Raw genomic sequence first — 144179 nt, 5'->3', positions numbered from 1 at the left:
TTTCATGCTGTCGTGCCTGTTGAGGGACCCTCGTATAAAAAGGCTGAAGGAGAACGACCTGTACTGGGTGGCCACGCTACTAGACCCCCGGTATAAGCAGAAAGTGCCTGAAATGTTACCGAATTACCGCAAGTCGGAAAGGATGCAGCAGATCCAAAATAAATTTAAAAGTATGCTTTACACAGCGTATAAGGGTGATGTCACAGCACAACGGGAATCTAACAGGGGAAGAAGTAAAAGTAATCCTCCTCCTCCCACGACCACGCCGGCGAGGACAGGACGCTTTACAGAAGTGTTGTTGATGGAGGACATGCGGACCTTTTTAAGTCCTACGCATTGCCACAGCCCTTCGGGGTCGACCCTCAGAGAACGACTCGACCGACAGGTAGCAGACTACCTCGCCTTAACTGCAGATATCGACACTCTGAGGAGCGATGAACCCCTTGACTACTGGGTGTGCAGGCTTGACCTGTGGCCTGAGCTATCCCAATTTGCGATAGAACTTCTTGCCTGCCCCGCTTTAAGTGTCCTGTCAGAAAGGACCTTCAGTGCAGCAGGAGGTATTGTCACTGAGAAGAGAAGTCGCCTAGGTCAAAAAAGTCTAGATTACCTCACCTTTATTAAAATGAATGAGGCATGGATCCCGAAGGGACTGACAGTGGGCGATACATTCGACTAAAAAAGGCCTGATGAGATGAGCTGCCTTGGGCTAAAAATGGTCCACACGCTGCTGTCGGATGCCGGATGACTTGCGTGACTTATCCGCCACCAACTAGGGTTCAAGCCGTAATGTTTTAGGGCACTTTCTGCCTGGGAAACATCAATTTTTCTGCAACTGCAACAATACCTGATTTTTCAGGCATGTGTACATGCCTAATTTTTCTGGCCTCTGGTGCTGCACTGTGGCTGCAAAAACAAAAAAAAAGGCACATACATGTGTCAATTCCCCTTCGTGATCGTTACCTTGTTGTGGTGAAGGGGCTTGCGTATCACAATGACGCGAGTGTGTTGGCAATGGCAATGTTGGCACACCCCAGATGATAAGGTCGTTGCTTTATTGTGAACAGACCAAAAGCGATCGGCTGGATAATTTTGCATAGAAAAAACATAAATTTTCTTTGTGATCATCTAAGGTGATCATTAAAGCCTACTAGGTCAACAATGGGCCTACACTGCAGAATCATTGTTTTCTGAGTCACTTAACTGTCACTGAACTACCTCAGCACGACCATAGGCTTTGAAAAACCCCCATCGCCTGCAATCTCCCAAACGTGCGCACGAGCACAGTCATCACTACACCAAGATTGACGCATAGAGGAATAAAATTTATGTCATGAGTGTGTCAACTATTGACAACTCTTTGCGGTTGTCTAAAATCTATTCCATACACGTCACGTCCCCTGATAGGGGACGTAACAGGGATTAAACTGATAGGAATAGTACTACTTAACACACCACTCTTATCTGGTGGCACAGTAGATTGCACGCGCAGTGCCCCAAATTGGAAGTAGGAGGAACGACCAAGCATCTTTTTCCATCTCCTGGTTCCTAAAATCTATTCCATATACACGTTCCCTGATAGGAATAGTACTACTTAACACACCACTCCTATCTGGTGACACAGTAAATTGCACGCGCAGTGACCCAAATTGGAAGTAGGAGGACCGACCAAGCATCTTTTTCCATCTCCCGGTTCCTAAAATCTATTCCATATATATCCACTGATAGGAATAGTACTACTTAACACACCTTATAATAACGCAGAGAGGCAACGCAGAGAGAGGAGTCTGAAGAAGAGGAGTCAGAGGAGGAAGGTGGCTTTGAGGAGGTGGAAGACCAAACACAGCAGGCGTCCCAGGGGGCTTGTTGTCACCTTTCGGGGACCCTTGGTGTTGTACGTGGCTGGGTGGAGGAAGAGACCTTCAATGACATCAGTGAGGACAAGGAACGGGACATGGCTAGCTTGGTATCCAACTTTGTGCAAATGTGGAGTTTGCGGTTGTGCAAATGGACTGTTTGCGGTGCGTTAAACGGGGAGTTTGATCTGTCATAGTTTGGTCTGTCACTGTGAAGCAGGCGTAATCCTTACACTACCTGATCGATACAACATCATACCTGATGTTTTAAAGCACGTTATTCCAAACGATTTAGGAATGTTAGGTGATTTATGCCCTTTATGGATTAAAACCCGACTCTGCGTCAACTACGTAATTTTCCATTGGAGTTTTGCCATGGATCCCCCTCCGGCATGCCACAGTCCAGGTGTCAGTCCCCTTGAAACAACTTTTCCATCACTATTGTGGCCAGAAAGAGACCCTGTGGGTTTTAAAATTCGCCTGCCTATTGAAGTCTATGGCGGTTCGCCCGTTCGCGAACATTTGCGAAAATTCACGTTCTCCGTTCGCGAAGGGAAAATTTCATGTTCGCGACATCTTTACTTGACAGGATCAAAATGGGCGGTGATCTCACATTTGGGGCAATACAGTCCATGACATAGTCTTGAGACAAAGTCCATCCCTGGTTCGGGGTATAAATAATTTGTAAGCCATAGGACTTGTTAAAGTGCAAAGTTTTTATTTTAAGCTGCTATGCATTGCATAGGATAAGGCACAGAAAAAATGTCCTTCTGGGTACAAGTCTTAAACATTGCATAAACCTTTTAGTTTTAAAGTCCCAGGTAACCTGAGAAGGGGGTAAAAAGGGAATAAAAGGGCACAAAAATAAAGTGCAACTTGGGTATTGCCTGAATTGTGGAGTCCATAATAGAGTCTTTAGAAGGGCAAAGAGCTCAACAGTGGCTTGGAGAAACTGCCACCACAACTGCAAACATTAGAGTCCCTTTGACAACAATGTCTCTTGCTCCATTTTAGTAATGGCCAACCGGCCAACTTACAGTTTTTAGAGTTCAGTTTCGATAAGGCTTCCTTCTCCTGATGGTCCAGAATGCTGTTCGCTCCCATAAGTGAATCTGGGCTTGCCCTGCACCAGACCTTTGCAAAGGTGGGTTCAGATTCATTGGATCCCCTCCAGATGGCTCTACTGGGTTAGGCACCACTTGGTCTTCTGCGCCATGATTCAGGTTTGCGAGAATCTCCTATGGAATTGGGTGTGAAGTACGGGGGCAATAAGAGTAATAGCACGCTGTGTATTCTTTGTAAGCCTCCCAAATGAGCCTGTTATCCTTCTCGTCCCTCTGTGACACCAGGGCTAAACTTTCCGGTCGTACCTGGGCACTGCGGACTGGGCCCTCTTGCTCACTCTGGTGCATTGCAGGCTCTTCAGTCAGGGCTTCAGAGTTTGGGGCCCTCAACTGAGTCAATCGGGTCTTTGAACCCCACAGGACAAGCTGCATGGTTGCGCTGATCCATATAGGTCGCACTTCTCTTATCAGACGCTGGCGTATTGTCGGCCGCGGATCCACCGGGTTGAAGACGATCCTGTTCCCTCTCCTGGCCGACGAGGTAGAAGTTCCAGCCGCTTCTGCTGCACTAGCCAGTGCAGGGTTTACTGATAATTCTCCCTCTGGGGCTGACAGTGATTCCGGCATCCCAATCCTCCATCGAGGCCTCTGAAGATGCGCCATGGTGTTGTTGCTTTCGCGGGCCAAAGCAGGAGACGAAGGAGGAGCTCTAGGGGTGGAACTTTCGCTTCCCTGCTCCATAATACAAAGTGGTTCCCTGTGGGCAGGTGTCACGGATGATGTTGCAGATAGCTGGAACTTATGAATAAACGTCCGACTGGCTTGATCCCAAACTAAGGAGCAGATAGGTGAGCCCTATAAAACCCTAAGAGCTCTCCCTGACTGCTATGCCCATGCAAGGGTCTCAATGTTAGACGATTGCATGCCCACGTACCTAAGACTGTGTGACACCTGAAAACCCTATAATAGTGATGGGACAAGACCACCGGCTCCCTGCACTTAATACGGACGGAGTCAGGGTCACCTAGAATCAAGCCAGCAAGGAAACACAATACATGAAAAGACTTATCTGAGCAAACAGCAGCAGCAGCCTCCAGCAGTGAACACTTCATCCAGGAAGTAGTATAAACCGCAAAGTGAGGCAGTATAGGAGGGAATATAAAGGGAGACGATTAGTCTAAATAGGTGACACCTGGGAGAAGGAAAGGAGATGACAAAGTGAAACCAAAACAAAGAACGTCATGCAAGAGGTAGAGAAAGACGTCTGCCAGACCTTCTCACAGAACTGGCGGTGACAGTACTCCTCCCACTACGGGTGGACTCCGGACACTGAGAGCCCACCTTCTCAGGATGAGACCTATGGAAAGCCCTGATGAGACGAGTGGCCTTAATGTCCGCCACTGGGACCCACATCCTCTCCTTAGGACCATAACCCTCCCAATGAATGAGGTACTGGAGAGAACTGCGGATAATGCGAGAATCCACAATCCTAGAGACCTGAAATTCAAGATTACCATCAACAACAATCGGAGGAGGAGGCAAAGAGGAGGGTACAGTGGGTTGGACATAAGGTTTTAATAGGGACCTGTGAAAAACATTATGGATCTTTCAAGTCTGAGGAAGATCAAGACGGAAGGCAACAGGATTGATGATGGACAAGATCTTGTAAGGCCCAATAAACTTAGGACCCAACTTCCAGGAGGGAACCTTCAGTTTGATATTCTTTGTAGACAACCACACCAGATCACCCACATTCAGGTCCAGACCTGGCACACGTCTCTTATCTGCCACACGCTTATATCTCTCACTCATCCTCTTCCGATTACCCTGAATCTTTTGCCAAATAAATGACAAAGACGAGGAAAATCTCTCCTCATCAGGTAAACCAGAAGACCCCTCTCCAGAGAATGTCCCAAACTGCGGATAAAACCCATATGCACCAAAAAATTGTGACTTATCAGAGGACTCCTGGCGACGGTTATTTAAAGCAAACTCAGCAAGGGACAAAAAAGAATACCAATCCTCCTGATTCTCCGCCACAAAACAGCGCATATATGTCTCCAGATTCTGATTGACGCGTTCGGTCTGGTCATTTGACTGCGGGTGAAAAGCAGAAGAGAACGACAACCGAATCCCCAAGCGAAAACAGAAGGCCTTCCAGAATCTGGAAACAAACGGTCCACTACCACCAGAATCACAGTCTTCCCCGAGGAACGAGGCAGGTCCGTAATGAAGTCCATGGACAGATGCGTCCAAGGACGGGAAGGAATGGGTAACGGGAGGAGAGAACCTGATGGCCGTGAATGAGGGACCTTGGCACGAGCGCAGGTCTCGCAGGCTGCTACAAAACCCTTAACCGTCTTACGAAGAGCCGGCTACCAGAATCTCCAAGCAATGAGATCCACTGTGGCTCTACTCCCCAGGTGCCCAGCAAGGACAGTATCGTGGTGCTCCTTAAAAACCTTGTGTCGTAAAGCGAGAGGCACAAACAACCTCCCAGGAGGACAAAGATCAGGAGCCTCTGCCTGGGCTGCCTGAACCTCTGTCTCCAAATCAGGATAAAGAGCAGAGACGACCACCCCTTCAGCCAAAATGGGACCCGGGTCTTCAAAGTTCCCCCCTCCCGGAAAACAACGTGACAGGGCATCTGCCTTCACATTTTTAACCCCAGGGCGGAACGTGACAACAAAATCTAGAAAAGAACAAAGACCATCTGGCCTGTCTCGGGTTCAGACTCTTGGCCGATTCCAAGTAGGCCAGATTCTTATGGTCGGCAAACACAGTAATAGGGTGTCTGGCTCCCTCTAACCAATGGCGCCATTCCTCAAAAGCTAATTTGATGGCCAACAACTCCCTATCTCCCACATCGTAATTTCTCTCTACAGAGGAGAGTTTCCTTGAGAAAATGCACACGGTCGCCATTTGGCAGGAGAGGGACCCTGAGATAAGACCCCACCCACACCCACCTCAGAAGCGTCCACCTCAACAATAAAAGGTAGAGAGACATCAGGTTGTACCAAAATGGGAGCGGAAGCAAAACTCTCTTTGATACTAGAAAAGGCTTTAAGCGCATCTACCGACCACGAGGAAAAATCTACCCCCTTTTTAGTCATATCAGTGAGTGGCTTAACAGAGCAATAATTCAAAATTAACTTTCTGTAATAATTGGCAAAACCCAAAAGCCGCATCAGCGCCTTCTGATCCTCAGGAAGCTCCCAATCAAGCACAGCGCGGACCTTCTCAGGGTCCATGTGAAAACCAGAAGCGGAGAGAAGAAAACCAAGAAATTTAATCTCCGGAACCACAAACACACATTTTTCCAGTTTAGCGTACAATTTATTCTCCCGCAGAATCAGCAAGACCTGACGTGGGTGGTTCCGATGAGTCTTGAAATCAGGAGAAAAAATCAAAATGTCATCTAGATACACCAGAACAAATTTCCCCATTAAATGATAAAAAATGCTGTTCACAAAAGGTTGAAAGACGGCCGGAGCATTCATCAAACCAAAGGGCATAACCAAATTCTCGAAATGACCCTCAGGGGTATTGAAGGCCGTCTTCCATTCGTCCCTTCCCTGACCCTGACTAGGTTGTATGCCCCTCTTAAATCCAACTTAGAAAAAACTTTAGCCCCAACAATCTGGTTAAACAGGTCCGGGATCAGAGGAAGCGGATATGGGTCACGAATTGTGATACGGTTCAGCTCCCTGAAATCCAGACAAGGTCTTAAAGAACCATCTTTTTTCTTAACAAAAAAAAAAGAGCGGCAACAGGTGACTTCGAGGGTCGGATGTGTCCCTTTCTCAGGCTCTCACAGATATAAGTACACATAGAAATTGTATAAACGTGATTTTGGCAGCTTGGCGCCTGGGATGAGATTAATAGGGCAGTCGTACTCCCGGTGAGGTGGCAACTCCTGGACACCACTCTTGGAAAACACATCTGAAAATTCAGAGAGAAAAGATGGTACAGTCTTGGTAGAAACCTCTGAAAGAGACGCCGTGAGGCAATTCTCTCTGCAAAACTCACTCCAACCATTTATTTGCCTTGCTTTCCAATCAATGGTGGGGTTATGTTTAGTGAGCCAGGGTAGCCCCAACACTAGAGGAGTAGGTAATCCGCTTAGGATGAAACATGACATAACCTCAACATGAGCGTCACCCACAGTCAAACGGATAAGTCAAACGGATATTGTGAACTATGCACTTTAACGATCTTTGAGAAAGTGGAGCGGAATCGATAGCAAAAACAGGTATATCCTTTTCCAAAGTGCATACCTGGAAACCTGCTCCACTATCTACAAAAATCTCACAAACAATGTTCTTGCTGTCTAGCGCCACCCTGGCAGGTAGGAGAAAACGGGAACTACAAGCAAACGGCAAACCTTCAATTTCCGTATCAACCTTGCCAATAGTAGCAAATGGAAAGATTTTAGAGGGTTTCTTTTCTCTTTCTTTTTTTTTTTTATTACCCTCAGAAAACTCCATGAATCTCCTAGAGGGGCAAACATTAGCCAAATGATTTATACCCCCACAACAGAAACAAACCCTCCTCTGAATCCTCTACTATCAGAGGCAAGCAAACCCAGCTGCATGCCTCCTCCTCAGAGGGGATTGAGACAGACTGAGACCCCTGCGCACTAAATGAGACAGCCCCACTGTCCTTGGGCTGAATATGACAGGAAGGAGTAGTCTCCTCACTCTCTCTAAGACGCCTGTCAATACGAACAGCTAGAGACATGGTAAATTCTAACGAGGCTGGTCTCTCATGAAAAGCAAATGCATCTTTCAATCTTTCCGGAAGAGCATGGCAAAATTTACTTCGGAGTGCAGCATCATTCCAACCAGTATCAGCTGCCCATCTCCGAAATTCAGAACAATATATCTCTGCGGACTGTTTACCCTGGTATAAAAGACACAGTTTAGATTCAGCCAGAGCAATACGATCCGGGTCATCATATATCTGCCCCAGGGCTGCAAAAAATTAATCCACCGATCGAAGGGGCCGTGCCCCCACCGGCAGTGAAAACGCCCAAGACTGAGCGTTATCCCTTAGCAGCAAGATGATGATCCCCACCCTCTGCTCCTCATCACCAGAGGAATGGGGAAGTAGGCGAAAATGGACTATGCAAGCCTCTCTTAAGCGAACAGAATTCTCACTACCCCCGGAGAACGTATCCGGAACGAGATCTTAGACTCGGAACAAACTCCATGAATGCCAGCAGAACCGGTCACCTGAAACTGAAACACAGTTTTACGGAGATCTGCTACCTCCAGCGAAAGACCTTGCATGCGGTCAATCAAGGCTGAAACCGGATCCATGCTTAAGACGGTTATGGCGGTTTATAATGTCACGGAAGATGTTGCAGATAGCTGGAACTTATAAATAAATGACCGACTGGCTTGATCCCAAACTAAGGAGCTTATAGGTGAGCCCTATAAAACCCTAAGAGCTCTCCCTGACTGCTATGCACATGCAAGGGTCGCGATGGTAGACGATTGCATGCCCACGTACCTAAGCCTGTGTGACACCTGAAAACCCTATAATAGTGAGGGGACACGACCACCGGTTCCCTGCACTTAATACGGACAGAGTCAGGGTCACCTAGAATCAAGCCAGCAAGGAAACACAATAAAGTAAAGGACTTATCTGAGCAAACAGCAGTAGCAGCCTCCAGCAGTGAACACTTCATCCAGGAAGTAGTATAAACCGCAAAGTGAGGCAGTATGGGAGGGAATATAAAGGAAAGGAGATGAGAAAGTGAAACCAAAACAAAGAACATCATACAAGAGGTAGAGAAGAACGTCTGCCAGACCTTCTCACAGAACTGGCGGTGACAGGTAAGGAATGTATATGCCTTAAACAATATGTCAACTGCCGCACAAGAAATGTTGTTTATGTAATTATTTGCCCATGCAAGAAATTGTATGTGGGACAGACCTCACAGGAATTGCGGAAACGGATTCAACAGCATATGTCGAACATTGCTTTGGCTGCTCGGGACAGGGCGGAAAAGGAGAAACCACTCACTTCTGTGGCTACACACTTCCAGGACCACCATGGAGGCAAGTATAATGGCCTCCAGGTGGTGGGTTTAGAAAAGGTTCACTATAACATTAGGGGGACACATATGACACAATGTTTGCTTAAAGCTGAATCCCGATGGATTTACAATTTGGAATGTTTGTCTCCACAGGGTCTTAATGAGTAACTTTTGTTCACTGGTTTTTATACTAGGTAATTTATTGTATGTTTTACTTACAGTTCCGCCCGCCACTTGTCTCGGCGCGCATCTGTTAAAGCCACACTTAAATTAGGGCATTTAAGATACACTCTGGTGTTCCGAATCAATGTACCCTCAGGGGGTTAATATCCACGCGTGGTTAAGAGACTGAACACTGACACAGAAGTTGGTCAAAGCAATCTCACTAACTTTATTACATGAGGTAAGCATATATATATCTTCAGAAGAGGGCAGTCCTCACTGAGACATAACCATTGTTTCATTGGTCAAAGAGAAAGAGATAACACTCTTAACATCTGCGCAGTGGGTACCACTTTTGAATGTTAGCTAAGGGTCGCCATTTTGTAATGGTGGACAGTCTAACAATACTACTGCATACATCATATGTGACACTTCAAAGAGGTGCTTCTCTATAGGCAGTGAACAACATATATCATCAAGTCATATGATTGGTTTACACATTCCACCACACTCCATGGGACACCTGCAGAAAGGTGAGAAATCAGACACTGCCCACAGCACAGCCCTTTGCCCCCCTTCCTCTCTTCTCCGGCTTGAGACAAAGAGAGGGGTGGGAGGGAGGCACTTGGAAGAGAAAAAGTTTAACTCATTACAGTCCTAGATATACAAAAAATATTGAATAAAATTCACACATCTTTAACACATCTCTGCCTCTGCGCCGAGCCCACACTGACGACCAGCACCTCCCCCTACTGGGGGGGTCCCTCCAATAGCCCACATGTACGCCCACACCACAGGTGATTATTATTATTTCATTATTATGTATATACACTCACCTAAACAATTATTAGGAACACCTGTTCTATTTCTCATTAATGCAATTATCTAGTCAACCAATCACATGGCAGTTGCTTCAATGCATTTAGGGGGGTGGTCCTGGTCAAGACAATCTCCTGAACTCCAAACTGAATGTCAGAATGGGAAAGAAAGGTGATTTAAGCAATTTTGAGCGTGGCATGGTTGTTGGTGCCAGACGGGCCGGTCTGAGTATTTCACAATCTGCTCAGTTACTGGGATTTTCACGCACAACCATTTCTAGGGTTTACAAAGAATGGTGTGAAAAGGGAAAAACATCCAATATGCGGCAGTCCTGTGGGCAAAAATGCCTTGTGGATGCTAGAGGTCAGAGGAGAATGGGCCGACTGATTCAAGCTGATAGAAGAGCAACGTTGACTGAAATAACCACTCGTTACAACCGAGGTATGCAGCAAAGCATTTGTGAAGCCACAACACGCACAACCTTGAGGCGGATGGGCTACAACAGTAGAAGACCCCACCGGGTACCACTCATCTCTACTACAAATAGGAAAAAGAGGCTACAATTTGCACGAGCTCACCAAAATTGGACTGTTGAAGACTGTTGCCTGGTCTGATGAGTCTCGATTTCTGTTGAGACATTCAAATGGTAGAGTCCGAATTTGGCGTAAACAGAATGAGAACATGTATCCATCCTCTGATGGCTACTTCCAGCAGGATAATGCACCATGTCACAAAGCTCGAATCATTTCAAATTGGTTTCTTGAACATGACAATGAGTTCACTGTACTAAAATGGCCCCCACAGTCACCAGATCTCAACCCAATAGAGCATCTTTGGGATGTGGTGGAACGGGAGCTTCGTGCCCTGGATGTGCATCCCTCAAATCTCCATCAACTGCAAGATGCTATCCTATCAATATGGGCCAACATTTCTAAAGAATGCTATCAGCACCTTGTTGAATCAATGCCACGTAGAATTAAGGCAGTTCTGAAGGCAAAAGGGCGTCCAACACCGTATTAGTATGGTGTTCCTAATAATTCTTTAGGTGAGTGTATACATGAGCTCATATGTGAGACAAAAACAGGCACCCCTGAGGAAGCCAGCAGAGCCTGGCGATACGCGTTGGGATTTTTCTCCCTGTCCAGCACGCATACTCCCACCATGTTACTTTCATGATAAGTATTTTACTTATATCATTCATGTTGATGGATTTCATGCAGTCAGGGTGGCGTGTGGTACTTATCTGGTCCACACAGCCATGATTTATTGTATACAATGATTTTAATTTGTCTCTGTTGTGTCTGTTGTCTTGAATAAATTTGATACTTTTTAGATGTGTGGCTCTTATCTCTGTATTCTTTCTCTCCTTTGGCTCATATTGAATGTTTTATACCGTGTGCCGACACTCTTATTCTAATTTTGATGTGCCCCCGCCTTCCAGATTTCTTCACTTTTTTTAAGTACTCACCGATACCAATTACAGACATAAATTATAACAGCGGCGCAGTTGCTGATAGCAATGAAAAAATTTAAGCTGGAATTTGGTTGCTATGGACAACTGCTTTACTTTTCCTTTGCACAAGGGTTAATAAGTTAATAAATGGGCATATATTACAGTGTTTCCCAACCAATGTGCCGACAGCTGTTGCAAAACTACAACTCCCAGCATGCCCGGACAGCCTTTGGCTGTCCGGGCATGTTGGGAGATGTAGTTTTGCAACAGCTGGAGGCACACTGGTTGGGAATCACTATTGTATGCCCATCCCCCACCTTATTTTATATTCACTGTTTGAACATAAAATGGAGAGAAATTAACTGAATTTCTCCTCCATTTCATGCACCATACCCACCTGGCTGCTGTGTACCTTAAAGTATCCCCCACTGTGTTGCTAATCATGATTTTCTTTCCTCATTCTGTCTCATATTTGTTAAAATCTCAGTTTTAATGTCGGTTGGCGCCTTCTCAAGGGGGCAGCGGCCTCCTTGCTTCAAGGCACGATAAGCCCGCCGCTTACCCCTCCTCTCTACATTGTGATGGACATCTTGCCATGATGCCGGGACCGCGCTCTTCTCGCGCATGCGCCGTGCGCTGCCTGTTACAGCGCGATCCCAGCTCCCTTACTCAATGCCTTTATTTTGCAGACTGTGCATGCACCGTTCAGTTCCATCGCGCTCGCGCCCGGCCGTCGCTTCTCGTCTTTAGCTTGAGCATGATCACTGACTTGCATTCTCCAGTGCCTGAAGCCAGTGATCACGCTCACACTAAAGACGAGAAGCAACGGCCGAGCGTGATGGAACTGAACGGCGCATGCGCAGTCTGCAAAATGAAGGAGCCGGTATCACGGCAAGATGTTATCTGGGAAGATCATCTGGGACACGGGACACGCCGCTGCACGGCCATCAGGTATCGACAGTGGTATCGGAGACATTTGCACGAGTACAAGTACTCATGCAAATGTCCGGTATCGGTCCCGATACCGATACTTGCATCGGAATCGGGACATCCCTAACAAGGACCCATGAGCCTTTAGCTACGCCCCTGCATGCAAAGAAACCTTGATTTGCTTAAAAGATTTTTAATTTTGCAAAAGTATTAAAACACAAGAAAACAATATAAGGCCTCATGCACACGACCGTTGTTCTGGTCCGCAACTGAGCCGCATTTTTTGCAGCTCGGGTGCGGACCCATTCACTTCAATGGGGCCGCAAAAGATGCGGACAGCAGTCCGCGTGCTGTCCGCATCTGTTTCTCCATTCCGTGGCCCCGCAAAAAAAATATAACATGTCCTATTCTTGTCCGTTTTGCGGACAAGAATAGGCATTTCTACAATGGACCACCTGTCCCGTTCCGCAAATTGTGGAAGGCACATAGGCGGCTTCTGTGTTTTGCGGACCGCAAAAAACAGAACGGTCATGTGCATGAGGCCTAATTGTACTGACCTGCAGAATAAAGACATTAGGGGAAGTCAGTTTTGTCTGAGTCTGTGTTGGACTACTTTATGCCACATTCATCACATGTTGCATGTTGTTTGATAAATCTGATAAAACCTTACAGAATAACTAAACTTTTTGTAAAACTTTATTTTGAAATGTTCTAAATAGCCCAAAAATTTTTTGGGGAATATATTTTATCAATTAAAGGGGTTCTGCAGTTTGTTTAAACTGATGATCTATCCTCTGGATAGATCATCAGCATCTGATCGGCGCGGCCTTCTCACTGTTTACCGCAGGCCCAGTGACATCACGACTAGTATCAACTGGCCTGGGCTAAGCTCTGTTCACTTGAATGGAGCTTAGCCGTGCCCAGGCCAGTTGATACTAGTCGTGACGTCACTGGGCCTGCGGTAAACAGTGAGAAGGCCGCGGCGCTCCTGGATCGCCGCTGCCTTCTCAAACAGCTGATCAGCGGTGTCGGACCACCGCCGATCAGATGCTGATGATCTATTCAGAGGATAGACCATCAGTTTAAACAAACTGCAGAACCCCTTTAATTATGTGGCTTTCTTGCTTAAATAGGCACCCAAATTCTTAAAATCATTATGCATAGACTGACTACGGCACTGTCTATGATAAATCAGGCCACAGTTTTGGCTTCCATGCAGAGGCCTGGCAGTGTGGCTGTACCCTAATACATCTGTCCAAAAAAGCTACTCCAGTTTTCTTACTCCAACCTCCTTAACTCTGGAGTGAAACTCACTAACATAGCTAACCACCCCACTTTCCCACCCATATTTCAAAAAGTCCCAAAATGTTTGTGCATATGACTTCAAAAAGTCGCAAAAGCTATATTTCATGACTTTCTGAAGCCAGAATTCTGCAGCGAAGGCATGATACAGTAATTCAGGGCCAATGTGCCATTTTTACCTAACAGCGAATGCCATAAAAATGAAGACCATGTAACAAAGGTTGCAAATTCTACCTATTAACTTTTTCCAGCTTCTCAAACCAACGTGTGGAATAGTAAATGCTATTGGAAATGCCATCAAAACTTGATTCTGCAAAAAACAAGATCTCATATGGCTACGTCAATGGGAAAAAAAAAGAAGGCTTTTGGAAGACAGAAGAAACAATGAAAAGGAAAACTTGAAAACGGTTTATGATTGGAAGGGGTTGAATGCATCATGCGGTCGGCTAGGATTGGCACCTTCTGAACACTGCATTTTATAGTTGATGTTTTACTAAAGGTTTATCACACCACTCACCGACCTGTACTTGTACCAGATTTTAAGACTATATATGTACCATCTGCCAAGGTCAAAATGTACAGCGCAAGCAACAAAATATACTGTATTTCTGTGTGGTGCCATTTAAAGAATATAACGAATGTGCCACAAATTAAATGCAAACCCTGTCAAAGAAAAAAAAAAGTGCATGTGGCAATGGCGGAGACTGGCACAAGGCAGTCAGGGCACCAGTGTTAATAAAACTTCCAACTAAAACCTGACTCACTTTTGCGTGGAACAAAAATTTCAGTACAATTTGTAATAATTGCTATTGCTCAGTTCACAGCAATTGTTTGGTGACATGTACTGTACGGCGTCATAATCCATTCATTTCAATTATATCCCAATAGTCAAAACACTTGGTGCTTGTTCGGGAAAACATCTATGCAAGCTCGCCATCTAGTGGGCCTATCGAGCATACCGTTCTATTCCCAAAGTAATCTTCTCAGGCACTGTATGCTACTTAGTTCATCAATTTTTTTTACAAGAGGCAAGTGATGTTGGGTCAGATATTTAGAAAACCTCAGGGATTGGCAGCACTACTCATCCCACATACTTGGGTACGGACCAGTTAACAAGCCGGATGGTGCACGCAGATAGGGATCCTGGCTGGGGGTCCCGACTCTTCCAGAAACTTCAATAATCCGCAGCACTCGCCAGTAGTTGGTGAAAAATGGTGATTTATTCACTCAGACAGCTAGATTACAGCGACGTTTCGACCTTGGTTGGTCTTTATTAAGCAATCATTGCTTGATAAAGACCAACCAAGGTCGAAACATCGCTGTAATCTAGCTGTCTGAGTGAATAAATCACCATTTTTCACCAACTACTGGCGAGTGCTGCAAATTATTGACGTTTCCGGGTCAGATATATAGGCAGGTGTGCTCTGATGGTTACTGGACATGTAGGAGAAAATTAGGCTACATTTGAAAAAGGGTGGGTACACGGATCTCATATGGCCCCATAGCAAAACCTCAGTCCACCAGTGAGATTTGACAAAATTTACAATTTCACCCAACTTCTATGTCAGAAATAGTAGTAAAGGTGCTCCATAAATATGGTGTTAATTCTGAACACCAAAGTTCTCAATGGATTTACACCAGACAACTAGCATAAATACATTGATCCTCTGCATATAGTACATAATGAAAAAGGAATGCATTAAGTTACAATTGAAATCAATGGAATTTGTAAAAATTTCTTTGCACTGAGGTCCCCCTAGTGGAGGCTGGCAGGAATCATTGTGGATTTATGACGGGATTAGAGTTCAGCGAACACCTGGATGTTCGGGTTCGAGAAGTTCGGCCGAACTTCCCGGAAATGTTCGTCCCGAACCCGAACCCCATTGAAGTCAATGGGGACCCGAACTTTTCGGCACTAAAAAGGCTGTAAAACAGCCCAGAAAAGGGCTAGAGGGCTGCAAAAGGCAGCAAAATGTAGTTAAATCCCCTGCAAACAAATGTGGATAGGGAAATGAATAAAAATATTAATTGGAGAGAGGTCCCATAGCAGAGAATCAGGCTTCATGTCAGCAGAGAATCAGTCTTCATGTCATAGCAGAGAATCAGGTTTCACGTCACCCACCACTGGAACAGTCCATTGTCAGATATTTAGGCCCCGGCACCCAGGCAGAGGAGAGAGGTCCCATAACATAGAATCTGGCTTCATGTCAGCAGAGAATCAGTCTTCATGTCATAGCAGAGAATCATGCTTCACGTCACCCACCACTGGAACAGGCCACTGTCAGATATTTTTAGGCCCCGGCACCCAGGCAGAGGAGAGAGGTCCCATAGCAGAGAATCAGGCTTCATGTCAGCAGAGAATCAGTCTTCATGTCATAGCAGAGAATCAGGCTTCACGTCACCCAACATTGGAACAGTCCATTGTCATATAATTTAGGCCCCGGCACCCAGACAGAGGAGAGAGGTCCCATAACAGAGATTCAGGCTTCATGTCAGCGACTCAGCAGAGAATCAGGCTTCATGTCATAGCAGAGAATCAGGCTTCATGTCACCCACCACTGGAACAGGCCACTGTCAGATATTTTTAGGCCCCGGCACCCAGGCAGAGGAGAGGTTCATTCAACTTTGGGTTGCCCCGCAATATAATGGTAAAATGAAAATAAAAATAGGATTGAATGAGAAAGTGCCCTGGAGTAGAATAATATATTGTTAATGGGAGGTAGTTAATGTCTAATCTGCACAAGGGATGGACAGGTCCTGTGGGATCCATGCCTGGTTCATTTTTATGAACGTCAGCTTGTCCACATTGGCTGTAGACAGGCGGCTGCGTTTGTCTGTAATGACGCCCCCTGCCGTGCTGAATACACGTTCAGACAAAACGCTGGCCGCCGGGCAGGCCAGCACCTCCAAGGCATAAAAGGCTAGCTCTGGCCACATGGACAATTTGGAGACCCAGAAGTTGAATGGGGCCGAACCATCAGTCAGTACGTGGAGGGGTGTGCACACGTACTGTTCCACCATGTTAGTGAAATGTTGCCTCCTGCTAACACGTTCCGTATCAGGTGGTGGTGCAGTTAGCTGTGGCGTGGTGACAAAACTTTTCCACATCTCTGCCATGCTAACCCTGCCCTCAGAGGAGCTGGCCGTGACACAGCTGCGTTGGCGACCTCTTGCTCCTCCTCTGCCTTCGCCTTGGGCTTCCACTTGTTCCCCTGTGACATTTGGGAATGCTCTCAGTAGCGCGTCTACCAACGTGCGCTTGTACTCGCGCATCTTCCTATCACGCTCCAGTGCAGGAAGTAAGGTGGGCACATTGTCTTTGTACCGGGGATCCAGCAGGCTGGCAACCCAGTAGTGCGCACACGTTAAAATGTGGGCAACTCTGCTATCGTTGCGCAGGCACTGCAGCATGTAGTCGCTCATGTGTGCCAGACTGCCCAGAGGTAAGGACAAGCTGTCCTCTGTGGGAGGCGTATCGTCATCGTCCTGCGTTTCCCCCCAGCCACGCACTAGTGATGGGCCCGAGCTGCGTTGGGTGCCACCCTGCTGTGAACATGCTTCATCCTCATCCTCCTCCACCTCCTCCTCGTCCTCCAGTAGTAATCCCTGTCTGGCCACATTTGTACCTGGCCTCTGCTGTTGCAAAAAACCTCCCTCTGAGTCACTTCGAAGAGACTGGCCTGAAAGTGCTAAAAATGACCCCTCTTCCTCCTCCTCCTGGGCCACCTCCTCTTCCATCATCGCCCTAAGTGTTTTCTCAAGGAGACATAGAAGTGGTATTGTAACGCTGATAACGGCGTCATCGCCACTGGCCATGTTGGTGGAGTACTCGAAACAGCGCAACAGGGCACACAGGTCTCGCATGGAGGCCCAGTCATTGGTGGTGAAGTGGTGCTGTTCCGCAGTGCGACTGACCCGTGCGTGCTGCAGCTGAAACTCCACTATGGCCTGCTGCTGCTCGCACAGTCTGTCCAGCATGTGCAAGGTGGAGTTCCACCTGGTGGGCACGTCGCATATGAGGCGGTGAGCGGGAAGGCCGAAGTTACGCTGTAGCGCAGACAGGCGAGCAGCGGCAGGATGTGAACGCCGGAAGCGCGAACAGACGGCCCGCACTTTATGCAGCAGCTCTGACATGTCGGGGTAGTTGCGAATGAACTTCTGCACCACCAAATTCAGCGCATGCTTCAGGCAAGGGATGTGCGTCAAACCGGCTAGTCCCAGAGCTGCAACGAGATTTCGCCCATTATCGCACACCACCAGGCCGGGCTTGAGGCTCACCGGCAGCAACCACTCGTCGGTCTGTTGTTCTATACCCCGCCACAAATCCTGTGCGGTGTGGGGCCTGTCCCCCAAACATATGAGTTTCAGAATGGCCTGCTGACGTTTACCCCGGGCTGTGCTGAAGTTGGTGGTGAAGGTGTGTGGCTGACTGGATGAGCAGGTAGAAGAAGAGGAGGAGGAAGCTGAGTAGGAGGAGGAGGCAAAGAATGTTGCCCTGCGATCCTCGGCGGCGGAAGGACGTGCGCCAAACAGCTCTCCGCCTGGGGCCCAGCCGCCACTACATTTACCCAGTGTGCAGTTAGGGAGATATAGCGTCCCTGGCCGTGCTTACTGGTCCACGTATCTGTGGTTAGGTGGACCTTGCCACAGATGGCGTTGCGCAGTGCACACTTGATTTTATCGGATACTTGGTTGTGCAGGGAAGGCACGGCTCTCTTGGAGAAGTAGTGCCGGCTGGGAACAACATACTGTGGGACAGCAAGCGACATGAGCTGTTTGAAGCTGTCTGTGTCCACCAGCCTGAATGACAGCATTTCATAGGCCAGTAGTTTAGAAATGCTGGCATTCAGGGCCAGGGATCGAGGGTGGCTAGGTGGGAATTTACGCTTTCTCTCAAATGTTTGTGAGATGGAGAGCTGAACGCTGCCGTGTGACATGGTTGGGATGCTTGGTGACGCAGGTGGTGGTGTTGGTGGTACATCCCATGTTTGCTGGGCGGCAGGTTCCAACGTTCCTCCAGAGGCGGAGGAAGAGGCCGAGGCGGCAGCAGCAGAAGAGGCCGAGGCGGCAGCAGCAGAAGAGGTAGCAGGGGGAGCCTGAGTGACTTCCTTGTTTTTAAGGTGTTTACTCCACTGCAGTTCATGCTTTGCATGCAGGTGCCTGGTCATGCAGGTTGTGCTAAGGTTCAGAACGTTAATGCCTCGCTTCAGGCTCTGATGGCACAGCGTGCAAACCACTCGGGTCTTGTCGTCAGCACATTGTTTGAAGAAGTGCCATGCCAGGGAACTCCTTGAAGCTGCCTTTGGGGTGCTCGGTCCCAGATGGCGGCGGTCAGTAGCAGGCGGAGTCTCTTGGCGGCGGGTGTTCTGCTTTTGCCCACTGCTCCCTCTTTGTCTTTTGCTACGCTGTTGGCTCGGTCTCACCACTGCCTCTTCCTCCGAACTGTGAAAGACAGTGGCACGACCTTCATTCCATGTGGGGTCTAGGACCTCATCGTCCCCTGCATCGTCTTCATCCCTGACCTCCTGTTCAGTCTGCACACTGCAGAAAGACGCAGCAGTTGGAACCTGTGTTTCGTCATCATCAGAGACGTGCTGAGGTGGTATTCCCATGTCCTCATCATCAGGAAACATAAATGGTTGTGCGTTAGTGCATTCTATGTCTTCCACCGCTGGGGAAGGGCTAGGTGGATGCCCTTGGGAAACCCTGCCAGCAGAGTCTTCAAACAGCATAAGAGACTGCTGCATAACTTGAGGCTCAGACAGTTTCCCTGATATGCATGGGGGTGATGTGACAGACTGATGGGCTTGGTTTTCATGCGCCATCTGTGCGCTTTCTGCAGAAGACTGGGTGGGAGATAATGTGAACGTGCTGGATGCACTGTCGGCCACCCAATTGACTAATGCCTGTACCTGCTCAGGCCTTACCATCCTTAGAACGGCATTGGGCCCCACCAAATATGGCTGTAAATTCTGGCGGCTACTGGGACCTGAGGTAGTTGGTACACTAGGACGTGTGGCTGTGGCAGAACGGCCACGTCCTCTCCCAGCACCAGAGGGTCCACTAACACCACCACGACCATGTCCGCGTCCGCGTCACTTACTAGATGTTTTCCTCATTGTTACCGTTCACCACAATAAGAAAAATATTATTCGAGCCAATGTATTGAATTCAAATTCAGGCCTTTTTTTTACAGACACCTAACACTATCTGGCTATCTATTTAGGTACCGTAATACAGGCACAGCAGTAATGACAGATTTAGCTGAATATAAATTTGAGGCCTATTATTTAGGCGCTGGGTGACAGGTATACGTTTACGGACAGAATTAGACTTGGATATGCACAGCAGCGTGTGTGTGAAATTATTGAGAATGACCCTATCAGCACCTTGAATCTAATATACCCTTTTAGGGATAGATTTAAAGTAGGCCTGATACAGCAGAAACCACTAATTTAGAAAATTGCTAGGTTGGGAATTGTATTTCAACCCAGAACAAAAACTGTGCTTTGACGGACACAAAAATAACTTGAGCAGCTACAGCAATAGCCACAGATTTAGCTGAATATAAATTTGAGGCCTATTATTTAGGCGCTGGGTGACAGGTATACGTTTTCGGACAGAATTAGACTTGGATATGCACAGTAGCATGTGTGTGAAGTTATTGAGAATGACCCTATCAGCACCTTGAATCTAATATACCCTTTTAGGGATAGATTTAAATAACCACACTATTGATGGTTAAATGGACTTGGTGGCAGCTTGCCCCTGATGTAGGATATAGCCAAAAAATAACCACACTATTGATGGTTAAATGGACTTGGTGACAGCTTGCCCCTGAATTAGGATATAGCAAAAAATAACCACACTATTGATGGTTAAATGGACTTGGTGGCAGCTTGTGCTGGCGCACCACAAGCCACTAAATGGCCGCCGATCACCCCAGAAAAAAGTGACTGAAAAAAGCTCTGGGCAGCCTAAAAACAGTGAGAAATTGAATAGCAGCAGTTCAATGATCAGTTCAATGATCCACAGCTGTAGATCGATCACTGTCTTAAGTGTTTTGGAGGAGTTAATCACTGCCTAATCTCGCCCTAACGTCGCAGCTGCAACCTCTCCCTACACTTGTATCAGCAGAGTGACGTGCAGCGCTACGTGACCCAAGCTTATATAGAGGCTGGGTCACATGCTGCACTGGCCAATCACAGCCATGCCAATAGTAGGCATGGCTGTGATGGCCTCTTGGGGCAAGTAGTATGACGCTTGTTGATTGGCTGCTTTGCAGCCTTTCAAAAAGCGCCAAGAAAGCGCCGAACACCGAACCCGGACTTTTACGAAAATGTTCGGGTTCGCTCATCCCTAGACGGGATTAGAAAAAGGAGTTCAGGAAATTCTGAAATCAGAGGTTGTACACAGGTTCATGGGCCTAAATTCACATACAAACTTTCATACAATTCTATTTTTAATGGCTCAAAGTGAATATATAAAAGTAATCATACCTTCACGGATTACCCACTGGTCTCTGCTTCCCGATCCCTCCTGACACACAGGAAATGAGTTCTGAGCCAATCACTGGCCACAGAAGTCACCTGCCTCTACCAGTGATTGGCTGAGCAATCACTTCCTGTTTGTCAAGAGAACCAGGGACATTGGAATGAAAGCGGTGAGGGATGAATAAAAGGGAAGCATGACTTATTTATTTTTTTATAATGCCACTCCGAGACCATCAAGGGGTTGTCCAGTTTTCTGATATTGAAGACCTATTCTCAGTGAAAAATGGATGATTTCTCGTGCAAGTTAATTCAGTTTAGTCTTTTCCATTTGTTTGTCATCCATTCTCACGCACATAAAAAAAAAAGAATAACGCCAGCATCTTGTACCAACCATCAGTGAAAAACAGGCTGCGCACAGATGCCATCCATGTGTCAGTAATACTTTACTGACCCATTGACTTGAATAGACCAGGATTGAAGACCGAACACGCTGTGATTTTTCCTGTGATGTTCATGTGCATATAGCCATTGAGACGAATGGGGCAGTGAACATGCTGTCCATTGTCAAAATGGACCACATCCAGACAGGAACATTGTCTGTGTGACGTTAGCCTTAGGGCTCATTCACACGAACATGTGCTGCCCGTTGCCGTATTGCGGATTCGCAATACACTGGCACCGTTCCGTGTGCATTCTGCATCATGGATGCGGACCCATTCACTTCAATGGGTCTGCAAATCCGGAGGCATGGAACGGAGCACTTACGGAGTGCTTCCTGGGGTTCCGTTCCTCCGCACCGTAAAAAGATAGAACATGCTCCGCGATCCCCATGCAGCTGGACCATGGTTGGTTCCAGTGCATTGCGGACTGCAGGGGCTTCACACGGCCATGTGAACAAGCTCTTAGGGTATTTTCACAAGATAGATTTTGAAAATCGACCTACAAAATTCAGTGAGGAATCAAATTTATTTTTTTGTGCTATTCGTGCAGTTTTTGACACTTTTTTTATTATATTTTATTTTTTTTAACACTTTTTTAACCAATGGCTGTTTACTTCAATACAAAACTGCATTTTAGCTTGTGGTTTTTGACGCGGAAAATGCACAAAAAAACACGTACGGATCTGTTTTTTATGCTTCCCATTCATTTCAATTTCAGTGAGTGAAAACCAGTTCATATGAATGGGGCTGTTATGGCTTCAAGCACTTTCAACAGGTTTAAAAATCCTTGTTTGCCGGCGGCAGATTGTGGTGTCTAATCGCACACTGCTGCCGGCAAACAGTGTTCAGTATGGGGACAAGCGATGGCATAAGCAATCACTCCTCCTTAGGGCTTGTTCACGCAACCGTATGGCTTTTTTGGTGTTTTGCAGGCCGTTTTTTGTTCCAGTAGTGTTTCCGGTTGCATTCAGTTTTTCCGTATGGCATACACGGTATACAGTAATTACATAGAAAAAAAATTGGGCTGGGCATAAAATTTTCAATAGATGTCTTCCGTACCCGTTCCGTTTTTGCGGAACCATACAGAGTACATTCCGTATGTGTGCCGTTTTTTTTTTTGCGGACCCATTGACTTGAATAGAGCCACGGAACGTGATTTGTGGGCAATAATAGGACATTTCTATCTATGAACGGAAACAGAATGCATACGGAGTACATTCCGTTTTTTTGGGGGGGGGAACCATTGAAACAATTGGTTCCGTATACGGAACTCAAAAAACGGCCTGTATATGGAACGCAAAAAACGTTTGTGTAAACGAGCCCTTAGACTGTGGATGAGACCGCTGCATGTAACAGCCGAGGTCTCCTCCGCTAATGACCAGGCGATTTCTGGGAAGGAACACTTCCATCCCGACAAACGCCTGCCAATCTGCAGGTCTAATACAGCCTTACCGCTTCTACTTAGGCAGACGCTATCCAAGTTTAGAATGGACAGAACCTAGACTGAACACTGACCTATTCAAGTGAATGGATACACTTCTCTGGGAGATATTCCGCATGGATCATTGGTTCATTTAGAGAAACTCATAGCATGTTCTATCTTGGTCCAAATTTCCCGCAACACTCACTGCTACAAGTGAATGGGTCTGAAAGAAAACCAGACTGCACACAGACTCCATCTAAGAGCAGACCATTTAAAAACTTGTCTGTTTCTGGCTAGAATATGGACGATCTTATCTTAAAGGGGTTGTCTCATGTTCTGATCTGTTCTCACCACGTCAGAATTACTCCCCTTGAAGATTTAAAGGGGTCGTCTCACTTCAGTAAGTGGCATTTATCATGTAGAGAAAGTTAATACAAGCCACTTACTAATATACTGTTATTATCCATATTGCTTAATTTGCTGGCTGGATTTATTTTTCTATCACATTATACACTACTCGTTTCCATGGTTACAGACCACCCTGCAATCCATCAGTGGTGGTCGTGCTTGCACAATATGGCAAAAAGCACCAGACTATGTGCGCTCCCATGATCCCGGCCCCCAGAGAGGCTGACGCTTTTGCCTATAGTATGCAAGCACGACCACCACTGATGGATTGCAGGGTGGTCTGTAACCATGGAAACGAGCAGTGTATAATGTGACGGAAAAATTAATCCAGCCGGCAAAAGAAGCAATATGGACAATCACAGTACATTAGTAAGTGGCTTGTATTACCTTTCTCTACATGATAAATGCCACTTACTGAAGCTAGACAACCCTTTTAAATCTGCAAGGGGCCTAATTCCGACGTGGTGAGAACAGAGCATGGCACAGCTAATGAAGATGTATGGCAGCAGGCTTATTCTCAGTGAGCATTATGAAAAAACACAATTTTTGTGTATTATATGAATGGCATTTACCAATGAATTCCCACAATATTCTTTCACGTGTGAAAGAAACAGGCCCGCACGTGACTTGTACACCATGTTGGATAGTTTTATTTGAAAACAGTGTCTGGACTGCGGACATTGTATTTTTTCCACATGAATATGCTAATATAAAATAACACACGTTCACATTTATTCTGTTAACGACAGGCTCAGCCGTCATTAACCGAGGAGAAAATAAAACACGGCGGACATAACGTTGCATTGCTTCGAACCGATGGATGTGACTGTCTATTACCTCCCTCTGGGAAGACCAAGACCTGCTCAAAATAAATTTAAAATAAAATTGTGGCTTTTCACTGTCATTTACACGGGCGCTCTCACCCACGTGGCGAACACATTTCCAAATAAGCGGTTTATTGCAAAGTGTAGCTTTTTTTTTTCCTTTTTGTAAATAAAACTCTTCTTTCATTAGGTAGGAAAATTAGGCGCAATTTTTTTTTTTTCAAGATGTACAGGAACATACTTATATATAAAAAAATTCAATGTAGGAAAGGTTGCAATAATTTAATAGCTCATTGGGGTTTTGTAGGTTTCTGGGAATGGGATCGATTTGTGCCCTGATCCTGTGACCAGCGGTAGGATGCCAGCATTCGGGACCACGTTCCAAGAAAGGGTGAGCGTGATATTCCTGTTACCCCTGGAAATGGAAAATACAACATAGTTAGCCCAAAAGAAAACAACATTTAGATATTGCTGCAGAGTATGATCTGTTATTACGTGAAAATTGCTAAACTAAACTGCATTCTTTGTATGACCGACTGTGCGTTTGAAAAGCTGACATTCAGCATTAGTCCAAACAACAGAGGAGATATCACTGTTAGAAATCAAGTCGGGAATAGTTGAGTGTAAAACTTTCAGCTTCATTCAGTGCATCCCGATTTCTAGCAGTGATATCTTCCCCTGTACTGTACATATTGCTGTCATTCTGGTATTGTCTGAAAGCTTGGAATGACAGCTTTCAAACAATACAAAGTTTATAGATATGAAGAGCTAAAGCTCCTGGCCTTCATTAGTTGATTGTAACCTTTGAAGAATGTATTTAAATATACAATAAAAAAAACCTTGAAGAGATACGCTGCTGGGAATTTCTGCCATACTTCCCCCTTCCCCTTCAATCTGGAGGAGAATGAGGGAGCAGGCTGCAGGAGGAGAAAAAAAACCTGTAAAAATATATAGAAATGTGGCATTATTATCGTAGTGACCCAGATAATAAAATTGAATTATTTTTACCACAGTGAAAAAAATCCACCAATTAATGTAAAAAAATATATATATATATATATATATATATATATATATATATATATATATATATATATATATATATATATATATATATATATACACACACACCAAATGGATCCCAAAAACCTACAAATAATCCTGCAAATTAAAAAAAAAATTTGAAGAACAAAATGAAAACGTTAAGGGGGAAAATATTATTGGTCCTAAGTAGTGTTGAGCGAACTTCTGTTTTAAGTTCGGCGTCTAAAGTTCGGCTTCCGGTTAGCGGAGAATCCCGATATGGATTCCGAATTCCGTTGTGGTCCGTGGTAGCGGAATCAATAATGGCCGATTATTGATTCCGCTACCACGGACCACAACAGAATTCGGAATCCATATCGGGATTCTCCGCTAACCGGAAGCCGAACTTTAGATGCCGAACTTAAAACAGAAGTTCGCTCAACACTACTCCTAAGGCTAAATTAATTATGTCCCTAAAGGGTTAAAACGCAATTGTGTCCCCCGAGTTGTGTGTCAACAAGATTTACAGACACAAATATCTACAATAAAAAAGTGAAATTTTTGGAAGGGTTTTTCCCAATCTTAACGTGACTGTAAGGGCTCTTTCACACTTGCGTTCTTTTCTTCCGGCATAGAGTTCCGTCGTCGGGGCTCTATACCGGAAGAATCCTGATCAGGATTATCCTAATGCATTCTAAATGGAGAGAAATCTGTTCAGGATGTCTTCAGTTCCGGAACGGAACGTTTTTTGGCCGGAGAAAATACCGCAGCATGCTGCGCTTTTTGCTCCGGCCAAAAATCCGGAACACTTGCCGCAAGGCCGGATCCGGAATTAATGCCCATTGAAAGGCATTGATCCGGATCCGGCCTTAAGCTAAACGTCGTTTCGGCGCATTGCCGGATCCGACGTTTAGCTTTTTCTGAATGGTTACTATGGTTGCCGGGACGCTAAAGTCCTGGCAGCCATGGTAAAGTGTAGCGGGGAGCGGGGGAGCAGTATACTTACCGTCCGTGCGGCTCCCGGGGCGCTCCAGAGTGACGTCAGGGCGCCCCCAGGCGCATGGATGACGTGATCACATGGATCACGTCATCCATGCGCATGGGGCGCTCTGACGTCATTCTGGAGCGCCCCGGGAGCCGCACGGACTGTAAGTTTACCGCTCCCCCGCTCCCCACTACTACTATGGCAACCAGGACTTTAATAGCGTCCTGGCTGCCATAGTAACACTGAACGCATTTTGAAGACGGATGCGTCTTTAAATGCTTTCAGTTCACTTGCGTTTTTCCGGATCCGACGTGTAATTCCGGCAAGTGGAGTGCACGCCGGATCCGGACAACGCAAGTGTGAAAGAGGCCTTAAGAGGTTAAAAAGGCTATCAGATCAGAAATCCCCATTTCTATATGACCCATATGGCATTATAGACTGGGGCCTTCTGCTCTGATCCCAATCTTTATTAGGGTCCATTCACACATCCGTAAGTGTTTTGCAGATCTAGCTCATACACATATGAGCTAGAGTGTGTTCCTCATGTGCGTCTATACCTTTGGGGAAGATAGAATAGGTTTTTATTTAAAAAATTTGCACCATTTAGCTTCTGCATCTTCTAGACTTCACACTACACAGCAGCTGCAGAATGCCATTCTGTGATAAATCTGTTAGACGGCTCATTGTTGTCAAATCAGCTGAGCAGATTGAGGTCAGAGAGGAACCAAGGCATCAGACAGTCAGTCTTATGGATTTACCACAGCTGCAGAAGCTAAATGGTAGAACATTTTTCATAAAAAGCCATTATGAAAATTGGGGCTATTTTAGCCCAAAATACATCTAAATCAATAAAAGAAAGATCTGACTTCAACGCTGTCCATGTCCTTTAATATAATGAATCCTCCATGACTGAAAACAATAAGGGGATCTAATTCTGCTATTAGGGAGCAATCTTAAGGTGATTGTAATACTTTAACGTCTAGATTCCAACAAGAAATAAGACAGAACTTGTGATTTCAGTAAACTGCGCTACAAGACGATGATAATTAAAGAGCTCCGCTTTGAAGTACTTCTGACATCTTGATCCTCCACAGAACCCACCCTTCTGTCACCACAAATCAATCACTAACCATTCTGGCGCCAAAGAGTAAACAGACATCAGCTTTCTCTGTCAGGCTTCACCTTATAAATTTTATCTCTTGCACTCGCTTCTCAAACAGAGCACTTTTTAATAAAAATAATATATTTTTTCCAGATGCTTACTTCAGGCCGTTTCCATCGTCAAAGAAGAAATACTTTGATTTCATCTCCTTTAAAGACAACTTTGGGTTGTCTCCCCGGAGGATGATCTTGTCCCATAGCACAACCTGGTTCAAAGCCTAGAGTAAAATCATAAAGGTAATATTTGATAGATTTCACCACATACCAAACAATCTACATTTACACAGGGAAGGAAATACATGATTATGCAGCCATATATGGCCGTATAGGCGGTGAGGGAAACTTCATACAAGTGCGGTCCATATCTGCAGATTTGTGCCTTTGTTAGGCTGACGTGTTAGGCTACCTTCACAAATGCGCTCTCCCTTTCAGCTATTGAGATCCGTCATATGATCTCAATAGTAAGGGGGGGGGGGGGGGGGGAAACGCTTCTGTTTTGCCCCCATTAATTGTCAATGGGGACAAAACAGAGTGCACCAGGATGCATTCCATTCTGTATGGTTGCGTCCACATCGCGGACAGAATAACGCTGCAAGACAATGTAAGTCAATGGGGACGGATCAGTTTTCTCTAACACAACAGAAAACGGATCCGTCCCCCATTGACTTTCATGCTATTTCACCGTCATGGCTATTTTAGAGATAATACAGCCGGATCCATTCATAACGGATGCAGACAGTTGTATTATGGTGACGGAAGCGTTTTTGCTAATCCAGCAAAAACGCTGATGTGAAAGTAGCCTTACATGTGCACTTGGCAGCTGAAGGCATTTGAGTTGGTTCCATGTTCATATGTGTCCGCATTGCTGAAAAAAGTGATGTTTTAATACTTGCAAATGAGCCTCTAGGAGCAACGGTGGTGTTACCGTTGCACCTAGAGGCTCAGCTCTCTGACGCAACTTCTGCACTTTGACAGGGCCAGGCATGATGAGGTTTACACTGCCTGGTCCTGTCAAAGTGGAGAGGGCATGGCAGTTTGAGAGAGCTGAGCCTCTAGGTGTAATGGTAACGCCCCCGTTGCTCCTAGAGGCTCATTTGCATACATTAAAACATCATTTTTCTCAGTAATGCGGACACATATGATCATGGGACCAACACAGATGTCTTCAGCTGCCAAGTGCACATGTAACAGGTCAGCCAGTTTCATAGGTACAAATCTGCTGACAGACGCCCTCGCCTTCACCCCACAGTATCTCAGCAGTCAGAGCATTATGTTTACAGTGACTTACAGCCGTATAAGGCCTTGTTTTAAAAGGAAGCGTTGTAAAAGTTTGGGCTCCATTTTGGGGAACATTAGATTATTTAGATCAATCTAAATTATGGGCAAAATGAATTTAAAAAAAAGTCTCATTCACCATAATTAAGTTGTCACTTTTTGCACAATCGGTTATGGAAATATTGCTATTTGTGATCACGTGATTTAATTTATATAGGTTTCATTTCTTTTCCAGGACGTTCCTCCATGACAGCACCACACACACCAATGTTTTTCCTGTTCCAATAATGGACGGGGCAGAGATGAGGTCTCCTCCTCTTGACGCCCGGCTAAAACCTCCTAAACTGGGGGTCCCTTAGCTTCCCCAGCCCTTCCGGTATCTGACGGCCAAAAGTGGCTGGTTTTCAAGGTCAGAATATACGGAGGCCGCGGGCTGGGGAATCGGTAGCCACAACCCCGGTGGGGCTCTCGGCTCCAGGCTTGCTCCTCTTCATCGCGCCACAATCGCTAGGGCTGCACGAGTCAAGTAAAGGCAGCCGGAAGTAAAATGGAGCAATCCCCAGAGACTCCTGTCCAGGGTCATGCGAGTAGAAAACCAGACTTGGTTTAAAAATAAAAAAAATAAAAAATTATAGTAATAATATTTCAAAAAAAAAATGCTTGTCATGTTTCCTAGGTGGACAAAGAGACTACTCATAAGGTGGAACCTAAAACGAAGCCTAAAATATGTGTTACCTGCAACAAAAGGCTTCAAGATACATATGCAAAAAAATTATGCGCGAATTGTATCAATAAAATAATGAAAGAACAGCCTTCTCTCTTAACGGACCTTAGAGCAATTATAAGGGAAGTAGTAAAAGCATCTGTGACATCCCTTGTACTCCCTCCAATTATCGGTCATACCCCAAGAAACCTAGAGAGAGGTCTTAGATTCCGGACATGGACAATATACTCAGTTGGACAAAGGAGATGAAGAAGAAATAGATTCTTTACCCTCCACACCCTATGATGAGCAGTGGAAATACTGCTTCTCATCAGATGATATGGACTCTCTTCTCACTGCCATTCAGGAAACTACGGACATAGAAGACGAACAACAAAAAAGATCAGTTCAGGACGAAATGTTTGCAGGCTTAAAGAGGACCTTTCACTAGAATAAAATAATCTAAACTAACTATACAGACATGTAGAGCGGCGCCCAGGGATCCCCCTGCACTTACTGTTATACCAGGGCGCCGCTCCGTTCGCCCGGTATAGCTTCCGGTATCTTCATAGTTAGGCTCCACCCAGTTGAGCCTGCCGGCGTCTCTTTCTCCCATGCTGTAGCGCTGGCCAATCGCAGCGCTCAGCTCATAGCCCGAGAGGCTTTTTTTTCTCTATGAGCTGAGCGCTGCGATTGGCCAGCGCTACAGCCTGGGAGAAGGAGACGCCGGCAGGCTCAACTGGGTGGAGCCTAACTATGAAGATACCGGAGCCTATACCGGGAGAACGGAGCGGCGCCCAGGTATAACAGTAAGTGCAGGGGGATCCCTGGGCGCCGCTCTACATGTCTGCATAGTTAGTTTAGATTTTTTATTCTAGTGAAAGGTCCTCTTTTATAGCAAAAAAATATAAAAATTTTCCCTATAAATTCTAGTCTAAAACAAATGATTTTAGAAGAATGGGAAGATGGGGAAAAAAAGACTTTATTCCCAGGGAATTTAAGAATCGTCTAGCCTTTGATAAACAGGAGACAAAATTGTGGGAAGAAATCCCGAAAATAGATATTCCTGTGGCTAGAAAAACGGCTATTCCTTTTGAAGATTCATCCCAGCTAAAAGAACCAATGGATTGAAAGGTGGACGGTCTCTTAAGAAAAACGTGGGAGACATCGGCAGCCTTAGGCCTCCTTTTTTTTTCCGGTTTACGGGCCATTTTTTTTGCGTTCCGTATACAGAACCATTTATTTCAATGGCTCCGCAAAAAAAACGGAATGTACTCCATATGCATTTCGTTTCCGTATTTCCATTCCGTTGAAAGATAGAACATGTCCTATTATTGCCCGCAAATCACATTCTGTGGCTCCATTCAAGTCAATGGGTCCGCAAAAAAAAACAGAACACATAAGGAATGTACTCCGTATGTCTTCCGTATCCGTTCGGTTTTTGCGGAACCATCTATTGAAAATGTTATGCCCAGCCCAATTTCTTCTATGTAATTAATGTATACTGTATATGCCATACGGAAAAACGGAACAGAAAAACGGAACGGAAAACAGAACTGATCTGTAAAAAACGGACTGCAAAACACTAAAAAAGCCATACGGTCAAGTGCAGGAGGCCTTAGTCTCTACCAACATTGCCGCTACCTCGGTGGCAAGGTCCATGCTTTTGTGGTTGACCCAGTTAAAAACCATTTAAAAATTGGGACTCCCAGGGAGGATATACTGGAATCTATTTCTCTCCTGATAATGGCGACTGCATTCGTAGCGGATTCATCGGCAGAGTCAGTCAGGTTTGCGGCAAAAAATAGAGCCCTTCTAAATACGGCAAGAAGAGCCTTATGGCTAAAAAAATTGGTCAGACGACCTGGCGTCTAAAAATAAATAATGTGCGATTCCCTTCTCGGGGGCTTATGTTTTCGGCCTGGTATTAGACAATATCCTTGAAAATGCCTCAGACAAAAAGAAAGGCTTTCGGGAAGAAAAGCACCAAAAAAAACTAACAAAAAAAAAAACGTTTTTTCGTAGGAAGTTCCAACAAAAAAAATCTAACATATAAAGACAAGGGAAAATCAGGAAGATTATCATCTTATGCGAAAGGAGAAAAAGGGAGGGATTTTTTACCAAAACAAAAAATGACGACATGCCGGTGGGAGGAAGACTAAAATTATTTCTCCCAGCATGGCGCCAGATAACTCAAAACCCATGGGCGCTTCAAATCATACAGGGAGGCTACAAAATCGAATTTTTGTAAATTCCTCATCAAAAATATTTGCTGAATTGGTATGGAGAAAATACAATTTAAAGAAATCTGATTGAAGACGTCACAAAATTAAAAAAAATCTAGGTGCGGTGATTCAAGTCCCAAAACATCAGGAAGGCAAAGGGTATTACTCAAGACTGTTTCTTGTAAGGAAACCGGATGGTTCGTTCAGGACCATAATAAATATGAAACTTCTTAACAATTCAATAAAATATTGACGCTTCAAGATGGAGTCTATCAGATCTACTATTCCTCCAGGAGCGGTAAAGTGCACCCTAGATCTGTAGGATGCATATTACCATGTGCCAATTCACCCAGATTACCAGAAATACTTAAGATTTGCTGTAAAGGTAAAAGGCGGGGGTTAAAAGGAATAAAAATTGTACCATATCTGGACGACTTTCTTCTAATTGCAGACTCCGTGCACATGTTAGTCGATCATACTCAGACCGTGATTTCTCTCTTACAAGACCTAGGCGGATACTAAATTGGGGAAAATCACCCGATACCAGAAACATTTCCTAGGGAACTGTACAAGATTCTACAGTGCAAAAATCCTTCCTTTCAGAGAAAAGACAGGCAAATCTGATAGCAAAAATAGGAATTTTTCTAAAGAAATCAGTTTGTACAATCAGAGGCAACGAGCGTCCTAGGCCTGATGACAGTTTGTATCATGACAGTGCCATGGAGCCAGTATCACACAAGATCGCTTCAGAAGATGATCCTCTCTGTTGGGAACCATTGGGATGGGAACCAGCAATCCTTAAATCAAAAATTTTTCATAAAAGACGACGCTCGGGTGGATAGAATGGAAAACCTGTCAAAAGGATTTGCCTAGAACCCAAGCCTCTATATCGTTGTAACAACAGATGCCAGTCAGCAGGGATGGGGGGCAATGATTGGAAATCATTGCTACCAAGGAAGTTGGGATCAAGAGATAAAGGGGAAATCCACAAATTAACGAGAGCTCCGAGCAATTTGGCAGACTCTGCAACAGGGTCAGGATCGTCTGCTGGGTCAGCACATAAGAATTTTTTCGGACAACATGACGACGGTCGTGTTTCTCAAACACCAAGGGGGGACAAGATACCCTCTACTTCAGAGTCTCCCTAACAGGATTTTTTCTTGGGTAGAGGAGAAAATCCTATCAATTTCAGCAGATTTTCTCAGCGGGCATTACCTAGACCCAAGCGAGTGGTCCCTAAACAAACAGGTTTTCCTGGATTTAACAATGAAGCGGGGATATCCCGAAATAGACCTTTTTGCCACACGGAAAAAATACTCAAACAAATAACTTCTTCTCCCGGGACCCAGCAGACCACCCGACTGCGATAGACACCTTGTCCCAGAGATGGGATATGAAGCTGGCCTATACTTTTTCCCCGTTCCCTCTAATTCCAGCTATTCTGTGAAAAATCAGGATGGGGTCATCAAAAGTGATTTTAATAGCCCCGTTGTGGCCAAAAAAAGCGCGGTTTCTTGTCCTAACCTCGTTGGCCTTGGAAGATTTGATAGCGCTTCCCCCGAGACCAGATCTGCTGTCTAAGGGTCCAATTTGGAACCCGGAAATAGGCAGGCTAAAGTTAACAGCGTGGCTTCTGAAAAGGACTTATTAAAATTACAAGGGTTTTCGGACAATGTAATATCAACCCTTCAAAAAGCCCATAAACAAGTAACCGCTGCCATCTATAATAAAATTTGGAAAGAAATTCTGCTCATGGATAGCATTGAGAAACGGAAATCTGCTGCTTCCGAGTTTGGTGGAAATCCTGAACTTTCTACAAGATAGCTTTGATAGGGGTCTTAGACCAAGCACCCTAACAGTCCAGATAGCAGCCTTGAGCTGGTTTCTAAACTGTTCTCTGGCAGAAAATAGATGGATACGCAGGTTTATAAAAGCGACCATAAGGATCAGGCCAACTCTGAAATCCTCAGTCCCTCCCTGGGACCAAACAATAGTTCTCAATGGTTTAAATAAAGGAACCCTTTGAACCTATGCAAGATAGCGGTTTGAGACATCTATCCCAAAAAACAGTCTGTCTTTCTAGTGGTGATAACATTGGCCCGTAGGTTAGGTGAAATTCAAGCCTAACCACCCGAGAACCTTACCTAATTCCCCTTTAAGGTTATTATTTCACTATTATTTTGTTTGAAAGGGGTTTCAGTAGATATCGATTATTGGGTGATAATTTAAAAAACACTAGTGTGTGTGGGGTTGGACTTTTAACCTTTATCTGTTCTCTGTCCCAATAGTGGGCGGGAAGACATCCTCCATGTGGTGCTGTCATGTCGGACTCCTGGAAATACAATTACCGTTAAGACTAATTCTTACTTTTTTTCTATTGGTATTACATTGTTCTAATGTCAATTGCCTTTTCATTTTTTTTTTTTTTTTTTTTTAACTATAATCAATGGTACATATCTTTGAGATAGTACAGGGAGCTGTTAGGGTCTGTTCTATTAAAAGGGTTCTCTGGGGCTTTGCCAACATTTTATTTTTCTGCTAACCTGTGGAAGGAAGAGCGTTTAAGCAGTACTCCTGACTGTCTCTTAAGCTGAGGTCTCAACTGGATGTGCTCCTGTTTATCTGCGTGCTAATAGGCGGACACAGGATCATTTCCATTCAGGACCTGGTCGAAAGAGCCTGAAGCCAGTCGGGAGGTCATGCGATCACAATCAGGATAACAGAGTCAGCGGTGCAATTGAAGGGTGGGTACTGCTCAAACTATATTCCTTCCACAAGTTAGATGAAACAGAATTCAGGTAAAGCCCAGGAGAACTCTTACGTCCTTATTTGCTTTTAAAGGACCAAGGCTGACTGTTTATTAGGGTTCTTTAGGTCCCCCGGCCATCTGATATTGATTACCTATCCAAAGACTAGGTCATTAACATCTGTAGCCCACAGAACATTTTTCCCCTTTAGTGGGACTGCAGCAAATTAAAACAATTACAGTCAGGCTTCCTTGTGGATTACAGTGGATCCATTTGTGATCAGTTTAGTGTAAGGGGACACTTCCAAAAAGTGGGGATTGGCCAAAGTGGATATCCCTTTTAAATTTCAGATCCATTTAACATTATAAAACATATTTCTATATGCAAATTATTTTTCTAACACGGAATAAAGAAACATAGCTGTATTTTACCCAACAGGATCCCGATGTGGCCATCTTTTGATAGGCTACAAGTCTAGTCAATTAGAAATGGTTACTTTCAAAAAGAGAGGTCATCGTGCCATTGTGTGCTGGAACAAATGGTTTATCTATGGTCTATGTGGTCACCCATTTGGTGGGAACACAATACTTACATTACTCTTAGTTGCGTACTCTGCCGAGAGATATATGAACAACTGCTTGACGTTCCAGTCAAATATCGGTTGCAAATGTAGGTTTATTAAGAAAAACTGTATTATTTCATGACAATGCATTTATAAATGACAGAAGGCCCGTCTAGATGAGCAACATCAACGGATCAATGTATTATAAACCCCAAAATAATAATTGGGAAATTAATACACACTTTATAACTAATGGAGATTTTTATCTACCGATCGGCCCTTCAAAAAGGTGACAATTGCTGAAACCAGGAGCTTTCAATCGGGAGTATCCTTTATACAGGGGGAGTCAAAAGTCTCAGGACACCCTTTTATTTCTAAAACAAAAGGAAAATTAAGTATCTGAATACACCAGCCAGTAATGGGTGGGGTCTTAAACATGGCTGCCATCTTGAAAGCCACCATATTGGATCAAGGGCAAATTTTTCCAATAGGAAGGGGGCCATGTAGCATATCAAAGAAGACCGGAATTTTCTCAGAAATACATTGCCTCAATCAGATTTGCAATATGTCTTGTGGTTCAAAAGTTATCAACACAGGAAGTTCAAAAGTTTAAAGTTCTGTGTTCACCAGGGAATGTTCCCAGTTGTTTCAACTTTCTGTGTTGATAACATTTCAACCACATGAGATATTTCAAATCTGATTGCAGCAACTGATTTCTGAGAAAATTTTAAGTCTTCTCTGATAGGCTACATGACCCCCTTCCCATTGGAAAAATGTGCCCCTCATCCAATATGGCAGCTTTCAAGATGGTGGCTATTTTCCAGACATAGCCTAAAAGATAGGCCTCCGCACCCATTACTTGCTGGGGTATTGAGATATTTAATTTTCCCTTTTGTTTCTGAAATAAAAGGGTGTCTTGTAACCTTTGACTCTGTAAAATCCTCATCAATGCCATAATTGTTAGGCTACTTCCACACTCGCGTTTGGTGCGGATCCGTCATGGATCTGCAAACGCATCCGTTCAGATAATACAACCGTCTGCATCTGTTCAGAACGGATCCGTTTGTATTATCTGTAACATAGCCAAAACGGATCCTTCTTGAACACCATTGAAAGTCAAAAGAGCACGGATCCGTTTTCTATTGTGCCAGAGAAAACTGATCCGTCCCCATTGAAATACATTGTGTGTCAGGACGGATCCGTTTGGCTCAGTTTCGTCAGACAGACGCAAGCGGCGTTTCGGTGACCGCCTCCAAAGCGGAACGGAGCCAAACTGATGCATTCTGAGTGGATTCTTTTCCATTCAGAATGCATTAGAGCAAAACTGATCCGTTTTGGACAGCTTGTGAGAGCCCATGGCGGATCTCACAAACGGAAAGCCAAAACGCCAGTGTGAAAGTAGCCTTAGTTTTACGAAGCTGATCTGTACGTATGACATAGACAGATCTCTACGATCCTGTTAAAGAGGTTTTCCGGGGTCAGAGATGAATCTGGACATATCCCCTATTCCACACAGTTAGCCCCTCTGAGATGAGCATTTACTCCCTTGCCCTGCGCTGTATCGGAGACCCGGTACGTTACTGGATGAAAAAGCCCTTGCCCTGCACGGTTCAGCGCAGGGAAAGGGGGTGTATCAGAGTATGAAATACTCCGATGCTCATCTCAAGGGGGCTGCCTGGGTGAAGAAGAGGTTATGTCCGGGTTCAGCTCTGAACCTGAACAACCCCTTTAAGATCCAGTAGGCCTCGCTAAGGGAAGAACTGGTATTTAAGTACATCTATGGCATATCTACTGGATCATATCTTTCTCACCAGTTTAGGAGCCAATAACCGTAAATCAGCATTCCGTGCATGGACCTCATCTAAAGAAGCAGAGCTGCAATTTAAAGCATGGGGAATGGCAGAGCAGCAGCCTCTGATAGGGCAAGTAGGCATTTGTCAGACTACCTCAGACTCCCATTAGACAATGCAGCTAAGCTGTAGTCACTGACATAGCTGTGCCCCAATGGAACATAGCTAAAACTGACAAGCAGGTAAGTAGTAGTACCATACCTAGAGACTACAACTTCATGTCACTTCAAACTAAAATCCATTTTCCAGGAACAGACTGGCTGCAGGGCTAATTCTGGCAGCCATAGCGAGAGCAAATAGAACCTTGTGCCTGCAGAATGTGTTATCAGGTTTCTCAATATTCAGGAAAAGCATAAAAAAAGAGAAGCTTAAAAAAAAAAAAACATAAAATCACTCAGCTCTGTAAAAAAGAAAGGATATCTGCATTTATATCAAATATGAGGAATCCCAGGTCACTCTTCTCTCTGGGGCCAGTGAAATCTTCCACATTCTCTCTGCAAGACAAGGAAAGGAAACATTACAGATGGTGATGTCAGGCGCCTTTCACCCGATGCTGTGGACGGATCTACCCACAAGGGGATCTATTGGTATTCCACGGCAGCAGGTTTAACCCTCTGCATTGTGAAGGGTGATACATTAACATCTGCTGGACTGAAACATGGGAAGAACGTGTGTAGCATCTCTACAGACCCTGGTTTTACCCCTAGCCTATACCGATAACATCCGGGATAATGCCCCTTCCCTGTATCCGGCGACATGGGATAATGCCCCTTCCCTGTATCCGGCGACATGGGATAATGCCCCTTCCCTGTATCCGGCGACATGGGATAATGCCCCTTCCCTGTATCCGGCGACATGGGATAATGCCCCTTCCCTGTATCCGGCGACATGGGATAATGCCCCTTCCCTGTATCCGGCGATATGGGATAATGCCCCTTCCCTGTATCCGACGATATGGGATAATGCCCCTTCCCTGTATCCGACGATATGGGATAATGCCCCTTCCCTGTATCCGACGATATGGGATAATGCCCCCGCACATCTGGAGGCAGGTTTCTGGGTAAGTGTAAAACAGTACTGGCCACCAATGCTTTTAATACTGGGGAGGGAGTGGGGGGCGCACTGGCCAGCAATGCTTTTAATACTGGGGAGGGAGGGGGGGGGCGCACTGGCCAGCAATGCTTTTAATACTGGGGAGGGAGGGTGGTTAATTGTGCGGATCACAGCCCCCTGTAAGAGATCGGGTGCTGCCAGGCAGCAGGGGGCAGTCATGTACACAGTTCTTAGTATATTCTAACTTGAAGCGACCCCATCACTGTGTTAGAATATACTGTCAGATCTGAGTTTTCACGATCTAACTCAAATCCGATGGTATATTCTAACAGAGGCGTTCCCATGGTGATGGGGAAGCTTCAAGTTAAAATATACTATCGGATTGGAGAAAACTCCGATCCGATGGTATATTAATAGGGACTCCTGACTTTACATTGAAAGTCAATGGGGGACAGATCCGTTTATATTAGCACCATATTGTGTCAACGTCAAAAGGATCCGTCCCCATTGACTTGCATTGTAAGTAAGGACGGATCCGTTTGGCTCCGCACGGCCAGGTGGACACCAAAACGCTGCAAGCAGCGTTTTGGTGTCCGCCTGCTGAGCGGAATGGAGGCGGAACGGAGCCAAACTGATGCATTCTGAGCGGATCCTTATTCATTCAGAATGCATTGGGGATGAAAGGATCCGTTCGGGGCGCTTGTGAGAGCCTTCAAACAAGCGGAACCCCAAACGCAAGTGTGAAAGTAGCCTTAAACATAAAAGTAATTTATAGTTAGAAACATAAATTTGTCATTTCTTGTCAAGTTGTTACAATACATTATTGGTAGAATGATTGGTTGCATTTGTATTTTCGTTTAAGTTGTTACAGATAATTAACAAAATAATAAAGAAATAATAGACAAACATTAATCTATTACTATGAAATAAGGTAGTATTCTATATTGAGCCATAGGTTGCTATTTATTAACGTCATGGTCTTGTAAAGGAATGAGATGATGGGATCACTTGACATGACACTGTTTGGGAGGCGCGGTGTTCTGGCGCCGTTCTTACGTTTTTACAGTGTTCACCTGATGGGTAGATCATGTGACATTTTTATAGAGCCGATCTTTAGGACCATTTTTTGCTGCTATTTTTATATATTCATAAATGGCTTGATGATTTTCACTTGAAACTCTTATTTTTATAAAACACTTTTTTTTCATTGTTTACTTTCCAACAAATACTGTATTGTACTGCAGCGAAACGGTCGGTTTCACACTTACAGTTGCCTATGAGACCCCGTCTGGGGCATAGGCCTCATAGGCTCCGTACACGGCAGGTCCAAAGGCTTCTGGGTGCCATGGCAACCATCTGCACCCTCCAATCGCATTAGCGGTAGCCGATGGAGTTAGAGAGGGAGCTCCCTCAGAGCATGGTCACCAGGAGCAGGTCCTCTGCAGATTTGTCGCAGTCTATCAGGTCAAAATCCACAGCAGCAAGAGACATCTTGTGGATTTTGCTGTAGATTTCCGCTCTTTCCATTGCATCGGCAAAGTCGAGACACAGAAGAAAAAAATCCACCATGGATTTCAATGCAAATCCACAGCAAAAACAATGAAGGGTGGAAAGCAAGGAGAAGACCTGGGGCATTTCTGTAGCATGATGGGCCTGCTGGGGACTTCAAAGTCCACAGTATTTGTGCCATGTGGTCAGAAGGACTTCTAAAAGAATACTCATCCTCATACAATTTCTGTATTTATCTGCCCCTTCCCTGTATCCGGTGACATGGGATAATGCACCCGCACATCTGGAGGCAGGTTTTCTGGGTAAGTGTCAAACAGTGAAGAAAACTAAACCTTTTTTAAGAAAATTCCTAAATGTTTTTACCAAGGCAACAATTACTCCCATTACTGGCACTAGAGACGATCAGATGCTGCAACAAGAGCTATCTCCATCACTGGGACACTGGTCAGGGTCTACGAGCCCTGGTGCCCATAGTATCACTCCCATTACTGGCACCAGTGACGGTCAGATGCTACAACAAGAGACACTGGTCGGGGTCTATGAGCCCTGGTGCCAATAGTATCGCTCTCTTTAGTGGCACCAGTGACGGCCAGATGCTACATGCTCATGGTGGGTGTCTATGAGCCCCGGTGCCCATAGTATCGCTCTCCTTAGTGGCACCAGAGACGATCGGATGCTAAAGCTGGAGCTATCTCCATCACTGGGATACTGGTCGGGGTCTATGAGCCCCGGTGCCCATAGTATTGATCTAATTACTGGCACCAGAGACGATCAGATGCTACAACAAGAGCTATCTCCATCACAGAGACACTGGTCGGGGTCTACGAGCCCAGGTGCCCATAGTATCACTTCTATTACTGGCACCGGTGACGGCCAGATGCTACATTCTCATAGTCGGGGTCTAGAGCCCCGGTGCCCATAGTATCGCTCTCCTTAGTGGCACCAGTGACTGCCAGATGCTACAGCTGGAGCAGTCTCCATCACTGGGACACTGGTCGGTGTCTATGAGCCCCGGTGCCCATAGCACCATCCTCCAGTAACTGGCACCAGTGACGGCCAGATGCTACATTCTCATAGTCGGTGTCTAGAGCCCCGGTGCCCATAGTATCGCTCCCATTACTGGCAGCAGTGACGGCCAGATGCTACATTCTCATAGTCGGTGTCTAGAGCCCCGGTGCCCATAGTATCGCTCCCATTACTGGCACCAGTGACGGCCAGATGCTACATTCTCATAGTCGGGGTCTAGAGCCCCGGTGCCCATAGTATCGCTCTCCTTAGTGGCACCAGTGACGGCCAGATGCTACAGCTGGAGCAGTCTCCATCACAGAGACACTGGTCGGGGTCTACGAGCCCTGGTGCCCATAGTATCACCCTCCAGTAGCTGGCACCAAGTTAAAGTAGCAGTGGGCACCATGTCAGCACAGCAGGGACAACAGCATGCACCAGAACAATGCATTCTGGGAAGTGGACTTTCAGCTCGAGGACCTCACACCAGGACACTCAAGTGGAGTCCCCCTTTAAGAGCATATGACAGGACGGGCAGCCTGCACGCCGGAGCCGCACGGCCAGTACTCACAGCGTCACCCGGGAGACGTGGATGTTCACAGGCACCACTCGGTCTTTGAAAGCGGTGGTGATGAAACAGCCGAAAGTGAGAGCGGCCATAACACTCAGAGAGAAGGCGAAGAGAGAGTTAGCCCTGGACAGCACTGTGTTCATTGTGGCGGAGAGGACGGGCGGCTGTCACTGATGAATTAGCAGGCAGGAAGCCGGGCTAATGCTGAGCTGTCTGTATGAGCCGAGCGACTCGTCGTACACGGTCACTTCCGGGTTAGAGGCCACCACACAGGAAGAGAGGACTCAGGGCGGACACGTAAGAGTCACGTGATTAAGCCCGAGCGGCCATTTTTGTGACTGGCTGCCTCCCGTGGTCACCTGGTTACTGTGATATGGAGCTTTCTGGCTTCAAGTCACTGTTGTGTTCTCTACCAGAAGTCTGACGGGCCAGCCTGCCTCTAGCAATTAGGGGAATTAACCCCTTCCTCGCCATCATTTTTCACCTTCCTGACCATACTTATTTTTTATCACTTTATGTGGTAATAACTTTGGAACGCTTTTACTTCTCCAACCGATTCTGAGATTTTTATTTTTTTCTCGTGACACATCGCACTTCATGTTAGTGGTAAATTTGAGTTGACAGAAAACTGTAATACCTCATAAAATAATTTATAATTGTAGGGTGCCCGTCCGTCCTCCTTTTCCTGGACGTGTCCTCTTTTTGGGACATAAAAAAAACTGTCCGGGTAGGATTTTCTATTTTATTCCAATGTCCAGGATTCGGGAGTTGGGAGGAGCTGCTAGGAGCAGGGCCAGCTCCAAGTTCACGTGGGCCCTTGGCCGATAAAGCCTCAGTGGGCCCCCTTGTGGCATTTTACACTACAGACACGGCAATGAAGCTGCATGTGTTATAGATGTTGCCAAATACAATAGACAGAACACGCCGTCGCTACAGAGCGGATATGTGAATCCATCCTTATACCCCTAAGGGTTTAACTGTCGCTGATCGCAGCTCCCTGTCAGAGGTCGGGTGGCAGCTATGTGATTCTGCCGCCGGCACCCGCCTCCTGTATCTGTATTAAAGGTTAATTGTCATTGGTGGCACAGTGGCCACATCCCCTCCCCTCCTCCGCCCACTCTCCCTTCCCTGGCCGGCGGCGGCACAGGGGGAGGGAGGGACTGCTTCCTTTTCCCCTGTGCTGCTGAGAGAACATGGAGCGCGCTGAGAGCAGCACGCTCCGTGTTCATCGATACTAGGCAGGGACAGGGTGATATTTAAAAGGACCGCGACTGCCGGAGTGGGCCCCCTAAGGAACAGAGGGCGTCGGCACTTGCCCGGGTATGCCGGGTGCTGACGCCAGCCCTGGCTAAGAGGTTACTATTACTAATGAGCGCTTCCATTGTGAAAGTGCTCAGTAATACACAGGAGTCGCTGGGAGCGGTGAGTGTATTGCTGGTATCATTCACCACTCCCTGGTCTTCTTCCAGCAGCTGTCCTGTGTCCTGACTTAGTACAGAGTGCCCTGTGACCTGACACGCAATTTGCCTACTCTGCCAAGGGTTTTTTTTTTTTGAGGGATTAGGTGACATTGTCATTGGTCAGGAGCGGACTGGGAACTTAAAGTGGCCCTGGAAAAAAAAACTAAAAGTGGCCCCATGTTGTAGGCGGGCCCAAATTGACAGAGGGTGGGTCAAGCAATACCACAGTGCAGAACAAAATACTATCTCAGCAGAACCAGATAGGCTGAGAGCATCAGTATCTGGGCATCGGCTCACCGGGAAATTTCCATGTATGGTCTATGCCCAGTCCGCCCATGTCATTGGTATAATTTTGAAGTACATACAGTGTTTTGATCACTTGATATTATGATTTTTGGAAGGCTGTTCTAGCATTTTTTTTATTTTTTTTATACCATTTGCCTGATTGTGAGACGAGATGACAAAAAAATGGCTGTTCTGGCATAGTTTTTATTTATTTATTATTTTTATTCTTTTACGGCGTTCACCTGACAGGGTAGATCATGTGATATTTTTATAGCACTGGTCATTCCGAACGTGGCGATACTTAATATGTCTATTATCTTTTTTCAGTTTTACACAATAAAAGCATTTTTGGAATAAAAAAAAAAATATTTTTCTGTCGCCAATCTGAGAGCCATATTTATTTTATTTTTCGGGTCATGGTCTTGTAAAGGAATGAGATGATGGGATCACTTGACATGACACTGTTTGGGAGGCGCGGTGTTCTGGCGCCGTTCTTACATTTTTACAGTGTTCACCTGATGGGTAGATCATGTGACATTTTTATAGAGCCGATCTTTAGGACTATTTTTTGCTGCTATTTTTTTATATTTATAAATGGCTTGATGATTTTCACTTGAAACTCTTATTTTTATAAAACACATTTTTTTCATTGTTTACTTTCCAACAAATACTGTATTGTACTGCAGCGAAACGGTCGGTTTCACACTTACAGTTGCCTATGAGACCCCGTCTGGGGCATAGGCCTCATAGGCTCCGTACACGGCAGGTCCAAAGGCTTCTGGGTGCCATGGCAACCATCTGCACCCTCCAATCGCATTAGCGGTAGCCGATGGAGTTAGAGAGGGAGCTCCCTACCTCTTTATACCCCTTTAGATGCCCTGATCAGCACTGACTACATTATCTAAGGGGTTAATCCGCCAGCATGAGATTTTTCAGCAGTGTCGGTGGACAGAGCGGGGGTCTGGCTGTCAGTAACAGCCAGGCCCCTGTCCTGATTGAGCGAGCACAGCTCCTGTGCCCACCCGATCAGCTCGCCATACATGGATGACGGATTGCGGGATGTCACTTCCTGACGAAGGGTTTAGAGCAGCCATTTGTTTTTTTTTGCCTTTTTCCCATTTATTCATATATGATAGGACTCCAACCTACAGTATATGAGTCACAAATAGTACTTTCTACCGCCTTGGGCACACCCCAAAATGATTACATTCTGCACACTAGACCCAGGGCTATCAATTCTCCTAATGGGTAAAGGAGTATGGGGTGCTGCAATCTACCCAAAACAATTGAAGAAGGTTCCCCATGCATATCAGCTGATTGGGGGGGGGGGGTGCCTGGTGTCGGACCCCCACACAATATCACACATGCTTTTCTGGTCTCCCATACTTCTTGTCTATGGCAACACTTCTCCCGACCTCTTTTTAAAGACATTGTGGGACAGACCAAATGTAAATCCACAACCAGGGCGTCTCTTTTAACCTCCAGGAGCTACAGCAGCTTGAATCATACAATTGTGTCACAATCAGCTTCAATCAGCCTCCTAGTGGGATCACGGTGATAGCTCTCGGCTACTGACTTGGGTGAAGAGCTGCCATCTTAGTGCACATCATCATTACATTGCAGATAATTAAATGGATAATAACTAAATATATAGAATGAAGTTATCCCTTCCCATCCCAGAAAGTCCATCCTAAAAGGGAAGGAAACACACATCAAATGTATAATAATCTTTAAAGGGAATCTCGCATAGCGAGATTACGGCGCTCTGGCTTTCTGAGGATGAGATTCTGACTTCTGAGGATGCCGTCGGTGCTGGCCTCCTTCACGCTGGCCTCCTTCACGCTGGCCTCATCTCACGTACAGGACACATCTCAGGGTAATTTGCATATGGATCAAATCGTTTTTTTACATAAAAAGCACACAGCGCTATGGGGACTGGGTATTGCGGATGTGCTAGCGGTTATCTAGCAACCCATGTCCTCAGCTCTATACATCAAATCCCAGGGACAGGTTCCCTTTAACACAGGGAACTAAATGCCCGTGGCCACATTATTTTGTAGGGCAGGTGCTCCCAACCCCTTAAAAGCTGCTGTAGTGGGAAGTAGTTGTCAATGAAAGCCAGGCTGCCCACAGCGAAGGCAGAGACAATTTATATCTCTGTCTCCTCATCTGCCCAAACCCCTCACTCAGGCTCTCCAGCCTTCATCTCAGCGCAGTCTCTACCTTCGCGTTCTCTCTCTACAGCCACATAGATCTGGCCTGGACTAGTCTTTCTGTAGCTGTATTCTCCATGCAGCGCAATGCTAAAGTATCCACCCGTTTCAAATAAGGACATCTGATCCGTCCAACCACCATTACATGGTATGCAATGGCAAGGTGAACAGTACTCACCCTGTGCGGCACCAGTTCTCTGCCGGAACAGCCTGCCAGAGTTCTCCGAATCCGGCACTGCCTGATGCAACCAGAATGCCCACCAGCCCCCTTAACTATTAATGGGGTCCTGGGGAGAAATGCAGAGAATTGGCCAGACAGAAACTGCTGCATGCTGTGGTTTGTGTCCGACCGATTCCCAGCATTCCCTGCCGGAAGATGAGAGGAGTGTGAATATAGGCCAGTCATCACACCATTCATAGCCGCTCTGTGTACCTGATCTACGCCAGTCAGTCCCAACCTCTTTACCACAGAAGAACTGCTCAAAAATGTTTCCACTCCTAATGCCAATTCTGCCCCAAAATGCTTTGTGCAGGGCTGGGTAAAGCATTCTGTAGGAAACCCCGATCTAGGCTCAATGAGATACATGTGCAGTCCGCATCTACGGGGCCATGCCACAAATGATAAAGCATGTTGTAGTCTTGTCTGTTTTGTGGATAGGAATAGGCCTTTCCACAATGGGGTCAGCGAAAAATGCGGGATGCATGTGAACTGCATCCGTATTTTGCGGATCCAAAACAGATACATGGGGAGGCCTAAGACAGTAATACTCATTTATTCTTATACAATATAAAGGAATTTATGATAGTAAATAATATTATATGGGATAGTGAGCACGGTTTTAAGAACAGCTGAAGTTGTCAGACTTATCTGATTTGTTTTTATGAAGAGGTGAGTAGACGACTAGACATACGGTATATACGGTTTTCCAACCTTGCAATGGCATTAATACTGTCCCTCATAGACACATAAAGGGCTTGTTCCACGTAATACACTATGGCCCCCACTGATCACGAGAAGGGTGGTCCTGCTCCTCCATATGAATGGAGCGGTAGGTGGTATCGTCAGAGATAGCCGAGTACAGCCCTTGGCCATCTCCTGAAGACCCACAGAGTTGGATGGAGCGGCAGCACACATTCGGCTCTATTCCGATGGGGGAACACAGGGCCCTCGCCCAGCAGACGCTTACCCGTATTCTTTGGGTAGGAGATAAGTGTGTTTTGTGGGACAACCCCTTTAATGAGTAGGTCTATAGGCTTAGAAAGTATAGTTTATAATCGGATTGAATACTGGCTGAAGGACCGTGTCCAGAACGTTGTTGTCAATGATTGCTACTGAGAATGGCCCTGGTTATAAGTGGTGGACCTTAGGGTTCAGTGGTATGAAACCCCATGAAAACTATTTAGGTCACCAGAGATGAACTTGCACATTTTCGCAGCACGCGTCTGTCAGTGCGATGATGAAAGTCACACATTCTGTCCTCTGCAGATAGCGAATGACGCCAAGCAAGGAACATCATCACTTCCCTTCACACAATATTTTCCTTTCTAGCGCGCTACTATGTGAACTGTGTGAGCTTAGTTCTCACTCCCTTCTCACCATTTCTTTGTAGAAAAGTGACAAAATGTTCTTGGCAATTTAGCAGATGAGAATACAGTACATCTTGGAACAAAGGAGGCACATACTTGGCTTCTGCCGCTTTCCCCTTCTCCTGTTATGGGCATTGAGAACATTATCGGGTGAAGTACGGCTATCATAGCTTCAGTACATGTTCACTCATTTTCAGGGTTTTACATGCACTGCTGTCTCCTGCTGCACTTTGTGATACATATTTTTGGAACTAGCACAATGAAATGGAAATGTATTTTACACCCATCATTTCAGATAAGCCTCTTGGTTTTATAGGGATGTGGAAATGCTGTCCAGAGCTATTTATACTAGCTATACATGTCAGAAGACAAAGCCATTATAAATCACGTTGCATCCAAGTTTCAGGACTGACTGACAGTTGGCAGAGGTGCAGCCATCATTGATTCTAGATAAAGATGAGTGCTGTGGAGATCTGTGCTAGCCATTATTAATTATCATAGAAATGCTGACGCCTGAGAGCCAAGACCAAAACCAGAATAGCATCAAATTCTCATACCTTTTTTTTCATACATTCAGTTTAATGCCCATTGTGGGATCTCTGTGTACTTAAAGTACATATCAAGGTCCAGATCATGAACTATGTCATCTTGTCTGAGCTGGATAAGATCCAGTTAAAATATAAAAATAACAAAAATCCCCCTGGCTTTCCAAACTACACAGGATAGTTTTTAAGGTTATGGTGTGCTAGGATAAAAGAACCAAAAAGCCTGAGCCTTAAATGCTTATTTCCAAAGGGTGTTATTCCAGGAAAAGGTCAGGTTCTTCCAGGTGAAACTGTTGGTTCTTCGAAGCAGAACACCCAGGAAAGCTGGAGCAAGGGAGCAGAGAGCGCTCCAACATAAAGCAAAATGTACAAGAAAGAAACCAGAGTAATAATGTCTCTGTACCCACTGACATCCCCCTGTCTGGGGTGGGCACAGGCACCGCGTCACTAGCCTAGCTTTTGCCCATGGCCATCCACCAGACTCCTGTGTCCCATGCTGCAGACTGCATCCTGGATGCTAGGTCTCTTTCTGTGAGGGTATTAGTGTCTATTTATTGAACCTCTCCCTGCAGCAGTGCAATGGTTAATTGCCCTTTTTCTCAGTGTTCAGCTGCTTGACTAATGAGCTCATCAGCCCTCCTATATAGGCTGGGCTGATTCTTCAACCCCTTGCTTAAAGAGGACCTTTCACAGATTATTACACTATGAACTAACTATACAGACATGTAGAGCGGCGCCCGGGGATCTCACTGCACTTACTATTATCCCCGGGCGCCACTCCTTTCTCCCGCTATGCCCTCCGGTATCTCCGCTCACTAAGTTATAGTAGGCGGAGATTCCAGTCACTAAGTTATGGTAGGCGGAGTCTGCCCTTGTTCTGCTCTAGCGCTGGCCAATCGCAGCGCAGAGATCACAGCCTGGGAGGTTATTTTCTCCCAGGCTGTGAGCTCTGCAATGCGATTGGCCAGCGCTAGAGCAGAACAAGGGCAGACTCCGCCTACCATAACTTAGTGAACGGAGATACCGGAGGACATAGCGGCAGAACGGAGCGGCGCCCGGGGATAATAGTAAGTGCAGTGAGATCCCCGGGCGCCGCTCTACATATCTGTATAGTTAGTTCATAGGGTAAGAATCGGTGAAAGGTCCTCTTTAAGCAATCCTTTAGATTCTTTATAGTGTCACTTTGTTGCTAGGCCGAAACGGGGTATAATCTGTTTGCCTATGTGTGTACTGACTGCTACCTGTTTCCTGACTCTCTACCACCTGACTTGACCTGTACCTGTTCACAGTACTGACCCTAAGCCGTCTGCCCTGACCTCTGGACTGTTTCTCCTATTCACACATACTCTGCCCGCCCTGAACTCTGCCTGTTTCCTTACCACGTGTATTGCTTTATCTCCCAGTGCTTCATACCGAGGGGGCTCTGACCCCAGCTAACCACACCAGGACTATTTCAGGAGGTAGTGGCCTGGTGGCTCCCCTGTAGCAAAGGCCAGATCCCTGTATAGGGGTTAAAGGGTGAAAACCAGGGGACCTCCAGGATAATGCCCTCAGGAATAGCCCAAAGCCAAACTAGTTAGTTGGCACAGTGGGTCCTCACTCACAGTGCTTCTTAGCTTTAGCAAACAGCTGAAGAGAACCGTCTGAAGGGTGTGGTTTTGACAACCACTGCTGAACCTTCAGAATTGTACAGTAGCACTTGTTTCACCCTTAGTACCGCACAAGTGTTTAAAGTGGTTGCCAACAAGATGGTTCTCATAGGGGAAGCTGCGGACCACCACACATTTAGCTCCTGCTGTAGATGCATGAATGGGAGACCAGGTAATACATGGCATTACCAAGTTCACAGTTGCAGAAGCTGCTCTTAATGGATCTGTGTTCTAGCTAATAGAGGAAGTTTGGGGCAGGGGACCCATTCTATGATATTCATATGCCCCAATAATCCAACCACAGAAACCCCCCACTATTTCCAACAATGTGCCAATTTAAAGGGGTATTCCAGGCCAATATTTATGACCTGTCCTCAGGATAGGTCATTAATATCTAATCAGTGGGGTCTTTCCGCTTCTTCACCAAGTCAGACTACCACCAATCAGATATTGATTAGTCTCCAAAACCTCCTTTAAGTCCTGTTCACCAAGGAAAGCAGGTCACACATACAACACATACAAGATGTCTCCCTATTGAAATGAATTGGGGTACGTGAGATAATGTTGGACAAAATCCACGGGTTCTCAGGATCAAAAGTGGTTTTAACTCGAAAAAAAGAGACCTATGTGAACCCAGGCTTACGTTTTAATGGGAACTAAATGTAATTTTCAGGGGACAAGGATTGTGATGAGACAGGCCTCTGATACATTTGGTTAGATGGACACTATCAGGACAGGTTTTCAGCCTCTGGAGGAAAATATGAATGTTTCCATTTACTAGCTGCAAGCAGAAATCTTAAGGGGCGAGGAAATGCACCACAGGGTATATTGCAGTGATTAAAATCTGTTATAAATAATGTTTCTGGAAATTGTGGAGATGCTTGGCAAGACACTTTAAGTGACTGCAGATTGTAACTGTTCTCCTGATTCAGCGACACCAGGAACGTGTTTGTTGTTAGAAGTCACTGAGGAAATAAAGGCAGATTTGTAATGCTTTTAGCAAAGGTGGATGAGATCATACGGACTGGTGTCGGATTTTTGTGATTCATGGGAACAAGCAGAGAGGCATGTGTAAAATGATGTGTGCTATGTATCAATGCTGATCACAAGAGAACTAAACACATGTGAAACAATAATAGATTTACTGCCTCTGATCCTCTAATCTGCGGTTTACAGTCCTCGAATTTACTAGTACGAGGGGGGGCAGTGTGCTACATAAGGGAATGCCAGAATGCATTTCAAGTTATCCTCCATCCACAGAATAAGGGATAACTGATCGGTGAGGATCCCCCACTAATCCCAAGAATGGGGATCCTGTTCCCCAAAACTGTTGTAGTGGTGGGTCGGCATGTGCCCTGCTGCTCCATTCATTCTCTATGGGACTGCCGGAGTACAGGACTCGGCTACTTCCAGCAGTCCCATAGAGAATGAATGGAGCAGGAGGTCACTTGGTGGACCAGATCGGGGGAACAAACCCCTGTTTTTGGGATCGGTGGAGATCCCAGCAGTTAGACCATCACCAATCAGTTATCCCCTATAGCAGGGATGCTCAACCTGCGGCCCTCCAGCTGTTGTAGAACTACAACCCCCACCATGCCCTTCTGTAGGCTGATAGCTGTAGACTGTCCAGGAATGCTGGGAGTTGTAGTTTTCTAACAGCTGGAGGGCCGCAGGTTGAGCATGCCTGCCCTATAGTGTGGATAAGGGATAACTTCAATAATTGGCACAACCCATTTTAGGGATTCACAGCCATTAGGTACTTATTAATTTCTATGTTGTACTGGTGTCAGCATTATTTTTGGTTATTTCTTATCTGCATGCTATCGATGTGTAGTCATGCTGGTGAACTGGACCTCCCCTATAGCAGCCGACTTTCCAAAGTACTAACAGTGTCTCTTGGTGGTCAGATAGCCTCAGGAGTACAGTAGGGCAGGACTGCAGAACAACTAGAAGTTCACAAGAGAAATATATGAAGCATGATCAACACTGGTAGGCAAGAAATAGCCAGAAATAACTCACCGATAGATGGCGGGAAGTGAATGATGGTGGCGATGGGTGAAGGAGATGGAGCATATAGGAGATGGTAATGGGATTCAGGGAGCAGAAATACGTGCAGAAAATGTCCGCACTGTCTAGAAGAGATTCCTCATCTACTCTGCTACTGTATTACTTTGTGGATTTGTCACACAAAAATATGCATTGAAAATCCACATGTAATACGCCAGAGCCAGAGTGACTACAGCCCTGTGCATCCCCTATAGCTAAGCCTCTGCCAAACACTGCCATATTGAGAAGAAGCTCAGTACACAGTATCCTGCTGTTTTCTTCAATATTACAGGCAAACTGCAACGTTGATAGCCCAGATCTGTAGCTCGGCGTCTTCTGATTTGCTGCTGTGTGCAAACACAAGCCCTGCACAAGCTCATAAGGAAGTCAGTGCATGGAGAGCTGATTCCTGTAACCGCTGAAGCAGAAGGATTATAAAGAGCAGACTACTAAACCACCAGTAACTGCTGCTCATGTATACTGAAGGAAATGAGCCTAAGGCTACATGCCCACGAACGTATTTTGTTTCCGTGTCCATTCCGTTTTTTGTGTGGATTGGATGAGGACTCCTTGATTTCAATGGGTCTGCAAAAAATGCGGACAACACACTGTGTTCCGTAGCCCCGCAAACAATATAGAGCATGTCCTATTCCCGTCCGTTTTGTGGACAAGGATAGGCATTGTTGCAATTGATCAGCAAAAAAACGGATACAATACGGATGCCAAAAGGAAAGTCATCCGTATGTTTTGCGGATCCGCAAAACACATACGGTCTGTAAATGTAGCCTAAGGGGGGACCTGGAGTGTTCATTTAATTTCTGTAGTATAGGAAGGTGAGAACAGACAGATGTTAGACCTGTGAGTGCTTTATAACAGAACCTTATGCAGCTGTTTTAGGGGCAGTACAGTGTCTCCACGGTTAGCACTGGGGTCCTAGGTTCAAATCCAACCAAGGACAACATCTGCTTGAAGTTTGTATGCTCTCCCCATGTTTTCTCCAGGTACTCTGGTTTCCTCCCACGCTGATAGGGAACATAGATCCATCGCGGACAGCAAGTGATGATGACGTCTGTAAAGCGCTGCGGAATATGTCAGCGCTATATAAGTGAGTAAAATAAAAAAGTATTCAATACAATTATTTATCAGCTATGAGAACTCTTATCTTGGTCTAAGACAGGCATGCTCAACCTGCGGCCCTCCAGCTGTTGTAGAACTACAACTCCCACAATGCCCTGCTGTAGGCTGATAGCTGTAGGCTGTTCGGGCATGCTGGAGGGCCGCAGGTTGAGCATGCCTGGTCTAAGAGATGCATGATGGACTCCTTTATTACAGTATCCTTTCCACAGGGTCCAGCTACACAACAACATTTTATGTAATGTTTCTCAATGATGTCGCAATGTGACACTCAACGTGCTGTGACTGTGACGCAACAGTCCCAAAAACCGAACCCTAAATGACATATAAATCTGCGCTGTGGCAGTTAGGAAGCTCTGAAAACTATAATCCAGAACCAGTGCCCCTACAAGATAAATCCAAAAGAAAAGTATTATATATTGCTTAAAAATAATATTTGCAATTTCTGTACCAACATTTAGCAATGTGGCATCAGTGGTTGCAATCTGTGTGGTCTATTGAAAGACCCCTTTGATGAACTTTACCCCCTATTTGCCAAATCTCCTAGATTGTTTGGGCATCTCCTATAAAAAGACAGGATTCCAAGTGAAAACAACGACGATTCTGGCAGGAGCCACCAGTCACTTACTGGTGAAGAGAAGGCTGGCACTGGTCATGGGAGCTCTCCTGAGTGGCACTAGTAATGGGGACTTTATGACTGTAGTTAATGGAGTTTAGTTGTTTTCGCACCTAAAGAATTTTAGTATCTGCATGATTTGCAGCATCCTAAAGAATTCCTTCTGGATAGTGAGTGACTTCTCCCTCCATAATATTTATGGGACGGTATAACCCTATAATACACAGGCCGCACGCACTTTAGTGTTTAGATCTGCACATAACTATTATTAGCACTAACATGAGACAGCACTTTTAAATTGTTTGACGTCAGTAATTGGCGATGACTGTAGACTGGACCTGGAAGTGGTCTTAGAAGTTGTGCCCAGCATAAATAAGCCCATATTTTCAGCAGCAGGCATCATGAGCAGCTGGTATCCGGTTTCCCTAGTACCAGCTGTTGTGAGCAGCTTCTGGCTGTGGCCATGTGATCCTGTCAATAGTTCAGACCCTCTCCTAAACAGGGACAAAGGCTCTGGGACAGCTATGACGGTGCTGGAGGAAAAACCTTTTGCTCAGCAACTCTCCAATGTCTACTTCACTATCGCGGCACTTTTCTGCTTCAAATTGTTTGTAAAAATCAGCCTTGCCATCCTCAGCCATTTCTATATAGTCAAGGGAAACCGTAAAGAAGCTGCACGAATAAAAGCAGAATTCTACACCGTGACCCAAGGACAAGGTACTGTGCTCATTATAGTCCTTCTAGTGCTCTGTTAGATCTACAAATACAATAAGACTTTATGGCTTTCTTAGAATGCAACACAAAGGATCTACTAATATGAAACACAGTGGCACTAATGTATCAGTCTTAAAAGTCAACGTAAAAAATATGTATTGAGCATGTCTCTTGTATGAACGTGTTGTGAAAGTGCCCTCACCCCATTAAGGGCAGCAGCTTTCAATTTCCAATAGAAGGGGGCGTGATGAAGCAGTCGTAAAACTGCAATAAATGTATCACATTTGATGGATCAACTTGCAGGATATCAGGCCGAACTAGATGGACAGATGTCTTTTTTCAGCCTTACAAACTACCTTACTATGTTACATTATGTATCAAGCTGTGACCAAATTATGAGCACAATAGTTACATGACCCCAGTGCTTCACCCTCCTGACTGTACAGTTTCAATGTGGTCCGGAACAAGTCAAGTAAGAATGGTGGACCACCATATGTATTTCATGTTCCTACCCTATAAATACAGTACTTTTAATTGAAAATGTCCCCCGTTACTACAGTTATTAATTACTTATTTAGCGCAGAGGAAGGTCACAATCTAATTTCTCGATCTATATGTCTTTGGCGTCTGGGAGGAAACCAAAGTGCCTGGAGAAAATCCACGCAAACACAGGGAGAACATACAAACACCATGCAGATGTTGTCCATGGTCGGATTCGAACCTAAGGCTCAAGCGCAGGACGGCACCAGTACTAACCACTGAGACACCATTTAGATTTATATTTTGGTTGGATTTTACAGCATTTATAAATTATCATTTTATCTGTTAAACCAGCTTATCAAAAAATAACACAAATACATTTTTCAGTACATACATGGTAAATTACTGTAGATTGGGTGGTCACACTTATTTTTGCATTATGTTAGGTTCGTGGCTTCCTCCAGAGACTTTATAATTACTAGGCAAGGCTGATTATTTTGTTGCCTTTGGATACAGCTCAGCTATGCTCACACAGATCTACTGGGTAACTTTGTATTTTATCTAAAGCACGGTTGTGAAGAAAACACTGCTCATGCTCCCTACTATGTTGAAAATTGAAACCAAACAATGGAAAAACTGTCTAAATGTGGATGAGACCTCCTTTTGGTTATCCTACCATAGGATATCAGTCATCTTTAGTTGATTCTTCGGGGTTTGTCATCTTCCTTCTGTGCACTAACACATGTGAATTGCTCATGGTTTTATATAAACTGGTTATCATACTGTACGTAATTAAAGAGGTTCTCTAGAATTTTACTATTAATGGCTTATCCTCAGGATAGGCAACTGACAGAGGTGTGTAGTTCCAGTGCTGACTTCCAGCGTCGGACTGACCCACCAGAGTACCATGGAAGGTCCATGAGCAAAAAATAAAATTTGGAGCTTCCTTTGGAGCCAATCACTTGCCTCTAGGTTCAATTTTTGGAATCAAACCTTATAAGGCCTCTTTCACATGAGTAGTACTGATTGTGTATTGAGGATCTGTTCAGGGAAACACTGATGGTTTTGCACACAAGTTCAATCCGTTTTTTCTGTGATTGCGTTCAGTGTGTGCATTTTTTCCATCAAGATTGTTTCCAGATTGTGTTTTTCATGCGTGTAAATGAAGAATAGCAATCTACATCTCCTAATGAATTGACCATCAGTGAAACATGTATTGCACCCTTTTTCCCGTACTTACAAGCGAAAAGTTATATCACTAAAGTCATTTCCGCCATGGCGGACTCCGAATGGAGCCCATATTTTAGACGATGGTTCTCGAACCTCAATAAGGGGAAGAAACAGATTTCATCAAACTACCAGTTCCTCCATGTACCAATTGACTACTCCGCATCTACAGCCCCCATGACTAGATGGCAAGCGGTAGGTGCCACAAGCTACCCCATCAACGATACTCCGGGCATTGGAGTTCTCATACAAACATTTACCCGTAGCAAGATACACAGAAATGATCCTACAAATCTGCCACAGGTCCTATCTGACTCCGAGACCGGGGTTTAGAATGGGCATATACGATTCCAACAATTGTTTTAAATGTGGGGCTTCGGATGCAGGACTTTACCACTGTCTATGGGACTGCCCAATGATACAACAGTTCTGGGACAAAGTCATCACCTTCACTAACACACACTTAACCACTTTTACCCCGCGCGACCCACTTTGGGCGCTGTTCGGTTATTTAGATAAGGATAAATATAACTGTACCCCAGGGTGTAGGAAGTTGCTACATTTTGTGGCAGTAGCAGGAACTAAGGCGATCCTACAAGTCTGGCTACAACCCACAATTCCCCCCTTCAGATTGTTCTTGGAGAAACTCTCCTATATCATGCGTATGGACTAGGTGGAGGCCTCGCATCAAAAAGACAAAAAAGTGGAACACTTCTTTCAGTTGTGGGAAAGTTTTATTAATATTCTGCCGGATGTAGCCACATCCGTAAGGCCATACACAAATGCTTTTCAGGGACTACTTGGTTCCTGCAACAGACGGTACTGGGCGAACTACCGGTTCTACTGTCATGAGCTGGGGGAGGGGGGCCCACAGCGTCCAGATACTCCCGAGCATCTAAGTTCTTGTTTTGGTTTCTTTTTTTTTTTGTCCCTTATCTGTTTGTGTTGTTCTATACATTACTTTCACGAGGTATCACTGCCCATTAGGTCAGAGAAGATTTCACTGCTTTGACCCCGGGAACCCACTAGGGACTGTATTTGGTTAGTATGTTCTGGTTTTCTCTGGGATATCTGCCGTAATATTTTACGGAGATGATTGTCTGATACTGTTAGTTTCGTTGGACTTCTGTTACGTATGCTCATGGAAAAGGCATTTGACAAATAATTTTGCACTTGTACAAACGGATATTATTGATGGCGGTGAGACATCGCTCTTGTTTGTATGTTTATTCTTCAAAAAATTTTAAAAATTTATAAAAAACAGTTTACACGAAAAATGTATTGCAACTGGATGCCTTCTGTTTTTCATGCAAGCCCCATTCATTTCTATGGAGCCAGGATTGCGTGAAAAGCGCATAATATAGAACATGCTGCAATTTTTCCTGAACACAAGGAGGATGCATAAAAATTGATGCTCATGTACACAGACCTGTTGTAATAAATGGGTCAGGATTCAGTCCGGATGGTATACGTTCACAACACGCATCGCATCCAGACGGAAAACTCACTTGTGTGAAAGAGCCCTAAGACTTTATTGATGATATTGGGGTTGGGCCCTGAGAATGATTTGCTCTGTTGGGCCCAAGGGACCCTAGTCCGGCACTGATGACTTCTGAAGCTACCCCTGAAACAGTGGCAGGAATGTGGGGTGAAGGACCCCTGCCAATCAGATGAGGTTAGGTCATCAATAGTGAAATCCTGGATAACCCCTTTGAGGAGTATTCTAAACACAGACGTTGATAGCATATTCACAGAATGTGCCATGAAATCTAATAGAGGCAGGTCCTACCTCATTGACTTATAATGGGGTTCATTGGATTTGGTTATCTTTTAACCAGAAACCTGATTTACCAGAATTCTACCTTTATCTATTTGACATTACTAGGATCTAGGATCATGGACAGTCCATTTCAATCAAATGTGCAACGTTTCACAAAAGAGAGGACTGCTTTATGGTTTATCTCCTCTACCGGGTTGATGGACAAGCCAATATCAATAGAACGCACGGGAATAATTATCCGCAGTCGCTCACAAATAGGAGTCTGCGTCCAGTCTGACAGGGCCCTGTTACCAGTTCATTTTGTATCTGATTTTAGCACCAGAATTTAACACAATTAGACAATTTAACAATGTTTTACATAAATTATACGATAAAAAATATATTAAATAATACACTGAAAAATCTTGCATTTGGGACAATATACTTAGGGCCCTCTGTGCCACTTTTTCTGATAAATATGAATCCCTTGGAAAAATAGGCAGAACTCAAGTTGCGTCTTAGAAACAGATTTTTTTGTTACTGAACATAAGCTTTGAAAGGGTTCCGCAGTTTTTCTATGCAAGTTTAGCCCTGTAAAATGAAATTTTCTGGAATTTTATAATATAAGTTGTGCATTTATTTCTCATTACTTGCTTGCTTTCAGTGGAAAAGGTATATACACCAACCTTAAGACCCAATAGACGAGTATACAGTTATATCTAGTCTAGGCAATCCTCCGTGAGATGAGCATTTACCATTGCAGCAGACTATCAGAAACATTTGTGCTATTGTTAATGTACCTCAGTCACAGAGGATTGCCTAGATTAGATACTATTGTATCCCCTTCTCATCTTTCTTTAAAGGGACCCTTCCATCAGAAAGAGGTCATTTTTAATGCAATATTCATAGAAAACATTTTTTTGAAAAATTTCTGGCTGTTTTTCATTTAGACAGTACTTCGCTATTGGTATTTTTTTTATTTAAATGGGTTGTCCCCAGTTCTGCCACTATTGTTTACATACAACAGCAGCATTTCAAGGAGTACACTGAAGATTCTGCACACAGCACACACAGATAGTATAGGCAGGTAGTGTGAGTCAGGGGAGTTCTATAACTTTGCAGCTAAGCATTGGAGGGGCTCACCCACTATATAATTTCCCCTCTGCTCCCTTAGATAAGACAGAAAGGATATATTCAGCAGTGTGTGGGGGTACATTCAGAGGAACATGGAGGACAGACCTTGGTGGTTAGGGGAGGAGTGTAAAAGCTGCCAGGAGGAACCTGAGAGATGCTAATGTAATCCTGTAGTTCACAGGAAGTCAGCCACACAGGAGAGGATGACATCCCGTGTACACAGAAGAGCAAGCTCAGGACTTGCAGACTGGAAATGACACAGCTGAACATAATGGACAAGATTACATTAAAATATTGCTATATAAGAAATATTATGTAATGTGGTACGTATTAGATGCCTTAATAATGAGTAATGTGGTACATATTAATACAAGCTAGGCATCCTATCATAATAGTTACTTCCAGTAGGATAATGTTCCATGTCACATAAGACATGTAATCTAGTTCCACAAAAAATGGCCATAAATTTAGTGTGTTTCAGGAGACTGTGCAGTCAGCGAAAATGTGATATTCTCTATCACCAAACTAACATAAAGGGTTGTCCTTTTTTATAGAAACAGTGCCACCCTTTTCTGTGGGCTTTGCCTGGGATTACATCTCCTTTAGGCCTTATGCACACAACCATATGTATTTGGCGGTTTGCAAAACACGGATCCGCTAAAAATATGGATGACGTCCGTGTGTATTCCAGACAATAATAGGACATGTCCTATTTTTGGGCGGAACAAACATACTGACATACAGAAATGGAATGCACACGGAGTAACTTCAGTTTTTTTGTAGACCCATTGAAAATAATGTTACCACATACAGTCCACAAAAAAAACGGAATGGACACCGAAGGAAAATACGTTTGTGTACATGAGGCCTTACTGTGGGGTTAGAAAAGTATTAGAGATGAGCAAAGTTCTCTAAAATTTGACTCAGCTGCTTCCCAGAATTTTACAATAAAATTTGCTTTGTGACAAATTACTTTGTCACAAGGCACATTTCTTTGTAAATAGCAGGTGCATTGAAAGGGAACAGTGATTGCGCCGGACCCGTCATTGAACCCCTCAGATGCCGTGTTCTTCACTGATCGTGGCATATGAGATCCATATTAAATTATTTAAGTGTTTGCTAATTTAAAAAAAAATTTTAAAATTTGCTTACCTCATCCATTGAAACGCAAAATCTCATGCACCGCGCTATCATACGTCACCGCGCACGAGATTTCGCCGGCATCTTCAAGCAAGATAGTCACGGTGGCCTCTTCGCGCTCAAATGGATGAGGTAAGTATGATTTTTATTTTATTTTTTGCATTTTTACTGTCATTTCAGGGAAAATCTATTTGTTACCACAAAGCACAAGGAAATTCAGCTTTGCGGCGAATTGACTTTTTTCTGAAATACAGATTGAAGTCTACTTCGTGAACTTTGATTCGCTCAACACTAGAAATGATATCGTATGTGTATGTGTGACTATTGCAGTGTTATGTATCTGCTTTGAAGGGTTTCATAGAAAGCCTTGTCAAAGAGACAAAAAAACGACTGATGTTGACACAGATGGTCAGATGCGTCCCTTGTCTCAGAGAAAGTAAAGCACCGCACTTGTCCGTGGACTTTATCTGGCACCGCATCTAGTTGAATGGGTCTGAGCTGTAATACAAGGAAAGGATATATCATGTGTGTGACTATTTTTGTGTTATGGATTTGTTGTGAAGGGTTTCATAGATAGTCTTGTCAAAGGGCAGAAAAACTGATTGATGTGGAAACAAATGGCCAGAGAGATGTTTTCCTTGCCTTGGTTTTTAACAATTGATAATGTCAGTCAGTAGCAGTTGTTGAGGGAAATAAAATGCAGATCAAGTTCTCAGCATTCATTCCGGACAGGTCACAGGTCTATAAATAAGAAATAAATGCATGCTACGTGTGTGTTTGCATAGAAAATTGCGCCATACTGTACTTTAGGTCATTGCTCTTAGAGCAGAAGACTCAAAATAACTAAGTCAGTAAAATCTGCATGCTTGATCTTATGATCATCAGACTACATTCATTTAATGGTCTATATTGGGCAGTCACCATCCACTGGAAATATGTAGTCATGAATCTGGTGTTCTTTGACCTAAATTCTCTTGCTTTGTTAATGTTACAATTGGCTTTAAACTTGGGGTAACTTAACCACCTTACTCCCAAAAATAGACACACCTGTTATTGTATTTTACCAATTAGCGGAATTTAGCGGAAAAATCTTCAGGAGAGTTTTTCAAATCGGAAGGTAATTCTGCAGCCTTTTCCATAGGTGTTAATTTTAGGCTCGGAGTTTCATCATAAACTTTAATGGTAACTGTAATTTCATACCATATTCTGCCACAAATACGCCAAAAACCCATAAGACCTTCTTTATACGCAGTCTTTTTCTGTATTGTTTGGTTTTCTGTATGATTATTTTCATGTACTTTTCACTGCATTTTTTTTCTGTTCATTCATTTGTAACATTTTTACTGACATTTTTCAGTCAGAAAAACCCAGAACAAATGCCATAAGTGAAGCATGCTGCATTTTGAAAAAAAGCTATTCACACCACCACAATTGATTTCCATTGTTCTGCGCTGTTTGATGTGCAGAACAACGAAAATAACAGAAGTGCAGGATTCAGCACATAACTGACCCAAATGGAGCCAAACTGCACCTGTACTTAACATCCAACAGAACAAGTACAGATGACAGGTGCTGTGTATTTGAATGGAGGAGACATCTCATGGAGGTGATCTGCCTGGTGACATGACCAGAGATGAGCGAATCAAAGTTGACGAAGTGAAATTCAATCCGAATTTCAGGAAAAATTCAATTCGCACCAAATCCAAATTTCCTGACTCTTTGTGGTAACGAATCGCATTTTTTTTCCTAGAATGGCTGCTGCACGTGTTAGGACATGGAGCAAAGAACTCTGAACGAGGGATCACCCACAACGCCATGCATCCAGCCAATCAGCAGCCAGCCAGCCCTGGGTTGTCACAGACCTATAAATAGCCTCAGCCATCTTGGATTCAGCCATTTTCCAGTGCACAGTGCACTCCAGTGCAGGGAGAGACGTCAGCAGGAGCTAAGGACAGTGCTAGGAAAGACTTGAAAACTTTTATTTTCCGAATAGACATTCAGGGAAAGATCATTAGAAGTGTAGGAAAAGGATAGGGAGTAATTATTCCAGCAGAACAGGGTTCAGTAGGGGAGTTTACAGCCTCGGTAATAGGAACAATCCTATTACACCTTGCTGCACTGACTGGGGATCTAAATTGCCATTATACTGCTCCTTTCAGGTTTGCAATAGATGATACCTCAGTAATTCCAGCAAACCTTTCTTGTTATTGGGGTGCAAGTGCTGTGTGATACAGCCATTAACAGGGTGTATGACTAGGAAATATTTCTAGGTCTTATTAGCCCTTGTGCAGTGCAGTTATATGTTCTAAAGACTTTTCTTGGCATGTATAAGTGGAAAAAAAATAAGGGCTTACAGTATTTGCCGTTCAGCGGTGCAGTTATACGTTCTAAAGCCTTTTTTGGCGTGTATAAGTGGAAAAAAATAAGGGCTTGTTTGCCGTTCAGCGGTGCAGTTACATGTTCTAAAGCCTTTTTTTGCATGTATTAGTGAAAAAAAGGGCTTATTAACCGTTGTGTGGTGAAGTGAGAAAATTTCTGCCTTTTTTGGCATGTATTAATGGAAAACAAAAAGTGTTATTTGCATTTCAGCGGTGCAGTTATATATTCTAAAGCTTCTTCTGGCGTATATAAGTGGAAAAAAATAAGGGCTTATTTGCCATTCAGCAGTGCGGTTATATGTTCTAAAGCCTTTTTTGGGGTGTATTAGTGGGGAAAAAAGGGGCTTATTAGCCGTTGTGTGGTGAAGTGAGAAAATTACAGCCTTTTTGGGGTGTATTAATTTCCTTCTTATTTATTTATTTGATCTAACAGTATGTCATACAGAGAAGTGACAGGCCCTGCACAGGGGAGGGGCAGAGGCCTAAATGTTTCTGGCGCAGGCACAGGTCGCAGCAGAGTAAGGGGACGTGGCAGCAGGGGTCACTTCGAGAGGCCTGAGCTTCCGGTTTCATCTAGATATTGTGTCTTGACCAGCAACCCAGCGGTTCTTTAATGGTTGACTCGGTCATCCACTTCGTCCCAAGTGACATCAGACACCCCCAGCCAAGAGTCAGTGGGATTGTCAGACACAGCTTTTTGCATGGCCCGGAAGCAGGCCCTGTGCCCTCACCTGTCCTCAACCTGCCACTGTCCTTTTCTGTTCTCTCAGCCAGAGAAGTATTATATGCTGTGGGCTCAGCTCCACTATACAGCGAGGACGAGCTACTAGTCAGCAGCTACTGCGCAGCCAGGATCTGGAGGAGACATCCGCCGCTTCCTCCGGTAGGTGGGTAAGTAGTGATGAGGAGAGTGGAATGGGAGCTGGTGTTGCGAGCGGTCAGGCTCCTGGCTCAGAGACCGTTGAGGAGGACATCAGTGATGTGCAGACAGTACTCGATGGGGATGTAGCCGATCACAATTGGGAGCCAGGTGACAAAGGGTGTTCATCATCATTGGGAGAAGAGGGTGGCAGCTTGCGCACGAGGCAGCGGCGGAGCCAGCAATTCGGTAGCGTGGCCGGGAGTCAGCAGGGTTTCAGCAGAGGGAGATCGGGAGCTAAATGTGCCCTGTGTAGACCACCCGCTTTGCAGGAGCCTACCTGCCAGGAAGGTAGTGCTACAGGGGTTCACTTAGGCAGCGGCAGTAGCAGTCAGTCAGTGCGGAGTGTTGGGGGTAAAAGCACCTACTCAGCGGTGTGGTAGTTTTTTGTTAAGCTGCCGGAGGAGGTGAACATGGCCATTTGCAGAAACTGTGGGAAGAAGGTAAAGCGTGGCCAGGGTGCCAATGTTGGCACCATGGTCCTGCGTCAACATATGTAGCGTCACCATAAAGTGGCCTGGGAGAAGCGTGGCTCCAATGTGGTGGTTCAGCCTGCCGCAGCAACCGCTGCATCACCCAGTGGCACGCACCAGATTTCAGGCAGTCAAGGCTCCACCACCTCAGCCGAAGGAAGCTGTCTGTCCTTCCCATCATCTACCGGTCCTGATGCTCCTGTTCCTCGCCCTCCTGCTCCTCGTCAGTCATTCCATCAGCAATCGATTACCAAAGCGATTGTCAAGAGACAACAGTATGCTTGCACTCATCCAACGGCGAAGAAGCTGAACGTACTCCAGGCCAAGTTGCTGGTGTTGCAGTCCCTCCCTTTCTAAGTGGTGGACTCTGCACCTTTCAGAAAACTGATGACTTGTGCCGAGCTGAGGTGGAGAGTCCCAAGCCGTCATTTCTTTGCCAAAAAGGCAGTACCAGCCCTGCACAAATATGTAGGACAAAAGGTGGGCCAGTCCTTGAGCCTGTCGGTGTCTGCCAAAGTGCACTGCAGTGCCGACGTGTGGAGCTGTAACTACAGTCAAGAACAATATATGTGCTTTGTAAATGTGGTTCCTGCCCAGCCAAACCAGCAACTTGTCCAGGTGACGCCGCTTCCGCCTCTAAGTTCTCACGCCGTTGGTCCAGCAACAATGTCCACCACAGCCTCCTCATCCTCCACCGTGTCCTCGGCCTCCACTGCAGGGACAATTCACAGTGCCCCACCAGCATACCACATGTGCAGGGCATGTCATGCTGTTCTGCACCTAGTTTGCCTGGGCGAATGGAGTCACACAGGGGAGGAACTGCTATGCCTCCTTCATCAAGAAATTGAATCCTGGCTTTCTCCACAACAACTCAAAATCAGAACCATGGTGACCGACAACAGGAAGAACATGGTGTTGGCACCCTGCATGGCGCACGTGTTCAATCTGGTTGTCAAGCGTTTCCTGAAGTCTTCCACCCATCTGCAAGACATCCTAAAAATGGCCAGGAAACTTTGCATGCACTTCAGCCACTCGTACACCGCCAAGCACACCCTCCTTGAGCTGCAGCCGCAGAACGGCATCCCCAACATAGGCTGATATGCGACGTTTCCACCCATTGGACCTCCATATGTTGGACCGACTATACGAACAGAGAAAGGCCATAAACATTTTCTTGATGATACAGGCGGACAGAGGTACTCCCCTGTGTAACTTCAATGTTAGCCAGTGGCAGCTCATGCGTGACACCTGCCGTTTGTTCAGGCTATTTGAGGATGCCACATTATTTGTCAGTCGCCAGGGCTACGGGATGAACAACGTGGTCTGCGGCTAATGGGGGACCGAGTGTACCTTCGGAACTCCGTTACAGTACCCCCCTTTTAAGAGGGGCCACCGGACCCAAGACTTCAGGCGATGGCCTTTCAGGGTGTTCTAAATGAAATTTTCAAACAAGTCTAGGAGCATGAACCTCCCTGGCAGGTACCCAAGATTTCTCTTCAGGTCCATACCCCTTCCAGTGAATCAGGCACTGCAAGGAATTACGCACCTTCCTGACATCCACTATTTTAGACACCACATACTCGACAGCATCATTAACAAGAACCGGCGGAGGCGAGGCTTTCGATGGTACTACCAGTTCAAAAAAATTTTTAAGTAGAGATTTATGGAACACATTATGAATGTGGAATGACTCGGGCAGCTCCAACCTAAATGATACCGGGTTAATCACCTCCTTGATCTTATATGGTCCAATAAAACGAGGAGCAAACTTTTTAGAATCTACCTTAAGAGAGAGATTCTTGGAGGACAACCATACCTTATCCCCAACCTGAAAATTCACCCCCCTTGAACGTCTCCTATCGGCCTTGAGTTTCTGAGAACTTTGAGCCTTTTCTAAGTTCGATTGAACCCGGGCCCAAACTGTGCACAGTTCAGAGGAGAACCTATCCGCCTCAGGGTTAGAGGAGGAGACGGATGACCCAGAATGAAAACGGGGATGGAAACCATGGTTACAAAAGAAAGGTGAAACCCCAGCAGAAGAATTGACACGGTTATTCAAAGCAAATTCAGCCAATGGAAGAAATTTCACCCATAATTGATGGTCATCAGCAACATACAACCTCAAGAATTGTTCCACAGACTGATTAAGGCGTTCAGTCTGCCCATTACTCTCAGGGTGGTAGGCAGAGGAAAAAGACAATGAAATTTGAAATTTTTGACAGAAGGCCCTCCAGAATTTGGACACAAACTGCACACCCCTGTCAGAAACAATATTTTCCGGGATACCATGCAATCGAACAATTTCTTTCACAAAAATAGACACCGGGGTTTTGGCATTCGGGAGTTTAGACAGGGGAAGGAAATGGACCATCATGCTAAACCTATCGACCACTACCCAAACTACAGTCTTACCCTCCGCCGGCGGTAGGTCAGTTATAAAGTCCATCGAGATATGGGACCAGGGTCTACTGGGAATGGGTAGGGGTCGTAGGTTACCAGCAGGGCAAGTCCTAGGTGTCTTGGACCTGGCACAAACCTCACAGGCTGACACGTAGGACTTGACATCCCTAGTTAGAGTGGGCCACCAATAAGAGCTAGAAACCAGATCCTTAGTGCCCTCAACACCCGGATGTCCACAAAAGGCAGAATCGTGACACTCACCCAACAGCTGAAGACGAAATTGTACGGGAACAAACAACTTATCTGTTGGGGTGGATACCGGTGCCAGATGTTGTTCAGACCTAATGCGAGCCGAGATATCCTGGGTAAGAGCTGCTAAGAAGATTTTTGCTGGTAGGATGGATTCAGGTGGTACCTCAGTAGGTTGAAAAGCATGGAAGCTCCGAGATAATGCGTCCGCCTTCACATTTTTACTTCCCGGCCTGAACGTAATGGAAAAATCAAAACGTGTAAAAAACAGAGCCCATCTGGCTTGACGGGGATTCAACCTCTTAGCAGACTCGAGAAACATAAGGTTTTTATGGTCAGTGACAACAGTTACACAATGCCTTGCCCCCTCCAGAAAATGCCTCCACTCCTCAAAAGCCCATTTAATAGCCAGCAGCTCCCTATTCCCTATGTCGTAGTTTCTCTCCGTGGGAGAGAATTTCCTGGAGAAGAAGGCACATGGTCTCAGGTTAGTGAGGCTCGCAGGACCTTGTGAAAGGACTGCTCCTGCGCCGTCCTCGGACGCATCCACCTCCACAATAAAAGGTTTCTCCTGATCAGGCTGGATCAGAATGGGAGCGCTACTGAATGCCTTTTTTAATTTTTCAAATGAAGAAATGGCCTCAGTAGACCAATTCTCCAAATCCGCCCATTTCTTAGTAAGGTCGGTCAACGGTTTAGCAATTACGGAAAAATTCATAATAAATTTACGATAGTAATTGGCGAAACCTAAGAACCGTTGTAAGGCCTTTAAGGATAAAGGTCTTACCCATTCCTTAATTGCTAGTACCTTACCAGGATCCACCTTGAAGGCGTGAGGAGTCAGAACATGCCCTAGAAGCAGAATCTCCTGTACACCAAAGACACATTTCTCTTGCTTAGCGGATAGCTGATTCTCCCTCAACACCTCTAATACTTGTTTAACATGAGACACATGGGATTCGAAGTCAGGAGAGAATATCAAAATGTCGTCAAGATAGACAATAACAAATTTACCTAAGAACTCCCTAAGAATGTCATTCATAAAGTTTTGGAACACAGCTGGGGCATTGCTGAGTCCAAAAGGCATCACCTGATATTCAAAGTGTCCTACCGGGGTATTGAACGCCGTCTTCCATTCGTCTCCCTCCTTGATTCGGATTAGATTGTATGCCCCTTTCAGGTCAATTTTGGAAAACCAGGTTGCCCCCAGAACCTGGTTAAATAAATCTGGAATCAATGGGAGGGAGTATCTATTCTGGACAGTGATTTTATTTAATCTCCGGTAATCGATACATGGCCTAAGACCACCATCTTTTTTCTTAACGAAGAAAAACCCCACCCCCATAGGAGAGACAGAAGGTCTAATATGACCTTTACCAAGGCTCTCCTTAATATAATCTTCCATGGCCTTGCGTTCGGGCATAGAAAGATTATAAATTCGTCCCTTAGGAAACTTGGCCCCCTCTACTAGCTCTATGGTACAATCATAAGGTCTATGGGTGGGTAGAACCTCCGGGGTTGGTGATGAGAATACATCAGAATATTCTCTAACAACAGAGGGTAAAGTATCAGACTTTACTGAGACCCCAGCCTGTACCACGGACAGGCACGAGTCACACTTAGGCCCCCATCTCACCAACTCCCCATTGGACCAATCTATAGTGGGGTTATGTAGTCGGAGCCAAGGCAACCCTAGTACCACCTCAGCCGGTAGCTTTTCCAGGACTAAAAGCGAACATCTCTCTGAGTGGCACACACCCACGGTTAGAGAAATCTCCGAGGTACATAAGCTCACCGTACCACCAATAAGAGGAGTAGCATCAATAGCCATGACATGAATAGGAGTTGGTAAGGCAGACATAGGAATACCCAATCTTACACCATACTCAGAGTCAATAAAGCTAGCCGCTGAGCCAGAATCAATAAAGGCCTTACCCGGCCATTTATCTACTCCCAGAGAAATCGTAATGGGTACCGAAAGCTTACATTTAGAAAATTCAGGGTGTACCTGGTCTTTAGGTTGCCTTGCCTTAGGAGACTTGACAGAGAGGACCTTCTTAGGACACTGGTTGATCCAATGGTCAGGATCTCCACAGTAAAAGCATTCTCCACGTCTGCCGCGAAGATTCCCTCGGGTCATGCCAACCTGCATGGGTTCCTCAGTGCAGACCTCAGCATTGTCTGTGGGATAGGCCTCTGGCTGGACCACCATCTGGGAAGAGAACTGTTGTTCCTGTCGTCTCTCTCTAACCCGTCGGTCAAGTCGGACAACAAGGGTCATCATCTCCTCTAAGGTCTCTGGAAGTTGATAACTGACCAGAAGATCCTTTAATTTATCAGACAGACCTGACCTGAACTGACTCTTCAGGGCTGGTTCGTTCCATCCTGAGGGGACACACCACCTTCTGAATTGGGTGCAATAATCCTCTGCTGGTAGATTGCCCTGAACCAGTGCCTTTAGAGCTGTCTCGGCTACTAGAGCCCTGTCTGGTTCATCATAGAGGGTACCCAGGGCCTGAAAGAACCCCTCCACAGAAGATAAACAACTGGCGCCAGCAGGTAAAGAGAACGCCCAGTCCTGGGGATCATCCTGTAATCGGGAAATTATAATGCCCATGCGTTGACTCTCGGGGCCAGAGGACACGGGGCGCAAACAGAAGTAAAGTTTGCAATTCTCCTTAAAAGAGAGAAACTTCTTCCGGTCTCCAGAAAAGGGTTCTGGGAGCTTAATCTGGGGCTCAAAATGCGGACTGGAGGCCTGAGGAGTGGAAGAACCTTGCCCTAACTCAAAAGAACTGAGTTTTTTCCCTAACTCCTGCACCATCTGCGTCAGATTAGAGACATGGTCAGTCAGGGTCACCAAAGGATTCATTATACAGTGGTTATTGGGCCTGTTAATCTGTAACGGTCGCGTACACACACACACAGGGGGTAGGGAAGTGACCACTGCGCTCCACCCTTACCCCTGGCCCTGCCTACTTGCCTCGCGAGTCCTAATGACAGGGGAAAACTAGACAGCAATCCCTAACTTGGAATAAGTGCAGGGATGACAGACAGACAAACAACAGGACGTGAACGGACCGAGTCAATACCAGGAAAGCTACAAAGTACAAATGGAGCAAGCAGAGAATTGTCAGGAGAAGCCGGGGTCATAAATACCAGGAGAGACGTGAAGTACCAAAGGAGTCAGCAGAGGATCGTCAGGAGGAGGCCGGGGTCAGAATACCAGGAGAGCAGCAAAGTACACAAGGAGCAGGCAGAGGATCGTCAGGAATTCAGCAGGAGGTAAGTACGCCAGGAAAGACCAAATCACAGGTGGAACCTAAATTAACAGGCAACCTGTGGCCAGCAGGCTGCCTGTATTTATAGTGGGGAGTGAGGGTCATGTGACATGGTCAGCGTCACATGACCGACAGACCAACCAGTCGAGCACCGAGTGATCAGCTCGGCGCTCAAGGCAGACTTAGGAGCAGGGAGCCACCCAGCTAGTAAAGCCGCCCTGGGAACGAGGTAAAACACAGATCCTCGTTCCCGAAGCTAAGCAGCAGGTCTGTGGCTAATGGGGGACCGAGTGTACCTTCGGAACCCCGTTACACCCGCCTAGTGAAGAAACTACTCACCAGCAGCAGCAGCCAGATTTAGAGCAGAACCTGAACCAGCAGATGGTGGCATACTTGGACAGCACCCTGCCACCCCACATTGAAAATCCGCTGGACTACTGAGCAGCCAAACTGGATTTGTGGCCGCAACTGGCCAAGTTTGCCCTTGAAAAGCTGTCCTGCCCGGCCAGTAGTGTGGCATCAGAGCGGGTGTTTAGTGCGGCGGGGGCCATAGTTACCCCAAGGAGAACTTGCCTGCCCACCCAAAATGTGGAGAGACTGACCTTTGTCAAGATGAATCAGGCAGGAATCAGCCAGGATTTCCACCGACCAATGCTTGATGCATCAGATTAGATCATCCATGCTGCCTCACTCAAACCTTCTTTTGGCTACCTGCCTCAGCTACTATTCTAATGCTGCCACCCGCTGGATGCAACACATCTAATGCCAAGTGCTCCTTCTTACACCCACCATTATCAGCGGGTACTGTTATTGCTACCCACCTCCCCACTCTGTCATCGGGTCACTCTGTGGTCTCCTCATGCTGCTGCCACCTCACCACTCAGGCCTCCTCATGCTGCTGCTGCTGCCACCTCCACACTATGTCACCTTGCTAGTCTGTGGCATCCTCATGCTGCTGCTAACTCAACACTATGTCACTGGGCCACTCTGTGGCCTTCTCATGCTTCTGCTGCTGCCACATCCACACTATGTCACCTTGCCACTCTGTGGTCTCCTCATGCTGCTGCTAACTCAACACTATGTCATTGGGCCACTCTGTGCCCTCCTCATGCTGCTGTTAACTCAACACTATGTCACTGGGCCACTCTGTGGCCTCCTCATGCTTCTGCCACCTACACACTATGTCACCTTGCCAGTCTGTGGTCTCCTCATTCTGCTGCTAACTCAACACTATGTAAATGGGCCACTGTGTGGTCTCCTCATGCTGCTGATGCCACCTCCCCACTATGTCACTGGGCCACTTTGTGGTCTCCTCATGCTGCTGGTACCTCAACACTATATCATTGGACCACTCTGTGGACTTCTCAAGCTGTTCTCCCACCCTCCCCACTCCATGACTGGGCCACTATTTTGCCTTTTTTGCCTCGTTGACATCATCATTTTTTTTACCTTTCTTCTGATCTGTCAGAAGTAAGGAAAAATAAGACGCACAACAGATCCTGTCTGTATAGCAGCTGTAAGGCCTGTATGGTTATTTGGTAGCCAAAAGCAGGAGTAGGTACAAAACACAGAAGACGTGCAAATATTCCATTCATGTGTCATCTCTGTTTTGGACCCACTCCTGTTTTTTTGGGCTTTAGCAATACTGATGGATTATTGACCAAATGCTGACTGATAGAAGGCGGATGCTCAACAGACATGATCTGTTTTTTGGGGGGTTATTGTTCTGACGGATCAGAGGAAGGGCAAAATAATCAGTGATGTCAACACACACTTACTGCTGACACCCTCTCCACTCTGTCAGGGGGGCTCTACTTGTATAAGCGTTTAATAGAACAGGTTCTGTAGACATCTATGTGGAATCAGCTGACGACGGTGTAAAAGAAGTGCGCTCTTTCAAGCTACAGTAGGATCTTGGGCCTCTGCACAGTTCTTTATACCTGGCGCTAACATCGACCTGTAAGGCTGAGTGTAGTGTCCCACTAGGTAAAGGTGGGCACTCCACAAGGGTTAACAAGCCTTTTTGCATTAATGTGATGTTTAATGTTCATTTCCCTGTGTTGTCTGGGTGTCAGGCCTGTTAGGGTGTAATTTAGCCTCCTAGACGTTAGAGGGAGCTAGAGAGCCCTAAGTATATATAGGTAGGCCCAGACAGGGGAGAAGTAGTTCAGTCCAGGTGGCTAGAAGTGTATCCTAGTCAGCCTGTAGTTCCTGAGGCTAAGCTTAGCTCAGAAGATTACCCCAGAAGAAGGACTTACCTCCTGGGAGAAACCTGCAGTTATCCTCCAGCAAAGCAAAGGCAGTACAACCAGCTCAGATAAGTAACCTGATGGGCAGAAGTACTCTAAAATAGAAGCAAGGGTCAATACGGGAGGAAGATTATTTTACCAAGGATTAAAGCCAGCATTTAGGCATCCGGGCCTTGGGATACAGCCAGCCAGAATAGCTGTGGAGATAGTGCAGCCTGGACTGTGAAGGATTAATTGTATACAGGGGTCAAGTCCTGGGAAAAAAAGTGTGGGAACTCACCCAAGATCCACTGCAAACCCCCCCCCCCCAAAAAAAAATAAATATTTCGCTGAAAATTCAGTGCAACACCGCTCCCATTAATTTCTATGGAGCCGACGGAAATAGCCGAGGCAGCGAGCCACAAGTCTCCCCGCTTCGTTCTCTATATAGGTGCGGGTCCCAGAGGTGGTGATATGTAGTGATATGCCCTAGTGATATGCCCCCATTGTCTGAGATGGGAAAACCCCTTTAAAATACAATACATGTGAATGGGCTTTTGAAAGCTACGTGTAGCGAAAAAAAAAAAAAAGCACTGAAAATCTAGCATGCTGTAATTTGTGTCGCTGCGGACTGAGCCAAATGTACACATTGTGATCAAAACAAAACAAAAACTCCCCTTATATATATTTTATTTACAGTTCTGAAGCCTCAGAGGTGCTGTCAGGCTTGGCCTCAGGGGTGCTGACAGGCTTGGCCTCAGGGTTGCTGACAGGCTTGGCCTCAGGGGTGCTGACAGGCTTGGCCTCAGGGGTGCTCTAGGCAGCTGGGCTCAGGGCTGGAAGTGGGCACCGCACAATAAGAAAAAAATATTTTTCATTACACCTCAGGTCAGACCAATCAGACCCCCAATGTTAATAAGACCCCAATAAGACCTCAGAACAGAACCCAATATGAATGACCAACAATCAGCCCTCAGTGCCTTTCATCAGCCCCCCAGTGCCTCTAATCAGCCCCCAGTGCCTCTCATCAGCTCCCCAGTGCCTCTCATCAGCCCCCAGTGCCTCTCATCAGCCCCCAGTGTCTCTCATCAGCCCCCAGTGTCTCTCATCAGCCCCCCAGTGCCTCTCATCAGCCCCCCAGTGCCTCTCATCAGCCCCCCAGTGCCTCTAATCAGCCCCCAGTGCCTCTAATCACCCCTCCAGTGCCTCTCATCAGCCCCCAGTGCCTCTCATCAGCCCCCAGTCCTCTATATCAGCCCCTAGAGCCTCTCCATTAGCCGCCCAGTGCCTCTTACCAGCCCCCAGGGCCCCATTCACTAGCGCCCAGTGCTGCCCCATCCACCAGCCCCGAGTGCCCCCTCCACCAGCCTCCAGTCAGTGCCTCTCCATTCAGCCTATACGCCTTTTAGTATAAAATAAAAAAAAAAACTTACACTTACCTCTCCTGCTCCTGGACGCAGACGCTCCTCTTCTTCTACTGCTGTAGGCCGAGGACCAGGAAGGTGGCGGTGAGCAGGGTCATAGCTATTGCCTCCCTTAGGCAAGTGACAAACTGCCCCCCTCATTCTTAGGCAAGTGACAAACTCAGCTCTGCTACATCTACAATGAGCAACTACAACAAATGTAATGCCAAACTGCAGTTCCTCTATGTGATGCCTTGGATAGCTTCCACTGGACCCACAGGCTGTGGGTCCAGTGGAAGCTATCCAAGGGAGGCATCACAATCACATAGAGAAACTGCAGTTTGGCATTACATTTGTTGTAGTTGCTCATTGTAGATGTAGCAGAGCTGGGTTTGTCACTTGCCTAAGATTGAGGAGGGGGGGGCAGTTTGTCACTTGCCTAAGGCCAGGGTAAGGGGGGCCTCCCAACCCAGGCTGTGCACATTAATCCTGGCTGATCGATCGCTTGACTCACTCAGGGAGTCACAGACAGACACTAATAGTCTAGACTGGTCTAGCCACGGACGCTCACCTCAGCAGACAGGCGCACTCGTCGCAGGCTCAGGATAGGAGGAGGGGAGCTCTCAGCCATGAGAGACAGTGAGACAGTGAGTCACTCACAGTCGCAGTCAGCAGAACCGCATCACACAGCTTCCTCTACTTCCGTCTTATCAACTGAGGCCGCTCCTCCTCCCTCCTGCCTCCTCCCTCCTCCCTTAGCCTGCCCTGCACAGTGCGCTTCACGCAGGGCCTCGCCTCCGCTCCGCCTCCGCTCCCTGTGAACCCTGTGAATCTGATTTCAGCCGCGTTCTCCTGGCTTGAGGCTGAAAGGGAACGGCGTTCCTGTCATGAAAAAAGTGCAGGAACGCCGTTCCCACGCGTTCCCCCTCGACTCGACCCCTGGCTGTATACCCTCCAAGTATCTTGCAAGATTATACCTGCCATTATTGAATGTAAGCCTGCTTGTGGAACATTGATATAAGGAACTGCATCATCATCTGTATGTACAAAGTTGGACTGTTTAAAGTAAAGCAACGTTTGGTTCACTATACCACCTGTGTACCTCACTTATTGCTACTGGAAAACCGGTGTGCCACCGTTACCGGCACTGGCGTCACGATCCTTAAAGGGACCTTGCCCCAGGCACTCAAAATACCTGTAACATCCAGGGCACCTCATCCACCATCAGGCCTGGTCCCTACATACAGAGTGTGCCCCAGAGGAACTTGTATCTACCTCTCCTTCACTGCCGCATGCCTGCCCAGGGCCCTCCAATACAGTGAGTAACCCTCGATTGCCCATAACCGTGACCTCACTATCGCAATACCCTGCAGGTCTGGTGTGCTGCATAAATTGATGTCACGAACAGGATGCGATCATTCCGCGCCATTGTGGATTACAAAACTGTGTGCCATTATATGCCTCTAAAGTGACTAAGCCCGACTTGTTTATTGAAAATTGCTGGGCCAAAGGACTGTAAAATTTGCGGTGTGAAGAACTGTATATTGCATGGACTGTTTGCCGTTTATTTAAGCCACCGCTTGCTGTCAGTGAATAGACAGTGTTTTGCTCAAAGATGGCCGCTTAACTTAACCGGATTAAATGTGCGCCTCGTTGTACTCGTTTGGCGTGAAAAAGGACAAGGTGAAGTTACCGCCCAGCCTGCAAGGAGGAAGAAACGCCGCCCTGTCGGGAAAAAGTACCGCCTACCTGAATCCCGGAGCTGCAAGAGGCCGCGCCTACCTTCTGACGCTGAACGTGGGACTCCCGTCTGACGTAGCCACGCATCTCGCGAGACTTGGAGCGAGCACCGCCGGAGTAAGTACTAACTTTACCCTTCACCGGCCCCCTTCTGATTACTATACCAGAGCAGCCCCGACCCCTGCTAGGGTACCGGAGAGGGTCCTCCCTTAGCGACAAGAGACTTTACTTGAAAAAAAAAAAGGAACTCTGACATTGTTAACTTCGGTCCGCTCCGCTGTCATTTAAAGGGCCATACCCATCTAGTAACACTATGTCCGCACCTGAAGGAGCAGGGCAGGCGGCCCCAGAAATGCCTTTTGAAGTGCCCGCAACTGACAATAGGGCACCTGCCGCCGCGGCAGCATCAAGCCTGATGCCATTAACCATGCCGTACTATTTTGGGGCCCCCTGGTTTCCACGATATTCAGGGGAAGCCCATAAATTAAAGGACTTTAGGGACCAGATACTGGCCTTATTCCGGCTCTATCCTATATCTGCTGAACAACAAATGGAGATCCTCCTAGCTCAGTTAGAAGGGGCCGCCCGCAGGGAAGTCATGTCCTGGCCCCGTTCTGAAAAGAGTAGCCTGGAGCAGATTTTTGATCGCCGCGGCACCACATTTGAGGCCAGAACGGTGTCCGAAGTTAAAATGCGATTCTTCAGCAGGAAGCAGCAACCTGGGGAGTCGCTCCGTGATTTTGCTCTGTCCTTGCAAGAGACCCTGAGGGCTGTGGTCCAAGTGGACCCCAAGGAAGCTGAGGATCAGGACAGGACTCTTAGAGAACAGTTCATTGCAGGTGTAAGTACGGAGCATTTAAAGGGCCAGCTGAGGATGCTGTCAGCCCAGCATCCCAGTTGTGGATTCTTGGACTTTAAAGAGCTGGCCATCAGCATTCTAGGCCAAAACCCGGCCGCAGGGCCAGCAGCCTTGCCTGAATCTCAGGTTTGTCAATCAAAGACGGTCAATGTGGGGCCGGCTGGAGTCAGTCAAGCCACTCAGGCTCCAGTAACAGATGTAGTGGCAGCCCTAATGGAGCAAGTGAACCATCTCACTCTGAGCTTAGAGAAAGTATGCAAGAAAATAGAGGAGTGGGAAAGACCAATACTGTTGGAAGATGAAGGCCCTTTTCCTCCAAGGCTCCCACCTGCATATAGGGATGTCTACCCAAAAGAACCTGATGGACGGCCAAATTATCGGTCTAGAAATCGAAAGCAGCCTGTTTGTCACTATTGCAAAAAATATGGACATACTGAATCAATGTGCTGGCAGTTAAACGGGCAACTCCTGAGGCAGAGGACCGCCCCTCGGGAGGTAGAACAGTAGGTCCAAAGGATCCAAGCTGGATGCCTAAATACGCGGGATCCCGTCCAAAAATTAAAATATGTATCAACGGGATACCCTTTGAAGCCCTGCTGGATACGGGGTCACAGGTCACCACCATCCAACGACCTGCCTTTGACAAGTTCTGGGATCCAAGTCTCCTCATCCAGCCACCAGAGTCCTGGCTAGATATCATTGCCAGCAACGGTAAGCCAGTGAAAGTCCATGGGTACTGGGAACCTACTCTTCAGGTGGGAGAGGCCACCTTACCACAGCAAGGTGTGATTGTGGTACAAGCAGGAGATAAAGGAGGACACCCTGTGATCCTAGGGACTAATGTCCTTAAAAACTGTTACTCCGAAGTGCTTGAGGCATTGAACCAAACTATATCCTCAGCCTCGCCTGCTTCCAGAAGGGTCATTCAAAAGACTATCAGCGTGCTGTGCGCTCAACAAAGGTTTGCCAACAAAAAAGGGGAAATTTGTACCGTCCGGATCCGGGACAACCGGCCAGTAATCCTGCCTCCGAATTCCCAGATCATCCTGTGGTGCCGTGCGGTGTTAGAGATCCAGGGTCAAGACTATCAAGCCCTAGTGGAACCCATCCAGATTGAGAATCATCCCTTTATACGGACAGCCAAGAGTCTGGTGACCGTGTCCCAAGGTAAAGTGCCTGTCCGTTTAATTAATTTTGGTGATCACCCCGTTACTCTTTTTAAGCACTGCCCCGTTGCTCAGCTTTTCCAAGTGTCTTTCCAGGATGTGATCCGTCTGCCTGCCACGGAGACGTTCCAGACCGCACAGAGCAGCAGCGCCCCTGCCAGCGCCTCTACAGTATCCTGGTAGGAAGAACTTCATGTGGGAAACGAATCCACCCCGAAGGAGCAAATAGAGGGAGTTCTGAATCTGGTGAAAGAGCACCACAAGGCTTTCAGCAAGCACTCCACAGACTACGGAGAGGTCAGTGTAATCAAACACACCATACCCACTGGCTCTCATCCTCCTATCAAGGAGAGACACAGACCCATACCACCTTCGACCTATCAGTCTGTGAAAGAGATGATACAAGAGATGAAAGACTCTAATATTATCCAGGACAGTCACAGTCCCTGGGCTGCGCCCCTAGTCCTTGTGCAAAAGAAAGATGGCAGTATAAGGTTCTGCGTGGATTACAGAAAGATCAATCAAATCACCCACAAAGATGCTTATCCACTACCACGCATTGAGGAGTCCTTGACTGCCCTGGGGTCATCCGCCTATTTCTCCACCTTGGACTTAACTAGTGGGTACTGGCAAGTACCTATGGCCCCAGAAGATCGAGAAAAGACTGCTTTCACTACACCTATGGGCCTGTTCGAATTTAACTACATGCCGTTTGGACTGTGTAACGCTCCCGGGACGTTCCAACGGCTGATGGAACGTTGTTTAGGCCATAGGAACTTTGAAACCGTATTGTTATATCTAGATGACGTCATTATATACTCCAAGACGTATGAGGACCACCTAGAACACCTGGCGGAAGTGTTCCAAGTCCTTATCAAATATGGCCTCAAAATCAAGCCATCTAAGTGCCACCTGCTGAAACCAGCGGTAAAATACCTAGGGCACGTTGTCAGTGCCGAAGGAGTACAGCCTGATCCTGATAAACTTGCTGCTGTCCGCAATTGGCCTACTCCTACCACCGTGAAAGAGGTGAGAAGCTTTCTCAGCTTTGCAGGGTATTAAAGGTGTTTCATCCCCCATTTCGCACAAATTGCGGATCCAATCCAGGAACTCCTGAGGGGGCACCCTAAGAAGAGTCCAAAGACTCCTATTCCTGTTGAGTGGAGCGAAGAACGGGAGATTGCCTTTCAGCTCCTAAAGAAGAAGCTGACCGAACCCCCTGTTTTGGGTTACCCAGATTATCAGAAGCCGTTCCATCTCTACACAGATGCCAGTAAAAGAGGCCTAGGGGCTGTGTTGGCTCAAGTGCAAGATAACAAAGAGAGGGTAATTGCCTACGCCAGCAGATCCCTGAAGGGGGCTGAGAAGAATGACCAGAACTACAGTTCCTTCAAGCTGGAGTTTCTTGCCTTAGTGTGGGCTGTGACCGAGAAGTTCAAAGACTATCTCGCTGCCACGCCATTTGTGGCCTTCACGGACAATAACCCCCTGTCGCATCTGAATACAGCCAAGTTGGGGGCTCTGGAGCAAAGATGGGCCTCCCGCCTTGCCAATTATGACTTCACTGTGAAATACCGGGCAGGCCGCTCCAATGACAATGCTGATGCCCTGTCTCGGCTACCCACTACAGAAGCCCCAGATGAACCAAAAGATGCCTGGGAAGAAGTGGAAATGCCAGCGTTCTACAATAAATTTGCCCAGCAGGATAATATCCGCACTGAAAACCATCCCGCTGCTGATCCTTCCTCACCAGATATTCCTGAGTCCAGAGGCGACCAAGAAAGGTGGATTAAGCTCCAGTCCGAAAGTAGAGTCCTCGGTGAACTGCTCGACTTCCTTACCAGTAGGAGAACTCCTGAGAGAGTCCGCAGGAAGAGTGCAGACCCAGAACTGATGAGACTGTGGAGACATCGCCACCAACTTTTCCTTCAAAAAGGCCTGTTGCTTAGAAGGAGCCTGGATCCAGTATCCTGTGATAGGATATATCAAATCCTCCTACCACGTCGAGATGCCAGTCTGGTGCTAGAAATGTATCACAACCAGTCCAGACACTTCGGCATGCAGAAGACTGAGGCCACCATTCGCAGAAGATTCTATTGGATTGGGATGAGAGACGATATTGAGAAATGGTGCCGAGAATGCACTGCCTGTGCTGTGGGGCGAACTGAACGTCATGACCAGAGGGCGCCTCTCCATCCTATCGTAAGTAAAACTCCTTTAGAACTTGTTGCTATTGATCATGTGAAGTTGGAGCCGAGTCGCTCAGGGTATACTTATGCCATGACCATTATTGATCACTTCACTAAGTTTGTCGTAGCAGTGCCTGTGAAAGACCTGACAGCTAAGACTACAGCAGAGGTGTTCTGGAAGTATTTCCTTCTGCCCTACGGCTGCCCAGAGAGAATCCTCACCGACCAAGGGTCTGCGTTTGAGTCACAGCTGTTCCAAGAGATGTGCTTGCTGCATAACTGCCAGAAAGTCCGGACCACCGCCTATCATCCACAAGGTAACGGACTCTGTGAAAAGATTAATCAAACTCTCATCGAAATGCTGAGAGCAGTACCCCCAGAGACAAGGCCTACTCTGCTGCCACAACTCATGTATACCTATAACAACACAATTCACTGCTCCACCGGTTACACACCTTTCTATCTGATGTTCGGCCGTCAAGGGAGGTTGCCTGCCGATCACTCCCTAGATATACAAGTGCCTGATGTCATTAATCCAGTACCAAAGACTGATTGGGTAGTGGAGCACCAAAGACGTCTCCTCAATGCCAAAGAGATCGTTCAGGAACGCATGGAAAAGGCCCGGGAACGACAACAAAGAGACTATGACCTGGCTGCTCATGCGGAACCCTTAGCTCTGGGAGACCTGGTGTGGTTGAAGAACAACCATAGAACCAGTAAATTGGACAGCAAATGGGAAAGGATTCCCTATGTCATTTCTGCCATTCCTAACGCTGAGGCTCATATCTACCAAATCTCCAGAGAAGGTAAAGGCTCTCAAGTTGTACATAGAAATCGGTTAAAACCCTGTATAGAAGGAGAACCTGCAGCAGAGGACATTGAATCAGAATCTCCTGAGCCTGAGTTGCCAGCCCAACCTGCTGATCCTATGCAGGCTGTTGAGAACCTGATACATGATAAAGATCCACTTCATTGGTTTCTCACTCCCTGGTTAAACCTGGTAGTACCTGCTCCTGTTGCAGTTGTTTCTCCATCCCAGGATGAACCCACTTCAGTTCCTGTTATTTCTTCGCCTCAGAGTGTACCTGAAGGAGCTCCAGAGCCTGTGGACTCCTCCAATCCTCCTGAACCAAGTCAGGAGGAATCTCTGCCAGTAAGAAGGTCCACGCGGTCTACCAAGGAGCACCCACCTGTGAGATTTGGAGACTACATTATGGGCCCAGGTAGCCCCTCACTGGAAACCCCTGTTTAACCCTCTACAAGCCTTGGGTACGGACTCATTTTGTTCTCTGAGCCTCCAAGAACTTATTTTGTTCTACACTTTCTATGGGACTACTGTTTTATTATGGACTATCCTGGTATTCCTTGATACGCTGCACCAGGTCAGCGCCCCCTGTTCCCTTATAATATCCTGAGAAAAGAGAACGACGCCCCTTTTCACCGCATTTTCCAGTGAAACTGTTTGTCATATTTATATTGCTAATGTGGTGATTACTGTGTATGCCTGTTCTCCATTTTGTCTTTCAGGCTGCAGTATCCAGCTGGGCAGGGCCCCTCCATGTTGCGCTGAGGACGGCCAACGTTGTAGCATGGGGGTATGTAGTGTCCCACTAGGTAAAGGTGGGCACTCCACAAGGGTTAACAAGCCTTTTTGCATTAATGTGATGTTTAATGTTCATTTCCCTGTGTTGTCTGGGTGTCAGGCCTGTTAGGGTGTAGTTTAGCCTCCTAGACGTTAGAGGGAGCTAGAGAGCCCTAAGTATATATAGGTAGGCCCAGACAGGGGAGAAGTAGTTCAGTCCAGGTGGCTAGAAGTGTATCCTAGTCAGCCTGTAGTTCCTGAGGCTAAGCTTAGCTCAGAAGATTACCCCAGAAGAAGGACTTACCTCCTGGGAGAAACCTGCAGTTATCCTCCAGCAAAGCAAAGGCAGTACAACCAGCTCAGATAAGTAACCTGATGGGCAGAAGCAAGGGTCAATACGGGAGGAAGATTATTTTACCAAGGATTAAAGCCAGCATTTAGGCATCCGGGCCTTGGGATACAGCCAGCCAGAATAGCTGTGGAGATAGTGCAGCCTGGACTGTGAAGCATTAATTGTATACCCTCCAAGTATCTTGCAAGATTATACCTGCCATTATTGAATGTAAGCCTGCTTGTGGAACATTGATATAAGGAACTGCATCATCATCTGTATGTACAAAGTTGGACTGTTTAAAGTAAAGCAACGTTTGGTTTACTATACCACCTGTGTACCTCACTTATTGCTACTGGAAAACCGGTGTGCCACCGTTACCGCCACTGGCGTCACGATCCTTAAAGGGACCTTGCCCCAGGCACTCAAAATACCTGTAACATCCAGGGCACCTCATCCACCATCAAGCCTGGTCCCTACATACAGAGTGTGCCCCAGAGGAACTTGTGTCTACCTCTCCTTCACTGCCGCATGCCTGCCCAGGGTTCTCCAATACAGTGAGTAACCCTCGATTGCCCATAACTGTGACCTCACTATCGCAATACCCTGCAGGTCTGGCGTGCTGCATGAGTTCACACTTAAGTTATTTGGTTAGTCTGAGGACTAAAGGATAAACTATATTGGAGGAAGGGTAGATCCTTGCCACTTATCATATCAATCTCTCCAAGGTTTCCATAAAACTACTGAGATTTCTTCCATCCTATAAATTTGCTGAGTTTTGCTTATCCATTCTTTATGGTTAGGTGGATCCTCCTGAAGCCAGTGAAGGGGAATTAACAGTTTTCCATATGCAATTAAGTGACTCGTAAGGTTTGATTTGGAAGGAATATAATTATTAGATGGTAACAATAGTATGACCACTTCTGCTGAATTTATCATTCACCACACACCACTTTTCTGGTGTAAAAAAGTCACAAACTCTGTGTTTGTACCTGTTTGTGTGTCACTGTGACAAAATTGTGTCGCAAGTGACATTTCTATGCCACCCTCGCCATTTTCCGGAAAGGGGATGAGGGGAGGCAAGGGGCAGGTCCAGCTACCACATGCAGTCATCTGCACCTAGTTAGGATAAGTTGTCCTAATGGGAAAACCCTTTTAATTAACTGCTCCAGGTCTTGAAGGGCTACAGATTATGATTAAAACACAAGTTCCACACTCAGGGGCTGCCTTATTATGCACCCCCTTCTAGTGCCATGTAGTGATGAGCGGGAGGTGCCATATTCGATTTCGCGATATTTCGCGAATATTCGCATGAATATTCGTGTTATATTCGTCGAAATCAAATATTCGCAATTATTCCAATTATCGCGAAATTATTTTTTCGCATATTGCGAAAATTTATCTTGATAGTATAAGGCAACGTTCCTATGCTAATGACTATGGCTAGGCTAATATGTGTATTTTACGAAATTTCGTAATATTGCTCTAACTTCGTCTCTTAGAATATTACGAATATTCTAAAAGACGAAGTTAGAGCAATATTAAGAACATTTGCAAAAGTCGAAATTGCGATGCGAGTAATAGAACACGAAATAGTCGCATGAAGATTTAAACTTAGCACTGCTATATTCCATATTCTAGCCTAATATGGAATATAGCTGTGCTAAATTAGCACTGCTATATTCCATATTAGGCTAGAATATGGAATATAGCTGTGCTAAGTTGAAATCTTCATGCGACTATTTCGTGTTATATTACTCGCATCGCAATTTCGACTTTTGCAAATGTTCTTAATATTGCTCTAACTTCGTCTTTTAGAATATTCGTAATATTCTAAAAGACGAAGTTAGAGCAATATTACGAAATTTCGTAAAATACACATAGATTGTATTTAAGCTAATATACTGCTATAGTAATAATTTTTAATAGTGTACATATTTTACAAAACTTAGGTTCAGAAGAGGCAAAAAAAAATTACAGGAAAAAAAAGGGATTATAGCACTATATTAGCTAAATTACAATCTATATGTGTATTTTACGAAATTTCTTAATATTGCTCTAACTTCGTCTTTTAGAATATTCGTAATATTCTAAGAGACGAAGTTAGAGCAATATTACGAAATTTCTAAAAGACGAAGTTAGAGCAATATTAAGAACATTTGAAAAAGTCGAAATTGCGATGCGACTAATATAACACTAAATATTCGCATGAAGATTTCAACTTAGCACTGCTATACTCCATATTCTAGCCTAATATGGAATATAGCAGTGCTAACTTAGCACAGCTATATTCCATATTAGGCTAGAATATGGAGTATAGCAGTGCTAAGTTGAAATCTTCATGCGAATATTTCGTGTTATATTACTCGCATCGCAATTGCGACTATTGCGAAATTTCGTAAAATACACATATAGATTAGATTGTAATTTAGCTAATATGGAATATAGCAGTAAGTTGAAAACGCCACTGACTGGAGCAGCCAGGAAGCCAGGAATCCAAAGGACAGGTAAGAACAATTTTAGGGAAGTGGGAAAGAAAAAAATATAATAAAAAAAAAAAGAAAAAAAAGAATATTCGATTTCGCGAATATATAGAACGATATTCTAAATATTCGCGAAACCTCGAATTTGCGATATTCGAGAAAAAAATTCGCAATTCGAATATTCGCGCTCAACACTAGTGCCATGTAGGGCTCTTCCTTGATGCTTCTGATCAGCTGCATTATTCTACTGGAAGTAACTATTAGGTAGGCAGTGGGCACCAAATGTTCAGAAACAATGCTATGGTAGACTGTGGCATTTAGATAATGTTCACATGGTAAGAGGTCTTATGCGTGCCAAAAAAAACTGCCTCACACCATTGCATCACCACCAGCCTTAATCAGCACAAGACAGATAGGATTCAGGACAAATTCTAATCTTACCATCTGCATGATGAAGAAGAAACTGAAAAGTTCCAGACCAGCTGGCATAGTACCAGTATTCCACCATCCAGTCTGTGCCCATTGTCTCTACCTGAAGGGGACGACAACATGCAGCAGAATTTGCAGTGCAGATTATGATGTGTTCCTGCAACAAATCTGCAGCAAAATGTGCTACATGCAGATCTGGCATGGATTTTGTAGCAGATTTGCCTCGAATTTCTGCAGCAGGGTGAAATCTGCAGAAGGAATCTGCAACATAACTTTTTTAATCTGCAGTATGTCAGTTTACGCTGCGGATGTCCACCTTGGATTTAACCTTTTGCAATGCAGATGATAAAATCCATAGCAAAAGCGGAGCGGAGGATGGGAGTGGTAGTGGCTCTGACTCTGAGATGTCTCACAGTGGTTTCCCTCAGGCTGTTGCTCCCTAGGGCCAGTGCAGTGAATGGAGGGTGCACCCTTTCTTCCCCCAGGGCACTCCCTGTAGTTGGGGCTCCTGCCTGATGGTAGTTTGCGGTGCCATTGGGGTTGTATGGGTGCCTGGCAGCAGGTGTAGTAGTGCAATGGCTAGTGTTTGGTGTGGTAGAAGCCAGGAAACCAGGCCAAAGGTAAAAGAATAAATGTCTCTTTTTACTTGGAGGCTGGCAAAGTGGCAAATAATGGCATTCGTAGTTTGCCATCTTGCTAAAATCTCTCTAGAACCTCTGTCTAGCAACTGTAATCTGGCAATTGTAGCTGTAGATACACTGCTGGATACAGGTTTTAGAAGCACATCCGCCCAGCACGTGGTTAAAACCTGTCACCACAAAATGCAATAATGCAATCTAAAAGCAGCATGTTATAGAGTAGGACGAGCTGAGCAGATTGATATATAAATGGGAAAAGATTCAGTAAAATGTGTAATTTATACATTTATATCTCTGCTTTTTCTATCTTTTGTGAAGAGCTATCGGTACAGGAGGGAGGGGTTATCAGTGACTGATGGCATTGTGTGTATAAGTGTGCATACAGAGATAGCTGTCAGCAGTGATGGCCAGTTCGCCGTGTTCGCCTGCGAACACATGCGGGCTGCAATCTTAAATCACAAGTCCGGCGAGGCAAAGGTAAGTGCCTGCCGGACTTGTGATTTAAGATGGCAGCCCGCATGTGTTCGCGGGCGAACACGGCGAAATGGCCATCACTGGCTGTCAGTGACTGATAACCCCTTCCTCCTTGTATCAATAGCTATTCACAGGAAGTGGCAAAGATATAAATGTAAAAATTACAGGTTTTACTGAATATATTCCCCCCCAAAATATATATCAGCTTGCTCAGCTCCTTCTGCTTTATAACATGGTACTTTCAGATTGCATTGCATTTTGTGGTGACAGGTCCTCTTTAAGTGTGATGGGTATCTTAATTGTAATCCCTCACAAGCAGAAAAGTCTGGTTAGCTGTAGTCACAGGTTACTTTGATGACTCCTATGCTTGGCCATGCCGATTCTAAGTTCTTGTGTTTCTTTCTCTTTCTTGCTGTTTCTGTAGCAGAAGCAGAAACTCACAGAGACCTGTTAGTCTCTGGATACTGAGGCCTAGGGAGAATTAGCACCTAGACTCGCTTCCTCCTCACTAGACTGGAACTCCCTCTCTAGACAGGAAGTAGGGCTATCCCATTCCTGTCAAGAGGGGAGGAACAGGGTGGTTAACCCTGTCCCTGCCAACCATGCCATGTCGTGCTGGATATACATTACATGACTTAACATTACAAACCAAACATTTGCAGATACTCCTCTGTACTGGGGTACTGCAATCAAATTTGGCGTATTTCAGTTTAGTAAATGACCCCCTATGTATGTACATGTTGAAGAGGTTCAACAGAATGGGGAAACATGGCTCCGAAGTTGTCTTACATTTAGAACTGGTGCTCGATGCGCCGAAGTTATGGAGAGGCCTGCACATCTATGGGCAGTTAATAAATGTGCCGCATAGTGTTTGCTTTTATGTTCGATATGGACGGTGTATTTGTGCACAGCGTTTCTACCACATGATTGGCTGATTAGATATTTGCACCAGCAAACAGATGTATGGTTGTGGATAAGGGCTTATTCACACATCAGTAAGTGACAGACATGTGCTCTCTGCGTTTCACATGGACAGAACACACATCCATTGATTTTCATGTGTTCACTCACACATTCTTGTTTTTCTCACTGACCATGATGCAGACAAAACAAGCCCATTGAAGTCTGTAGATGCATGAAAACCACTGACAGAATACGGATGGCGTCCATTCACTGACCAATGGTAGGAACTGCTCTGGAAATCCACTTTTCAGCCTTTTAAGTGCATGTGGAATATAGATGAGACATGGAGAGCAGAAAACAGACACTAAGGCATCTTCATGGATGAAACATTGACACGTTGTCACTGACACAGATCACAGATGTGTAAATAAGTCCTAACACTGAGTGTATGCATGAGCATGTTTTTTAAAAATGTTCTGGAATTTTCCTTTAAATTCCTAATTTAGTATATACAATGACAACGTGAAATAGATTTTTTTTTCTCATACGTGGTGAGGAAAATAAATGTAATATAGAATTGTGCAATACAGGATCGTTGTTTGCCATCTAGTGGTCATTATCAATATAAATGTGGATTGTTGAATGTAAATAATCAAATTTTTTCATAATCATAATTTAACAGTTATATAAAATGTTGGTTGTGATCTATGCTCATTATTTTATGTAATGTGCTGAATTATACACACGCTATTTGAAAAGTTTTTTTCTCTCATACGTGGTGAGTAAGTGTAAGGGCTCATGCACATGAATGTGTTTTTTGTCCGTATCCAATCTGCATTTTTGTGAGTCAGATGCGGACTGTGTGCATGGGCCCTAATGGAAAGATTTGTACCTTCTGTGTGTTTAACCCACCCCTGTATTTGACTGAGAAATGCTGGCCAAAATATTGGTTTGTGAAAGTGGCTTTAAAGGCACTATCCAGTTTCTTGAAACTTTTTCTCATATTTTCTCTTGACCATAGATTGTAGATGAAGTTTGTAGATTAAGGGGGTCATTTACGATCAGAAATACACCTATATTAGGCGTATTTCTGGAGCAGATTGCGGCGCAAAGGTTATTTGCGCCACAATCTGTGACTTTTCCACGCTCACGCCAGGTCTAAAAACGTGGGTGCGACATGGGTGGAAAGGGGACGAGTCGGTAGGCCCGTCTCATTCATCATTTTCTACGTCTGCTTTAGGCAAGTAAGCTGGCTTACATTTAGCCTCTACATAACTTCAGAGATCCACTGCCAGCGCAGGGGCTTATTAAGTAATAAATGACCCCCTAAGTTTATTAGCTTGTGGCTATAAATCTTGTGGAATCCCTTTGAGTATGTTCCCAAGTTTTGCTTTTACTAAAATTGTTGTCTAAAAGTAGCAGGAAGAATAATTTCCTTTAATTTTCAATACAAACTGTGGCAAAAAAAAGTTCATGAATGTAACATTGAAAGGGTCGTCCAGGCAAATAGTGTGAAAAAGCGGCCAGGTTTAGTGCAGTGGACATTATTGTCTACATCTGTGGCATTGTCGGACTGGGGTGGTTGAAAGGGTTTTCCAAGACATGAAGGACTCATTCACATGACCGTTGCTGTTTTTGCGGTCCACAAATTGCAAATCCCGGCCGTGTGTGTTCTGCATTTTGCGGAATGAAACGTCCTGTCTTCTGTAGAACTGTCCTATCCTTGTCCCCAAAATGGACAAGAATAGGACATGCTCTATTTTTTTGCGGGGCCGCGGAACGGACATATGGATGCGGAATCATCTTTTGCAGCCCTATTGAAGTGAATAGGTCCGCATCTGAACCGCAAAAAAAGGTGTGTTGGATTCGGAGAAAAAACACAGTCGTGGGCATGAGCCCTAATACTTATTGACCTATCCTCGGGATAGCTCATCAGTATACCGCATCCTCCAAATCTCCTCCTTACTTCGCCGACATGACACAGTTGAAGCGCCGTAATTCCTTCTCTGTGCTGGTAGCAGCCTCAGGGAACGAACTGTGCATGCGCTAGCTGGCATGTGCGAGATTACGGCGAGTCAACTGTGTGACGTCGGGGGAGCAAGGAGGAGATTTGGAAGATGTGGGGCGGTGCTGGGCTTCTTCACAGTGAGCGTGGCTGGGCTCCTGAAACGTTGGTAACAGCCCCTTGAGCTCCTTACTAGCCTGATTTGCATATATATATATAAAATAATTTTTTGACTGAAAGCACTCAGAGCTATGGAAAATGTATATTGCGGATGTGCTAGTGGCGATCTAGCAGCACATGTACACAGCTCTATAGGCTAAAACTAGCTGACAGAATCCATTTAAGGGCTCATGCACACAAACGTGATTTCTTTCCGTGTCCGTTCCTTTTTTCTTTTTTTTTGCAGACTCTATGCGGAACCATTAATTTCAATGGGTCCGCAAAAAAAAGGAAGATTCTCCGTGAGCATTCCATTTCCGTATGTCCGTTTTTCTGTTCTGCAAATAAATAGAACATGTCCTTTGGGTTGAAACGATTACTCGATTGAATCGAGTCATTCGACACCAAAAAATCCTCGATGCAAATTCTAATCCCCGACGCACTTTTACTTTTCTTCCCGCTCTGAACTCTGACAGAAATAAGCTGGTTGTAGAGACAGCGTTGGAGCAGGGAGCACGCCAGTGGCAGGGGCAGACTGGGCATGCACTGCTCTTATTAGGAAAAGTAGCGCATGTGCAGTTAGAATAAAGCCATGGACGAGCTTTCTCTAAAGCTCCTCCATGTCGTGTGCAACCATGGACAAACTGGCTGCACGCAGTGTGGGGCTGAGAGGGCGGGGCTCATTATAAAACCATTACCATTCAGATTTTTTTTTATAAAGTATATTAGGAAACTATTTTTTACCCTTCCTCCCACTGTATAGTGGAAAGTACTTATATAGTGGCCAACCCCTTTAATGGCTTAATAGGAACCTGTCACCATGAAAATTCAGTGTAATTTGCAGACATCATGTCATAGAGCACCGTTTCTCAACCTGCAGTTTGCACCCCTTGCAGGGTGAGGGGTATGTGGGACTGCCCAAGCATCCAGCAGTGTTTCATTGCTGGTTGCTAGGTCCTGTCCATACTCAAATGTGTTGCCATCTGTCACGGCCTCTGTGTTGTACGCTGTGACACCTTTGCTGTACATGCCGGTTGCCAGGGGCAACATGTGGTTGTCTGCATGTGTGTTCTTTGCTCCCCTTCTCCTGGTTACTCCTCTGTCTGATGCTAGAAGGGTTAACTCCCTGGCTGGGTGTGGTCACTGGGGTTTAATTACCTGTGGCTCCCTGGCCGGAGTTAGTTGTACTCCAGCCATCGTTGGTGCTGGAGCTCTGCTCCAGTCCAGGGTATTCTGTCTGCCCAGTCCTTGAGGGCCTCCTAGTGGGACATCGATGTCTCCTGCAATGTCTCTCCGTTGTCATCTCTCTGTCCTCCCTTTAATACCCTCCATATGTTTGGTGATGTTTATGTATGGGTGGTTGTTGTCTTGTCTAGTGGTAGTTACATGTCTGGTCCCTTGGTGTTTGTAGCCCAGCATGTTGTTTACCTCCGGAAGGGGGCTGGTTTCACGGAGGGGTGAACCATAAGCCTGTATGCAGCACTGCCTGGGGCTGCCGTGCACCTTGCGGCATGGGGTCCAGGCAGTAGTGTGCTAGATACCTGTGTGTGGGTGTTGTTGGTACGGTGTCCTGTTTGGTGTGTGGGCTCCTGTACTTATGCATGGGTTCCAGTTATGGTGGCTGCGGCAGGTAAGTGTGTTTCTGTGTACTTACCTGCCGATTTAGTTACTACCATACAGTCTTCTACTTTTCCTTGCAACTAGGCCATTTGAGACTCCTGTTCTTCCGTGTCTTGGAAGAACAGGTCGTCTCTCCCCTGCTCCTATCAAAGGGATTCTCAGGGCCAAAGGTATCCTGGGTATGAACGGAAAATGCAAATGCGATCGCACACTACATCCAGCACTCTGCCCTCCATGCTGGATGAGACATTGGTTTATATTTTGGCCAAAGCATAGTAAGCCACTCACCGCGTCAAGGCTGTCTCATGAGTGGTCCCTAACTCTTGTTCCTACCTGTTCATGGGCCATGACAGCCACACAAAATCCAGGGAATGCAGGTCAGCATGCAAGCCAAGTACACTTTGCTTGTAACCCCGTCCGGTGCCATTACAGCTTTCATCGGATCCAGGGATGCAAGTACCAACATGCATGCTGAACCCACCATATACTTCTCCTGGAGCCAAATGGCTAATGGTAGGTTCTATACAAGCAGACTCAGTTTTATACTGACTTTAAAACCAGCCTCAAGGACAGATTAACTGGTCAGGTGTGCAATGACTCCAAGGAGATCGCCACGCCTCCAATATATACTACAAAGAAAAAAATAAGGGGTTGGGTCAGCACAACCTGCCTGTAGGTGCAGATCGCTATGGCGAAATACATATACAAACGGAAAATGCAAATGCGATCGCACACTACATCCAGCACTCTGCCCTCCATGCTGGATGAGACATTGGTTTATATTTTGGCCAAAGCATAGTAAGCCACTCACCGCGTCAAGGCTGTCTCATGAGTGGTCCCTAACTCTTGTTCCTACCTGTTCATGGGCCATGACAGCCACACAAAATCCAGGGAATGCAGGTCAGCATGCAAGCCAAGTACACTTTGCTTGTAACCCCGTCCGGTGCCATTACAGCTTTCATCGGATCCAGGGATGAAAGTACCAACATGCATGCAAAAGTCAGTATAAAACTGAGTCTGCTTGTATAGAACCTACCATTAGCCATTTGGCTCCAGGAGAAGTATATGGTGGGTTCAGCATGCATGTTGGTACTTGCATCCCTGGATCCGATGAAAGCTGTAATGGCACCGGACGGGGTTACAAGCAAAGTGTACTTGGCTTGCATGCTGACCTGCATTCCCTGGATTTTGTGTGGCTGTCATGGCCCATGAACAGGTAGGAACAAGAGTTAGGGACCACTCATGAGACAGCCTTGACGCGGTGAGTGGCTTACTATGCTTTGGCCAAAATATAAACCAATGTCTCATCCAGCATGGAGGGCAGAGTGCTGGATGTAGTGTGCGATCGCATTTGCATTTTCCGTTTGTATATGTATTTCGCCATAGCGATCTGCACCTACAGGCAGGTTGTGCTGACCCAACCCCTTATTTTTTTCTTTGTAGTATATATTGGAGGCGTGGCGATCTCCTTGGAGTCATTGCACACCTGACCAGTTAATCTGTCCTTGAGGCTGGTTTTAAAGTCAGTATAAAACTGAGTCTGCTTGTATAGAACCTACCATTAGCCATTTGGCTCCAGGAGAAGTATATGGTGGGTTCAGCATGCATGTTGGTACTTGCATCCCTGGATCCGATGAAAGCTGTAATGGCACCGGACGGGGTTACAAGCAAAGTGTACTTGGCTTGCATGCTGACCTGCATTCCCTGGATTTTGTGTGGCTGTCATGGCCCATGAACAGGTAGGAACAAGAGTTAGGGACCACTCATGAGACAGCCTTGACGCGGTGAGTGGCTTACTATGCTTTGGCCAAAATATAAACCAATGTCTCATCCAGCATGGAGGGCAGAGTGCTGGATGTAGTGTGCGATCGCATTTGCATTTTCCGTTTGTATATGTATTTCGCCATAGCGATCTGCACCTACAGGCAGGTTGTGCTGACCCAACCCCTTATTTTTATCCTGGGTATGAGCCGTCCTACCATCCAGGTCCGCTCATATGGTGAGGAATTAGGGGGCGAGGATTAGGGACGCTTTAGGAGGTGACCTGCTCCCTGATCCCGGCGTCCTGGCCTAGCTGCTTCCCCTTTATACCTGAGATTGTACGGTGGTGGGGGGAAGGTTTCCCCACTCCCCACCGTGACACGTCCTCAAAATGTTGGTAACCGGAACCAATGAAGGCCTGAGCCTATTAGACAGGAGCCACTAGGCCTGAAGCTTATTAGAGGACACCACAGGCAGCGCAATGATGTCATCATAATCGTGGGTGCCTGAGCTTGGCTGCAAGCAACTCAGGACACAGGCCAGAAGAGGTCTGTGTCCTGCTCCGCACTACAGACTGCGGCATGGAACCAGAATGAGATGAATATTTAAATTATGGCTCCTTTGGGCAGCACTATTGGGCCACTATGAGGGGTCAATATTATTACTGGGAAGCACTATGAAGGCATTAGTACTACTAATGGCACTATAAGAGGCACATTATGGAAGCTCTCTTACTATTGAGGGAACACTATGGTTGGCTTATTTGCTTCTGGGGGCACTGTAGGGAGATATTAGTTCTACTGGGGGCACTGTAGGTGGGCATTATCACTTCTGAGGCACACTGTTGGGCTTTATTACTTGAGGGGGACTATGGGTTTTATCATGCGGTTCGCCCGGCGGTCGTTTCGCGGCGAACTTTGTTAGTTCGCGATTCACCGACCATGCTAACATATGGCGATATTCGCACGCGCCATATTTTTTTGCATAGCGCCGAACTTTGACCCATGACACATCCATCAGGTGGGACAGGACAGCCAATTGAGCACATGGACATACCCTATAAATAAACTCGATCTGGCAGCCATTTTACATTCTGTTTTTTTGCGAGTGTAGGGATAGGTTGCTGTGTGGAGCAGGGACAGACTGTTAGTGACACCAAATGCTAGCTAATAGGGCCACAAAAGTCATTTTAAGGACTAGTATAGGTGTGCTATCGATAGGTGTGACATACAGAGGGGTGTGATATACTTATAATATACTTTCTAACATAGAAAGTATACTATAGTGCATTTGTATTGTGCAGCAGTTGTGTGCGGTTCTGCTGAGATACCGCAGCTAGATAGAGTGACAAACGCTATTGGAATAACTAATTGCAACTGGTGTGAAATACCTGTTGCCCCCAAAAAAAACTGATTGAGGGGTGTGATATACCTATAATATACTTTCTAACATAATGCAGTAAAATTGTTATCCAATGACCGTCTTATATACCTCCAGCCACATAATCACTTGGTGTTTTCTGTCCGGTGAATGCATAATGTTTGGGGCCTGTACTCCACTGGCCTGCAGTAAAATTGATATCCAATGACCATCTAATATACCTCCAGCCACATAATCACTTGATGTTTTCTGTCTGGTGAATGCCTAATGTTTGGGGCCCGTACTCCCGTGGTCTAAAATAAAAATGTTCTATGCTGCAGCAGGGCACTTCTGAGAGTTTCCCTTTTAGACGCATAAAAATGGCCCTTGATTAAAATACTTCTTTTTTGTGGGAATTTTTGCAGATGATCCCCCTCTGGTATATCACTGTCCATGTTGTGGGACTATATGTGTACCTCTAGTAAGTGTTTGCTGGATGCAAATATAACCTGAAGGTTTTTCATGTTTGCCTGCCATTAAAGTGAATGGGGCCCGCGGCGTACTTGCGGTTCGCGAATATTTGATCACGTTTGTTCATCCATCACTATTTATCATTACTGGGGGATCACTTTAAGGGACATTAATTCTACTGTGGGCACTATAAGGGGGGCATATTTACTACAGGGGCTCACATATTTACTACTGGGGGGCCTTAATACTACTGGGGTCATTATAGTGAGCTTTATTACTACTGGAGGGAACTGTGATAAACTTAGGGGCACTATAGGGGAGAATTTGCACTACTGGGGGCACTGTACGTGGGTAGTATTACTTCTGGAGGCCCTTTGGGGCATTTTTACTACTGGGGTCACTATGGCGAGTTTATTACCACAGGGGCGGAATAAAGGAAACATTATTACTACTATGAGCACTATGAGGGCATAATTACTTCTGGGGCACAATAGGGGACATTATTACTGTTTGGGGCAATATTACTACTGAGTGGTGCACTCTGGAAGAGAACTATTACTATTCGTGGGATTTTTGGGAGCACTATTTCTGTGGGGGGCACCCTGACGAGTGACACAGTATCATCTTGGCACAATTATTTTTGGGGGACACTATTTTTGCAGCACTATTACTGTCAAGCCTCTATTAGCTGGGCAAAATGATTTTTTAGGGCACTATGTGGCAATAAATATTAAAGGAGGCGCTATCTCTATGGTACTAATAGTTTTCTACAGTATAGTATTTGGCAGCATTGAGGAGCACAGCAGGCATAGTATTGGGAACGGCATGATGGGGTGTTGAGAAGGTGGTAATAATGATGGAAAAGTAGGAACCTAAGATGTCTGTGTGGTAATCTCTGCAGAGATGAGACATGGCTGAAAGAAGTCAACACAGAGGTGTGACCTTAATGGAGAAGGTGAGAGAACATCTGTATCAGAGGAGACATCACTGGATACAATGGGTATGTAGTGCTCTATTCTCCTGTATGTTTGGTGGTGTCTCTCATTTTGACAGGAAGACTAGAGCTGCATGCTGCACTATTCTTTCTGTCATCTGAAGGCAATGCTGACAGAGGCTTAAGACAGAGTCTATCATAGTGGTGTGAGAATAGCCTTATTTTATTAACAGTTATTATTGTTTTCTTCCTTGGGGGTACTCGGGTCAAACTTCTTGTCACTATGGTTTACTTGGCGTTAAAAGGTTGAGAGCCACTATTATAGAGGAGTAGCTGAGCAGATTAATCTATAGCAGGCATCAGCAACCTTCGGCACTCCAGCTGTTGTAAAACTACAATTCCAAGCATGCACACTCAGCTGTTCTCTAACTCCTATAGAAGTAAATGGAGCATGCTGGGAATTGTAGTTTAACAACAGCTGGAGTGTTGGAGGGCTGCTGATCCCCGATCTATAGTTTTATGGGAAATGATTCTGCAATTTTGCGGAACGGATGCTGACCCATTCACTTCAATGGGGCCGTAAAAGTTGCCGACAGCACATTGTTCCATGACCCCGCAAAGATAGAACATGTAGGGCATTTCAATGACAGGGCTGGCCAGTGTGGAACGCACTCAGCCAGTATCCGTGTTTTTGCGGACCGCAAAACGGATACAGTCATCTGAATGAACCCTTACCTGTATGTTTTGTTATGTAGTTAGCTATCAATCTCTGATATATCCCATATGACTCCTAACCATGGAAAGAGGAGATTACATTTTTATATATATATATATATATCTTTTTTAGTTCTCCTCCTGCCTGTAGATTGCATTTTGGTGACCGGTTCCCTTTTTGTGATTGTTAACCATTTGTATTACAGATGCAGTTGAGCAGTTTGTTGCTCTTCTTCCTCCAGTGACCTTGACATTGATAGCCTGTACCAATGTGGATCACATGCTGTGTTGTTGTATGAGCAAGTTAAACTTTTACTTTCCACCCGGATTGTGCTTAGCTGTATTGCATGCAGTATGGATTTCTAGCCAAGAAGTTAATCAGGCCCATTAAAAAGGCAGTTTATCTTTCCTGGGAAGCGAAAAGTGAAAGTGCTGCACAGATACTGTAGGAGCCCTGATTTCTGGCTTCTCTCCAGAGTGAAAATAGACGCCTGAACAGCCACTGCATTCTAAGTGAGACGCTCTGATGCAACTTATTTACCAAGATCTGGGTCCAACCTTCCCTGTTACCAGGTGACTATGAGAGCTGAGAACAGATCCACTCTCTGCAATGTACACCCATAGGGAAGAGCAAAGCTAAGCTGCTATTAGTATCCATTTAATACATTGCTCCCTCTTCTCCAAACTGCTGGTTCCGTCTGCAGCTAAGCTGATTTTTTTTCCTGTTTTAAAAATAGCATGCACTAGTGCAGTCCATCCCTTCCCCCCTGCATACCCCCCAGCCCAGCCTATGAAGTGGTTCTGAAAAGACTTCACTTTGTTGCTGACGTTCTGCATACAGTGCAAACATTTACTAGACGAAATAGCAGAGGAAGCTCAGTACTGTTGTCAGTCCACAGGGAAGCGAGACGTATGCAAGGAATAGCATGTCTATAGAGCCTGCACCACCGCATAGTCGCAAGAGGAAAAGGACCGTAGACAGTGCGGAACAGTACCCTGCGAAGAGAAGCACAAGCTGGGGTATCCTCACTAACCAAGGTCAGTAGGGTGGAGCAGTGCTTTAAGTGGGCCAAAAGAGGTGCCGGTACTCTATTAGGCGCCGGTGCTCCCCCCCCCTGCACATCAGACCCCCCCATCACACACATATATATTAGTTCCTCTATGTACCAGTACAGTACCCCCCCCCACCACCGCACATTCGTTCCTCTCTGTACCATCAGACCCCTGCACATCAGACCCCCCTGCACATCAGACCCCCCCCCCCCACTCATCACACACACACACATTAATTCCTCTCTGTACCAGTACCCCCCTGCCAGGGGGGTACTGGTACAGAGAGGAATTAATGTGTGTGTGTGTGTGATGAGGGGGGGGGGTCTGATGTGCAGGGGGGTACTGGTTCAGAGAGGAACGAATGTGCGGTGGTGGGGGGGGGGGGGTACTGGTACATAGAGGAACTAATATATATGTGTGTGATGGGGGGTCTGATGTGCAGAGGGGTACTGGTACAGAGAGGCACTAATGTGTGGTGGTGGTGGGGGGGGGGGTACTGGTAAAGAGAGGAACTAATGTGTGTGATGAGGGGGGGGGGGTCTGATGTGCAGGGGGGTACTGGTACAGAGGGGAACGAATGTGCGGTGGGGGGGGGGGGGGTCCTGGTACATAGAGGAACTAATATATATGTGTGTGATGGGGGGGTCTGATGTGCAGGGGCCCCCTACACATCAGACCCCCCCATCAGACACATATATATTAGTTCCTCTATGTACCAGTACCCCCCCCCCCCCCCCACCACCGCACATTCGTTCCTCTCTGTACCAGTACCCCCCTGCCCATCAGACCCCCCCCCCCCCCCTCATCACACACATTAATTCCTCTCTGTACCAGTACCCCCCTGCCAGGGGGGGGGGGGGGTACTGGTACAGAGAGGAACTAATGTGTGTGGGGGGAGGGGGGGTGCCTGTCACTCACCAGTACTCTTCAGAAGTTGGATTCCAAAGCAAAGTCGATGTTCTTTGCTGCACCGTCCGACTCCTGACTCCAAGGAGGACCAGTCACTGGTCGCCGCACTGATCGCTCCTCAGTCACAGGCGCGCGGGAAGGAGTTGACGTCACCTAACGTGAGGTCAACTCCCTGCCTGCGCCAGCCTGAGCCGTACTCTGCAACGACCCGCCCCCCTCCACTAGCTGCCCAGCCAACGACATTAGGGAGGAGATACTGCCAGCTCTCCGCTGCGCTCCGGCAGGGCCGGCCTTAGGTGTCCAGGCGCCCTGTGCGAGCTAACCTTGTGGCGCCCCCCCCCCCCCCCAAAAAAAAACAAAAAAACACTGCTTGTTGCTGGCATCATGGCATAGGCTGGCTGACTATCCAACCAAGTAGTTACCAGCCCGCACACCCCAAAGGCCGGTGTAATGTTATACTTCCCTACTTCGTGAGATTTCCCTACCTTCGTCACTTCCGGTCGCACCGGACATGACGTGAGGAGGTGTGCAGCGCCGCGCAGGCGCACAATGACAGGTTAGGGAAGTTTCACAGCAGAGTGCGCATGCGCCAGGAGTCTCGCCGGCGGTTAGGGTAGGGAAAAACTATGGGCCAGTGCGCAGGCGCAGTGATCGGATGGATGTTCTCAGCTGGACACCGGCCGACACTGCGCATGCACCGGGAGCCTCACCAGCGGTTAGGGAAGGGAAAAATTATGTACGGGTCAGTGCTTTTTCCCTACCCTAACCGCTGGTGAGGCTCCCAGCGCATGCGCAGTGTCGGCCGGTGTCCTGCTGAGAACATCCATCCGATCACCGCACCTGTGCACTGGCCCATAATTTTTCCCTACCCTAACCGCCGGCGAGGCTCCCAGCGCATGCGCACTCTGCTGTGAAATTTCCCTAACCCGTCATTGTGCGCAGTGCGCCCCCCCAATATAATAAACATTGGTGGCGCAGTGCGCCCCTCCCAACACTCCAGTATAATAAACATTGGTGGCGCAGTGCGCCCCCCCAACACCCCAGTATAATAAACATTGGTGGCGCAGTGCGCCCCCCCAACACCCCAGTATAATAAACATTGGTGGCGCAGTGCGCCCCCCCAACACTCCAGTATAATAAACATTGGTGGCGCAGTGCGCCCCTCCCAACACTCCAGTATAATAAACATTGGTGGCGCAGTGCGCCCCCCCAACACCACAGTATAATAAACATTGGTGGCGCAGTGCGCCCCCCCCCAATATAATAAACATTGGCGCAGTGCGCCCCCCCCAATATAATAAACATTGGTGGCGCAGTGCGCCCCCCGAACACCCCAGTATAATAAACATTGGTGGCGCAGTGCGCCCCCCCAACACCCCAGTATAATAAACATTGGTGGCGCAGTGCGCCCCCCCAACACCCCAGTATAATAAACATTGGTGGCGCAGTGCGCCCCCCCATCACCCCAGTATAATAAACATTGGTGGCGCAGTGCGCCCCCCCTCAATATAATAAACATTGGTGGCGCAGTGGGCCCCCCCTCAATATAATAAACATTGGTGGCGCAGTGCGCCCCCCCTCAATATAATAATCATTGGTGGCGCAGTGGGCCCCCCCTCAATATAATAATCATTGGTGGCGCAGTGGGCCCCCCCTCAATATAATAATCATTGGTGGCGCAGTGGGCAGTGCCAATGAGGGTTAAAAAATAAAAATAATAATTAACTCACCTCCTCCAATTGATCGTCTTCTGTTCTTTCTTCATGACCTGTCAAAGGACCTGTGGTGACATCACTGTTAGCATCACATGATCCATCACCATGGTAATGGGTCATGTGATGAGCTCAGTGACGTCACCACAGGTCTTGAAGAAAACAGGAGAACGGCAGCTACGCGATCATCTGGAGGAGGTGAGTTAAAAAATTTTTATTATTTTTTAACCCTCACTGGCACTTCCCACTGAGCCACCAATGTTTCTTATACTGGGGTGTTTGGGGGGGGGCGCACTGTGCCACAAACGTTTCTTATACTGAGGGGGGGGGGGGGCGCACTGTGCCACAAACGTTTCTTATACAAAAACAGGAGGCGGGTGCTGGAATCAAATAGCCGGCACCCGACCTCTGTGACAGGGAGCTGCGATCAGCTACAATTAACCCCTCCAGTACCGCACCTGAAGGGTTAACTCAACTGCAGCTGATCGCAGCTCCCTGTCACAGAGGTCGGGTGTCGGCTATTTGATTCCAGCACCCGCCTCCTGTTTTTGTATTCAGGTCAGTTATCTTCATTGGTGGCGCAGTGGCCACAGCCCCTCCCCTCCTCCTCCCGTCTCTCTTCTTATTGGCAGCGGCGGGGGCAGCAGGCAGGTCAGACAGGGGAGGAGGAACGAATCAGGTCAGACAGGGGAGGGCTAGATGGAGGGGGCGCCCCGAGGGAGAACACAAGTTCAGCCTCGCCTGCCGCAGATTACATTGCGAGCTGTCGGCCGCCCAGCGCCCCTGTTACTATGGCGCCCTGTGCGGCCGCACAGCCCGCACACCCCAAAGGCCGGCCCTGCGCTCCGGTACCGGAAACCCACGTACTGGGCGCACGGAGAGGTGCTGGTACTCTCCAGGGCAATTTTTGGAAGTGGCGGTACTGAGTACCGCCGCGTTCCGGCCCACTTCAAGCACTGGGGTGGAGTTGTCATGGGAGGCTTTGCTGTATAAATCATGTTGTCTGTTGTTAGAGCATTGAAGGAGCAGTCACAGATATTCTTGCATCAAATCTACCACGTGTGCTGATTGATTAGGTGGGGCTCCCTGTCCTAGAGTATGTGTCAGACATTGTACTTCTCGATTTCCATTCTTTATCATCTGTGTTTCATTGGGATGCTTCTTGAGAAGTTTTTATAATGTACCGTGTACCCAGTGGGTATTCTCTAGTGTCCAACATCCTGTGCTCATACCTTTTGAAGAAAGCTCCATGGACCAAAACATTGTGTTACGTCTCTTTTGAGCAAAAGCCAAGAATAAGATACTATAGAAAGCCTAATAAGTCACTATTTGTATCCACTCCTGTGTTTGGCTCAAAAACGGCATCAGAAACGGAATATTTGTGATTCAAGCCTTATAGATTCAAGGCATGGGTCCTCCTGGTGGATGACTTCCCATCCACGCACAAGAGAATCTTCATGGAGCTGTCTTTTTAATATGTGTTGAGTAAAGATGAGAACATTGATTTTAAAGGAATCAAATTCATCTCGAATTTCCCAAAAATTTCACATTTCAGCTGAATCCGAATCTTTCGCAATTTTTATTCGGACAAATCTCTCAAAATGGCGGCCACCATTTTACTGGTCAGAAGACTGTGAAGAAGGCATCTGCCACCAAAAAGGGATCATTTGTGGACCATGTTTTAATTTCATAATAAAATCTGACAGTGCAGTGTGTTATTAACCAGGCTGTTTATTACCACCGGCTACCATCCGTTTACACACAGCAATATATGTCGCTGTCACTCTGACATTTCTAATGCTGTCTTGGCTTTAAAGAGCTTGAAAGGGGTTGGATACAGTTCTCGGATACCTCAGAGTGTTATACACAACTTTTCGGGGGAAATCTGAGTACTTTCGATGTTGGTCCGATTTGCTCGAATCAGACCAAAAACAAATTTCAAGAAAGTTGCTTATCTCTGGTGTTCACATTCTGCTTGGGTCCTTATTAGTGGAAAGTAAGGATATTGGTTCTCTAATTCATTTACAATGAAAACAGACTAGAGCGTGGGAGCACACAATCATTTTACATGCATAGCCTCTAGAAATGCAAGCAGATATTAGAGTTTTATCAGGAGAAGAGTCCGTTTTTTTTTTGGAGTATCCAGGAAGCAATTCAGATTCAGGGTTCATACACATAAACCGCCCCGTGCCCTATAGTGTGGGCCGCAAACAGCAGGTCTGCAATATACGGGCACTGGCTGTGTGCGCTCTGTATCACAGATGCAGACCCATTCACTTGAATGGGTCCGCAATCCACAAGATATGGAGGGGTGTTGAGAGCAAGAAAACAGAACATGTTCTTTATTTTATTTTTTTACGGTGCAGACTGAATCTTGTGGATCACGGACCCAACCAAGTGAATGGTTCTGAATCTGCAAATGGTGGGCACGCAGCCGAGGCCCGTGGATTGCGGACCGCTATTTGCAGTCTGCAGCACGGGTACTTATTGTTATATATCCTTATTGTTATATATCCATCCGGTTCGTGTTGGTACAGCAACATGCAGAAACACTCTTCTCCAATGTAACCAATCACGGGTATACCGTTGTATATATATCTTTTGACAGTCTTCACCGTTTCTCCAGGTTCTACTGATTTTTAGATTCTCCAATAGTGAAGTACTGACATTAAAGTGGTACCCAAACACACAGATTCTACTTACAGGACACTGATGTTATATTCGTATCTCATCTCACGGAGTCCGCGTTACAGAAAGGATAGGACTGTTCTATAATGGCCCAGACATTCATGGATACCGGTGTGCATAGCCGTGCAACTTGCTTAAAGCTACACCAGCTTAGGATTTTTTGGTTATAAACTAGTACCTTAGTAAGTAGTCAGCCTGCTGCAGATGCTATTGCTTTTTTTTTCGCCTCCGTTGCGCCACTATACCCTTTTGTATGTTCTGGCACCCAATGTGCTAATTAGTACCATCGGTACAGTCAGTTCTCCTCAGTGGGCGTCTTCTTCTCCTTGGCAGTGACAGTGACACTGTCCAATCACATCGGACCATTCTACGGCCAGGAAGAAGTCGAGCTGTTCTCGTGAGATTTGCTAAATCTCACGACAATAGGCTATGTAAGCGAGTATAGTGCAAGCAAAAATAAGGCAAAAGATGGCAGAAATGCTAAAAAAAAAAAAAAACTATGGGGAAGATTTGCTAACCCTATAGATTTCCACTTCGGGTGTCTAGACATGCCCCACATTTATCATAGTGGCTCATAAATTTTGTGTATCACTCTATGAAAAATGGCGCATGTTAGGTCATGTCCCCTTACCTGTAAAGCCATGACCCCTTTCAGGCTAGGTACAGATAGATACTCCAGACCAAATTTTGCTTCAGTTTGGTGCAATTTAAGCCAGAATTTAGGTGCCTTCAAATTAGAAAATATGGACCAATGTGTCAAACCAGTCTGCCTGTTTTTTTCCCCAAAAAAATTGCGATACTTAGTATTACAGCTCCACTCCAGTTTACTTGAAGGAATGAGCTGCAATACCAAACACCCTTTTTTCTAATTGTGGTCATCAACTTGGCCATATGTGCTGGAGTGTAGATATGTTAGACATGAAGAATCCATGTAAGAATCAAACATCCTTTCTTTAACATTTTACACATGACATACAGTAACTAATGACAAAAACTGGTCTACCCTGAGGTTTAAAACCAATGGAAGCAGTGGGGAACTTAAAGCTGATGTCTTGATGCTGCCTAGCTCTATCTTCTATCATCACCAGCAATTTGTCTCTTGTAGACAGAGCGATTCCAATAATTAAAGTGTATTACTATGCTGATAATGCAGTGTTCTAACGTAATGTACACAGTGGAGCTCCACTATAAGACATTTCCCTCTGCATTTACAGAGAGTCATATCTGCTGAGGTTAAATTACAGCTCCTCAAACATGACATCAGAGCCCAACAAATATCAGGCATGCATTTAGAAGGAGCTCAAAATAGCCGAGACATGAGTGCTTTTTTGGTGCATGGTGAATGGTTGGAGGTACCTTGGGGAGACGGCGATCTAGGTAATATATGACCCATATTGTTCTGCATTAGGTCGGGTTAGTCTACTGAAACATGCAGGATTTACTAGGATGCTTGTGTACCTCAGATGACTTGGATCACGCTGGTAATCTAAATATAGGTCAACGCCAAGCAGGTCACTGAAAACTACAACCAGCAGCCATTACTGCTTTCATCAGACTTGCTGTAGATTTCATGTCCTGCTGCCCAGAAGGTTTTGTTGGTTTCCCCTCTGCATACTGTATGTATTTATTTCTTCTCTCTACCAACAGCTCTGCATAATGATGTATGTAAGTAAAGACAATTGATATGAATATGTCAGACTATGTATTTAGAGGTTAAGGTTACCAGTCACATTTATGATTTTGATGTGGCTTCTTGTGTATTTGCTTCTTGATGGCTTTAAAGGCCATCTTTCAGCAGATTTGTACCTATGCAACTGGCTGACCTGTTACATGTGCACTTGGCAGCTGAAAGCATCTGTGTTGGTCCCATGTTCATATGTGCCCACATTGCTGAGAAAAATTACGTTTTAATATATGTAAATAAGCCTCTAGGAGCAACGGGGGCATTGCCGTTACACCTAGAGGCTCTGCTCTCTCTGCAACTGTAGTGTCCTTTGCACTTTGATTGACAGGGCCAGGCAGTGTAAGCGCGATCACTTCTGGTCCTGCACCGTGTGCTTCAGTATCTGGAGCAGTACTGGAAAGAGGCTCACACTACAGAAGAGAAGAGCTGGTGAGCTTCTTTCCTGTACTGTGCCTACATCGGATAATGAAGTGTACGGTGCAGCGCAAGACTTTAGAAGAAGTCAAGGCCAGGCTTGATGATGTTTTCACTGCATGGCCTGATCAATCAAAGTGCAGAGGGTGCAGCAGTTGCAGAGAGAGCTGAGCCTCTAGGAGTAACAGCAACGCCCCCGTTGCTCCTATAGACTCTTTGCATACCGTTTATTAAAACATAATTTTTCTCAGCAATGCAGGAACATATGAACATGGGACCAACACAGATGTCTTCAGCTGACAAGCAAACATGCAACAGGTCAGCCAGTTTCATAGGTACAAATCTACTGACAGATACCCTTTAAGGATTTCACCTTTTCATTTAGGATTGGCTAGATAGTCATCTAAAATCTTTATTATCTGAACCCTCTTTTATACGTCACGGTGGAGAGCTGCGAAGTAACGCTACTTTCACATCTGTGACCAGGTGTTGTGGCCGGCAGTTCCAGCAGTGATTGCCGGGAATTAGGCTACGTCTACACGATGACATTTGTCGCGCGACATTTTTGTTGCACTAATGTCGCGCAACAATTTTTATAATGGCAGTCTATGGTGTGGCACTGCAACATGCAACATGCTGCGACTGCGACGCAACAGTCGCAGAAAACCCATTTGAGATGGATTTTTCTGCGACTGTTGCGTCGCAGTCGCAGCATGTTGCAGTGCGACACCATAGACTGCCATTATAAAAATTGTTGCATGACATTGGTGCAACAAAATGTTGCGCTACAAATGTTGCAGTGTAGTTGTACCCTATCTGTCGCGCGACAAATGTCGTCGTGTAGACGTAGCCTTAGCCAGACAAAAACCATTGCGCGTAGCATTTTTTTGTTGGGTTGATTCTCTGCATAATTGCCGGGCAGCGGGTGGATCTCTACCGGACCCTATTATAGTCAATAGAGTCCGGCAGGCAGCAGCAGTAGATGGCAATGCTGGATCCGGAGAACTCAGGTTCTGTACTGGAACAACCTATCTGAGACTCTGACACAGATGGGAAACTAACCTAAAAGTATCTCCTATCCGATTACTTGTCTGGGCAGCATGTAGTATTATCTCTTTCCGTTCAGCAGAAATATGTGGAACAGGGTGGGGTTGCTACTTCATGAGACAACCATTTTTAATGCCACATTCAGACGTCCGTGTTTCGGTCAGTGATTTCCATCAGTGATTGTAAGCCAAAATCAGGTGTGGGTCTGAACACAGAACAGGTGCAGATCTTTCCCTTATACCTTATCTCTGTGGAGGCTCCGATCCTGGTTTTGGCTCACAATCACTGATGGAAATCACTGACCAAAACACTGACGTGTGAATGAGGCTTAAGGGATTGTCCAGCAAGTAAAATAACATTTAAAAAAAAAAACTGAACTTAAACGATTACTGTACCAATCACCTTCCTGGGTCCCCCACCAGTTTTTATACAGTACAGACCAAAAGTGTGGACACACCTTCTCATTCAAAGAGTTTTCTTTATTTTCATGACTATGAAGGCATCAAAACTATGAATTAACACATGTGGAATTATATACATAACAAACAAGTGTGAAACAACTGAAAAGATGTCATATTCTAGGTTCTTCAAAGTAGCCACCTTTTGCTTTGATTACTGCTTTGCACACTCTTGGCATTCTCTTGATGAGCTTCAAGAGGTAGTCCCCTGAAATGGTCTTCCAACAGTCTTGAAGGAGTTCCCAGAGATGCTTAGCACTTGTTGGCCCTTTTGCCTTCACTCTGCGGTCCAGCTCACCCCAAACCATCTCGATTGGGTTCAGGTCCGGTGACTGTGGAGGCCAGATCATCTGGCGCAGCACCCCATCACTCTCCTTCATGGTCAAATAGCCCTTACTTTCAAAGTTTTCCCAATTTTTCGGCTGACTGACTGACCTTCATTTCTTAAAGTAATGATGGCCACTCGTTTTTCTTTACTTAGCTGCTTTTTTCTTGCCATAATACCAATTCTAACAGTCTATTTAGTAGGACTATCAGCTGTGTATCCACCTGACTTCTCCTCAATGCAACTGATGGTCCCAACTCCATTTATAAGGCAAGAAATCCCACTTATTAAACCTGACAGGGCACACCTGTGAAGTGAAAACCATTTCAGGGGACTACCTCTTGAAGCTCATCAAGAGAATGCCAAGGCAGTAATCAAAGCAAAAGGTGGCTACTTTGAAGAACCTATAATATGACATATTTTCAGTTGTTTCACACTTGTTTGTTATGTATATAATTCCACATGTGTTAATTCATAGTTTTGATGCCTTCATAGTCATGAAAATAAAGAAAACTCTTTGAATGAGAAGGTGTGTCCAAACTTTTGGCCTGTACTGTACGTGTACTTTCTACACCCTCTCAACATAGACATTTTATTGCTGCAGTCTATCACTGGATATAGCAGGTCACAGTGGCTGCAGCAGACAATGTCCATTGTCATTGGGAGCAGTATGTAGAGATTGGGAGACCAACTGAACGACCCCTTTAAAGTACAGGTTCATATTTTGGGAGCTTTAGAATGCCATTTACAGTAAATCTATAATATATGCTAATTAGCCAAATTTCTCCCATTATATTAGGAAGAGCAAGCTTGGGGAAATCACATGGCCTTTAGGACAGCAGGTGTCCTCTATATAGTGACAGAAGATAGACTTTTGGTCAATGCAAGAAACTGGAAATATGTACCGTATATTTAGTATAGTTGATATACTGTATATAGCTGAAATAATGTAAATTCAGTAATTCACTGTAATTTACCTGAAATATACACCCTGTACAGAATTATTAGGCAAATGAGTATTTTGACCACATCATCCTCTTTATGCATGTTGTCTTACTCCAAGCTGTATAGGCTCGAAAGCCTACTACCAATTAAGCATATTAGGTGATGTGCATCTCTGTAATGAGAAGGGGTGTGGTCTAATGACATCAACACCCTATATCAGGTGTGCATAATTATTAGGCAACTTCCTTTCCTTTGGCAAAATGGGTCAAAAGAAGGACTTGACAGGCTCAGAAAAGTCAAAAATAGTGAGATATCTTGCAGAGGGATGCAGCACTCTTAAAATTGCAAAGCTTCTGAAGCGTGATCATCGAACAATCAAGCGTTTCATTCAAAATAGTCAACAGGGTCGCAAGAAGCGTGTGGAAAAACCAAGGCGCAAAATAACTGCCCATGAACTGAGAAAAGTCAAGCGTGCAGCTGCCAAGATGCCACTTGCCACCAGTTTGGCCATATTTCAGAGCTGCAACATCACTGGAGTGCCCAAAAGCACAAGGTGTGCAATACTCAGAGACATGGCCAAGGTAAGAAAGGCTGAAAGACGACCACCACTGAACAAGACACACAAGCTGAAACGTCAAGACTGGGCCAAGAAATATCTCAAGACTGATTTTTCTAAGGTTTTATGGACTGATGAAATGAGAGTGAGTCTTGATGGGCCAGATGGATGGGCCCGTGGCTGGATTGGTAAAGGGCAGAGAGCTCCAGTCCGACTCAGACGCCAGCAAGGTGGAGGTGGAGTACTGGTTTGGGCTGGTATCATCAAAGATGAGCTTGTGGGGCCTTTTCGGGTTGAGGATGGAGTCAAGCTCAACTCCCAGTCCTACTGACAGTTTCTGGAAGACACCTTCTTCAAGCAGTGGTACAGGAAGAAGTCTGCATCCTTCAAGAAAAACATGATTTTCATGCAGGACAATGCTCCATCACACGCGTCCAAGTACTCCACAGCGTGGCTGGCAAGAAAGGGTATAAAAGAAGAAAATCTAATGACATTGCCTCCTTGTTCACCTGATCTGAACCCCATTGAGAACCTGTGGTCCATCATCAAATGTGAGATTTACAAGGAGGGAAAACAGTACACCTCTCTGAACAGTGTCTGGGAGGCTGTGGTTGCTGCTGCATGCAATGTTGATGGTGAACAGATCAAAACACTGACAGAATCCATGGATGGCAGGCTTTTGAGTGTACTTGCAAAGAAAGGTGGCTATATTGGTCACTGATTTGTTTTTGTTTTGTTTTTGAATGTCAGAAATGTATATTTGTGAATGTTGAGATGTTATATTGGTTTCACTGGTAAAAATAAATAATTGAAATGGGTATATATTTGTTTTTTGTTAAGTTGCCTAATAATTATGCACAGTAATAGTCACCTGCACACACAGATATCCCCCTAAAATAGCTAAAACTAAAAACAAACTAAAAACTACTTCCTAAAATATTCAGCTTTGATATTAATGAGTTTTTTGGGTTCATTGAGAACATGGTTGTTGTTCAATAATAAAATTAATCCTCAAAAATACAACTTGCCTAATAATTCTGCACTCCCTGTAGAAAAAATTCACCAAACTTTACACTCTGAAGCCTCGTTCTTTCATATATAAATCTCAGTTCAAGTATTGCATATTTTTATATCGTCAGATAATATTTATAGCTTATATGAGAAATAGCAGCTTTTTTACCCTCTCCGTAAATAGAACCTCCAGCATACCCCCACATATTAATTAACCCTGCCTCTGACCACCATATGGCTTGTAGAAATGACCCTGGTGTCCTGTAGCAGGAGGTGGTGTGTCAGTGTCATTACTTAGGATTTAACTGGAGCTCCTCTCTGGGGTGGGATACAGAGCCATACATCATCTTCAGGCGACCTGGGCGCTTTCCATTGACAAGAATAACTGTGTAGCCCAAGTCCCATTCAGCAGTAGATGGTGGGTGCCACGGTGTCTTGTACCCCATTAGTACTGGAATTATGGTGGGCCCCTTGTTGCTATACAATGGTCCTGGCAAAACTGAAAAATAAGTGGAAATTGAAGAAATAGGTAACATAACAGAAGGCAATAAAAAGACTACAAATGTCAGTAAGCTCTACTTTATCAATCAGTCAATGCTGCTACTGACTTTTAGTCACGAAAGTATGAACTATAATCAAAGATAATATATGTCTACTGGTTAAAGTGTAACTTGTTTCAACATTTAACAAATGTGTAGGGACAGTCATATTAATACATTTTGTGATACATTTTCTCAGTGTAATATGTGAAATTTTATGAAAAAATTCCCCTTAAAGGGAACCTGTCACCTGGAAAACACATATTAAACCAACCACAGTACCTTAAAGTATCCCCCAGTGTGTTGCTAATCATGATTTTCTTTCCTCATTCTGTGTACTCATATTTGTTAAAATCGCAGTGAGGGAGCCGGGATCACGCTGTAACAGGCAGAGCATGGCGCATGCGTAAGAAGAGCGCGGTCCCGGCATCATGGCAAGATGTCCATCACAATGTAGAGAGGAGGGGTAAGGGGCGGGCTTATCGTGCCTTGAAGCAAGGAGGCCGCTGTCCCCTTGACTTCAAGCCTGACTTGGAGAAGGCGCCAGCAGACATTAAAACTGCGATTTTAACAAATATGAGGAGACAGAATGAGGAATCAAGAAAATCATGATTAGCAACACACTGGGGGACACTTTAAGGTACTGCGGTTGGTTTATTATGTGTTTTCCAGGTGACAGGTTGCCTTTAACCTCTGTGTTGCTAAGGAGAATCCGTCTTCAGCGTTGTACTGAATGCTGAATATGGGTTATTGCCTGCCTATGTGTAATTAAAGGGCTTGTCTCCTCTGAGACAATGGGGGCATATCGCTATTTCACTGCTGGGACCTGCAGCTATATGGAGAATGGAGCGGGCTAAAGTGGTGGCTAGAAGACTCAGGTCCAGCCACCACCAAACACTCTCCCCATAGAAGAAAATGGGAGCTCACCGCGCGCGACCGGCCACCACTCCTATTCACTTCTATGGACCTGACGGAAATAGCCGAGCCAGTGCTCGGTCCAAGATAAATGATTGTAGGGCAGCTGCGCATGCGTAGTGTGCCCTCCACCACTTACGGGGATCTGTTTGGGAGATAGGTGAAGGTTCCACCGCTAGGACCCGCACCTATCAGACAAAGGGGACATATCCTAGCCCTGTTCCCTTCCTGCAGTGATCAGCTCTAACAGCACATGTCCTGTATGCCTGTGTTTAGAACCTACTGATCACTGCAGCGCTGTTTTCTTCCCAGGGCCATTCCTAGTTAGTTAGTAAGCGCTGGGAAGATAGAGAAAAGTACTACAGCAAACAGTAAGCGCTAAACACAGGCATGCAGCACAGTTAGGCCCCTTGCTGATGAGCGTGTCCGGATTAGGTACGGATGCTTTGCGTCTGCGATCAGGGTAAATCGTGCGAATAGGTACGCAATTGCAGTCAGTTTTGACTACGATTGCGTTACGATATTCAGTTTTATTGCGCGGGTGCAATGCGTTTTGCAAGCGCATGATTAACAACTGACTTTGGTACCCAGACCCGAACCCGGACTTCCACACTGAAGTTCAGGTTTGGGTTAGATGTTTTGTAGATTTTATTATTTTCCCTTATAACATGGTTATAAGGGAAAATAATAGCATTCTGAATACAGAATGCTTACTAAAAATGAACTCGCCTCATCAGCTTGTTCGCGCAGCCGGCATGTCTTCTTTCTTCTTCTTTCAGGACCTGCAAAAGGACCTTTGATGACGTAATCGCGCTCAGCACGTGTTGAGCGTGATTGTGTCAGGATGAGGTGAGTTAATTTATTTATTTATTTTAGCCCCTAAAGCCACATTTTAGTAAGCATTCTGTATTAAGAATGCTATTATTTACCTTTATAACCATGTTATAAGGGAAAATAATACAGTAAATTGACTTTTATCAATTTACTTACATCGTCTCCTAGCAACTATGCGTGAAAATCGCACTGCATCCGCACTTGCTTGCGGATGCTTGGGATTTTCACGCAGACCCATTTATTTCTATGGGGCCTGCGTTGCGTGAAAAACGCAGAATATAGAACATGCTGCGATTTTCACGCAACGCACAAGTGATGCGTGAAAGTCACCACTCATCTGAACAGCCCCAATGAAGTGAATGGGTCCGGATTCAGTGCGGGTGCAATGCGTTAACCTCACGCATTGCAGCCGCACGGAATTCTCGCCCATATGAAAGGGGACTTACTGTCGGGGCTGATTACCGCAGCCTGCTCATCTCTTCCCAGTCAGTTTCTGGTTAATGCTGGTAAGGTAGGGAGAGAAGTGAATCTGCAGCATTCAGCACCAATAGGTGATATAGGCAGGGATGCTTAGTATAGGGAAGGGGCTCTTAGTACAAATCATTGTAAACCCTTTTTTTTTAATCGTTTAGTTACACATACAGTAGGGAGGCAGTGGCTGAGGCAGAGAGAACAGAGGCAAGCTGAGAAGCCTGCCACAGAGATACTTTAGAGGCAGTAAGTTAATAAAATTGTACACATTTCCCAATAAAGTACATACAAAAGTTATTACCATGACTGTCACTACACATTTAGTAAAAAAAAAAGTTGAAACGAGTTAAGCTTTAAGGTCTGGTTATGTCCTCATGTTATAGATGATAATTTATACAATGAAGCATCATGTCTAAGCTTTCTTTCTGTGGCCAAATTCCTTAGACATCAGTAACTGAACTTGAAGAGGCCTATGGCAATGTGTGGAATGCTGCAGGTGCTATCTTGGATATTGACCCAGGTTTGTTGGATTTCCATGTTTGCATGTTGTTGATGTAATGGTACATCTCAGCACAGGTTACGTGGGGTCATTTAGTAGATCTCACTTATGTTCTTATTACAATGGATGCCACAAAATGAAGTAAACAATATAATGATGCTCTATACATTTCTGTGTTCAGCTCTCATGTGTTCCTGCTTTGTCTACACTCTCACATAGGCTCGTGTGTATTACTGAGTCTGTGGAGTGAACTTACCTGCTAGATAGGCTTCTGTATAGGAATGTGATTGGCTGCAGCTATTCACACTATCTACACAACACCAATTTATAATCCCATACATAGGACTCCAAATCGCCATTAATACATATTTAAAACCATTTAAATAACAACCAGGAATATTTTATAGGAGTCCATGCAAAGAAGATGAAAAAGTGGGTAAGAAAGTTACTACCATACATTGCCTAGGCCATAGCACATAAAAATCTGGAGAAAGTGAAAACAAAATACCAAATCACTGATAGAAAACTGTGTGCCGCATCCCTTCACTACTGGCTGAGTGTGCTTTGGATACCTGAAAGATCAATGTCTAGCAATAGGATAAAAAAACATATTGTGGGAAATGCATAAAAAAATCCAACGGGATTAGACACAAGACAAAATGTTTATGCGTTTTGACAGAAGATGTCGTTCTTAATCATAGCACCATGCATTATCTAGTGATATTTCTCCCTGACCATCAATAGACATTGAAGTGGTTTTCTGATATCTAAAATATCCCCCCCAATTCCCAGGCCCTTTGTATGGATTACACTTACCTGCTCTCCGGCAGCCAAGTCACTCTGGATCCCTGCATGGCCGCCACTGCATCGGGGGGAGCAGCCAGTAATAGGCCACGATGGTGACCAGCCTCAAGGGGGCTAGCCCCCTTGAGTAAGTGTGATCCATACAAGGGGCCCGGGCATTGGGGGGGGGGGGGATATTTTAGATATCGGACAACCCCTTTAAGTATGATTGGAGTGAAATACGTGGGAACAAATTGGAATGGTATCAAAACATTGGAATAGTTTTGTATTGGTTAATAGTGAAACATTCATTCTCTTTTAAAGTCAAAGGGGTTCTCCTGGCTACAGATATTGATGACCTATCCTCCATAGTTTCTGGTGCCAGGATACTGAAGATCAGCTGCAGGATCCTGACTGAGCCACTACACCGTGTACAGCTGTCTGCCTCACTCAGTGGCTCCATATCATTGTCCACATCAGTGTCCTAATTGCCCTATTCAATTTAGACAGGATGTGGACCATGAGGAGGAGGATCATTTAGATCCACAGAACATATACAATTCCAAAGGCAAAATGGCAGGAGTTACCTATGAAAAAAAGTTTTCTATGAAAAAAAAAAATTCTATTTGATCTAATATTTAAAGTCATTCAGTTAAATGGATATTGACGGAAATATTAGTTTTCCAAATTAAAACTGATGGTTTACCATGTGGGCTTTATTACCGTATACAGGTTTCATTGAGTACTTTTGTATATCTTGACATGATGTATTTTTCTTGTATTAACAAGTTTTTGTCTTTTTTTAATGGACCAAATAGAGATGCATTTGGTTACAGAAACAGATCCTAATGAACTGTGTATTGATTTACTAATTATTATTTCGTATTGTGATATCTTTTGTAGGATCATGGGCCGATCGATCGCCTCTACATGAAGCGGCAAGCCAGGGAAGGCTGCTTGCATTGAAAACCTTGCTTTCTCAAGTAAGTAAACACTCTTATTCTTGAGCCTCCTAGGCACGCGTAACTGACTATTAGCAGATGACATTTCATGTGTATTCTCTTATATTGTTTTCATTTATATATTTTGAGTTAGTTGTGAACTTGCAGGCTGCCATGGGCATTTTAACATTCAGTACATGTAGCCTGCAAGAACTGCATCCTGCCAATAAGATGGCCCATGAATAAATCATTATAGTCAGAAGCAACCACAGTTTTGGAAAGTGACCTTTATCAAATGTGGAGGCAAAGCTCTGGTACACCACAAATGAACACAAGTACACATATGTACGGTACATACTCATTGATACACAACTTGTAGACCAAGGGCAGGCACTAACAGCAGAGGACCCATGTGCAGGAATTTAATGTCGGCCCTTCTCCTTTCTATAGCAACAACACAAAAGAATTGTATATTCTTTATTATAATCTATTCTTTCTAGAAACTTGCCCACATGGACCACTCACATGCTGGACACGTCACTCTTGAGCCATTCACATTGCACAGACCAGTGCACCACAAAGACCACTGATATGCCAACCCATAGAGCGCATGCACCACTCAAACACTGGGTATGTGCCACACAAGGACCACTCATGTGTGATCACACTACACTTACGGTATATCATTTACACTTACCCAACCTCCTTTGCCTATTGATTACTTGGTTTATTACCCCTGAAGGCAGGAGAGAGATATCTTGATCTGAGACACCTCTATCAAACCCCTATAGATGCTGCTGTTCCCTAGGCCTCATGCACATGATCATATATATTTTGCGACCCACAAATTGTGAATAGGCAAAATACGGATACTGTCCATGTTGCCTAATTGTTTTTGTGGACCCATTGACTTCAAGTCCAAGTATAGGACATGTTTTATCATTTTGCAGAACAAACATATGGATGTGGAAAGCAAACAGATCATCCATGTGCTTTCCACATCCGTTACGCAAAAAGATAGAATAGGTCCGCAAATTGCGGACCATGGACCCATTGAAGTCCATGGGTCTGCAAAAAAAATATGTGAACTGCAAAATACAGATGCGGTCTATGATTTGTGGACGGCCAAACGGATATGGTCATATACATGAGGCCTAATTATAGCAAAGCCCCCCACCTAAGGGCCAGCTGCACTGACATTACACAGCTAAGGGAAGTGGCTATGTAACTTAAAATGTAACTTTCATTTATTGTTTTATTGATAAAACTAGCAGAAGGACCCGGGCATATTTAATCTATTTCATTAAATGTTTATGTGTGTCGTTAAAAGATTTTGACAGTATCGACAATAAGTGACATCTACAGTACCCCGCCCCTTTAACAGTGACCTCTACAGCAGCCGCCCGTTTATTAGTGACCTCCACAATACCCCGTCTCGTTAACAGTGATTTCCACAATAACTTGCCCCATTAGCAGTGATCTCTACAGAGCTCTGTTGCCTTAAAATGTGACCTCAACAACACCCCGCCTGCTTAACAGTGACCTCTACAGCACCCCGCCACTTAACACTGATCTCCATAGCGGACAACCCCCTTAACTGTGATCTCCACAGTTCCCTGTCCCCTTAACAGAGACCTTCACCACGCCCACCCCTTTAACAGTGACCTTCACAGCATCCAGCCCCCTTATCAGTGACCTTCACAGCAGCCCGCACCTTTAACAGTGACCTGGACGACATCCCGCCCCCTTAACAGTGACCTCCACAGCAGCCGTCCCTTTATTAGTGACCTCCACAGTGCCCCATTTCCTTGATTTCCACAACACCCCGTCCCCTTAACAGTGGCCTCTACAGCAGCCTGCCACTAGGGTGGCCAGAGGTCCTGTTTTAGGCCGGACAGTCCAGCTTTCAGACTCCCTGTCCTCTGTCCGGCGCAGGACCTGGATGGACACAGGGATGTTCTTTTGAACAGCTCACTCTCAGACAGCAGCACTGTGCTGTCTGAGCGTGAGCTGCAGGGAGAAAGTCACCCTCCCTCCCAACCCTGCAGCTGACAGAGGTTGATTTTTACCTTAATTTGTTCAATCCCAGTCGGCTGTGAAGTTAGAGGGGCGTGGCTTAGTGGGACCTGTGGGAGGAGTTTTTAAGTCAGTCTTTTGAGGGTGGCCTGAATAGCCACCCTACCTGACCCCTGAACTGTGACCTTCACAGCACTCCGCTCCCTTAACAGTGTCATATATAGCACCCTGCCCCTTTAAAGCTGACCTGCAGCAGTGAAGAAAAATGGGTTGTTGTGGAAACCTGGAGTAAAACTGTGTGTATGTGGAGACTAAGGGCCTGCGAGATTCTATTGGCTGATAAAGGACATGTGACCGTGTGTATGGCAGTTGGAATATGAAGAGAAAGACTTGCAGGCTTCTATTGGCTAATGCAGGTCATTTTTTGGGAATATCTCAGGAACAGTACGTGCTAGAGAGCTGTGACCCCCCCACAAGATTTCTTTCCAGGTAGCAAGGGATGTGTATAACAAGTTTAGTTGAAATCGATGGTTGCGTTTTTGAGTGATTGCAGAACATACATACGTCCTTCTTTATATATATAGATAAGTCATTATTAGGACTGAAGTCAGTGAATTGTCCATGAGCTTGGTCTGTATTGGATGTGGGATATTCCTGCACTGCTGGCCATCTACAAAAAGCTAATACCTAGCTCTCAACATTGACCATAGATGGAGCTACTGCCCTGAAAAGAGTTAGATCAGTGCAGGGACCTAGACCCTGAGCTAACCTCAAACTTGTCCTGCCTATCCATAAGCTGTCATTATGTTTGTCCCTGCTATAAACCAATATACCAGATTTCATATAAGGCATGATAGGCAACGCAGCAATTTTGGATGAACCTTTTGAGTTAGCTTCTGAAAAATGATGGTAATACTAGAATTTTGTCAGCATATTCAATACATACAGAAAAGATTTCCAGCCCTTTAAAACCTAGACAACTATGATTCTGCTTGAAATGTCTAGAATGCTCAAAGGGAGTGTGTGACCAGATAAATAACTGCATATGTTATTAAAGGGGACCATCACGTTGGACATGAAGTCTGAGCTGAAGGAAGCATGTTATAGAGCAGGAGATGCTGAGCAGATCGATAACTTGTATTTTAATTATTTAGATTCCTGTTCATTCTGGACTTTGAAGTCAAGGAGACGGTCCTATCAGTGATTGACAGCCTTCCCTCTATGACTGTAGACCGCCTCCTTGACTTCAGAATCCACAATGAGCAGGAATTTAAATGAATATACAGTCCTGATCAAAAGTTTAAGATCACTTGAAAAATGGCAAAAAATCCTATTTAGCATGGCTGGATCTTAACCACCTCCGGACCGCCTAACGCAGGATCGCGTTCCGGAGGTGGCAGCCCTGCGCAGAGTCACGCATATATGCGTCATCTCGCGATGGGCGAGATTTCCTGTGAACGCGCGCACACAGGCGCGCGCGCTCACAGGAACGGAAGGTAAGAGAGTTGATCTCCAGCCTGCCAGCGGCGATCGTTCGCTGGCAGGCTGGAGATGTGTTTTTTTTAACCCCTAACAGGTATATTAGACGCTGTTTTGATAACAGCGTCTAATATACCTGCTACCTGGTCCTCTGGTGGTCCCATTTGTTTGGATCGACCACCAGAGGACACAGGTAGCTCAGTAAAGTCCCACCAAGCACCACTACACTACACTACACCCCCCCCCCCGTCACTTATTAACCCCTTATTAGCCCCTGATCACCCCTGATCACCCCATATAGACTCCCTGATCACCCCCCTGTCATTGATCACCCCCCTGTCATTGATTACCCCCCTGTAAAGCTCCATTCAGATGTCCGCATGATTTTTACGGATCCACTGATAGATGGATCGGATCCGCAAAACGCATCCGGACGTCTGAATGAAGCCTTACAGGGGCGTGATCAATGACTGTGGTGATCACCCCATATAGACTCCCTGATCACCCCCCCTGTCATTGATTACACCCCTGTCATTGATCAACCCCCTGTAAAGCTCCATTCAGACGTCCGCATGATTTTTACGGATCCACTGATAGATAGATCGGATCCGCAAAACGCATCCGGACGTCTGAATGAAGCCTTACAGGGGCGTGATCAATGACTGTGGTGATCACCCCTATAGACTCCCTGATCACCCCCCTGTAAAGCTCCATTCAGATGTCCGCATGATTTTTACGGATGCACTGATAGATGGATCCGATCCGCAAAACGCATCCGGACGTCTGAATGAAGCCTTACAGGGGCATGATCAATGACTGTGGTGATCACCCCATATAGACTCCCTGATCACCCCCCTGTAAAGCTCCATTCAGATGTCCGCATGATTTTTACGGATGCACTGATAGATGGATCCGATCCGCAAAACGCATCCGGACGTCTGAATGAAGCCTTACAGGGGCGTGATCAATGACTGTGGTGATCACCCCATATAGACTCCCTGATCACCCCCCTGTCATTGATCACCCCCCTGTAAAGCTCCATTCAGATGTCCGCATGATTTTTACGGATGCACTGATAGATGGATCCGATCCGCAAAACGCATCCGGACGTCTGAATGAAGCCTTACAGGGGCATGATCAATGACTGTGGTGATCACCCCATATAGACTCCCTGATCACCCCCCTGTAAAGCTCCATTCAGATGTCCGCATGATTTTTACGGATGCACTGATAGATGGATCCGATCCGCAAAACGCATCCGGACGTCTGAATGAAGCCTTACAGGGGCGTGATCAATGACTGTGGTGATCACCCCATATAGACTCCCTGATCAACCCCCCTGTCATTGATCAACCCCCCTGTCATTGATCAACCCCCCTGTCATTGATCAACCCCCCTGTCATTGATCAACCCCCCTGTCATTGATCAACCCCCCTGTCATTGATCAACCCCCCTGTCATTGATCACCCCCCTGTCATTGATCACCCCTCTGTAAGGCTCCATTCAGATATTTTTTTGGCCCAAGTTAGCAGAATTTTTTTTTTTTTTTCTTACAAAGTCTCATATTCCACTAACTTGTGTCAAAAAATAAAATCTCACATGAACTCACCATACCCCTCACGGAAACCAAATGCGTAAAATTTTTTAGACATTTATATTCCAGACTTCTTCTCACGCTTTAGGGCCCCTAGAATGCCAGGGCAGTATAAATACCCCACATGTGACCCCATTTCGGAAAGAAGACACCCCCAGGTATTCCGTGAGGGGCATATTGAGTCCATGAAAGATTGAAATTTTTGTCCCAAGTTAGCGGAACGGGAGACTTTGTGAGAAAAAAATTAAAAATATCAATTTCCGCTAACTTGTGCCAAAAAAAAAAAAATTCTATGAACTCGCCATGCCCCTCATTGAATACCTTGGGGTGTCTTCTTTCCAAAATGGGGTCACATGTGGGGTATTTATACTGCTCTGGCATTCTAGGGGCCCCAAAGCGTGAGAAGAAGTCTGGTATCCAAATGTCTAAAAATGCCCTCCTAAAAGGAATTTGGGCACCTTTGCGCATCTAGGCTGCAAAAAAGTGTCACACATCTGGTATCGCCGTACTCAGGAGAAGTTGGGGAATGTGTTTTGGGGTGTCATTTTACATATACCCATGCTGGGTGAGAGAAATATCTTGGTCAAATGCCAACTTTGTATAAAAAAATGGGAAAAGTTGTCTTTTGCCAAGATATTTCTCTCACCCAGCATGGGTATATGTAAAATGACACCCCAAAACACATTCCCCAACTTCTCCTGAATACGGCGATACCACATGTGTGACACTTTTTTGCAGCCTAGGTGGGCAAAGGGGCCCATATTCCAAAGAGCACCTTTAGGATTTCACAGGTCATTTACCTACTTACCACACATTAGGGCCCCTGGAAAATGCCAGGGCAGTATAACTACCCCACAAGTGACCCCATTTTGGAAAGAAGACACCCCAAGGTATTCCGTGAGGGGCATGGCGAGTTCCTAGAATTTTTTAATTTTTTGTCACAAGTTAGTGGAAAATGATGATTTTTTTTTTTAGTTTTTTTTTCATACAAAGTCTCATATTCCACTAACTTGTGACAAAAAATAAAAAGTTCCATGAACTCACTATGCCCATCAGCGAATACCTTGGGGTCTCTTCTTTCCAAAATGGGGTCACTTGTGGGGTAGTTATACTGCCCTGGCATTCTAGGGGCCCAAATGTGTGGTAAGGAGTTTGAAATCAAATTCTGTAAAAAATGACCTGTGAAATCCGAAAGGTGCTCTTTTGAATATGGGCCCCTTTGCCCACCTAGGCTGCAAAAAAGTGTCACACATCTGGTATCTCCGTAATCGGGAGAAGTTGGGGAATGTGTTTTGGGGTGTCATTTTACATATACCCATGCTGGGTGAGAGAAATATCTTGGCAAAAGACAACTTTTCCCATTTTTTTATACAAAGTTGGCATTTGACCAAGATATTTATCTCACCCAGCATGGGTATATGTAAAAAGACACCCCAAAACACATTCCTCAACTTCTCCTGAATACAGAGATACCAGATGTGTGACACTTTTTTGCAGCCTAGGTGGGCAAAGGGGCCCACATTCCAAAGAGCACCTTTCGGATTTCACAGGTCATTTACCTACTTACCACACATTTGGGCCCCTAGAATGCCAGGGCAGTATAACTACCCCACAAGTGACCCCATTTTGGAAAGAAGAGACCCCAAGGTATTCGCTGATGGGCATAGTGAGTTCATGGAAGTTTTTATTTTTTGTCACAAGTTTGTGGAATATGAGACTTTGTATGAAAAAAAAAATAAATAAAAAAATCATCATTTTCCACTAACTTGTGACAAAAAATAAAAAATTCTAGGAACTCGCCATGCCCCTCACGGAATACCTTGGGGTGTCTTCTTTCCAAAATGGGGTCACTTGTGGGGTAGTTATACTGCCCTGGTATTCTAGGGGCCCAAATGTGTGGTAAGGAGTTTGAAATCAAATTCAGGAAAAAATGAGGAGTGAAATCCGAAAGGTGCTCTTTGGAATATGGGCCCCTTTGCCCACCTAGGCTGCAAAAAAGTGTCACACATCTGGTATCCCCGTACTCAGGAGAAGTTGAGGAATGTGTTTTGGGGTGTCTTTTTACATATACCCATGCTGGGTGAGATAAATATCTTGGTCAAATGACAACTTTGTATAAAAAAATGGGAAAAGTTGTCTTTTGCCAAGATATTTCTCTCACCCAGCATGGGTATATATAAAATGACACCCCAAAACACATTCCCCACCTTCTCCTGAGTACGGAGATACCAGATGTGTGACACTTTTTTGCAGCCTAGGTGGGCAAAGGGGCCCATATTCCAAAGAGCACCTTTCGGATTTCACTGGTCATTTTTTACAGAATTTGATTTCAAACTCCTTACCACACATTTGGGCCCCTAGAATGCCAGGGCAGTATAACTTCCCCACAAGTGACCCCATTTTGGAAAGAAGAGACCCCAAGGTATTCGCTGATGGGCATAGTGAGTTCATAGAACTTTTTATTTTTTGTCACAAGTTAGTGGAATATGAGACTTTGTAAGAAAAAAAAAAAAAAAAAAAAAATCATAATTTTCCGCTAACTTGTGACAAAAAATAAAAAGTTCTATGAACTCACTATGCCCATCAGCGAATACCTTAGGGTGTGTACTTTCAGAAGTGGGGTCATTTGTGGGGTGTTTGTACTGTCTGGGCATTGTAGAACCTCAGGAAACATGACAGGTGCTCAGAAAGTCAGAGCTGCTTCAAAAAGCGGAAATTCACATTTTTGTACCATAGTTTGTAAACGCTATAACTTTTACCCAAACCATTTTTTTTTTACCCAAACATTTTTTTTTTATCAAAGACATGTAGAACTATAAATTTAGAGCAAAATTTCTATATGGATGTCGTTTTTTTTTGCAAAATTTTACAACTGAAAGTGAAAAATGTCATTTTTTTGCAAAAAAATCGTTAAATTTCGATTAATAACAAAAAAAGTAAAAATGTCAGCAGCAATGAAATACCACCAAATGAAAGCTCTATTAGTGAGAAGAAAAGGAGGTAAAATTCATTTGGGTGGTAAGTTGCATGACCGAGCAATAAACGGTGAAAGTAGTGTAGGTCAGAAGTGTAAAAAGTGGCCTGGTCTTTCAGGGTGTTTAAGCACTGGGGGCTGAGGTGGTTAACAAGGTTCCAAGTAGAGCTTCAACATGCAACAAGAAGAAATGGGAGTGAGACAAAACATTTTTTGAGCATTCGTTTAATTGAAAATAACGATTAAACTGAAACAGGCTGTTTTTCAGCTGATCAAAAGTTTAGGACCACACCTCCAAAAAAAAAATAAACCCCCCCAAAACAGAAATCCAACTTCCAAAATATGAACTCCGTAATGAGTAGCTCCGCCGTTATTGTTTATCACTTCCAAAATTCGTTTCAGCATCGCTAGTCAGACCACACATGGAGTACTGTGTACAGTTCTGGGCTCCAGTGAACAAGGCAGACATAGCAGAGCTGGAAAGGGTCCAGAGGAGGGCAACTAAAGTAATAACTGGAATGGGGCAACTACAGTACCCTGAAAGATTATCAAAATTAGGGTTATTCACTTTAGAAAAAAGACGACTGAGGGGAGATCTAATTAATATGTATAAATATATCAGGGGTCAGTATAGAGATCTATACCATCATCTATTTATCCCCAGAACTGTGACTGTGACGAGGGGACATTCTCTGCGTCTGGAGGAAAGAAGGTTTGTACACAAACATAGAAAAGGATTCTTTACGGTAAGGGCAGTGAGACTATGGAACTCTCTGCCTGAGGAGGTGGTGATGGTGAGTACAATAAAGGATTTCGAGAGGGGCCTGGATGTATTTCTGGAGTGTAATAATATTACAGGCTATGGCTACTAGAGAGGGGTCGTTGATCCAGGGAGTTATTCTGATTGGAGTCGGGAAGGAATTTTTTATTCCCCTAAAGTGGGGAAAATTGGCTTCTACCTCACAGTTTTTTTTTTTGCCTTCCTCTGGATCAACTTGCAGGATAACAGGCCGAACTGGATGGACAAATGTCTCTTTTCGGCCTTATGTACTATGTTACTATGTTGATGCAAGCGTTTCCATGAGGTGAGTGGGAACATTTCTCCAAGTGGTGAAGACGGCCGCACGAAGGCCATCTACTGTCTGGAACTGTTGTCCATTTTTGAAAACTTCCCTTGCCATCCATCCCCCAAAGGTTCTCAATTGGATTTAGATCAGGGGAACACGCAGGATGGGCCAAAAGAGTGATGTTATTCTCCTGGAAGAAGTCCCTTGTCCTGCGGGCATTGTGTACTGTAGCGTTGTCCTGTTGAAAAACCCAGTCGTTACCACACAGACGAGGGCCCTCAGTCATGAGGAATGCTCTCTCCAACATCTGGACATAGAGAGAGAGCAGCCATAAGTCCCATATTCACTACTATATTGGCCAATATACAAAAGGATTGTGGAACACACAAAGAACCCGCCATTTTTCAAAGAGCCCGCTCATTTGAACACGTGGCACGCCAACCGCGGTGATCCAAACACGTGACACACCGACCGCGAGAAATCACACCACTACCCGGAAGTGACGTCACCGGAAGGTGGATCGCGGCGGCTGAACTCGTGGAAATCACGCGCGCAGCGAGGAGGATGCCACCTACCACCCTGACGACCGCAGAAAGATACAGGAAGATCCTGCACAGGAGTGGTAACGTACCCATGTGGGATCTTTGCCTTTCAGGTTGTGATCTGGCCTAAATACAAGTTGTAGCTCCTATAGAGAGTACAAACATTCAGAAACTATTAAGAACTTATACTTATATTTACAACTATTTATAACTATCTATTGCTACAAGGGATCATCAACTACCCTACATTCAGAGCGACCAAAATCTGGATCGCCCAACGACCTATATGAACTGCCTTTTTTCGTGACTTTTATATATTTATATATTTTTCATATATATTTTTCATACCTTTTTTAAAAATCTTTGATTATATGAACTTTTATATGGACTTTTTTTGATTATATGAACTTTTTTGATTATATGAACTTTTATATGGACATAAACTAATACTTATCTTTTTATATGGACATAAATTAATACTTATTCATTTATCTATTCACCTATCCCTTTAAGGAGTGCGCACATCCTAATTTTTAACAAAATCATATATTTTAAAGAATAAATATAAAACCACATGTTAACTACCATTTGGTATTTTTAATAACCCTATTTTTACAACCTATCTAATAAATATTATCCATAGACCCCATTTGCTGTGAGTGCCGTCCATTTATTCTATTTTACGCAACATCTGGACATAGCCAGAGGCCGTTTGATGCCCCAGCACTTCATGAAGCTCCATTGTTCCACTGAAGGAAAAAGCACCCCAGGCCATTATGGGGCACGTAGAAAACATCTCAGGTGGGATCTGCTTGTCATGCCAGTAACGTTGGAAACCATCAGGACCATCAAGGTTAAATTTTTTCTCATCAGAGAATAAAACTTTCTTCCACCTTTGAATGTCCCATGTTTGGTGCTCTCTTGCAAAGTCCAAACGAGCAGTTCTGTGGCGTTCAAGGAGACGAGGTCTTTGATTTTGAAGCCCTTCAGTCTCAGAAGATGCCGTCTGATGGTTATGGGGCTGCAGTCAGGGGCGTAGCTAAAAGCTCATGGGCCCTGGTGCAAGAGTTCAGCTTGGGCCCCCGTCCCTCAGTGCTTGTTTGCAAGGGGCAAGGGAGCACATATCCTTCCTGCTGCCTAAGGCAAACATTGAAAGGGCACCCCCTCATGGCAAATTCTTAACCTAACTCCTTCCCTCTAGCCAGAGGTGTAAATTGACCAGTATGCACTTTCTATAATGCCAGTGTCTTATGTGGCACAAGGGTCTTTGGGCCCCCTCAGGCTCCTGGGCCCGGTAGCGACTGCTACCTCTGCACCCCCTATAGCTACGCCCCTGGCTGCAGTCAGCACCAGTAAGGGCCTTAATCTGGGTCGGGGATCGTCCAGTGTCTTGACGGACAGCCAATTGGATCCTCCGGCTCAGTGCTGATGAAATTTTTTTGGGTCTTCCACTTGACTTTTTTGTTCCATAACCCTCAGGATCATTTAAGAAATTCCAAATGACTTACTGCATCCCACCTCAGCAGCGATGGCGCGCTGTGAGAGACCCTTCTTATGCAGTTCAACAACCCGACCACGTTCAAAAAGGGAGAGTTTTTTTGCCTTTGCCATCACAACGTGTGACTACCTGACAGAAAATTACAATGAATCCACATCTTAGCACAGATTTGGCCTTTTAAAGGCATGTGGTCGTAAAATTTGGATCAGCTGAAAAACAGCCTGTTTCAGTTTAATCGTTATTTTCAATTAATTGAATGCTCAAAAAATGATTTGTCTCACTCTTATTCCTTCTTGTTGCATGTTGAAGCTCTACTTGGAACCTTGTTAAGATCCAACAATGTAAAATAAGATTTTTTGCCATTTTTCAAGTGGTCTTAAACTTTTGATCAGGACTGTATTTCCCCTAAAAATATATATCAATCTGCTCAGCTCCTCCTGCTCTATAATATGCCGTCTGCAGCTCAGACACCGTGTTCAATATGAAAGGTCTCCTTTAAATAGAAGATAACGTGATGAGGCTGGTGTACTTATTTTGAAAATCCATGTCAAGTAGCAGTGTAAGATTTGAGCAGCAGGGGGGGAGGTACACTGTAAGGAGCTAGGTGGGCGCACATTGAGTTTAACTCATTAATACACCGGACTCATAAGTTCTCTCAACCTCGAGCTGGACTCATAAAGTGCTCATTTTAACGGCAGGCAGGAAAACTGTCAACTAGAATTATACAGCCATTCTGACATTGATTTGTAGTGTAAAATCAGTTTAATAAAAATTTGCATGGCACACTGACTAACATATAATTTCTTACAATTAGGGCTACAATGTGAACACGTTAACCATTGATCATGTGACCCCACTACATGAAGCTTGCTTGGGAGATCATGTCGGATGTGCAAGGACACTTCTGGAAGCCGGTGCAAATGTAAGATGTATTATGCTATAAAAAACATGAGGTCAACATGGGGAACAGATACTGTATAATGAGTATTATGTATTTAGTCTAAATGTGACAGGTTAACATACCACAGCTTTTCTGTATACAGTCAGGTCCATAAATATTGGGACATTGACACAATTCTAACATTTTTGCCTCTATACACCACCACAATGGATTTGAAATGAAATGAACAAGATGTGCTTTAACTGCAGACTGTCAGCTTTAATTTGAGGGTATTAACATCCAAATCAGTTGAACGGTGTAGGAATTACAACAGTTTGCATATGTGCCTCCCACTTGTTAAGGGACCAAAAGTAATGGGACAATTGGTTTCTCAGCTGTTCCACGGCCAGGTGTGTGATATTCCCTCATTATCCCAATTACAATGAGCAGATAAAAGGTCCAAAGTTCATTTCAAGTGTGCTATTTGCATTTGGAATCTGTTGCTGTCAACTCTCAAGGTGAGATCCAAAGAGCTGTCACTATCAGTGAAGCAAGCCATCATTAGGGTGAAAAAACTAAACAAACCCATCAGAGAGATAGCAAAAACATTAGGCGTGGCCAAAACAACTGTTTGGAACATTCTTAAAAAGAAGGAACGCAACGATGAGCTCAGCAACACCAAAAGACCCGGAAGACCACGGAAAACAACTGTGGTGGATGACCGAAGAATTCTTTCCCTGGTGAAGAAAACACCTTCACAACAGTTGGCCAGATCAAGAACACTCTCCAGGAGGTAGGTGTATGTGTGTTAAAGTCAACAATCAAGAGAAGACTTCACCGGAGTGAATACAGAGGGTTCACCACAAGATGTAAACCATTGGTGAGCTTTAAAAACAGGAAGGCCAGATTAGCGTTTGCCAAATGACATCTAAAAAAGCCTTCACAGTTCTGAAACAACATCCTATGGACAGATGAGACCAAGATCAACTTGTACCAGAGTGATGGGAAGAAAAGAGTATGGAGAAGCAAAAGGAACTGCTCATGATCCTAAGCATACCACCTCATCAGTGAAGCATGGTGGTGGTAGTGTCATGGCGTGGGCATGTATGGCTGGCAATGGAACTGGTTCTCTTGTATTTATTGATGATGTGACTGTTGACAAAAGCAGCAGGATGAATTCTGAAGTGTTTCAGGCAATATTATCTGCTCACATTCAGCCAAATGCTTCAGAAGTCATTGGACGGCGCTTCACAGTGTAGATGGAAAATGACCCAAAGCATACTGCAAAAGCAACCAAAGAGTTTTTTAAGGGAAAGAAGTGGAATGTTATGCAATGGCCAAGTCAATCACCTGACCTGAATCCAATTGAGCATGCATTTCACTTGCTGAAGACAAAACTGAAGGGAAAATGCCCCAAGAACAAGCAGGAACTGAAGACAGTTGCAGTAGAGGTCTGGCAGAGCATCACCAGGGATGAAACCCAGCATCTGGTGATGTCTATGCGTTCCAGACTTCAGGCTGTAATTGACTGCAAAGGATTTGCAACCAAGTATTAAAAAGTGAATGTTTGATTTATGATTATTATTCTGTCCAATTACTTTTGGTCCCTTAACAAGTGGGAGGCACATATGCAAACTGTTGTAATTCCTACACCGTTCACCTGATTTGGATGTAAATACTCTCAAATTAAAGCTGACAGTCTGCAGTTAAAGCACATCTTGTTTGTTTCATTTCAAATCCATTGTGGTGGTGTATAGAGCCAAGAATTTTAGAATTGTGTTGATCTTCCAATATTTATGGACCTGACTGTATATCCTTAGATGTTCCAATGATAGGTTTCTAATAAAATAAGATACAGTACATAGTATCATGCGATAGAAGGAACAAATGCCAGGTCACCTTAAACATTTAACGTCATGCCTATCGAAGAAATCTTGTGATATATTTTAGGTGAATGCTACAACTATTGACGGAGTGACTCCTATATTTAATGCATGTTCAAGAGGCAGCGCTAATTGCGTGGAACTCCTATTGGAGTATGGTGCAATGGCACAGCTAGAGACATGTCTCCCGTCACCTGCTCACGAGGCATCAAGTAAAGGTAAAACAGATGTGACTGTAATATATTATGGTTTTCTGTTATTTTAGTGTATTTTATTGAAAGGTTCATGATTTTATTCCATAAGTTAAAGGGCATCTGTCAGCAGATTTGTACCTATTAAACTGGCTGAGCTGTTCCATGTGCGCTTGGCAGCTGAAGGCATCTGTGTTGGTCCCATGTTCATATGTGTTAAAGTAAAGAACCGCATTGGAAACTGTTGTGAATTGACCCACAACACTACAAGGACCTGCAGCGCAAGTATTTAATAGTATCTAAAAGAACTACGTGACTGACTTTCTTTTATTAGACATCCATGTTCATATGTGTTTGCATTACTGAGAATTTTCTTTTTTTAAATTATGTAAATGAGCCTCTAGGAGCAATGGTGGTGTTACCATTACATCCAGAGGCTCAGCTCTCTCTGCAAGTGCTGCGCCCTCTGCACTTTCATTGACACCACCAGGCATGATGATGTTTTCACTGTCTGGCAAAAACATAATTTTTCTCAGCAATGCGGGCACATATGAACATGGGATCAACCCAGATGCCTTCAGCTGCCAAGCGCACATGTAACAGGTCAGCCAGTATCATAGGTACAAATCTGCTGACAGATGCCCTTTAAACCCTTCCCGACACATGACGCACTATTACGTCATGGAAGCCACTGCATTCCCGCAATTTGACGTAATAGTACGTCATGGCGATCGGGCGGGCACCGGAGCGTTGCGCGCCCGATCACTGCAGGGGCCTGTCAGTCCCTGGTAGCTGGATCCCTGCTGTATCTGCCGGCATTACTGTAATAGCAGATGCCGGCGGATTAACCCCTTCTATGCACGGTCTGTGTTGACCGCGACATAGAAGGGGTTTGTGTTGGGTGAGGGAGCGCATGGAGTCGCCGCGCTGCTGTGGCGGGGACTTAATATGTCAGAAGGCAGCCTGATGCCGTGCAGAGGCTGCCCAATGCCTTGCACGGCATCGGGACCTGCCTTCTACGGGTGCCTAGGAGATCCAGCATCAGGCTGGGTCTCCTAGGCAACCTGTTAGTGTATTACTCTGTGTAATACACTAACAGGCAATGCATTACAATACAGATGTATTGTAATGCATTGCAGAGGGTATTAGACCCCCAAAAGTGAATGTCAGAAATAAAGTAAAGATTTTTTTTAAAGTGTTTTTAATAAAATTAATAAAGATTTTAAGTAAAAAAAGAAAAAAAACGCCCCTTTCCCCTTATTTTATAATAAAAAACAGAACCCCCCCTTCATATTAGGTATCGCCGCGATAAACACCATACAAAAAAAAAAAAAAACGGTGTAAAAAAAAGCCATTTTTGTTACCTTACATCACAAATAGTGCAACACTAAGCAATCAAAAAAGCGTATATTCCACAAAATGGTATCAATAAAACCGTCACCTCATCCCGCAAAAAAATGAGCCCCTACCTAAGACAATTGCCCAAAAAATTAAAAAAAGTATAGCTCTCAGAACATGGAGACACTAAAACATTTTTTTTTTTGTTTTAAAACTGCTATTGTGCAAAAGTGAAATTGTTAAATACATTAAAAAAAATACATACATATTAGGTATTGCCACGTCCGTAACAACCAGCTCTATAAAAATATCACAAGTCCTAACCCCTCAGATGAACACCGAAAAAAAAAAAAAAAGTAAAAAAAAAGGCATTTTTGTCACCTTACATCACAAAAAATGCAACATCAAGCGATCAAAAAGGTATATACCCCCCCAAAATAGTAACAATCAAACCGTCACCTCATCCTGCCAAAAATGAGACCTTACCTAAGACAATTGGTCAAAAAATAAAAAAGCTATGGGTCTCAAACTATGGATACACTAAAACATCATCATTTCGGTTTCAAAAATGCTATTATTGTGTAAAACTTAAATAAATAAGAAAAAGTAGACATATTAGGTACTGCCACATCCGTAACGATCTTCTCTATAAAAAAAGTCACATGACCTAATCCCTCAGGTAAACGCTGTAAAAATTTATAAATAAAAACTGCGCCAAAACAACTAATTTTTTGATCACCTTGCCCCATAAAGTGTAATAACGAATGATCAAAAAATCATATGTACGCAAAAATGGTACCAATAAAAACATAAACTCTTCCTGCAAAAAACAAGTCCCTGCACAAGACGATCGGCAGAAAAAAAAAAAGAAATAGGGCGTTCAGAAAATGTAGATACAAAAACATAATTTTTGTTTTCAAAAATGCTTTATTATGTAAAACTGAAACAAACATAGAAATTAGACATATTTGATAGCATTGCGTCCGTAACAGCCTGCTCTATAAAAATAGCGCATGATCTTACCTGTCAGATGAATGTTGTTAAAAATAAAAACAGTGCCAAAACATAAATTTCTTGGTTACCTTGCCTCACAAAAAAACTTAATATAGAGTAATTAAAAATCATATGTACCCCAAAATAGTACCAGTAAAACTGGCACCTTATCCTGTAGTTTCCAAAATGTGGTAATTTTTTTGAGTTTCTACTGTAGGGGTGCATTAGCTGCACTTCCTCAGAGATGGCTTGTCGTCGAGCCTCGGGTACCTGGTATGGCTTTACCCGGACTTTTGCCTGACGTTCAGTGACAATGTCATGCCGGATTGCGGAAGTGCGTCCAGGGAGGTCCGAAAAACACATCCATGTTCCAACTAATAAACTCCCTGGCCTCCTGAGCCTGTTTAGAGGAGAGGCTGTCAGAAATTATTACTGTGGCAACCGCTTCCCTTGCATCAGAGGGGTCGGAACCTCTTCCGCTAGAAAACCCGGCTGCGGACTGTCTTCAGTACAGGTCTCCCTATCTTTCCAAGGTTTTAGTAAATTAACATGGTAAACCTGCTTTGACTTTCACCGCCCTGGCTGGTGTATCTTGTAATTTACCTCTCCAACTTTCTCAAGTACCTCGTATGGCCCCTGCCACCTGGCTAGGAACTTACTGTCCAGGGTCGGTACCAGAAACAAAACCCGGGTTAAAATTCCGAACCCGAGCCTGGCGATTATAGACTCTACTCTGGGCTCGCTGACCTGCCTCCATATGTTGTTTAACCAGAGGCAACACCATCTCCATCCGCCTGGGGCACCTCTCGCACTGCGAACATGAGATAGGGCAGTAGAAGATCCCAGTCCCTCCGATCTTTAGACACCACCTGCTTTATCATGTTTTTCAAGGTTTGATTAAACCTCTCTATCAGGCCGTCCGTTTGTGGGTGATACTGTTTTATCTGTAGTAGTTTACCGAGTTCCCTCATGACTTTTGACATAAAAGGGGTCCACTGGTCGGTCAGAATCTCTTTAGGTAGGCCCACTCGGAAAAACATCTCTATTAACTCTTTGGCTATGAGTTTGGTGGAGGTATGTCGCAGCGGCACCGTCTCTGGATACCGAGTGGCATAGTCCAGGACTACCAAGATGTGTTGGTGCCCTCTAGTGGACTTTCGTACTGGGCCTATGAGATCCATAGCGATCCGCTCAAATGGAACCTCAATAATGGGGAGAGGGACCAGGGGACTACGGAAATGTGATTAGGGGCTGGTTATCTGGCAGGTTGGGCAAGACTTGCAATACTCTTCTACCTCTCTGAACACTCTGGGCCAGTAAAACCGCTGTAGAATCCGGTCCTGCGTTTTCTGCTGGCCCAGGTGTCCCCCAAGAACATGGTGGGCTAACTCCAACACGAGCTTGCGATACGCCTTGGGCACCACCAACTGTTCATTATGTTCACCCCGTAGTTGATTTACCCGGTACAGCATCTCCTGTTGAACCACAAAACGGGGGAACATAGACTTAGCCCCCAGTTGTTGTGGTTCACCATCTATTATTAATACATTTTCCCAGGCTCGGGATAAGGTTGGGTCCCGGTGTTGTGCAGTACCAAAATTATCCCTGGAGACATTGAGGTCTGCCATCTCAGGCCCCGGTGGCAAGTCCTGCACGTCTCCCACCATTACACTCAGTGGGGTTGTCTCCCCCTCATCCACCAAAGTGGCGGTCACCCCTACCGCTGGCCCTTTGGCCTTGGGTTTCCAAGGTTCTGGCCTCCCTCCGGAGCAAGGTAACTCTGCTGGGGTTACCCCTGTTTCATGGGCACCCTCGTAGCAGGCCACAGTGCCAGGAAACCTCTCCCGATTATAAGTTCGTAGTGCAAGTTTGTGGCAACTGCCACTTCGTGAGTCCACCTGCCAGCCCCTGTGCTTAGAGACACCAGGGCGATGGGATAGTCTTTCAAGTCCCCATGAATGCACATGACCCCGACTTTCTGGCCAGTATACTCAGTGGACCGTACCGGGGGAGCCCTTACTAGGGTCACCAGACTGCCTGAGTCCAGCAGGGCCTCCGCTGGAGTGTCTCCCACTTGATAGCCAGGCACTCTCTCTCCGTTATACTATACCTGGTCTCGGCTGGGGTGAGTTACGGCTGAGGAAGACAACGGGATGCTCCTCCCCGTTGACTTCCTGGGACAGTACATCACCAAGGCCCACCTCGGAGGCATCCATCTGTACTATAAATTCCCGCTTGAAGTCGGGCGTCACCAAAACCGGGGACCCACACAGGGCCGAATTTAAAGCGGAGAACGCCTCTTCCGCTTGATCATCCCAGTGAACCATCACAGACTTATGTCCCTTCAAAAGTCCTTTCAATGGCGCTGCTATCATAGCAAAGTGGGGGACGAACCTCATGTAATAGCCCACCATCCCCAGGAATGACTTTACTTGCCTAGAGGTGACAAGTCGGCGCCAATTCCATATGGCCTCTATTTTGTTTACTTGGGGTTTGATGACTCCGTGCCCAATGACATACCCAAGGTATTTAGTCTCTTCTAACCCTATCGTGCACTTTTTTGGGTTAGCGGTCAAGCCAGCCTTCCTAACGGAGTCCACCATCTCAAGGGCATTGCCAGGAGACACCTGGCCGATCCAGTGCTGGAGAGCAAAGCCCTCCAGAACATATCAGCTAACAGCCGGTCCAGCATAGCAGTGGGGCTCAGCACATCAGGCTGTAGCCACTTTTGCAAGAGGTGAAGCAAGTTATAATACTGGGGTCTCGCGGGCTCAGCCGGGTTGAACCCCCACTGATGCACCCGCTGGGCCCGGACCAACACCCCCAGTCTTGCCAGAATCTCACTCTTGACTTTCTGGTAGTCGGCCGCTTGATCGTCCGGCAAGTCGAAATACACCCGCTGGGAATCAGATGTCAGAAACGGAGTGACGACCTCAGCCCACTGATCTCAGGGTAGATTCTCTTTTGTGGCCACCTTCTCGTACACCGCCAGGTAGGTTCCGACGTCATCTGATGGTGTCATTTTGGGGATCGCTGCACGGACCGCTTTCCGGACATCATGGACACTCCTGCCATCTGTAAAGCCATCACGTGTTGTGACAGCAGCTGGTTTGTTTCTTGCTGGTGTTGGTTAGCCTCCACGAGAGCTTTCATTACAGCCTCCATTTTGTCACGTGACACGGGTTTGAATTTAGCTGGTTTAATCCAGGACATCCAGCCGTACCCTGAAAACAAAAATATTTCGGCGTTTACGCCAGCCTCACTGTGAGAGGTAGCGGGATCTTTGCCCGCATCCTCCACCAATTGTGGGGATTTGCTCTGGTAGGCAGGGTAAGTGGACGCAGTACGGAGGCGAAGACAAGTTTGTAAAGAAAAACTTCTGTGTTTATTCACACATAAGGCAAAAGTAAAACGACTCTGTACAGTCTTGGTGTTAATTCACAAAATGCAAAGTCCACAGAACAAAGATATCACCTTGTTGTCCGTTTTATCCCCAGCGGTCCACAGCAGGCTTTAGGGGGCCTGTTTTCTAGCGTGCAGCTCTCAGCCCTTTAGCACGGCACCATGCCTTAGATCCCATAACAGAAACAACTTGCTGTTGAGCCCAACTGTCTTTTAAAGACAGCTAGGTGTTGTCAAAACCCAGACCGGCACTTAAAATCCAGTCCGGTGTTTGACCCCACCTGGCTGCAAATCAGCCCAGCAGCACACACTGGGAGGAAAATACCTGTCCTCCCAGACCATACCCTTCACTGTGTCACAGGGCCCACAGAAATTGCTGGATGTACATGGCCGGTATCAATATTTTGTCGATCCACAGTTTGTGGACCACAACATACATAAGATTGTGTGCATGTCGACATTTGCAATTCTAATGCTGGGCTGATTGTCATTAATAGTTGGTTAGTACATGTTGATGGAGATTTATCAATTAGTCCAAGGGAAAAGTCCCTCAGATGCACATAGTAACCAGCCATATTGCTGGTTTGCTTTAGGGCCAGGGGCGTAACTACCATAGTGGCAGACCATGCGACTGCTATGGGGGCCCAAGGCAAGAGGGGGCCCAGTTGAGATCATCCCCTCTTCTACTGGGGGTGAAAACTTGGTCAGGATTCTACCCTCTAAAGGAACAACTTTTAGCAAATGAGGCAGTGGAAAAATGGCCCAAGGGTCATTGAAAGGGGTTTAGGTGGAAACCCTTCTGTCCTGTGTAGGGGGCCTGGTTTGATCCTTGCTATGGGGCCCTTACTTCTCTATGTACGCCACTGATTAGGGCATACAGAATCTGGAGCTGAGGGAGCCCAATAGCCACCCTGCTACATAAAAATACACTAGCATTTTAAATGGCACATGGTAGGTAGGGGGTCTGTAAAGATTGTGCATTGGTGCCTAGGCTCTTCAAGATACACTTTGTTCACATTTACTATCTATTCTGAAATATAGAAATATATTTTATGCTTTTCTTACCATGTACTTGCAGGTCACACTGACTGTCTAGAAGTATTAATATCCTGGGGTATAGACGTGGACCAAGACATTCCTTACCTAGGCACTCCTCTTTATGTAGCATGTAAAGGGCAGCACATAGCTTGTGTAAGGAAACTTTTATATGCAGGTCAGTAATGCTAGAAGGTATTGATATGTAATATTATGTAATATTTCCAATATATAGAAAAGTTGTGCTTGGCTCCTAGGTGCTGATGTACAGCATGGCAGGCATCTGGACACCCCATTACATGCAGCAGCGCAGCAGTCTAGTGCGGATATTGTAAGTTTATTGCTTGACTTTGGTGCTGATATCAATGCAAAAAACACAGATTACAAGCGTCCAGTGGATGTCGCTGCCACAAGAAGTTCAGTGGAAAGACACCTGCTTCAATATGAGGGTAAGCTTGTAACATCACCTTGTAGTAGTTCCTACAAAACAGAACTATACATTTATTTTTCCCAAAAACATAGCTTGCCCGTGGTTCACTGTTCAGTTGGCAGCAGTCTCTTCCTTGTGGGCTCCCACAACAACTGTTATCTTCACCCCAAGGAATTAAAATGAATAGAGTTCAGACCTGTGACCTGTCCCATGTAACAGCTACTATAAAAGTATGGCATGTTCTTCAAGTAGGGCCTCATATGCATGGCCACATTACAGCTTTGTATAAACTGCTTACACATGAATGCAGGAAGCGACTACATAAGGCTACTTTCACACTAGCGTTGTTTTAATCCGGCGTTCAATTCCGACACCTGAACTGCCCGCCGGATCCGGAAAAACGTGTGAAAACGGATTACATTTGAATCCTGATCAGGATTTTGATCACAATGAAAAAATGCATTGGAAAAAACGGATCCGCCATTTATGGACTTTAACTTTTTTTTCACATTTTTCGGGTTTAACATGCAAAAGCCGAATCCGTTTTGACTGAACACACAGTGCCAGATCCGGCGTTAATGCAAGTCAATGGGAAAAAGGCCTGATCCGGCGTTCAGTCAAAGTGTTCAGGCTTTTTGGCCGGAGGTAAAAATACTGCATGCTACGTTTTTCTGAAAAGCCTGATCAGTCTAAAAGACTGAACTGAAGACATCCTGATGCATCCTGAAGGACTGACTCTCCATTCAGAATGCATGGGGATAAAACTGATCAGTTCTTTTCCGGATTTGAGCCCCTAGGACGGAACTCAGCGCCGGAAAAGAAAAACGCTAGTGTGAAAGTACCCTAAAAGAGGGGGAGAAAAAGAAGAGAGGAGGCAGCGCCTCGTGTGTAGAACCTTACGGCACTAGGTATAAGAAAAAGCACTGATTATGCTTACCGAATACGGTTGTGAAAGGTCACAACGCCTCCGAATCGCTTTTCTGGATGATTACCCGTCCAGTTCACGGGAGAAGGGAAAAACTGCGTCTGCTGCCCCTGGTCTGTATCCCTTGCCGTAGAAGCGGTTATCAGGATTGGAAACGTACAGGAAAGTGGAAAAAAGTTCAGACCATACTTGGTGGCGCTGATGCAGAAAAAAAGGTCATTACTCTAGAAAGTACCATTAAAGGTAATCTTTTATTAAAGAAAGTCTACGCGTTTCGGGGGCAGAACATCCCCCTTCTTCAGGACAATAAAAATTATTACATTTAAAACAAGATACTTCCAGTTGTTATATGCACTCTGTTTGAGCGCAATGTGTGCGAGTCACATGGGTGGAGAGGAGGTTGGGGGGCGTGAAAGTTAGCACGGTCGCTAGGATACTGACACTCCCCTTAGATTCAAATGGCCAATCGTTTCGCCTTATGGGCTGTGCTATTCTTCTGCTTTTTGTTTTTTTACTCCTACTGGTGACGTACCCTGGGCGGAGGTTTTTCTGATTCGTCCGACATCGGGGTGAGGTCAGTGGGGCAGGGTCTAGATGATGTGGAGGGGCCGTCCCATCAGTGATGCCGGTGGGCCGGTCTTGTAATGACGTAACAATCCCTGGTGTTATCTTTCATTGGACAGGCTTCCGCATGACGATTTTTGGGGTGGAGGTGGGATCTTGCTCCTGATTGGTTTTTATTATTTTTCTGGGCGTGCGTTTGGTGGTGACGTCGTGTGGTCACATGATTTCCCCTTTTCCCTCCTGTCAGGTGACTGTCGTCCACTCCTCCTCCTATGTGTCCGACTGTCATCAGGGGTAAACAAAGCCGGTATGTGTATTCACCGGTCTGTCCCCTGTGTGGGAAAAAAACTTCTGCCATGCAGCATTTTTTGTATGCTGGTGTGTCCGGTCCACTATTGTTGGATTGGGCATACTCAGATATCGGGTCGCGTATATCAGGTCGGGACTTGAGGGGCGGGTCTAGGTAAAGGGGTCGCACTAATGTGATAGTTATACAGAAGGCCTGCCGCGTTATATTGTATGGTAGGTGATGCTTGGTACTGATGATGAGATCAGTGGAAAAATTAATAAAGAGCTAAAAATTAATAAAACTCTTTTGGTTTAAAAGGTGTATATACATAAATATTAGATGAATAAAAATATATATGTGTAATCAATAGATAGATAAATAGATAAATAGATAAAAAGATAAAACGTAAAAAATAATAAATAAAAAAAGGGGGGGGGACCTAATAAAACCTGATATATATACATATATATGTATATATATATGTATATATATATATATATATATATATATATATATATACGCACAAAGGAGGGGAAGAAACTGAATTGTAAGGGGTGGTCCGTGGTGGTCGTACATATATATATTTATAAGGAAAAAACTGAATTTATAAGTAATGGTCAGGGCTGGTCATGAAGAGGGGTCTCTCTTTGTGTATGTGTATAAACACATCAATATAGCGTAGTTATATTTTTGTTTAACCACCTCAGCCCCCAGTGCTTAAACACCCTGAAAGACCAGGCCACTTTTTACACTTCTGACCTACACTACTTTCACCGTTTATTGCTCGGTCATGCAACTTACCACCCAAATGAATTTTACCTCCTTTTCTTCTCACTAATAGAGCTTTCATTTGGTGGTATTTCATTGCTGCTGACATTTTTACTTTTTTTGTTATTAATCGAAATTTAACGATTTTTTTGCAAAAAAATGACATTTTTCACTTTCAGTTGTAAAATTTTGCAAAAAAAACGACATCCATATATAAATTTTGCTCTAAATTTATTGTTCTACATGTCTTTGATTAAAAAAAAATGTTTGGGTAAAAAAAAAATGGTTTGGGTAAAAGTTATAGCGTTTACAAACTATGGTACAAAAATGTGAATTTCCGCTTTTTGAAGCAGCTCTGACTTTCTGAGCACCTGTCATGTTTCCTGAGGTTCTACAATGGCCAGACAGTACAAACACCCCACAAATGACCCCATTTCGGAAAATACACACCCTAAGGTATTCGCTGATGGGCATAGTGAGTTCATAGAACTTTTTATTTTTTGTCACAAGTTAGCGGAAAATGATGATTTTTTTCTTTTTTTTTTTTTTTCTTACAAAGTCTCATATTCCACTAACTTGTGACAAAAAATAAAAACTTCCATGAACTCACTATGCCCATCAGCGAATACCCTGGGGTCTCTTCTTTCCAAAATGGGGTCACTTGTGGGGTAGTTATACTGCCCTGGCATTCTAGGGGCCCAAATGTGTGGTAAGGAGTTTGAAATCAAATTCTGTAAAAAATGACGAGTGAAATCCGAAAGGTGCTCTTTGGAATGTGGGCCCCTTTGCCCACCTAGGCTGCAAAAAAGTGTCACACATCTGGTATCTCCGTATTCAGTAGAAGTTGGGGAATGTGTTTTGGGGTGTCTTTTTACATATACCCATGCTGGGTGAGATAAATATCTTGGTCAAATGCCAACTTTGTATAAAAAAAATGGGAAAAGTTGTCTTTTGCCAAGATATTTCTCTCACCCAGCATGGGTATATGTAAAATGACACCCCAAAACACATTCCCCACCTTCTCCTGAGTACGGAGATACCAGATGTGTGACACTTTTTTGCAGCCTAGGTGGGCAAAGGGGCCCATATTCCAAAGAGCACCTTTCGGATTTCACTCGTCATTTTTTACAGAATTTGATTTCAAACTCCTTACCACACATTTGGGCCCCTAGAATGCCAGGGCAGTATAACTACCCCACAAGTGACCCCATTTTGGAAAGAAGAGACCCCAGGGTATTCGCTGATGGGCATAGTGAGTTCATGGAAGTTTTTATTTTTTGTCACAAGTTAGTGGAATATGAGACTTTGTATGAAAAAAAAAAAAAAAAAAAAAATCATCATTTTCCACTAACTTGTGACAAAAAATAAAAAATTCTAGGAACTCGCCATGCCCCTCACGGAATACCTTGGGGTGTCTTCTTTCCAAAATGGGGTCACTTGTGGGGTAGTTATACTGCCCTGGCATTTTCCAGGGGCCCTAATGTGTGGTAAGTAGGTAAATGACCAGTGAAATCCGAAAGGTGCTCTTTGGAATGTGGGCCCCTTTGCCCACCTAGGCTGCAAAAAAGTGTCACACATCTGGTATCGCCGTATTCAGGAGACGTTGGGGAATGTGTTTTGGGGTGTCTTTTTACATATACCCATGCTGGGTGAGATAAATATCTTGGTCAAATGCCAACTTTGTATAAAAAAATGGGAAAAGTTGACTTTTGCCAAGATATTTCTCTCACCCAGCATGGGTATATGTAAAATGATACCCCAAAACACATTCCCCACCTTCTCCTGAGTACGGAGATACCAGATGTGTGACACTTTTTTGCAGCCTAGGTGGGCAAAGGGGCCCATATTCCAAAGAGCACCTTTCGGATTTCACTCGTCATTTTTTACAGAATTTGATTTCAAACTCCTTACCACACATTTGGGCCCCTAGAATGCCAGGGCAGTATAACTACCCCACAAGTGACCCCATTTTGGAAAGAAGAGACCCCAGGGTATTCGCTGATGGGCATAGTGAGTTCATGGAAGTTTTTATTTTTTGTCACAAGTTAGTGGAATATGAGACTTTGTATGAAAAAAAAAAAAAAAAAAAAAATCATCATTTTCCACTAACTTGTGACAAAAAATAAAAAATTCTAGGAACTCGCCATGCCCCTCACGGAATACCTTGGGGTGTCTTCTTTCCAAAATGGGGTCACTTGTGGGGTAGTTATACTGCCCTGGCATTTTCCAGGGGCCCTAATGTGTGGTAAGTAGGTAAATGACCAGTGAAATCCGAAAGGTGCTCTTTGGAATGTGGGCCCCTTTGCCCACCTAGGCTGCAAAAAAGTGTCACACATCTGGTATCGCCGTATTCAGGAGACGTTGGGGAATGTGTTTTGGGGTGTCTTTTTACATATACCCATGCTGGGTGAGAGAAATATCTTGGCAAAAGACAACTTTTTCCATTTTTTTATACAAAGTTGGCATTTGACCAAGATATTTATCTCACCCAGCATGGGTATATGTAAAATGACACCCCAAAACACATTGCCCAACTTCTCCTGAGTACGGCGATACCAGATGTGTGACACTTTTTTGCAGCCTAGATGCGCAAAGGGGCCCAAATTCCTTTTAGGAGGGCATTTTTAGACATTTGGATACCAGACTTCTTCTCACGCTTTGGGGCCCCTAGAATGCCAGGGCAGTATAAATACCCCACATGTGACCCCATTTTGGAAAGAAGACACCCCAAGGTATTCAATGAGGGGCATGGCGAGTTCATAGAAATTTTTTTTTTTTGGCACAAGTTAGCGGAAATTGATATTTTTTATTTTTTTCTCACAAAGTCTCCCGTTCCGCTAACTTGGGACAAAAATTTCAATCTTTCATGGACTCAATATGCCCCTCACGGAATACCTGGGGGTGTCTTCTTTCCGAAATGGGGTCACATGTGGGGTATTTATACTGCCCTGGCATTCTAGGGGCCCTAAAGCGTGAGAAGAAGTCTGGAATATAAATGTCTAAAAATTTTTACGCATTTGGATTCCGTGAGGGGTATGGTGAGTTCATGTGAGATTTTATTTTTTGTCACAAGTTAGTGGAATATGTGACTTTGTAAGAAAAAAAAAAAAATTCCGCTAACTTGGGCCAAAAAAAAGACTGAATGCAGCCTTACAGAGGGGGGGGGGATCAATGACAGGGGGGTGATCAATGACAGGGGGGGTGATCAATGACAGGGGGGTGATCAGGGAGTCTATATGGGGTGATCACCCAACTGTCATTGATCACCCCCCTGTAAGGCTGCATTCAGACGTCCGTATGATTTTTACGGATCCGATCAGTCTATCAGTGGATCCGTAAAAATCATGCGGACATCTGAATGGAGCTTTACAGGGGGGTGATCAATGACAGAGGGGTAATCAATGACAGGGGGGTGATCAGGGAGTCTATATGGGGTGATCACCACAGTCATTGATCACTCCCCTGTAAGGCTGCATTCAGACGTCCGTATGATTTTTACGGATCCGATCAGTCTATCAGTGGATCCGTAAAAATCATGCGGACATCTGAATGGAGCTTTACAGGGGGGTGATCAATGACAGAGGGGTAATCAATGACAGGGGGGTGATCAGGGAGTCTATATGGGGTGATCACCTCCGTCATTGATCACTCCCCTGTAAGGCTGCATTCAGACGTCCGTATGATTTTTACGGATCCGATCAGTCTATCAGTGGATCCGTAAAAATCATGCGGACATCTGAATGGAGCTTTACAGGGGGGTGATCAATGACAGAGGGGTAATCAATGACAGGGGGGTGATCAGGGAGTCTATATGGGGTGATCACCACAGTCATTGATCACTCCCCTGTAAGGCTCCATTCAGACGTCCGTATGATTTTTACGGATCCGATCAGTCTATCAGTGGATCCGTAAAAATCATGCGGACATCTGAATGGAGCTTTACAGGGGGGTGATCAATGACAGGGGGGTAATCAATGACAGGGGGGTGATCAGGGAGTCTATATGGGGTGATCAGGGGTGATCAAGGGCTAATAAGGGGTTAATAAGTGACGGGGGGGGGGGGGGTGTAGTGTAGTGGTGCTTGGTGCAACATATTACTGAGCTGCCTGTGTCCTCTGGTGGTCGATCCAAACAAAGGGGACCACCAGAGGACCAGGTAGCAGGTATATTAGACGCTGTTATCAAAACAGCGTCTAATATACCTGTTAGGGGTTAAAAAAATCACATCTCCAGCCTGCCAGCGAACGATCGCCGCTGGCAGGCTGGAGATCCACTCGCTTACCTTCCGATCCTGTGAACGCGCGCGCCTGTGTGCGCGCATTCACAGGAAATCTCGCGTCTCGCGAGAGGACGCACCGGCGCGTCCACCCAGAACAACAGGACCGCCGCAAAGACGCAATCCTGCGTACGGCGGTCCTGAGGAGGTTAAGGTCTCAATTTTTTGCTATTGTGTGGATCCTCAGTTCTTTTTTCACAGCCTCTGTTATGGGTTACAGGATAGTCTCGCTTATCTCATTGAGCCCATGTGGGGTAAGGGTATCTAGTTGATAGATCCAGTATACCTCTCTTCTCTGGAGGCTGCTGAATCTATTGTATGGGTTGTCTGGGATGTAATCTATGGGAGTGAGTTTTATTAATTTTTAGCTCTTTATTAATTTTTCCACTGATCTCATCATCAGTACCAAGCATCACCTACCATACAATATAACGCGGCAGGCCTTCTGTATAACTATCGCATTAGTGCGACCCCTTTACCTAGACCCGCCCCTCCAGTCCCGACCTGATATACGTGACCCGATATCTGAGTATGCCCAATCCAACAATAGTGGACCGGACACACCAGCATACAAAAAATGCTGCATGGCAGAAGTTTTTTTCCCACACAGGGGACAGACCGGTGAATACACATACCGGCTTTGTTTACCCCTGATGACAGTCGGACACATAGGAGGAGGAGTGGACGACAGTCACCTGACAGGAGGGAAAAGGGGAAATCATGTGACCACACGACGTCACCACCAAACGCACGCCTAGAATAATAATAAAAACCAATCAGGAGCAAGATCCCACCTCCGCCCCAAAAATCGTCATGCGGAAGCCTGTCCAATGAAAGATAACACCAGGGATTGTTACGTCATTACAAGACCGGCCCACCGGCATCACTGATGGGACGGCCCCTCCACATCATCTAGACCCCGCCCCACTGACCTCACCCCGATGTCGGACGAATCAGAAAAACCTCCGCCCAGGGTACGTCACCAGTAGGAGTAAAAAAACAAAAAGCAGAAGAATAGCACAGCCCATAAGGCGAAACGATTGGCCATTTGAATCTAAGGGGAGTGTCAGTATCCTAGCGACCGTGCTAACTTTCACGCCCCCAACCTCCTCTCCACCCATGTGACTCGCACACATTGCGCTCAAACAGAGTGCATATAACAACTGGAAGTATCTTGTTTTAAATGTAATAATTTTTATTGTCCTGAAGAAGGGGGATGTTCTGCCCCCGAAACGCGTAGACTTTCTTTAATAAAAGATTACCTTTAATGGTACTTTCTAGAGTAATGACCTTTTTTTCTGCATCAGCGCCACCAAGTATGGTCTGAACTTTTTTCCACTTTCCCGGAAGCGACTACATAGAATTTGTTTGTAGTCTGTAACCATGGAAACTAATGTGTCTGTATAAAAAACTGCATACAGAAAATGGAAGGGAATTTTTAATTATAGAGGTTGTGCCGTAAACTTTTTTTTCACTCTAAAGTTTATTTTCATCAATGACTCTAGTGCCCATTCCTCCTTGGATTTAAAAATTTTTTTTTTTTAATGTACCTAATTTGCAGTTTTCTCTTATCCCCCATGCTTGAATCCTACATGACCAGGTTTGTCATGAGACTGCTGTCGCATGATGCTTAGGGCAGTGAGATGTGTCCTGTCATCAGCAAATTAGGTGACACTACCCATGTTCTTAGCAATGGTGCTTCCTACATTACAAGGCTCCAACGCCCGATGTAACCTACAGCAACTAAATATGAAAACAGATTTGCCACAGGACGCAGTGGTAGGCTAATAACTTTAGTATAAGGCAGTGGTATTTGGGGAAAGTGATATAACAGCGATATCTGTTGAGCGGGATTTATATTAGTGGCACAACCCCTTTAAGATAAATAAATGGTTCATACATATATAAACAGTGTTACATTTTTTGTAAAGCACTAAAATCTCTGCTTCTACTTCCCTTTAGCAAATCCATGTTCACTTTGTCAGCTCTGCAGACTCAGTATCCGGAAATGCGTCGGACAGTCTAGATTACATCTTATTCCACGCCTCCAGTTACCAACTATCCTGAAAAACTTCTTACAGTATCGAGAAAGTATAAGGAACTTTTAATACTTTTTTTTAAATTGTGTACGTCAAGTATATTGTAAAACATGACAATATATATCACTTACTGTAGACTGTATATTTGTCTCAGAAAAATATTGCACTTGGGATTCTAAGGAATATATTGGTTTAACTGGAATGAACTCACTTTATATGTGTTTCTGGTATTGTCATGCACACTGCTAAATGGCATCCCAACAGAAACTTCCCAATCAAGTAGAAACCTCTTTTCCCTTTGTGAGACCCATTTTGGGTCTATTTACACGGCACAGTCAAATTGTGGCTTTAGCAGCAATTTTTGTAAAAATCCCCCCCCCCAAAAAACACTACGTGACCACACAAGATTTTTTTTCCTTATTTTGTCTGAATTTTTCTAACAAAATTCAATAATGTTAAGATTCAAATGCACAGCTGTTCAAAACAGATATTACATTGCTCAAACGGTATATATAAATGTCCGGAGGTAGACTGGACAAAAATCCCAGTTGGTGGGTCGGATTATGATGGCATGAGATCGGATGCCCCCCAAACACTATTCAGTAGCTCAGAATTGCAGACCTGCATGTCACTGAAGACCCACCAGCCCCTACACTATGTGGCATCAATAGTACTGTTCCTGATCTGTACACATATTACATTAGTTATATGGCACAGTCTACATACATACCCCATTCACTTATATTACTTATGATGCAGGTAGTTCTACACCACAATGTTTGGTCGTGTGACACTTGTCAAGGGTAAAACTGCTGTGTAGCCCCATAGATACTGCAATGGTATCTTCAAAAGAGGTGGACTAGCTATCCCGCAGAAGTGACCCTTATAACATGTCTTAATGATATTACATTCTGTAATGGGTAAAAAACTGCATTTCTCTGTTAAAGGGAACCTGTCACCTGGATTTTGTGTATAGAGCTGAGGACATGGGCTGCTAGATCACCGCTAGCACATCCGTAATAACCAGTCCCCATAGCTCTGTGTGCTTTTATTGTGTAAAAAAAACTATTTTATACATATGCAAATTAACCTGAGATGTGTCCTGTACGTGAGATGAGTCCAGCGTGAAGGAGCCCAGCACCGCCCTGAATCCTCCGAATCTCCTCCTTGCTCCCCGACGTCACAAAGCTAGAGCGCCGTAATCTCGCGATGCGAGAGCTAGCGCAGGCGCAGTTCGTTCCCTGAGGCTGATGCCAGCACAGAGAAGGAACACTATGCGCATGCGCTAGCTCACACATCGCGAGATTACGGCGTTCTAGCTTTGTGACGTCGGGGAGCAAGGAGGAGACTCGGAGGATGCGGGGCAGTGCTGGGCTCCTTCACGCTGGACTCATCTCAGGGACAGGAATCATCTTTGCATATGTATCAAATCGTTTTTTTGAGACAATAAAAGCACACAGAGCTATGGGGACTGGATATTGCGGTTGTGCTAGCGGCCATCTAGCAACCCATGTCCTCAGCTCTATACACAAAATCCTGGTGACAGGTTCCCTTTAAAGCCAAACTTCTTACCGCACTTGATTAGCCCAATAATTAACCTCCTCTACAGACACTGCATAAAGGTCTCCTAACTTGTATTACCATAAGGCCAGTTTCACACAAACGCTTTTTGTCCGGGAAACATACTCCGCGCGACGGTCTCATTTTCTGGACCAAACATTTCTTCTCTGACCGAACTCACAGCATCATAATGCAGATCTACAGTAAAGTACTCCCAGTATTATGAGAGGCCAGAACTCACAGCATCAAAAATCATTATGATGCTGTGAGCTCCGGTCAGAGTGGCAATGTTCGGTCACACTCCATGTGACGGCGGTATTTCCCAGGCCAAACACTGCTCTTCTGACCCAAACTCACAGCATCTCATGGTTTATGATATTATAAGTTCCGGCCTGACTGTGGATCTACTATACTATACTCATAGTATTATGAGGGGAAGAACTCACTGTATCATGGATCATTATGCTGTGAATTCAGGTCATTGTTTGGTCTGGGAAACAACATCACACTGAGTATGTTTCCCAGACTGAACATGCTTATGTGAAACTGGCCTAATGCTTCTATGGAGAATAAAGCTGACCCTACACATTACATCCATGTTCTGTAGAGAAGCAGACAAGGCTAATTAT

The 144179-nt window shown here is 45.2% G+C and overlaps 2 protein-coding genes across 5 annotated transcripts; one reads left to right on the top strand and one right to left on the bottom strand.

Annotated features, from left to right (window-relative positions):
- Positions 1-24016: 24016 nt before the first annotated feature.
- On the bottom strand, positions 24017-41155 carry SPCS3 (signal peptidase complex subunit 3). Its single transcript, XM_040418694.1, has 5 exons — positions 40887-41155; positions 37169-37242; positions 34929-35005; positions 27489-27604; positions 24017-24632 (listed from the first exon to the last, which is right to left on the bottom strand). The coding sequence occupies exons 1-5, from the start codon at positions 41027-41029 to the stop codon at positions 24500-24502; spliced, it is 543 nt and encodes a 180-aa protein (XP_040274628.1). The 5' UTR covers positions 41030-41155; the 3' UTR covers positions 24017-24499.
- Positions 41156-52831: 11676 nt separating this feature from the next.
- Positions 52832-142359, top strand: ASB5 (ankyrin repeat and SOCS box containing 5). 4 transcript variants are annotated; one of them, XM_040418693.1, is made up of 8 exons: positions 101874-102050; positions 110029-110104; positions 111770-111849; positions 123792-123899; positions 125808-125958; positions 132743-132877; positions 132957-133148; positions 141914-142359. In XM_040418693.1, exons 1-8 carry the CDS (start codon positions 102042-102044, stop codon positions 142057-142059), a joined length of 897 nt encoding a protein of 298 aa, XP_040274627.1. In that variant the 5' UTR covers positions 101874-102041; the 3' UTR covers positions 142060-142359. The 4 variants fall into 4 exon arrangements, with proteins under 4 accessions (XP_040274624.1, XP_040274625.1, XP_040274626.1 ...); XM_040418690.1 differs by lacking the exons at positions 101874-102050; positions 110029-110104 and adding an exon at positions 52832-53138; XM_040418691.1 differs by lacking the exons at positions 101874-102050; positions 110029-110104 and adding an exon at positions 94611-95061.
- Positions 142360-144179: the final 1820 nt, after the last annotated feature.

Source organism: Bufo bufo, chromosome 2 (assembly GCF_905171765.1).
Source record: "Bufo bufo chromosome 2, aBufBuf1.1, whole genome shotgun sequence".
NCBI classification, from domain to species: domain Eukaryota; kingdom Metazoa; phylum Chordata; class Amphibia; order Anura; family Bufonidae; genus Bufo; species Bufo bufo.
Note: the sequence above shows the minus strand (reverse complement) of the source record. Positions and strands in the feature narration are given on the sequence as shown.

Coding starts and splice junctions, on each gene's coding strand:
- SPCS3 (XM_040418694.1), bottom strand. CDS start 41,029: ATGAACACAGTGCTGTCCAGGGCTAACTCTCTCTTCGCCTTCTCTCTG. Junction 27,605..34,928: donor AGTACGCAACTAAGAGTAAT/GTAAGTATTGTG, acceptor ATTTTACTCTAG/GCTTTGAACCAGGTTGTGCT. Junction 24,633..27,488: donor GACGATGGAAACGGCCTGAA/GTAAGCATCTGG, acceptor TTCCATTTCCAG/GGGTAACAGGAATATCACGC.
- ASB5 (XM_040418690.1), top strand. CDS start 52,946: ATGACGGTGCTGGAGGAAAAACCTTTTGCTCAGCAACTCTCCAATGTC. Junction 111,850..123,791: donor TGAAAACCTTGCTTTCTCAA/GTAAGTAAACAC, acceptor TCTTACAATTAG/GGCTACAATGTGAACACGTT. Junction 133,149..141,913: donor ACACCTGCTTCAATATGAGG/GTAAGCTTGTAA, acceptor ACTTCCCTTTAG/CAAATCCATGTTCACTTTGT.